General features: G+C 37.2%; 2 protein-coding genes and 1 non-coding gene across 8 annotated transcripts; 2 read left to right on the top strand and 1 right to left on the bottom strand.

Moving 5' to 3' along the window:
• Nucleotides 1–21,161: 21,161 nt before the first annotated feature.
• LOC118349346 lies at nucleotides 21,162–21,268 on the bottom strand. The gene has a single exon (XR_004802316.1). It is a non-coding gene; the product is annotated as a small nucleolar RNA R71 (small nucleolar RNA).
• Nucleotides 21,269–38,418: 17,150 nt separating this feature from the next.
• On the top strand, nucleotides 38,419–63,588 carry LOC109002218 (peroxisome biogenesis protein 12). Its single transcript, XM_035693547.1, has 10 exons — nucleotides 38,419–38,579; nucleotides 39,565–39,670; nucleotides 41,380–41,528; nucleotides 42,680–42,929; nucleotides 44,001–44,110; nucleotides 44,708–44,782; nucleotides 53,441–53,527; nucleotides 62,361–62,447; nucleotides 62,562–62,699; nucleotides 63,149–63,588. Exons 1-10 carry the CDS (start codon nucleotides 38,472–38,474, stop codon nucleotides 63,218–63,220), a joined length of 1,182 nt encoding a protein of 393 aa, XP_035549440.1. The 5' UTR covers nucleotides 38,419–38,471; the 3' UTR covers nucleotides 63,221–63,588.
• Nucleotides 63,589–74,673: 11,085 nt separating this feature from the next.
• Nucleotides 74,674–135,519, top strand: LOC109002216 (exportin-4). Of its 6 annotated transcripts, XM_035692879.1 has the most exons (32): nucleotides 74,680–74,901; nucleotides 75,801–75,888; nucleotides 87,906–88,014; nucleotides 88,170–88,268; nucleotides 88,763–88,805; nucleotides 100,669–100,740; nucleotides 100,849–100,944; nucleotides 101,133–101,369; nucleotides 101,753–101,936; nucleotides 102,938–103,049; nucleotides 103,142–103,228; nucleotides 103,362–103,500; nucleotides 103,768–103,864; nucleotides 103,975–104,037; nucleotides 104,231–104,340; nucleotides 107,926–108,030; nucleotides 110,859–110,932; nucleotides 111,994–112,069; nucleotides 124,341–124,571; nucleotides 125,984–126,055; nucleotides 127,073–127,144; nucleotides 127,266–127,330; nucleotides 127,429–127,531; nucleotides 127,619–127,750; nucleotides 128,614–128,757; nucleotides 128,866–128,973; nucleotides 129,075–129,125; nucleotides 129,239–129,316; nucleotides 129,392–129,505; nucleotides 132,313–132,509; nucleotides 132,906–132,975; nucleotides 135,125–135,519. In XM_035692879.1, the coding sequence occupies exons 1-32, from the start codon at nucleotides 74,821–74,823 to the stop codon at nucleotides 135,311–135,313; spliced, it is 3,498 nt and encodes a 1,165-aa protein (XP_035548772.1). In that variant the 5' UTR covers nucleotides 74,680–74,820; the 3' UTR covers nucleotides 135,314–135,519. The 6 variants fall into 6 exon arrangements, 4 of the variants coding, with proteins under 4 accessions (XP_035548775.1, XP_035548774.1, XP_035548773.1 ...); XR_004802175.1 differs by lacking the exons at nucleotides 129,075–129,125; nucleotides 129,239–129,316; nucleotides 129,392–129,505; ... (1 more) ...; nucleotides 132,906–132,975; nucleotides 135,125–135,519 and having other exon boundaries at nucleotides 74,678–74,901; nucleotides 128,621–128,757; nucleotides 128,866–128,902; XM_035692881.1 differs by lacking the exons at nucleotides 128,866–128,973; nucleotides 129,075–129,125; nucleotides 129,239–129,316; ... (2 more) ...; nucleotides 132,906–132,975; nucleotides 135,125–135,519 and having other exon boundaries at nucleotides 74,676–74,901; nucleotides 127,608–127,750; nucleotides 128,621–128,727.
• Nucleotides 135,520–136,024: the final 505 nt, after the last annotated feature.

Here is a 136,024-nt window from a genome sequence, read left to right as displayed (position 1 = left end):
CCAATTAAGCCCTAAGTTTAAATTTAGGGGAGTTTGTGGTGTCTAGATAATTTTCCTCCCAAAATTTAAATTATTTGCACTAAAAAAGCTTGTCAAGATTTCCAAAATTTAAAATATTCCTCTCAAAAATATTTTAAGAGAATAACTCATTGTGACCCTTGGTCATCGAGTGTCACAATCCAGCTTACATCGACGGTAGGGCTCATGGGCCAGTACATGGTTATTTCATAAATTCCATTTTATAGCTTGTATTTTACTTTTTAATTGGACTTGTAGTGTAGCCGGTAATGGGCTCAAGCCTTAAAGTAATATTCATTTCAATTGTTAATCTTAGCCTTGTTGGGGACAATTTGTTAATATCTCATACTATATGTATAGGGCTTTACGAATATTATTCTAGAATATTATTGAATCTCCTTTATCATTTTTTCTCATTTTCCCTCTCATTTTTTTGAAGGAGCTCCCTTAGAAGAGAGCAAATCAGTGTTACCTTATCAAGTGCTTGAGGTGTGTGACAAATTGGTATCAGAAAGACACTAATCTCTGTGCTATCAATATATGAAAGAAATTATTGTGTCACTATACAAAATCATGGAGCTAGTGAAAGATAATCAGTAAACTTACGAAGTTGTCCTGCAAAAAATAAAGGAATACCGAAACAATCTCCATAAGAATTTAAACTATCTAGAGCATGAGGCTTGTGCGATGCCAGAAGAAGGAGATGAAAACCAAGCAGCAACAATTACAAAGATAGAAAAAGGTCAAGGGACGATGGCGCCAGGAAGAATGGCTATGCTGAACATTCCATCAAGAAAGGGGAAGGCCGAATACCTAAGAAATCAACTCTACCACTCGTACTCCTCAACACCCACTCAAACCGACACAACCTTCCCAAACCCTAAATATGTAACTGTAACAACTCGCTCATTTTCTCTTGATGAGTTAAGCAAATTTTGAGGACGAAAGTTTTATGAGTATGGGAGATTGTGACCAACCGCTCATTTTTCTCTCAATTGGTCAAGAGTCTCATTCTGCGTGTTAGACCCCAAATATTTTAAGTGCCTGAGAAGTATTTTAAATGGGGTATTTCTAATGTTTTTGAACCAAGCCTGATTTTAAGTAAGACAATTATAATATTTTGGGAGTCCTAAAAATATTATAATTGTAGAAAATCATTTTATCTAAATGATTTTAGTTATTTAAGAATATTATGAGATTTAAATTATGTTAAAAACTCTAATTATTTAGATGGTTTTACTTTTTTAGAAATATTTAGCAAACTTCATCAATTATTTAATGATGAAAGAATAGTAATTTATAATTTAAATGGAGTTTAAATTAATGATATAATATTTCTATCTTGATTCCTATCAGTTACTTAGTTTAAATCAGTGTTTAATTGGCCACCGTTGGATCTAGTTAGGGATCCTAGATGAAGAGCTAGGATTAAGTTAGCGTTTGATTCCCAAACTCAACTGAGCTCAGTTGAGTTCAATCTAATTTTAAGTTGAGTCTAACATCCAAATACTCAACTCTCAAATTACTAAACTCATCCCAAATCAAAATCTTCTTACACATGCGACCCAAAACCTTTTTCAATTTAAAACATCTTTATATATGGGACCTACAACCTTTTTCAATTTCCCATAAAAAGTACTAAACTCATATTAACATCCAAACACAGTTTAAACTCAATTTAGATGGACCACACATAACTCCCTTCACTACTCAACTCACTACTATTCATAAAGAACTCAACTCAGCTGAGTTCAGCTCAACATCCAAACGCAGCCTTAAATACCCAAAAGGGAAACCCTAGCCCCTCATTCTCTCTCTCTCTCTCTCTCTCTCTCTCTCTCTCTCTCTCTCTCTCTCTCTCTCTCTCTCTCTCTCTCTCTCTCCCTCCAGTCACACGTGCCGCCCCTCCCCCTCAAACCTGATTCTCTCCTTCGGCAGCCCAACCCTTACCGCCATCGCAGCCCACACCGCCAACCACTAGTAGCCTCCCTTCACCCCGGCGACAACCCCATTGGACCCAGCCCACGACATCTCTCTCTCTCTTGCACCTGAAATGGCTTTCCCTCTCTCATGGGTTCAGTCTCCTCAGCCCAACGTCGCTGTTGAGGCCAGCTGCGCCACCACCATCTCACCGACAACCCTTCCTTCCACTGAACACAGCAACCCCTCTCCCTAATCTACCTTCCCTCATGCACGCACGCACCATCTCCCTATCTCACAGGTCTCCTCTGCATGGCCTAGATTCGTCATAGGACCACTGTATCACCACCTCGATAGTACCACTAGCTCCACCGGCACCTCCTAAGCGCCTCCATGCCCAACCTAAGACCTTTCCCTCTCCAATTGTAACCCATGACCTTAGCCCCTTGCCACCATACGCTGCCTTCAGCCACCACGAAACCGCCACCTTGAGCCACTCCAGGTCCACACCAACCCAACCCAATGCCTAATACCTCAGATCCATGCCTCCAACCGCCTCCCACAGCCCAAAAAGCCACTGTGCAAGGCTAGATGCCATTGTACATGGCAAGCTGCCATTGTACACAGCCTTAGCCACCACTGCTCAGCCACCCCATGCCCCGACCACCTCGCACAACCTAGATCTAGTCGCCAAAACCCTAGATCCGGTCTCTGAAAAAGTCCCATTTTAAGGTCACAGAAGTGACCACGACGGAATGGTCATCGCCCAAGCTAGTGGCTTTTGACGCCACGGGGCCGTGCCGGACAACGAGCAAGGTAACGGGTATAACTCTCTCTCCCTTTCCCTCGTTAGCTTATTGTGAAGTGGATTGTGGACTGTGTTGTGGAGTTCACTGTGTAATGAAGTGATGGGCATAGTTGTGAAGTTTGATTGTGTTGTGGATTGTATTATGTTGTGGAGTTTGTTGTGCTAGGTTACGTGAACGGAGTAGTTGTGGTGGTTTGTGAGGTTGTGTATTGTAAAGTGTGTTGTGTCGTGTTGTGGACTATGCTGTGTGATGTTTAGTGTGAAGTGATGTAGTGTGGGGTTTGTTGTGAAGTGTCGGGAACTGTGAAACAGTGTCCTAGAGTAGTTGTGATGTGACCATGTGATCGAAGTGACAGGTGTCACTGTGTAGTAATGTCGTGGTTGGGAGTATGTGTGAAGTGACGGAATGGTGTAATGGTGACGTAGAGGGAGTATGGCGGAATGTCGTGAAGTGATGAGGAATGCATGTGGAGTCGTGCACGTGATGAAATAAGAGATGGTGCAAAAGTGAAGTGGTAAGATGCTAGATGAAGTGATGGATAATGGTGTAGCTTGGAAGTAGTTCGAGCTATGTAATCTGATGGGAGGTGTAGTTGTGAATGTGGTTTTGTCGTGTTAAGTGTTGGGATAAACTGTGAAGTTAGACGGGTAGCATGAAGGGTCTACTAGTTGAGTTTAAGAGAATGTTGGTATCAGAGTATGAAGCTTGTTTACACAAGCGGGCGTTCAATGAATTATATGTTGGTCTTAGGTGATAAAATAGAGTAGAATACCTTTGTAATTTAGTTAAACATGTGTTGGACAGATTTACCATATGTAATGAGTAATCTGTCTTAAGCTTAGGTACACGATATTTAAGCCTCAGAGTTGGCTTAAAGTTGTGTTATGCATGGATGGGAATGAGGATGAAGTGTGGGTTAGGATACATGAAGGAAGGGATGTGTGTATCGACTAGGACTGGGATGCATCACTTGGTTGGTTCAAGTTATGCATCGGGATGAATGGTTTGGTAGGAAGAGTATGATGAAGGTGATGATGTGTCTAAGCTTTTAAGGTGAATCATGGAGGCTCACTTTAAAGGGTAAGACCTCTAAGTAGTTTGGAAAATGTGACCTCGAGAGGGTCCTAGAAAGAGGAAACATGATAAAGAAAAACATAGAATTTAGGGATAGAAGGAGAGTGTGTCTAAGTAAGGAAAGTCCAAGTGAAGTGTAGTCTATGTTTTCTAGTTTAGTTGCTTATGCACTAGATAAAGAATGATGTTAAGGTTATGTATGCATGTAGGTTGCCATTTGACACACACATGAATGGATTGCATGAAATGAATATGGCATAGAGTCCAAGTAAGTACTATGTTCATACGCTTATAGAGTTTTCTAATGATATGAAAATGAAAAAGAAATGTTTCTCTTTATGATGCTTCTGAAATGAAATGAAATGATATTTTATGAAAGTATGCTAAGTATAAGTGTTTAAATGTATACGTATGTATGGTCTTCCTTGGCAACCCCTATTTGTGCACCCAAAGTAATAATTGTATGCATGTGAATAGATGTTATACGTAGTATCTATTGTCTTTATTTTCCATGAAACAAAATGTTGAGGTTTATGCCTTATACTTTTAAATGATGTTTTAAACGATGCGATGAACAAAGGTCTTAAAAGGATGTCATGAACTGCATTTTGGATGATGCCTTAAAAGATGATGTTTAAGCTTATGCTTTTAAACGATATTTATGAATGAATGGAGTGTTGACTGAAAGAATGAAAAAGAAAGGATTGAAAGGAATGAATGAATGAAAGGACTTAATGTATGAAAATACGTAACGACCATGACTGAATGAATGGGTACCAGAGGACTAGGCAGATTGCAATGTCAGGTAAGTAGTTTTGGCAGTGCACCCAGTGCTACCCCCTGATTGAAAGAGATTCCCAACTTGTGACCAATGGTGGAATCCAAGCTAAAGGAAGACTGCTAACCCTAACACATGGAGCGTAACAGTGACTAACAACCAATGGAAAGTGAAAAAAATAATGAATGCATGTATGCGTTAGATTCTTTATGACTGAAAGTACAAGGTGTGGGAAACGTTTTAAGAAAGTAAAACATTTTTCAAGAAAAACCTCACCTTGTAATGTTGTAAATGAAATGCATGCTTACATAAAGTATTATGATGAATGCATGAATAAAAATATATGTTAGTATATTTTAACTATATGAAGTAATGCTTACTGAGTATTCGACTGATTTTGATTTTTATGTATGTCTCTCCCCTCTCAGGGACAACATGTGGACGAAGCATCAAAACAAACATGGCCCAAGGGAAGAGTGACTGAAGCCTATGCAAATTTTATGTAACATATGAAAGAGTATTTTGTAAAAGGACTTTTTATTTAAACTTAATTATTTTCGCTACAAAACCCTCTCTTATATTTATAAAGTAGATTTTAGTTTTAAACTTAGAACCTTTCATATCCTAGGAAGGAAAGATAAAAAGTTTTAAAAGGATCAGTAATTTCCATCTCCTTTTCTGAAAAACTATTTTCTAAAAATCCCTCCATGAGGACGGGCATTACAGTAACTCACTTCACATCTCTCTTATTGTCCCTCTCATGGTGACAACCATTCACGTACTGGAGCAAGGCATCACACCCTCCACAGGACCTTCTTCTCCACCACCCAACCCCAACATTTACTTCTAACCCCTCACACCCCAATCCTAGTAGTCCACAGTTGATGGCAAGTACATCCCGTGGAAGTCTCTCATCCTCGATTCTCTTGAAACCAAATGGGAGTTTGACCTTAATGGTACCGTTATCACCATGGCCTTTGGTGCTACAGTTCAAGTTGCGAATTTGAGCGGTGTGGGTAACAAGAAGGTGCAGGATCTGTTGTTATAGCATGTCGCCTCTCTCTTCCTTGGTCTTGAAACATCTGGTGGTGTCGTAATTGAAATGATTTCCAAGTACACAACCCAACTGTGTTGACCATACCTACCTAATAAATGTGATGTCCCGAAATTCTGTTTGGGATTGGACGGATGGACTCTGAAGTGTTGGGTCATGCAACTCAAGGTTACCTGACCGCCGTTCACGACAATTTAAGATGCAATGTACCTATCATGATTCTAACAATATGCAATATTCGAAGCAGATAATTTTTTTTTTAGCAATACTATGCACCAAATTTGATATATCCCAAAACATTTAAACATAATCCATAAATTGAAATTGATAGATATTCAAGATTACAACATAAGTATAACGCCCCGTTCCAGGAGGTCTGGAGAGTTAGCTCTTGTAACCTAAAATCATCTCCCATAACATATTTATATACCTCAAATTTCCCATAATATATAAACTCATTTATTCAAAACTAAAAATCTATGTTCCTCCATCAAGACACCATATAAATATCTAAATGAAATAAATTAAAAACTCCACAAAGACTCAGAAATATCCATAACTCAAAGTATCAAAATAACATAAAATCATAAACCTACTAAATAAGACTCTCCAATAAATACTTGTACCCCTTAGGCACTTATTCCTCTACGATCATCAAACCTGGCTAATACTTCATACTATTGACTTCTAGCTGAGACATCAAAATTATCAGAAAAATATTGTGAAGATAAGGGGTGAGTTATCAACAACTCACTAAGCAGGGAACGTATACTACTATGTAAACATGAGTATTTTCATAATGCAGAACAAAATATTTACTTTCAGAATACATAATCAGAAACATTTACTTTCAGAATACAAAATCAAAACATGTTACCAAAAATATAAGAGCAAATCTTTTCGAAAACATTTTTATTCAAAAATCATTTGGCATATCAAAATCTAAGACCTCATCTTCATCATATCAGAGCATCACATCGGAATAAATACCATGTTTAACCCCCATGGTAGGGTTATAAGCCACAATTATAACCCGTAGAAGGGTTGTATGCCATTATTATCACCAGTGGTTGGGCCGCATACCATGTTTAACCCCCGTGGTAGAATCATAAACCACAATTTTAACCCGTGGAAGGGTCATATCTACTATTACAACCCGTGGTTGGCTCATATCCACTATTATAACCCATGGTTGGGCCGTACCCACTGTTATCACCTGTGGTTGGGTCATATCCACTATTATCACCCGTGGTTGGGCCATATGCCACTATTATCACTCGTGACTGAGCCGTAACTGAAATCGAATAGAACATCAAAAGACTTACTAAGAATACAGATTCAGAATCTCATGCCATGGTTTTCAGATGCCACAACATATTTAGATCTTTTCACATATTTAAAAACAGTTTCAGAACATTTTCACATCACATGCACAAATTTTCATAAATTTTATATTCGCTCTTTTTGCATAGTTCAGAAACATAATACACAAAATTAGCTCATCTCTACACCAGTCATGACAGAAAATATTTTCTCTTATACAGCTTTCATGCATATGCAGATCACATATTTGAGGTTGTTTTCAGATTTATTTTCAAAACAAACATGCATATTTTCAAAATCAACCTCGTTTCATTTTCTTTTTATGCAAAGTCTAGTATAGGAACTCTGCTTACTTGGACTTCTTAACCTTCTGAATTTCTTCACAACAGTGTTGAACGAAAATTACTCGTCACCTATAAGATTGTCACGAAATTTCCATAAATATCGAAAATTAACACATTTTTCAATACTTCAACTTAAAAAGCTAGGTAACCTATTTTCCTAAAATCTAAATTTCACGAAACCCAAAAATATTATAAATTCCTAAATACCTCGATATTCACTTAAAAATATATGACTATTTAAGCTCTAACTTATTATGGTAAAAATAAAGTGTATGGCTAACATAAGTACTCAATTACAACAAAGCCCATGTAAAATACATTTTCAGTTTAATATTCTTTAACATAATTATAAACAAAATAGATTAAAGTAAAAGGCAAAATTTTATTTTAAAAATATAGACAATCAGTTTCTTTGTTAAAAAATAAATTTTACCATTTACTTCTAAAATTCATTTGTAAAATATTAATACTATATAATATAATTTATATCCTTACTTATTTTCTTTATAAGTTCTTATAATTAAAACAAAGCCTAATGAAAGGGTGTTTTAGGAAATGACCAACACACGTAAGGGCTCTTTGGGAAGGCTGACTTTTAGAAACCAATTTTATGTAATTACAAATTCACAACCATCCCAGACTAACATTGTGTGATAGGGGGACCATACTCACCGAGAGAGATAGAGGGCATGATGGAGCAGGGTTGGGCGGAGGTCAAAAGTGTCAGTGCGGCGACAGTCACGGTGCTGTGTGGGGTTGATAAAGTCAGTGGTGAAGGGGAGAGGCTTATGTCCAGTACAACCGTGGTGAAAGATACAGTCAACTGGGCGACACCAATAGTTGGCGTGAGCTCTTCTTGGTGGGGCTACTCGGGCGGAGCTGGCGGCTGAGGTGAATACGCTGGCAAGCTGAACTTTCACCATGCTGAGGTTGGTGGCACCTAACTAAATCGAGAGCTAGGAGAATGGGCTGCTCTGTTTTGATATGGTGAAAACAGAGCCTTTGACATGATGACCAACGATGGGTCCACTGTGGATTTAGGCTGGGTTATGATGGTGGCACCACGAGTGGGTAAGGGGCAGGGTGGGCAGGGAGGTTTGGTGGTCACAGCCAGGCGACCAAGGGCTGGCGGTTAGATGCGGTTGCGGTTTCGTGGGGAAGAAAGGTAGTGGTTTTCTATTGCAATGGAGGCCGGCATGGAGGAGCTGTGGAACTTGGGTTGCTGCGGTGCACTGTGGTTGCTGGGTGTTTCCTAGACGTGGAGGCAGCGGTGCAATTCTAATGCTTGTTGTTGTTGTGCTTGGGTGGCTACGGTTTTTGGGGGAGAGTCAAGGTGGTTTCTGGTTTTCACGTGGGCTGGGCAGCGAGCTAGTGGCAGTTACGTGGAGGTGTTCCTTCACTGCAACTAAGGCAGCATCAACTCTTAGCTTAGGCTAAAGATGATCACTACGTGCTTGAGGGGCTGTGCAGTGTCCGTGAAGTGTGCAATGCATATATATAGAAAAAAAAACTAATAGAAACCCAAGAGAAACAAATGGGAGAGACGTGCAAGAGTGCATGAGCGTGGAGACGTGCATGGCATGGATTTCGATCATTGGTTCCCACGGGCTTGGCCTTGGGCATTTCCTTGAGTTTTGGGCCTCGATTCAATTTCTAAAAAACAATCCAACTTGTTATATAAACTTTTTGAGCAAACTCCCACTTGGTCCACAAACTATTTTAACCTCATCATCAAGCCCAATAAAATCTTTACACTGCTAAAATAATTTTTGGGCTTGTAGCCTATTCTTAAATTTCTCGTTAACTCTCAAGTGGATTTTCATACATATTATTCCTAATAAAAAAATTTTGAATGTTGCTTGGTGCTTGACCCGGGTGTTACAATAAGTCCAAAAGGTCTGTAATCACAAGAGTACAGGAGACGGAGCTTTTTAAATAAAAGCATAAACTAGAGCATCTACTAGGCATATCCATCGAGTAGCTCGCGCAACTCAGTAAGGGATGCCATAATACTATCTATAAAATAGAGCATGGCGGCAATAAGCCAAAGTTTTGAATGTCATTTTGGTTAAGGCACTGAAACGAAATATTTTGTTACCGATATCGTTTCTAGTACCATTTCAGGATAGTCTATATATAGATAAATTAATTATATATATATAAATTATATTTCAAAATAATATTAATGCAAGTTTTAAAAAGTTAAAATACATATATATAAAACTCAATAATACTTTTAAGTTTTCAATTCAACTATTAAAAAACAATCACTCATATTCATCACGAAAATGGGAGAAGATATTTGATTTTCAGTTCTCTAGAAAATGGATTAAAAAAATTAAGAAAATAGTTTTCAGATATGAAAATTGGAGTGAAAATTATGAAAATACACTGAAAATATAAAAATTTGGCTGGTATACTGAAAACTAGGGGTGATATTCGGTCGGTCCGGACCGGACCGGACCGAGAATGGTACCGGTCGGTCTCGGTCTCGGTCCAAATTTTATAGGACCGAATTAATTCGGTCCGGTCCACGGTCTATGGGTTTTTCAGACCGGACCGAATTAAAATTGAAAAAAAAAATATATATTAATTATATAATTCTCATTTAACCTATCACTAACTCACCATTAAATAATTATTAACTAATAGTCTAATACTAATATTCATAATTTTATACTAATACTAATATTTATAATTTTATACTAATAGTAATATTGATATTTATACTAATAGTCTAGAGTCTAGACTTTACTTCTAGTCTTCTATACTCTAATATGGTATATAAAAAAAAAATACTAATAGTCTAATATAGAGTAAGAGTCTAAGACTATAGTTATAGTTATACTAATATTATAATATAGTTATAACTTATACTAATCATAGATTCATGATTCATAATAACTAATCACTATAAGCCTATAGTATTAATGTATCACTATAAGCCTATAGTATTAATGTATTATTATTTATTATATAATATCTAGTATTAGTATCACTATATCATTATAATATAAATATTATAATATAGTTATAACTTGTACTAATTACTAAATCACTATAACTAATATTAGTATATTACTATTTACTAATAGTCTAATACTAATAATATTATATAGTTATAACTTATACTAATCAAGTAATCATGGATTCATGATTCATAATAACTAATTACTATAAGTCTATAGTATTAATGTATTATTATATAATATATAGTATTAGTATCACTATATCATTATAATTTATAATATATATTACTATTACTATTAGTAATTTAGTATTGGTATAGTCAATAGTTATTTAGTATAATATAAGTATTATATAATATATTATACTAAGTAGTAAGTACCAAGTTACCAACTATATAACTATTATAAGTTATAATAACTTTACTCATATAAGAGTTATAGTATAATAGTATTAATAATTTAATAGCATATTATAAAAGTTATAGTATTATAGCATAATATTTGTATAATAGTATATTATTAATATCACTATAAGTTATAAGTTATAACTATATATACCTAATAGGCTAATAGCCTAATACAATGATTTATTCATCATATAATGATATACAAAATACAATGATTTGTTAATCACATTACAAATTTACATATACAAAATGTAAAAACTTAAAAGTTTAATAGATGAAAGAATTTATTATTATTATTATTAGAATAATATAGTAATTAACTTTTAACATCATAAATATAATTATTATTAATTATTTTTTAAAGAGTTAATTAAATAATCCACATTAAGTAGTTTATTTAATTTTAATTTTACTAATTTAAATAATTTTTTTAATTAATTTTTGTGCTAAAAAGATAAAAGAATCACAAATTGATCAAAATGGCACCCAAGTGGTGCCGTTTTAGTCACTGCACGTGCAACCCAGTTATTTTTTTTCAACTTAACTTCCTTGAAACGGCGCCGTTTGGGTCCAATTTGGACCCAAACGGCGCCGTTTCAGGGAGTATAACTCCAGCCTTACGTTCTTCTTCCCCCAGAAACCCCGTCCATTTCTTTTTCCCCAACTCGCATTCCGCAGCCCAGCTCCCGCAAACCCTAAGCTTACTCCCGCAGCCCCGCCGTCCCGCCAACTGTAAGCGCCCTCCCGCAGCACCGCGATCCACCCTCTGTCTCGGCACTGCAACAGGCCCCTACTAGTTGGTACTCTCTCTCTCTCTCTCTCTCTCTCTCTCTCTCTATCTCTGCTGGGACTAATTAATTTCCTTGTGAAATTTGTGATAAAAATGGTTTTGTTTTGCTCTAGCCTCTAGGAAACATTTGCTTGGTTACTTGGTAGAAACTAGAAATAGAATTGTAGTTGATAACTTGATGCTCTACTCTACACGGTACATTCGTTACATATTGGCTACATGCTGAAAAAAAAAATGCTAATATTGTTTTCGCCTGCAGGACATCAATTTAATGCTAAATAGAATTGTAGTTGCTGTAGAAAAAATGTTAATATTTCCTGCAGGACATCAATTTAGTGCGTACATGCTGAAAAAAAAAATCACTTGTCCTGCTAGATAATTTTTGTTCCATGGAGCTGTCAACCAAAAAAATCTTTGAACATTTCCATGTTTAAATTTTTTGTTATCCACATTCTTTGAACATATTCATGTTTAAATTGCTCAACCTTTTTCTCCCATAGAGCTTGATTAGCTGTATTAACTAGAATCACAAGCCTTTTTGAAGGGCTATATTAACTAAAACTTTATAATATTACTTCATTTACAATTTAAATATTAATGGAATTTAGTCTATCAATTCTCAAATAAAACATTTCTTCTAAAAAAAAAACATTACTCGTTAGGCTATCCATGCATTGTAATTTTATCATATTCTCATCTTATATACCGAGGTGATAAAATAAATTATTGATGGATAATGTTAAATCATAAAAATAAGTTGAAAGTAAAATACAATAAAATATTGGGTTTAAGTTTTATATTGGGTGTTATAACTCAATTGAATATATGTTTAAGTTTATTTTATTTTATTGGTTGAAACTTGAAACTGTCCATTGTTTATTGAACCTCCTTAACTATTAATATTTGTTTTCTAAGTATTTTGTCATTTTGTCCTTTTTATAGATGGAGTCTTCTACAAATGATGTGCAAGAGTCAACACCAAACATGCATCCACCCCCATGCCCACCCCCATGCCCACGCCCACCACCATCCAATGTAAGTGATCAATCAGTTGGTGGGTCACAAAGAGGTAGAGTTAGGTCTTTTGTTTGGGATCACTTTACAAAAATATCAAAATGTGATCCAAGTAAACCTAGGGCTGCATGTAATTATTGTGGTGCTTCGTATGCATGTGATACGAAGACCAATGGTACGAAAAACATGAAGTATCACATTGAGCATCAATGTAGGAAATGTCCATTTAAGAAGACGGATAAATCCCAGACCACTCTAGGTTGGAAGGTGGAGGGAGGAAGTGGAAGTGGTAGTGGAAGTGGGGGACTTGTGTCTATTGCATTTAGTGTTGAGGCTTGCCGACAAGCCTTAGCAGAGATGATTATTCTTGATGAGTTGCCCTTTAGGCATGCTGAAGGGGAGGGTTTTAGGAAGTTTATGCTTGTGGTTTGCCCTAAGTGGGTAGGGATTCCATCTCGTATGATGGTTGCCAAGGATTGTTTTAATTTGTTTTTGAAGGAAAAACAAAAGTTGAAAAATGCTCTTCGAGGGCAGCGAGTTTCCCTCACTACGGATACATGGACATCCGTGCAAAACCTAAACTATATGTGTCTCACAGCACATTTTATTGATGATGACTGGAAGTTACACAAGAGGATTCTTTCCTTTTGTTTGGTTGAAAATCACAAGGGTGATACCCTTGGTAAGGGCATAGAGATGTGCTTGCATGATTGGGGGCGACCAAAAATACTTGCACTCACACTTGATAATGCAAGTTCTAATAATGGGGCTGTTTCTTATTTGAAAAAAAAAAAACAAAGTATAGGAGAGAGACGATCTTGGAACATGAATTCTTGCATGTTCGATGTTGTGCCCACATTTTGAACTTAATTGTTCGTGAGGGATTAAAAGAGTATGATGAGTCTATTGCGAAGGTGAGAGGTGTTGTGAAGTATGTTAAATCCTCCCCTCAAATGTGGAGTACATTTAAGAAATGTGTGTAGTTGGAAGATATTCAATCTAAGGGCCTAGTTTGCCTGGATGTACCGACTAGATGGAATTCCACCTATCTTATGTTGGAGAGGGCTTCAAAATTTAAAAGGGCTTTTGATCGGTTGGAGGAGGAAGATCCGTGCTTCCTTAGTAGTATTGGAGATGACGATGATGATGATGTCGTTGATGAAAATGTGGACCATGTGGTGAATACGAGAAAGTCAAAGAAGTTAGGGCCTCCCAATGCATCCGATTGGGCGAAGGTTCAATTATTTGTGAGGTTTCTTCAATTATTCCATGATGCAACTTTAAAATTCTCTGGGGGTGAATATGTAACTTGTAATATTTTTTTTCCGGAGTTGGTTATTATTAAAGATGCCATTAACATGGAGTGTAAAGAACGAAACCCCGTGGTGGGATTAATGGCCACAAATATGAAGAGAAAGTTTGACAAGTATTGGGAGAACTTGAAAAATCAGAATATGTTGCTATATGTTGGTGTTCTTCTTGATCCTCGTTACAAGATGCGATATCTTGACTTTGGGTTGGGAAAAATGTATGCACATGATCATACAAAAAAAATTGATTTCAGTTGAAAGGTGAAAAATGCATTTATCCGCATGTATGAGGCATACAAGGAAAATGAAGAAGGGCATTCTCCTCAGCGCACAAGTTTCCAAAATGAAGATGTAGCTCCTTCAGCTGACAAGGCGGTGAGTAGAAAGGCAAATTTGATGGCCGAATTTAAGCAACAGTTGCAGTCTGAAGACAGTTTGGAAAGTAAGTCAAAGGTTGATAGATATCTAGCTGAAAAATGTGAGGATGAAGATGATAGTTTTGACCTTCTAATTTGGTGGAAGGTGAATTCAGCTAGATATCGCGTACTTTCAAAGATTGCACGCGATGTACTTGCAATACCGGTATCTACTGTGGCCTCTGAATCTACATTTAGCACTGCGGGTCGTGTACTTGACCCTTTTCGAAGTAGTTTAAATCCAATGAGTGTTGAGGGTCTCATATGTGCACAAAACTGGCTTCGTTCTTCTTCTAGTCCAATAAATCTTAGGACTTTAATGGATGAAGTGGGGGAATTTGAGAAGCAGCTGGATGTGGGTATGTAATAAAATTACCTTTTATATCTTTTGTGATTTATTTTGTTTTATCTTCTATGTTATTATTGTTATGTAACTTTATTTCACTTGTTTTGTTTAAAATTTTTATGGATAGAACTTGTTGGGAATTTGAACATTGCTGATTCTGTGGAGGCGTCAAATTCAATGTCTATTGGCCCTACTTCTACACCCAATGTTGATTAAAGATGTCAGGTAAGATATGCTCTTAAATTATTTCCTGATCTTCATGTGGTTTGTAGAATGCTTTTTATTTAATTATATTATATTCGGATAATTGATGACATGGACTCTTAAGAGCAAGGTTTTATTCTTTGAAAATTAGATAGTATATAGATATATCAGAGTTGAAATATAAATATTTATGGTAATTCCATGATATTTAGTTTGTGCTTTCTAATGAGCACCACATTATAGGAAGATTTGCCAATTAGTGAGTCGTGCAATTAATTTGAATTTTAACACGATTATTATATATATTTGGGTAATGCTAGGGATCCCGCTCATTGTTCAGCTTCTATTTTTTTTTCACATAATTTTTTTTAATACTTTTATATATTTTTAAAAAAGAAAAAAATCTACAGTATTATTAAACAATATTTTCTTAATCATTAAATAAAAAAAACTAAAAAAAATAAAAAAAACGTGAGCGGAACAATGAGCGGGATCCGACCCCCGCTGGGGGATCCCTATCATTTTCCTATATATTTTTCCCCTCAACTTCTAGCTAGGGATATTACAAGGTGGTCTATATATGTTATCTACTCATCAAGGAGTCAACAAATAAGATATATCTGTACTGAAGCTGATCTTGTAAATTATTAGTATTATTACTTATATGCTTATAATATAATTGTTATAACTATATTATTTTATATTAATAGATGAAGGTAGGACCATATATATATATAAATATATATATATATAATCCGCGTTATTTATAAGTTGAATTGAGTATCAAAATTAATTAAGTAGCTAGTTCAAAATTTGCTGTTTAATTTATATTCAAATATGAGGAGCAGTACTACTAGCTAGCTAGCTAGTACTCGACCGAGTTCGAACTTGACATGAAGTACAGAGCAACATTTTAGTTTAATAATTGATTTTTTTTTTCAAACTTTGTTCACGAAAAGCTCGACTGATTGATTATATATTATTCTGAAATGAAATAAATTTTATTATTAAGATATTTAAATGTTTTCCTAAATTCCTATTGATAATCGACCGTCAAAAGTCATGTGAACAACTTGGAGTACTTTAGAATCCACATATAACAAGTAAATAGCTATGATGAGTCCATGATATATAGTTGGTGACCAGTGACCACATGCAGGTGCCGAGCCAGGAAAGCAAAAGAGCGAATGCATGAGATTGATGTATATTTCAAATTTTCAACGTTGTCAATCTGTGATCATCAAAGGCTGCTGCAATTTACACGCATGCATGCCAAAGCTACAAAATTATATGTTAAGTACTTAAGTTGTTAAGTTTTAGATTGTAATTTGTAATTTGTAATTTGTAATAACTTTTGGATTTTTTTTTCTTTTTTGGATTTTTTTAGTTTTTTATATAGAATATTTTTTTTTTTTATCATTGTATTTTTCAAGATCAAGCTTTTTTTAGTAGTTTTAGCTAAAAAAAATATACAAAATTTAAAGTGGGCCGAAAAAAGTTGAAATTGGGCAAAAAAAAAATCAGATTTAGATGGGCTGAAAGGCCCATTTTAGGCCGGTCCAGACCGACTGGACCGACCCTAGACCGGACCGGACCGAACTCACCCCTACTGAAAACCGAACGATACACCAAAAATAGGCCAGCATTGACTAAAACGCACCGAAATGACCAGTATTTGATCCAGTACGTAACACATATCTTTCATGTGTTGATTACTTGTCTAGCACGGTAAGTACCAATCGTACCGACCAGTACGACATGGTATTGAAAACGTTGCAATGAGCTCTACGTCGTGCCTTCATTGCCTAATCGACCGTTATATCTCCTGGTTTTTACACATCGTCTACCATTCCGGGAGAAATGGCAGTTGAGATTATCATTGTGAGATTTGATTACAAATCTTTGTAAGTTAACAAAGAATTTTAAAGTGACAATTTAAAGATGCATGCATGACAGTAAAAGCATGAATGCATATCGTGATCATAAATAAGCATGATGTGATTTGACAATTAGCATGACATGTACTAATATGACTTGAAGTGACATGAGAAGAACTTAACTGACGTGAAATAAAATGACATAAAGCTGATCATGAACTGAAACATGAATTGAACTTGAGTTGAACGTGAACTAAATATAAATTAAACTTGAACTGAACGTAATATGAACATGAATTGAACGGAACGTTAAATAATCATGAACATGAGCGTCGAATATATGAACTTGAAATCTTATTAAATAATTAAGCATGAATAATAAACATGAACATATGGGAGCTACACGGTTCCCACTGAGCCTTATGTCCCTGCTGATTACAGTTATGTACACCAGTTATGAGTGCATTAACATATGTATCAGTTGACAAGTATCTGCACCTGCTATGAAAAACGTAATGTACGTATCCCGTGACAGGTATCTGTACCAATATGAGTACGTATAACATGAAATTGAAAGTGTGGGAGGCACCATCGAAACTTGTTGATCTTTACCTTGTCAATGCAGGGAATTTCACACTAGTTTAGACATCTAGCGTGAACAAAGAAGTTATACTAAGATATTATCTCATCCTAACACTTAAGATCGTGATAACTATAAAATTACTTGACTTGACGTGGAAAAACTGTTTTCGATACACACTCGGTACTTCAGACATGAGGTGACATAAAACGAAATGACAAATGACCTGATGTAACGTAACGTGACATGCACGTGAGATGAATGACATGACATAATATGAAACAGACAAACATTTTGCGACATGGCATAATGTGTAACAGATAAATATTTCATGACATAATAAAGTGTGTAACATATAAACATTTTGTGATATGATAAGTTCCTAACCCATGCCACCCCCCAGTTTTTTTTTCTCATCTTCTCAAATCCAAGTCTCAACTCTCAACCCATAGCTTCTCACGTCACCCCTCTCTTTGACTTCAACCAAGTAACCTATCACCACGGCGCTGCCACGCTCACGCCGCCACACCTGTCGCCCATGCAGTAGAGTCACGAGTCCATAACAGTCCCACGGTGCCAGGCCCACGCCCCGTCGCCCACGACTCACAAGTACCTTCGTAGGACCATAACCCAGGCAACGGTGCAGCCTCGGCCTAGAGCTCAGGTCTCTCTGTCTCAAACTCTCACGGTGGCCCAAGCCATCGACGTCCTCTTGACATAGAGCACAGATTTGCGGCGTCCCAGCCTCCAGGCCATCGGTCTCCCCTTCTCCTCTTCTTCCAAAGATCTTCGACTTCACACAAAGCCCAAAGGTAACTTCATCCCTCTTCAGTCTTCATCTCTCATCTGGGTGCGTCGCTCTCAGTAGCAAGAACTGAGATTTCAGTTTGTTCTTCATCTCTCATTTGCTCTAAATTTCTAATGATTTCAGTAGCAAGAACTGCCTGTTCTAATTATTTGTTCTAAATTTCTACTAATTTTGGGTTCTAAATTTCTAATGAATCCATGTTCCCACTTCCTGGTTTTGTTGTTACTTCTAATTATTTCTCCTAATAAATAATTAGTCAGTTCTTAGAACCCTGCTATGTTTATTGTTGTAATGGTTGTTGTACTTGCTTGTTGAATGAGTGAATGTAATTAGGAAATCATATACCGGGTATTGAACCCGTGCAACGGTGAATTGAATGAGGGATGCTAGATGTTTGTAGAAATGTATGAAAGAGTCATACATAGTGCCAAAAAGGTATCGATCCTAAGCAGAGTGCATTGCACTTTGTCAATTCTTGTCTTTTAAGAACGAATTAGATAGTGTGTGTGGTTTCTGGAATTATTTAATATGCTTAAAACAAACAATAAAATGTTTGTTTTACCAAAAATGTTTGGATACTTCTATATCATTCAAATTCGATGGCATTTGCTTTGTTTAATCTCTTCTCATTTAAGAACTCATAAGCATCAATGTTGTTTAATGGTCGTTGACTCTTTTCTGATTTTGTTGTGCAGAAATCTTGACTTTCAGATCCTTAATAATGGAGTTGGGGAACAACAAGGGCAAGGAGGATGATAAGTGTTATTTTTATGTGATTTTTATCACTCTTTTATTTATGAAAATTGTCATTTTCCCTTCAATATTATTGATTTTATTTTATTTCTACATAATTTTATTTATTTTCTTGGATTTGAAGAAATGAGAAGATTTAGTGCAAAATGAGAGCATTTTGGTACAAAATAAGAGACTACGGATCGAGACCGATGAGAGGTAACGAAATCTGAAGAGAGTCGATGAGATTTGGGCGAGAAGCCTTGTTCCGTAGGCAGCAAAGAGATTTCTCCCGCTCAAAGGCAAGAAGACTTATCTCTCGGTAGGCGAGGAGACTTGCGACCAGAAAGTGCGAAGACTTGGCAACAAGGCTCTAGGTGGTTAGATTGGGTGACTAGTCTAAACAACCAACTTAAAAGATCAACTTAAACGATATCGTGGGCAACAACTACAAAAGGCGAGAGGAGTCTTTCAACCCGATCGGGGAGTCTTTCCACTCAGTACGCTAGGAGAGGGCCATGTGGTCTTTGTGACCTCCACGCCCGTTCAAGTGTGACCTCCATGCCATTTATATTCAGTGCACACAGCATCTACTTGGTGGGATAATTCATCTCGACCAGGATCAATCTACTGTTGACCACCAAATCCAAGTTTCACAATCAATCTGTTGGCAACCAAATCCTCCTAAACCCTGCAATTCAAGTCGCATATCACTAAATCTTCCATTTTAGATAATCTCATTATTCTTGGGATAATTTCTTTTATGTTAACACTTATCTTTAGAAACTATTTTCCAAATCTTTAAGCTAGATTGTAGTCACAGTTATCTTGTTTCTAAATTTGAATTTCAACATCTATTTAATCTTGACTTATGGGATGAATAGGGAGAGTTATGTATCGAGGTCGAGAGTTTTTATGTTTTAGAGTCTGAATCTGAGTTTAGAGTTCCAGAATTTATTCTTGAAGTGTTCTTTCGAAAAGGCAGAACTAGAGGGCAGAGGTAAGAGCCACATACTTCATCAATCGACTTCAATGAAGAACACCAGTTTTATTCTTTTCAATTACATTATGAACTAATTTTATTTTCTAGATCTTTGATGTAGCCTAACATTGAACACACAGTTTATATTTCAAGTTATTTTATTTTCAATATTTCCATAATTGAGTGTTTATTCCTTGTTCGTGATGCTTACGATTTTCTAACTAACTATTGTTCGATCTTTTGGATTGCAATGAGACCGAGAGGAGATTTATGATTAAAACTCTAGGATTAAACACTATTAGTTGAGCGAAAGTTGAGATATTTTACTGCGACTAGTGTGATTTTTAAGAAAAATCCAAAAAACATAAAGAGTCTCCAACTAGTTAAATTCACATAGAGATATAGAGTTATTAGTTGGAGATATTTTTTATATTATTCGAGAGAAAATATTGAATAGTTAAGGAATTTTTATCATCAACTTGGGATAATTGAGATAATTGAGATTCTATAACAAGGAAAAATAAACTATGTGAGATTTGCTACGTGAAGTCAAACGCTCTAAATCTATTCTTATTATCTTTAAAATCTTAATTTTAATGTTTTGGTCTTCAATTTAATTTAGATAATCCATTATTCAAATTTTGGTTTTCCGAATAGTAAGTAATTTAATCAATTTCAATACTCAATATCATAATTATTTCATGTGGATTCGATATCCGTTTTCTTTAAAACACTTTACTACTGGTTACAATTTTGTACACTTACAAATATATTTTTATGCGAACAAGTTTTTGGCATTGTTGCCGAGGACTAATTATTTCTTATTGATATTGATACTAGCTAGAGTTTTACTACTATGGATTTTATTTTATTTGTTTAAATTAGATCTCAGTTTGATTTTTTTTTTCTTTTTAGGAATTAAAAGTGCATGCACCGATCTAAATCATTAGAGCATACACTTTTCGATCTCAAGATTGTAAGAACCTTATGTCGGATCAATAAAGAGAAAATGAAAAAGGTCATTGCATCTAAAGTTAATATCGCCGACTAGGAGCACAAGGCGTTAAGAGACTATGAGATGGGGCAACGTCTATTATAAGGCGGCTAGCTATACAAGCCAATAACTTCGAGATCAAGCCGGCCATCATTTGGATCAACAAACTATCCAATTTGAGGGGTTGTCACAAGAGTATCCTAACCTCCATATTGTAAATTTTCTAGAAATTTGTGATACTTTTAAACACAACGGAGTGACAAATGATGCAATTCGATTGAGACTTTTTCCTTTTTCACTTAGGGAAAAAGTAAAAGGTTGGCTGAATTCTTTGCCACCTGGCATCATCACCATCTGGGAGCAGTTGGCATAAAACATTTTAGCGAAATATTTCCATTTGGCCAAGACAGCAAAATTAAGGAATGATATCACTACCTTCACCCAATTTGAGGGTGAATCATTATATGTGGCATGGGAGAGATATAAGGATGTATTGTATAAGTGTCCACATCATGACCTCCCAACCTGGTTTCAAGTACATACATTTTACAATGGTTTGGGACCCATAAATTGATCTACGGTTGATGCAACCGTAGGAGAAGCATTAATGAGTAAGACCCCTGAAGCCGCATGTGAACTTTTGGAAGAATTGGTGCCTAACAACTATTAGTGAGCCGCAGAGAGAGCAATGCCAAAAATGGCGACCAGCATCGTTGAGCTTGACTCTATGTCCGCAATTGTGGCTCAGTTGGTGAATCTATCCAAACAAATAGGTAAATTGAACATTACTGTTTTTCAAACTAATGTTGTTTGTGATCATTGAGCAGGAAATCATTCAAGTGTAAATTGTCAAGTGGGGAATTCTTTTGTCCAACCGAGTCATGAACAAGCCCATTACGTGTCCAATTTCTAACGTCAAAACAATCCTTATTCAAACACATTCAATCCCGGATGGAGAAATCACCCTAATTTTTCATGGAGCAATAATCACGTGCTGGCTAAACCACCTCAATAGTTTCTATAGCAAAAGAAGAAGCCGACACTTGAGGATATGTTTATGCAATACATGCAAAAGATTGATATGGTGATCCAAAATAACTCGGCTTCAATCCGCAATCTTGAGGCACAAATCGGTCAGCTCTCAAATATGCTTACTGAGAGGACAACAGAGAGTTTACCGAGCAACACTGTGACCAATTTGAAGGAACATGTAAAAGCCATAACATTGAGAAATGGGCAGACATATGACCAGTCGATAAATACCGAGCGAGACGTTGAAGCTACTGGAAATGTGGAATCTGATAAGAAGGAAACCGAGTACGAGGTGAAAGAAGCAGATCGAGAGGCGACCGACTAGCAAGATGAGAAGACTGGAGAGAATAAATGGGCTGCAAAATCCAAGAAATCCATGGAGTTGATTTCTGAAACTTATTCTCCTTCAATTTATGATCAATCAATTTCTTTTTCGTAGAGATTAAGAAAAAATAAGAAGGATAATCAGTATTCTAAATTTTTTAGTATATTTAAACAACTACATATTAATATTCCTCTCATTAAAACTTTAGAGCAAATGTCTAAATATGTAAAAAATTTTAAGGATATATTATCAAACAAGCAGAAGTTGGAGGAGCATGAGATTATGATGCTAACCGATAAGTGCAGTGTAATTTTACAAAAGAAGCTGTTGCCTAAGTTGAAAGATCCGGGGAGTTTCACGATCCCTTGCACTACAGGAAATTTCTATTTTGATAAAACATTATGCGACTTAGGGGCAAGTATTAATCTAATGCCTCTCTCTGTTTTTAGGAAATTAGGCCTTGGAGAAGCAAAGTCGACCACCATCTCTCTACAGTTGGCGAATAGATCTATTAAATACCCGACATGACTCATTGAAAACGTACTGGTAAAGGTTGATAAGTTCATCTTCCCAGTTGACTTCATTGTGCTTGATATAGAGGATGGACAAAGAGATTCCTTTGATACTAGGCCGACCTTTCTTGGCAACGGGGAGAACTTTAATTGATATCCACAAAGTGAAACTCGTTTTTAGGGTCGGCGAGGACCAGGTTACTTTCGATGTGTTTAAATCTATGGAATTCCCATCCTAGGTACATTCTTATTTTCAAATAAGCGACCGAGACATGGTCAAGGCCGACGAGGCTTATGGAGCCGAATTTCCAAAGCTACCGCTTGAGGTATGTCTTACTCACTCTACGTCTATTGAATTCGAAGATGAAAAGGTTAAGGAGTGTGAGAGATATTTGGAAGCTACACATTTCCTTTCTCCTTCAATAAAACCGAAAGTGGAGGAGCTAAACTCATCTCAGCCGACGTCGCCCAAGCTTGAACTCAAATCGTTTCCATCAAATTTAAGGTACGCTTTCTTAAGACAAAACTCTACTTTTTTATTCATTATTAACAGTTTCTTGAGTGATGTAGAGGAAGAGAAACTGCTGAGAGTTTTGAAACACAAGATGGCCTTGGGTTGGACCATCTCGGACATCAAAGGAATTAGTCTTTCAAGTTGCATGCATAAGATTTTAATGGAGGATAATTTCAAACCGATCGTCCAACCCAAAAGGAGATTGAATCCATCAATGCAATAAGTGGTGCATAAAGAGGTATTGAAGCTTTTAGATGCCGTGATCATTTATCCAATCTCAGATAGTAAATGGGTAAGTCCAGTGTAAGTCGTCCCAAAAAAATGAGGGATAACCATGATCAAGAATGACAACAATGAACTCATACCGACCAGGATTGTCACAGGATGACAAGTATGCATAGACTACCAAAAACTGAATGATGCAACTCGAAAAGACCATTTTTCCTTACCTTTTATTGATCAAATGCTAGAAAGACTTGTCGGTCACGCCTACTACTGTTTTCTAGATGGATAATCTGGTCACAATCAAATAGTCATTGCACCCGAGAATCAAGAGAAGACCACTTTCATCTGTCCTTACAACATTTTTGCATATAGGTGCATGCCTTTTGGTATTTGCAATGTGCCAGCCACTTTTCAAAGACGTATGATGTCCATCTTCTCGGACATGGTGGAAAAAATTTTAGAAGTTTTCATGGATGACTCCTCTGGTTTTTGTCACTCTCTTGATAACTGCTTATCTAATTTATCTTTAGTTTTGCAGAGATGCAAATAGACAAATCTTTTTTTAAATTGGAAAAAAATCCACTTTATGGTCAAGGAGGGAATAGTGCTCGGCCACCGCATTTCCTTCAAAGGAATTGAAGTCAACTGAGTAAAGATAGAAGTTATTGAAAAAATCCCACCACCGACCAATGTGAAAGGCGTGAGGAGCTTCGTGGGTCATGCAGGGTTCTATCGTTGGTTTATCAAGGATTTTTTCCAAATTACTAAACATCTCTGCACTCTGTTGATTAAAGATACTCGGTTTGAATTTTCTGATGAATGCTTGCATCTTTTGAAACATTGAAAAAGAAATTAATTTCAGCACCTATCATTATATCACCAGATTGGAATTTACCTTTTGACTTAATGTGTGATGCTAGCGATTATGCTATAGAGGTTGTTATGGGGCAGAGAAAAGATAAAAATTTCATGTTATTTATTATGTAAGTCAGACCTTAACAGGAGCTCAACTTAATTATGTTACTACTGAAAAAGAATTGTTAGCAGTTGTGTTTGCCTTTGACAAATTTTATTCTTATTTGATAGGTTTGAAAGTGGTCGTCTATACCAATAGCTCAGCTCTTAAATACTTGTTGTTGAAGAAGGATGCCAAACCAAGACTGTTAAGATGGATTCTACTACTACAAGAGTTCGATTTAGAAATAAGAGATAAGAAAGGTACCTAGAATGTAGTCGCCGACCACTTATCTCACCTTGAGTTTAAAGAGGCGGCTGGCAAAGAGAATTTCCCAATTAATGAGACCTTCCCAAACGAGCAAGTAATGGCTACACAAGTTGTTCCATGGCATGCCGACATGGTAAATTATTTGGTGTCCAGAATTCTACCGGCCAAGATGACATATCAACAAAAGAAGAAGTCCTTCTCTGACTTGAAATATTGTTTTTGGGTGGAACATTTTCTATATCGGCATTGCATGGACCAGATAATCAGGAGATGTGTGCCCGATGAAGAGATTGAGAGCATACTTAGACATTGCCACTCGTTGGAAGCGGGCGACCCCTTTGGTTGAGCAAAAATAGCAGCGAAATTTTTACAATGCGGCTTTTATTGGCCGACTATTTTCAAAGACTCTTTTAATTTTGTTAATTTAGGTGATAATTGTCAAAAGGTTGGCAACATTTCTAGAAAACATGAGATGCCTTTAAACAATATTTTAGTGATTGAATTATTTAATATTTGGGGTATAGATTTCATTGGTCATTTTCCATCCTCATATTCTAACAAATTTATTTTGGTTACTGTAGATTATGTCTCCAAACGAGTGGAAGCGGTCACCTTGCCAACCAATGATGCGAGGGTCGTAGTGAATTTTCTGTGGAATAACATTTTTTTCCCGACTTGGCACTCTGAGAGCCATAATCAGTGATGGCTAGAAGCATTTTTGCAATCGCCAATTTGAAGCGCTATTGACTAAATATGGCGTTACCCATCACATGGCGACACCATACCATCCTCAACCGAGCGGCCAGGTCGAGTTGTCTAATCGGGACCTAAAGCGCATACTGGAGAAGACCGTGAGTATCTCTCGAGCAGACTATATGATAAGGTTAAATGATGCGTTATGGAAATATTGGACATCATGCAAGACTGTGGAAAAGCCTGCCCTCTACCTGTGGAGCTAGAACACAGAGCCCATTGGGCGACGAGAACACTAAACTTTAATTTACAAGAGGCTAGCGAGAAGTGAATACTGCAAATCAATGAGATGGATGAGTTCTGCAATGATGCTTATGAGAATGGTCAGATTTACAAAGATAAAACTAAAAGATGGCACGATAAGTATATTCTGAGATGGGAATTCAAAATCAGGCAAAAAGTTTTATTATTTAACTCAAGACTTTGACTCTTTTAGGAAAAGTTGCACTCTCGGTGGCCGAGACCGTTTGTAGTGACCCATGTCTTTCCCTATAGGGCGGTTGAAGTCCATCACGAGGCAAAAGGTGCATTTAAAGTAAATGGACATATATTAAAATTATATATGGATTGAGACATTAACTCGGAAAAGTGTTCCTTCTATCTCGGCAGTAATAAATTATGAGAGGACAATATCTACCTACAAGCTTTAAACAAAGCACTTTTGGGAGGCAACCCAAGTTTTTTTTTATTAATTTTTATTTTTGCTTAATATTATTCATTTTCTTTCATCTTGCACAAATGAAGAGGCAATGAGATCTCCAAGGAGTACATTGCTGTACCTTCAAGAAAAATATTCAATTGGCAAAACTGAAAATAATCAGGAGAGCATCTCTTACCTTCTCTCATTCTTTGCTTTAGTTTTTCTTCATTTTTTCCATTGAGGACAATATGATATTTAAGTTTGGGAGGAAAATATATTATTTTATTAAAAAAATATATAATAATAATGATAAAAATACTATGATTTGATGAATAAAAAGCCTATGATAAGAATATGATTGAAATTGATTATAATTTTTAGGAAAAACTCTCATTGCTTAAATCTAGGTGTTTAATTCTTTACTTGATCTTACTTAATTTGATATTTCCTATGTTCAATAAATACATTTTATGATCATTAATTGTTTTGAGTACCTAGAAAAATTTTATGTGAATTTTTATGGTCTCAACTTACTCTAGAACTTGTTTGATTAAACTCAAGGTGCAATCCTAGACAGAATATTACTAGAGAAATGATTAAGGCATTCTTTAGACCGATTGAACCTTTCAAGTTTACCTGTTTATTATCTTTATTTTTAGTCGCCCCTTTGACCTTTATTGAAATATATTTTGGCATTATATTTTTCGTTCTTGTTAAACCTCATATTCCCTATCATATTTGAGCTTAAACACTGATTTCCTTACCTTTCAAAAGAACTAGGTTTACACAAAGTCACAGACTCACAAGAGCATGAAAGGCAATAGAGATAGAAGGTCTAGAAGTAAAGTAATTATAACAATATTATCAAAATCAGAAGTTTGGGAGTGTCAAAAGTCAACTAGTCTACTGTGTGGCCAACAAGAAAAGGCTGAAGAGAGTCATCCACAAAGGTAGTCGAACAAGGTATGGAATATTTCCACACAAAAGAGAGAGAGAGAGAGAGAGAGAAAAGAAAAGAAAATGTCTAACCTACCAAATAGAGGGGTAAAGAGAGATACTTGAAAGTGCAATAAAGAAAGGTATGTTGAGAGATTTACAATGATTGAGAGGAGAAGTTTGTATTAGAAATGAGAATGCTCTATTATCAATTGATGTTCAAACTTAAGTTCTCTTGTTTTGTTTGAATCCTACATTTCATTTGTAGCTCTCATCCTAACCTTACACTACAAGCTTAATAAAGACATATTGATCCCTGGTGATAGTTTATGTTCTACATTAGTGGAGAGTGATTTGAAAAGTAAACCTATGGAGTGTTTAGAGATCTATTATTTATTTACTTGTTTGCGTAAAACTATCCGGTGAGCTAATGATGAAGTGAGAATGATGGGTATGCATGATTGTGAGGATGGATAATGTGGTGGAATTGAATTTTGAGTTAACTTTTGAACTTGATTGATCTTGAATGATTCTTTTGAATTATAGACTTTAGAAAATTTTTGAGGCAATAAATTTTATGAATCAAACCAATGCTTTTTTTAATTGTCTTTTTTTCTTCTTTGCTTGAGGGCGAGCAAAACTTAAGTTTGAAGGTATTTGCTATGTGTTATTTTTATGTGATTTTTATCATTTTTTTTATTTATGAAAAGTGTCATCTTCCCTTCAATACTATTGATTTTATTTATTTTCTTTGATTTGAATGAATGAGAATATTTAGTGCAAAATGAGAGCATTTTAGTACAAAAAAGAGACTACGGATCTAGACTGATGAGAGGCAGCGAGATCTGAAGAGAGCCGATGAGATTTGGGCAAGGAGACTCACGACCAGAAGGCACGAAGATTTGACGACAAGGCTCTAGGTGGTTAGATTGGGCGACTAGCCTAAACGATCAATTTAAAAGACCAACCTAAACGACATCGTAGGCAACAACTAGAAAAGATAAGATGAGTCTTTCATCTCAGTCGGGAGTCTTTCAACTCGGTAGGCGAGGAGAGGACCACGTAGTCTTTGTGACATCCAAGCCCGTTAATTTGTGACCTCTACACCAGTTATATTCAACGCACACGACATCTACTAGGTGGGATAATTCATCCCAACCGAAATCAATTTGCTGCTGACCACCAAATCCGAGTTCTGCAATCAATCTGTTGGCGACCAAATCCTCCCAAACCCCGCAATTCAAGCCACATATTACTAAATCTTCTATTTTAGATAATCTTGTTATTCTTGGAATAATTTTTTTTATGCTAACATTTATCTTTAGAAATTATTTTCTCGATCTTTAGGCTAGATTGTAACCGCAGTTATCTTGTTTCCAGATTGAAATTTTGACATCTATTTAATATCGATTTGTGGGATGAATAGAGAGAGTTCTGAATCAGGGTTGAGAGTTTTTATATTTTAGAGTCTGAGTCTGAGTTTTGAGTTCCAGAATTTATTCTTGGAATGTTCTTATGAGAAGGCGGAACTGGAGGGCAGAGGCAAGAGCCGCATGCTTCATCAATCGACTTTAACGAAGAACGCCAGTTTTATTCTTTTCAATTCCATTATGAACTAATTCTATTTTCTAGAGTTTTGGTATAGTCTAGCATTGAATACACAATTTATATTCCAAGTTATTTTATTTTTAATATTTTCATGATTAAGTATTTGTTTCTTATTTTTAATGCTTACAATTTTCTAGCTAACTATGATTTGATCTTTTGAATTGCAATGAGACCGATAGGTGATTTGTGATTAAAAATTTAGTATTAAACACCATTGGTTGAGCAAAAGTATAGATACTTTAATGAGTCTCAAGAACTTAATGAGTCTCCAATTAGTTAAATTCACATAAAGAAATGGAGTTATTAGTTGGAGATATTTTTGGTATTGTTCGAGAGAAAATATTGAATAGTTAAGGGACTTTTATCATCAACTTGGTTTAATTGAAATTCTATAATAATGAAGAATAAACTGTGTGAGATTTGCTAGGTGAAGTCAAATGTTCTAAATCTATTCTTATTATCTTTAAAATCTTAATTTTAATACTTTTGTCTTCAGTTTAATTTAGATAATCCATTCTTCAAATTTTGATTTTCCGAATAGTAATTAATTTAATCAATTTCAATACTCAATAGCATAATTATTCCATTTGGGTTTGATATCCTTTTTCTTTAAAACATTTTACTGCTTGTTACGATTATGTGCACTTGCAGATATATTTTTATGCGAATAGAGGACGCTCCACTTTCTTTTTCAAGTTCTAAATTTGTTTAGATCTGTGTTTTTATCATATTTGGGATTGTAACATTAATATGTTTACAATGTGTGTGTGTGTGTTTTTTTTTATATATAAAACGGATCATAACCATTTATTAAGAGAGGACTTACAAAATTGACTTGAAAAACATGCCAATTACAATCGTTAGTAGCTTCCTAGTACACTTTCGTGACTGACATGATCTAGTCCAGACGGTAAATCTCTAAAGACCTAAGTCTTAGAGAAAAATCACATTTGTCCATGACAAAGGACACAAAGCCCCTACCCCTACCCCTACTAAGCAGGATAGGGTTTACAATGTGTGTTTTGTTTATTATATTTGGGATGTGATTTTAATATTATTACAATGTGTGTGGATCATATTTGTGTGTTTATCATATTTGGTACTGTTAGAATTTTAATGTTGATATTTTTATTGTTTGAATTTTAATTTTAGACTTGTAGTTAGTTTTTATTTTTTATTTTTTATAGATATTATTTATATTTTAATATTTATAAAAAATTAATCAGGTCAAACGGATCACTAACGAGTCACTAACAGGTCTGTTCAACCCATTAACGTAAAAGGGTTAAAACGGGTCATATCGTGTCAATTTATTTTGTATTCTCTATCGGGTCGTGTCGTGTCGTGTCAACCCATTATCTTAATGGGTCGTGTTAGGGCTTGAGATTTTGACACAAAATCTTTAATGGGTCGTGTTCGGGTTGACTCATTAAGTATAATGTACATGTCTTGACACGATACGAACAAGACACGAACACAACCCATTAATACAATTTGACACCCCTAGCTTAATTGCCCTAAAGCCCTAATTTTCCCTCATTTCCTCTCTTCTCTCTCTCCCCTTCTAGGCGTCGTCTCCCCCCCAGTCAAAACTCCCCATCGTGCCTCCCTACCAGCCATTGCACCTTCGTCGTCGTTGTCATCAACAACACCGTCGCATCTCGTCGGCAACAACTCCTCCTCTTTATGCCATTGATGAGTTGCTTGATGAATTACTTGGAGCAAGGGTGTTTTCCAAACTGGACTTGGGGTCAGGCTATCACCAATTCAAAGTTAAGGAAGAGGATATCTAAAAGACAACATTTAGAACTCATGAAGGCTGCTATGAGTTCTTGGTCATGCCTTTTAGCCTTACAAATGCCCCAGGTACATTCCAAAGGTTGATGAATGATGTCTTCAAACCCTTCCTAAGGAGATTTATTTTAGTCTTCTTCAATGACATATTGGTTTATAGTAGGATTGTTTTTTGACCATTTGATGCATCTTAGATCTGTTTTGGAAGTGTTGAGGTAGTATAGCTTGTATGTCAAAATGCAAGTTTGGGGTGACTGAGATTGAGTATTTGGGCCCATATCATTTCAGGCATTGGAGTGAAGGCTGACTCTTCCAAGACTACTTCTATGGTGTAGTGGACTATACCAACATCTTTAAAATCATTACGGAGGTTCTAGGCCTCACGAGTTACTATAATAAGTTCATAAAGATTTATGGATCTATAGCAGCCACATTAATTGTTTTACTAAAAGAAAATTCATTTATTTTAACTAATGAAGCTACCAAAACATTTCTCCAGTTGAAACAAGCTGTCAACCAGCCTTTTGTTTTAAGGTTACCATACTTTTCAAAACAATTTACCATTGAATGTGGTGTGACTGGGGTTGGTTTAGGAGTTGTTCTCATGCAAAAAGGCCAATTTATTTCATTTTATAGCAAGGCTTTGAAGGGTAAAGTTTTATTACTATCTACTTATGAGAAGGAGCTAAGCTCTAGTGTCTGAAGTTAGCAAATAGAGACCTTATTTATTTGGGCAGATCTTTAAGGTCAAAACTAATCAACAGGCTTTGAAATACTTGTTAGAACAAAAAGTGAGAATCAAGGCTCAACAGAAATAGATATCAAAACTAATGGGGTATGATTTCACAATTGACTATAAAAGAGGCAAGGAGAATCAAGTGGTTGATGCACTTTCTAGAAGAGTTGAGGAGGAGACAACCACTATGGCCTTAATTTCTTTTCCAAATCAACTTTGGATAGAGGAACTTAAGCAAATCTATTTGCTATGTCCAAGACAAAGTGAGATTCTTTCTATGTTGCAGCAAGGGTTAGAAGGTCTAAAGTATTATTTAGTACAACAAGGCTTATTGCTGAGAAAATGGAAGTTAGTTCCGGTTCCTTTTCACCATTTAAGGCCAGGTTATTGCAACATATACACCATAGCCCACAAGCAGGACATGTGAGCTACCAAAAGACACTACAGAAGGCGAAAATGGATTTCTATTGGAAGGGTATGTGCAAGGATATTAAAAAGACGGTTAGGAAATGTGATGTGTGCCAAGCTAACAAGTAACAAGTATGAAACACTCCACCCACCTGGGTTACTACACCCACTACCAGTGCCTAATTCTATATGGTTAGACATTTTCATTGACTTCATTGAATGCTTATCTCTCTCAAATGGGTCAAGTGTGATATTCATTGTCATAGACAGACTAAAAAATTTTGCCCCTTTTTTCCCTCTTTCACACCCCTACACAGAAAGCAAAGTGGCTTATGTATTCTTTGTTGGAGTTTTCATACTCCATGGATTGCCTAAGTTCATTGTCTCGAATAGAGACCCAATATTTACTAGCTCCTTTTGGAAGGAGTTATTTCACTTACAAGGAACATCATTGAATTTCAGTTCAGCGTATCACTCTCAATCTGATGGCCAAACTAAAGTATTGAACAAATGTTTAAAGGGTTATTTGAGATGTTACAACAGTCACAAACCAAAGGAGTGGAGCATGTGGATTCTTATGGCAGAATGGTGTTATAACACCACATGTCACACTTCCATTGGAATCTCTTCTTTTGAGGCACTTTATGGGTATCTCCTCCACCCAAGTTGCTGACTTACATCACAGGGACAGCTGCTAATGCTGCAGTGGATCAGCAATTGAGGTCAAGGGAGTAGCTCTTGTCACTATTAAGAGAGAACTTGCATAAGGTCCAGTAGAGAATGAAAATGTTTGCCGATAGAAAGAAGTTTTGAGGTGGGAGAATGGGTCTTTCTGAGGCGGGAGAGTGGGTCTTTCTGAGGCTCCACCCTTATAGGCAGAAGACTAATTCCATCCGCTACAACATGAAGTTAACTCCAAGATTTTATGGTCCCTTTCAAGTAGTGGCAAGAATAAGGACAGTGGCCTGTAAATTCAAATTTACCATCCACCTCTGAAATATACCTAGTTTTTCATATATCTTTTTTGAAGAAAAAGTTGGGGAAGAATATCACTCCATTACCTACATTACCTCCACTTGATCCACAAGGACAGATTCAACCCGAGCCATAGTAAATTTTAGAAAGAAGGATGAGAAAAGTTGGGAATCATGCATCTACTGAGGTGCTTTTCAAATGGGTGGGGGCACCAATTGAGGACAACTCCTGGAAGTTTTTGTGGAAATTGAGAAATCTTTACCCACACCTTGTGGGCAACGTCCTTTAGTGGTTGGGGAGTGTAAGGGCCTTGAGGTTAAGGGCCTTAATTGGGAAGATAATGTAAGAGGTGTTCTGGCAAGGAAAGTCTGGGTTGATTTTATGAAGAGAGGGAAGAGTAATGGTATAAACAGAAGGAAGGGTGAAAACGGTGTGTTAGGGTGATGCGTTTTGCAAAGGAATGAAGGATAGTAGAGGTTGTGCATAATGGTGCTTTTTGGCTTTAGCGAAACAATACGTTGCAACTTTAGTGATGTGGTGCATTTTGTTAAGACTAAAGAGTCATGATTGGTGTAACACTCCCTTCCCGTAGGCTAGGAGTGTCACGTATTTTTCATGAAAATAAACCCGACAAGAGATCTCATTTTAATAAATGAACTTAGGATTTATTTTGTAGAAAAATTATCTAATAAAAATGTTTTCTAAAAACATTAAATGAATAAACTGAATAAATTCATGTCATAAAAGCATGTTTTATTCTAGAAGGTCTGAAACTAATTTAACTGCTCATTCTATTACTGGCCTGCCTACTCATTATCCTCACCTGGGTGGTTAAAAACATGAAAATAAACTAAAATGAGTCGAAAACTCAGTAAGAAATCTATCACAACGTAAACATAATAAACATAAGATTTTCATAAAAACTTTCATGCTGAGAGCTTACAATTCATGACTGTTCATACTTATGCTTATGCTATGTATGACTGATTTAACTGAATTAACTAACTGATCTGACAGATTTATCTGGCTGGCCAGCACACTTAATCATGTGTGCGAAGTTATGCACCGACCCCACATCCCGCTGCATCAAGGGGAGTCGCTGATAGTATTCTGGCATACAATGGTGGACCACGACTGAGTTCGTGGCTTGCATATCCACCCTAAACTGAACTGCATTGGTACCATGCATCTGAATGACCATCTTATTAACTGACCTGATCTTATCTTGCACTTGAATTTAAGGTGGCTTATGTGTCTTATACACATGAGATGCATGACATATTACATACATAATTATAATTTCTGAATCTGAATATGATGCGGAATGACATGATCGTATGCTATGCTAGATGACATGTTTGCATATGACATGAGTGGTTCATAAATAATGGATGCTAATGAACTGGCTTGAATAATACTTATATATAAGCTAAACTGTGATGATCCTAATTTATGATCAAATTACTTACCTCGCTGTACTTCTTCCTGAATCTCACTTCGTAACTCATCACCTATACACAATATTAACTATCACTAAATCTGTCTAGGAACAACATGTACTAATATCCTACTTAATCAAATTCACAATCTAAAAGATAGTCAAATAAATCTTTTGTTTAACACTATAATCAATAAATCCTAATATTTAAATTACTTAAAATACTAATTTATAATTTAGTAGAATACTCGAACTATTTTAAAATAATTCATAAAACTTAAGTTCTTAAACTAAGTTTCATTTCTTAACATAATTATTAAATCTTATAAGAAACCTGATAAATACTAATATTGTTTAAATATTCTTAACATAATAATTTTATTAAAATTCTACTAAATAGACAAAGAAATATTAACAAAATATTATTATCAATAATATACCTTGAAATATAATTCAAATTCTTTAAACACTTCATTAAAAATGGTCTTTGACTAATATATTTGTTTAATTAAAAACTGGCCTTTAAAATAATAAGCCTAATAAAAATACAAGTCCATTTAAAGATCATTAGATAAATATCAGTCCAGTTAAAGACCATTTAAAAATACAGAGTTACAACTTGACCCATAAAAACATAAGCCCACTAAAAAAATATAAACGCTGCATAAGTAAGGCCCACTGGCACGTTGTGAAACAAGAAATCCTTCAAAACTAAAACACACGGGTAAAAAGTCATGGCCATTCGAGAGAAACAGAGGGCTCACCGAGAGGGGGACACGTGACGGGGCTAGGCTGAACGATGGCTCAAAGTGGCCAGGATTGGAGGCGGCGCAACCAGAGGCTTCTCGGAATGGGGTGCTACGCCGAGAGAGAGAGAGAGAGAGAGAGAGAGAGAGAGAGAGAGAGAGAGAGAGAGAGAGAGAGAGAGAGAGAGAGAGAGAGTTTAGAGAGAGAGAGAATTCTATTAAACCGAAAACAACCGAGAGAAGGAGGAGGCTAGCGACGGTCGTGGGCTTACCATGGCGGTGCGAGGCCAAAGGAAGTGAACCATGCGGCAGTTTCTGTGGCTTCCCAAGTGGTTTTTTCAGCGTCCTGAGGTGGCTAAAGTGCAGGAGAAGCAGAGGCTTCGAGCTTCGCGTTCGTGGCTGATGCGGCGTGCTTTCGCGGCTGGGGATGGTCCGATGCCTTCTAAGGTGGCTGGTGGTGGAGTCGGCGTGTTCTGGGCAGCGTGGAGTTGCTGCCGTGTGGGTTCGAAGTTGGGCTACTCTATGTGGTTCTCGGTACATCTGTGCGGCAACGCCTAGTTTGGTGCTCTGTTTTGAGGGCAAAAAACAGGGGCTTTTTTTTTGTGTGGAAGTGGTATGGTCTTGTGGTTGCCGTGTGGTGCAACCTTGGTGGCTGAAGGGAGGGATGCACCGTAGTGACTAGGTGGTGCGACAGGGTGAACCGTGGCCGAGCTGGGGGTGTTGTGCTGCTGGGCTTCACACGGGAAGGATGTGGAGGTGCAATAGGCTACATGGAGGAGGTGTTGCTTCACTGCAACTCAAGCGGTGGCACTCTAGCTTAGTTTGAAGATGATCACTATGTGTATAAGGGGTTGGGCCGTGTGCGTGAAGTGTGTAACGCATATATATAGAGAGAAAGTGAGAAAAACCCTAGAGAAACAAATGGCAGAAAAACTGCATAATATGAACGTATATCTCCCATGCAAGTTGTTGCCGTGAATGTCGTAGGGATATGAAGAAAGATTTAAATAAAACAAAACTCTAGTAAATTCAAGCAAAATTATAATAGTAATAAATAACTGTAAAATCTGATAATAATAATAATAATGATAATAATAATAATAATAGAATATTTATAGTTATAAGAAAAATACATAAAACCTATCTTATATCCTAATCTTAGAATCGGGTCGTTACATTGGGCTTAAATGAAACGATGCGTTTTAAGTAGTGTTGTAATAAAGCATTGCTTTTTACTTAACAGTAGTCTAAGAAGAGTATAAAAGCTTAGAATCATGTGAACGGTGATTCATTTTGGTTTATGTAAACTAAATGGAGTTTGGAGATTATTCAAAAATCTCTTCCAGGAAATGACAATTACTTTCTTGACATTCTTTTTTTTTTTTTTTTGAACTCGTGTTTTCTTGCAATTTCTTGTTTGGCCTAGTGAAAAGGAAGTAAACCCGTGGCATGATCATATTCATCTTAATGTTTTTTTGTAAATGAAAATGTCATTTTCCTCTACTATGTCAAAGGTAGATGTGCCTATGGGCTGGTTATTTATAGCCCCATTTTATAACTACTCTTATTATCAATGTGACGCATGAAATAGTTTGAACTGTGTACTTTTGAACTACTTGTATATATGTCCCACTATATATTAAATTATTTAAAGATGAGAAACAGAAAGGAAACATATAGATGATGAATGAATGGTTGCGTGAGGTAAATGATTAAAAAAGGCATGACAATGAAGACAATACCAAAGGATAAGGACAGACTGCAACGTCTAATGTCTTACTAATAGTGCACCTAGTGTTTCCTTGATAATTTGTTTGCAGGAAGCCTCTAATAGATGAGTGGTTTAATTTGTAATCTGAATTTTTTTCTTGTATTTATGTGACAGTTATAACTTCAATTTCATTGAATGAAATGAAGTCGATTTCTCATTCGGAAAAAGTCACCGTGATCGAAAAAGAGATGTTTGAATTGAGAGAAGTGTCTTGCTTTCCACATGTCTTGATATGTTTGAATGTGTTTCTTTCACTATGGAAGTCATTATTGTTCTTGCATCTTATAAGATTTGTTATGTTTTCAACACTATAAGAAAACTGTTTATTTATGATTAATTATTTTCAGTTAAATAACTATTTTCAGCTAAAATGAGTATGTTTTCGTTGTAAATAATCATTTTTGTCTCAAAAAAAACAGTTATAAATATCCATTTTTCTTATAGTACATATATTTATTTATTTAAAATTTTGCATTTTGTTCTTGTGTTTACGAATTTGACTGCTCTGTGTTTTTTGCTCATAGAAGCTCTGCTTCGCATGTCTTTCCATTTTGCACCACTTGGCAATTTGTTTTGAAGCCTGTGGACAAACTTTGCATATAAATATTGTATTGGATCAAAACGGTTTGCTGTTCGAAAGGTTTGTTGCTGAAAGTTTATAACCAGGTATGTTAAGCCTATTAACATGGGATGAATGCCAAGTCAATACATCTAAACAGAGCTTTTATATAAGAGAAATTCTATTTACAGTCTCTAAATGGAGATTGTATGTACAAACCCTTCATTAAATACAAAAAATTACAATTTTGATAAGAATATTATTATAATTTTAAAAAAATTTAAAAATAAAATTAATTAGACTTGTAATGCAGTCTCTAAAATAGAGACTATATGTAGTATTACTCTTTATATAATTAAATAGATTAGATTGAATGTGATGAATATGATTATAAATGTTATTAAAAGTCTTGACAGATTATATGAAATGAATGGGGCTCGTTTGTTTTCAGAGATGAGATGAGATGAGATGAGATGAGTTGAGATTAAAGTTAAAAAGTTGAATAAAATATTGTTAGAATATACTTTTTAATATTATTGTTGTTTTGGGATTTGAAAAAGTTGAATTGTTTATTTTATTTTGTGTGGGGATTTGAGAAAGTTGTAATGATGAGGTGAGATGAGATGAGATGAGATGAGATGTTTTTGAAAAACAAACAAGGCCTAAATATTGATGAGGCTGAATGCGATGAATGTTAGTGAATTTGACAGTACGTGTTATTGCATGACTCGCTATTTTATTATACATTTACCTAATGAGTTAGTTCTTAGCAAGTATTCAAATAATTTTTATTTTAACGTGTGATTGTCCTAGATAATGATTAAAGTGGGGATGAAGCTGCAATATAGGATTTAGCTCAGGGAGAAAGGTAGAACTTAAGAACTCGTTTCGATAATAAAATGAGATGAAATGATATGAATAAAATATTATTAGAATATTATTTTTTAATATTATTATTATTTTAAAATTTAAAAAAATTAAATTATTTATTATATTTTGTATAAAAATTTAAAAAAATTATAATAATGAAATGAGATAGGTTGAGAATATTTCTGTATCCAAACGGGATCTAAATGTTTGTAATATCAAATACTCCACAAACCTCCAATTAAAACATTTAAATTAAAAGTATTTTAATTGGTCACACCATTTTCTTATAAAACTCCACAAAATCCATCTTTAAGAAATTTTAAACAATAAACATGCAATATGATTTTGTACCTAACTATTTTAATTGAACAATGCTACTCTTCATCTAATATATTACCATATCACACATCAATATTACACATTTTAAGAAACATAATATATCAATTATTTAAAATATACCACATAAGGAAAATTACTGAAAATGACCAAATTGGGTAGGTTTGGTTTAACAAAATTTCTCAAAAAGTTTCAATTTAAAAAAAATAAAATAAAATCAAACATTTTAAATCTCAAAAATAAAATTATTTCAACCTTTTATTCAGCGAGAGAACGAGCGAAAGAACGAGAGAGGGAGAGAGAGGGAGAGAGAGGGAGGATGTTGTTTCAGGTAGGAGGACAAGGGACTCGGCCCACTTTCTTCGAGATGGCAGCGGCTCAGCAGCTCCCCGCCAGCCTGCGCGCCGCTCTTACCTATTCTTTCGGCGTAAGTTGTTTTACTTCCGTTCCTTTTGAGCACCTATACAGCCACGGGCGGTGTTTTACGCGATTCATACGAAGCAGCTAACTTTTTAGTATTCACCCCACTGTTCGTCTTTTGTCATTTGTGTTCCACATATGGGTCTGAATTTAAACTTTTACTTGTTGTTTTACGCCATGTGGCCTTTGGGACTAGAATGTGTTGCTGAGAAATGGGTAAAACGTAAACACCCTCAAAATTTAACTGTTTTCTTTTTCTTTCTGGGCCAATTCAAGGCATATTTTGCTTTCAGAAGGCTGCTAATCTCATTTCATAGCGTGCTTGTTGGATAACTTTAAGATGGTTTACATTTCTTGTTGCGCAATATTGCCTTTTAGTTTATACTTCTTTAGCTCTCACTAGACAATAAAGCAACACTCGATTTGGTTTCTTGACGACGTAGAGAGTAGTTAGTTAGGGAAAGGAATTCCTTTTCTTCGTGCCTGTGCTGGTCCTCTTGTTGAAATAAAAATGGTAATGTCTTTGAGGGAATCCTTTTAGGTTATATCTTTTTTATAAGTAAAAATTTTTATTCATAATGGAAAAGTAGGCATTGCCGACAGGAAGTATGCAAGAGGCAATTTAATTATATAAAACCATTAAAATCTTGATGCTGCTCGGGGAAAGTTTTAAACTGTGTAGAATCTGTGTAAAGAAATTAAATATGTATGCTATGCTTTTTTGTTTTCTCTGGGTTGTCTTCTGTCTTTGTTGTAAGATTTTCTTCCTAATAATATGAAAAATATGCTATTAGACCTTGCATGCGTCTGCACTTGGTTGTTGCCAATTAGCATGTTTACTTCTCAACTTATCAGCTGTTATAGAGCAAGTACAAGACTGCGGTAACCATAATGGTTTTTTCAGCAGCTCTTAAGCCTTTCAAATGCCCAACTCAATGTTAATTGGTTATTTTTTACTTTACAGACTGAATGGCTTATTCATGATTTTACAGGTATTGGCCTTAAGAAGACCCTTTCTCCACAGGGTGTTAGACTATGAAGATGAATTTTATGCTTTGCTGATGCTGGTTCTTGAAACTCATAGTTTACGAACAACAGGTTTCTTTCTTTGTATTCCTCCACTCACCCCTCCCCCCTTTTGGTGCTTAAACCTTCCCTATTATTGCTTTTTGTTGATAAATGTTGTCAGAGGCGAGTCATGCTAACATAGGTGCTTGGGCAAGGCAAGGTAGAAACAAGGCACCTTTGAAGCCTCAAGGAGAGGTTTTTATTGAGGTGCTCACCTTGAGAGTGTAGGCAAGTGCCTTGCATAAAATCTCCCACCCTTGTACTGAATTTCTCATTCAACTCTCTCCCTCTATCTCTGTCTCTGTCTGTGTATCTCAGCTAGAACCAAAATGGTCTTGCTTCCCCCTTCCTTTTTTCTTGTTGACATGCATCTCTCTATGAATTATTCCTTCTTGCTTCAAGATTGGAGTAGAAGCTATGTTCATCACGAGGTGCTTGTGTAACCTGGAAATAAAAAATAAAGATATGATCACTCTTTATGAGATCGAGGACTGATAGATAGAGGAGAGCGAGATATCCAATAAGGTTGAGGAGTTTATGAAGTTTGTAATACCCTTGGAGGTTAGATGGGGGTGAAACCAACAGCTGGATCTATTTTAGGTCTCATTTGTTTTCGCAGATGAGATGAGATAAAAGTTGAAAGTTGAATAAATTGCAACAGTGTGGAAGATGGTCCCAATATGTCTATGGTGGTGTATTTGGAGGGAGAGGAATGCAAGAAGCTTTGAAGATCAAGAGCAGTGATTGGATGAGCTTAGAAGCTTATTTTTCACTACACTACTTCATTGGTCGAATGTAATTGATTTTAACGGCATGTCTTTTCATGACTTTCTTGTATCACTAAACTAGCACGCATAGGCGACACTCTTGTATTTGTCCCATATACTCGGGCTCTTGTCTATTTCATGATCAATAAAATTTTTCTTTATCGATAAAAAAATTCAGGAACTATTTGAAACTTCTTGTTGATATTTTACTTGCAAATTTTCTAACATATGTTGAATTATATCTGGCTAAGTTGGTATGTCTTTGAGATGTTGTATGAAAGCCTTATATTACAGCCCACCTTAAGTTACAATTTGAGGGCTTGAGGGATATGAGGGACCTACTACTTCTTTTCTAACATATTATTGCCATTTAACCATAAAAAAATAGAATGTTGTTATGGCAGTTTGTTTGGTTTCCTTCATTTTGTTGTGGTATTATGTAAGCAACGATCACCTATGTAAATTTTCTTCAATGCTTAATGGTCATAATGGTGGGTGTACATATTGTAAGAATGCGCTACGAGCCTAGTAAATGAAGGTGAAGTTTGAGTTGATGGTTTTGCATGTTTGGAGTTTGGATGAGCGGTGATGCTAGTATGTATTCAGCATTAGCATTAAAATATAGTGAAGTAAGATGGAGCAAGAGGCGTTTCTGTGAAAATGAGGGCATATTAAAGTTCATTTTAGCTTCATAAGCTGCCCTTCTTACCAAAAGGGGCCAAATAATAAGAAATAGAGAAAGAAATACTACCGATGGCAATTCCATGTAATGCAAGATTGTTAGTGTAAGGAAGTCAAGTTATGCAAGACTTCAAGTTTTGGTCCTAAGATCCATATTATAGTAATTGGTAACCATTTTCTCATTTTCCATCTGAAGTACTCATACTGATGTGGCATGCTTCTTAATCTGTTATAAAGTGGCCGAAAATCATTACTTGAGACTCATTGCATTTTTTCACTAATCATCTTCAGATGCGTCCTTCTCTGAATCTCTATATGGATTACGAAGGAGAGCTGTGAAGATACAAGCCAAGAAAGATGATGCTCAATCGAGCTCAGGTGATGGGATTCATCACTCTGGGTTAGAAAAGCGTCAAAAGGTCCTTTCAGTTGTGTTTCTGGTACAATCATCTGCTTCTTTATCGATCTGCTTCCTTTCATTAGTTTTCGACTCTAGTAAACATTTATATTCATACCGCAGCCATTAGTGACTGAAGTGTGGTGTGACTAGTTATGTAGTTGTGGTTTCATTGTCTTTGTTTTCTACTGTCTGTCTGTGTTAGTAGTTAATAAACTGCTAACTAGAGGAGAATAGTGGTGAAACTCAAAGCTCACACCAATGATGAGCTTCCTCCTCTCCTCTCCTTCTCTAATTAATCACCCTAGCTTCCGTATACTTGGGCTCTTGCCTATTCTTATGATCAATAAAATTTTGTTTACCTATAAAAAAAAAAAAAAAAATCCTTTCAACTCCACTCCTTGGTACACACCTCACTCGAGAATCAACTACATGCATCTCTTAGGTTTTTGTAAAGCTGAACCCCCCCCCCCCCCCCCAAAAAAAAAAAAAATTGTTGTTGAGATAAACTGTTATGCAGACTTTACTCCAGCTTCTCCAACAAACTTGGGTGCTTTTGCATGAAATCATAGACCATAGATAGGTCTGGTTATGTATGTTATAATGTCTGTATAGCTATCCATGTATTTGTTCTGGGCTTGGCTCCTGTTGGCACTGCAAGATAAATGCTTATTCGTGTATATGCACATCTTTGGTAGCATGCCAAAGTTTCTATTAGGTATTTCTATTTTGAATTCGTAATTATGTTGTCATTTCCTACAATCTTCTCGTATAATAAGGGAGCCCAGAGACTATGGTTGATAATTCAACTCTTCAATGAATTATGTGTGTTAGCTTAGAAGGTCCTACAAAATATCAAACATCCCCTTTCTCTATCCCTTATCCATCCAAATGATCATCTTTTTATTTTTTGTTTTATTTTTCTCTAGGAATTCAATTCTCTAGCATGAAATCATGTTTGCTATTTATTTTTCCAAATTATTTATTGTATTTGACTTCGTGCTTGCAGAAGATATCATCAATCATTTTATTTCTTGATTTCCATGAAAGAAAAATATCTAGGCAAACAATATTGGTGAACTACTAAAAACTGTATCTCAAACACTGTTTCTTGTGGTTTATCAATTTCTTGTCACTCAGAGCTCTAGCAAGATGAAGGGTAGTGATTTATGATGTGAATATGTATATTTGCAGGCTGTATTTCCTTATTTGAAGTCAAAGTTATATTCAATATATAATAAAGAAAGGGAAGCCAGGCTTCAAGCTAGTTTATGGGGTCATGGTGATGAAAGATTTGATGGTACTGACTATATTGATGGAGGGGAAGTTTCTCCTGTTTCAAGAGGAAATTTGGATAGAGATGTGTCGATTAGAACACGTATGATGATAAGAATTCACAAAATTATAGGCGCATGCTATCCATGGTTACATGCTAGTAGTGAAGGTATGCATTTGTTTCAATTAGTTCTGATTCTTTATTTGCAACCCAATGCTGCTTGTTCATTCTTTTTTCTTTTGGATTATACGATCCCATTTTTTTAGCTGTCTTTCGTTGCTTGTGGATTTCTAGCAAACGGAAGCCCCTTTATGATGTTTGATTAATTTATTCTGCACTTCATCAAACATAGGTGACGCTCTTGTATATGTTCTGTGTACTTGGGCTATTGCCTATCCCTATTATCAGTAAAATTTTGTTTAACGATAAAAAAATTATTTTCTGTGCTGCTGATTGTGCCCTGAGGCCAAGGATAGGAGTGAATCACATGGTTCTTTCATAGAAGCACAAAGGGCATTGGTTGGATTTTTAATTGCAACCTCCTACTTCATTCCGTTATCCATCTGGGTGCCTCCCCTCTACTTCTGTTTTCTATGTCTGTGCATAGAAGTATAACTTTTGTGTGTTGTATGGGGAAATATATTGTTACTTTGACTAAAATGTTTTCTAAATCTTTGATTTGTAATATTCTCCAGTGTGACGACTTGGTGGTGTTAGATGAGGGAACTGAAGTTTGTGCTCATGGCTTAGTTATGCATCTTTTAGTATTTTATTCTCGTTTTTGCTTGTTGTTTTCTAAAATTATCTTTCAGGTTTCACTTTTAGCATTTAACCATTTTGAAAAATTCTTCATGAAAGTTGACAAGTTTGCATTCTGATTCTTTAATGAATAGACTCAGTTTCCCACTCAAAAGCAAGCTAATTGGGTCATGTTGCATGCAAAAAACCAGTTTTTGATGAAGTAGATGTATATGCACGAAATTATTATTATTATTATTTAATTTTTTTATATATGCATGAAATTATTTCATTGTGTGTGTATGGTTAGGCAATATTTTCCCTTAAGCTACTGGATAAATCCTCATGTCCAAAGGAATAGTGCTGTAGCATATTCAATAGGTGAGGCTATATGCAGATGTGCTTTAAGTGATCCAGTTCCATTAGTTGTATCTAACAATTCCTCTGGGAATGGGTGGTATATTCATCCATCTAAGATTTATTTTGTTTGTTACAATGTAGGAGCATCATTTGCTTATCAGCTGTTATATTTGTTGGACGCTACTGGATTCTATTCCGTTGGACTGCATGCACTGGGGATTCATGTTTGTCGAGCTACAGGACAAGAGCTGGTATAATTTAGCTAGAGTTTCTTTTGGAATATTTAGTGGCTGGTAGAGTCACAGTTTATATTAGCAGTCAATTTTCTGACAAGTTGGTCATGCATATTGCTATTGGCTATATATAGATGACAAGTAGCTAATATCTATGCTTGTTTCACTCTTTCTATGCTTATATAGATTGTCTTTACGTTGCTTAGAAATTCAGTTGCTTAACCATCTGATCATTAACCTTATGAAGCATGCCAAACTATTAGTCTTTTTGAACATTGTGTAATAATAATAAACTATTAAATCCTGTTGAGTAAGTCATGTTGATGAATTATTTAATGACAAGGCCTGGGGGCGGATATGTTTATTTACCGACAAGGTTGAGGGCCAGATATGGGTGGAGAATCTTTTTCTATCGGGGAACCACTCTATACTAGCCTGTCATTTGGATTGAGTTTGAATTGCCAACCCGTGATTTAAGAAGTTGCACTTTACCTACCTAAGGTCCAAATACATATGTTTTTAGTTTTTGAACTTCTGTATTCAAGTAATGAAGTTGCACTTTAGTGTTTTTGGTTTCTCAATGCTCATGAGTTGGCTTTCTTGATGTCAAGGTAGATGGATACTAATTCCAGAATTTCAAAGATAAGAAGCCATGAACGTGAAAGACTTCGTGGCCCACCATGGCTGAAGGTATAATCTAATTTTATTAGTTTGTTGGATATTCTATTTATTTTGATTATATATTTGCAGAAGATAAAAATACTAATTATTTAGTGCAATGTAAAATTTGAATTGTGGCTTATTAATTTGTCATTTTACATATATACAAGTAATGACCACCTAATCATTTCCACATGAAAGATTATGGCATTTTAAAGGATCATGTGCATGCTTTGCAATGGCTATGAACAGTTGAATGTGCCTTCTGTTCTGTGACGTGTTAGTATGTAAATGATTGGTTGTGCTGATCTGTCAGTCAGGGTGATAATTATGTGAAAAAGCTTTTTATCATTTTCTATCACGTGTGAATGAATTTGGATGTGGGGATTCTATGCAAAAGAATCAATTATACATGCATTTTTGTTTTTCAAAATTTTTCTTATCATGCCTTATTACTGCCCAGTACAAGGCAAGTTATCTGTAAAACATAAATATATAGTTGCACTCGTGCTTGACTTCTAGGTTGTATGAAGTAAACATTGAAATTTTGAGCATATATATGTAAAGATACTAATTTTTTTTTCTTTTTATCTAATTTTTTTTTTTTTGTGATATGTAAATGTCAATTTTATTAATAATAAAAATATGCATAGCCCAAGTCCAACCCTCTCTTTGATTCCTGTCCTGGATTGTGCACATTCATAAGAGCCATAATAACTTTTCAAAATATGTGGTTGAAGTTAGAAGGTTTTGTGGAGAGGGTGAAATCATGATGGATTTCACACTGTTTTCAAGGATCCCCAAGTTAGGTTCTGGACTGTAAACTGAAATCTCTGAAAGCCGACTTGAAAGTTTGGAATGAGCAAGTGTTTCACAACATGGTGAGAAAAAGCTGCCCTTATTCATAAACTAATTACTTAGGAGCTATTGAAGCGAACAGGTGTTAGATGTTGAAGAAAAAGGGAGGAATGACTTCATTAGGTGAGTTGGAATACTTACTTTTATAGAGGATATTTGTTGGAAACTGAATTCAAGTACATTATGATTGCAAGAGGGTGATGGGTGTGCAAACTTTTCCACTAGATGCCCAATTAACACCCGCAAAGCAATGCTATAGACTCCTTGAACGCTAATGACATAGAAAGTTCCAACCATCAAGAGATTAATGATCACATAATACAGTTTTACAAGAAATTGTACATTGAACAATTCAGCTGGAGACCAAAGTTTGCTGGCTTGCCTTTTGTGGTGTTGGGAGCAAACGACGCAAGTTGGTTGGAAGGGCCATTGGAGAAAATTGAAGTCCAAGCAGTATTAGAAGAAATAAAGGTGATAAAGCCCTAGGATCCAAGGGATAATCCATGGCTTTTTTCCAAGCATGTCGAGAGGTGGTAAAAGACAACTCATGAGAATGTTCATGACTTCGATAAGAAGGGAAGATTTTTTAAAGAGAAATGATTTGTACAAGCCCCAAATAGACAAGTTTCATACAAGCCCTTGTAAAAAAGTGGACCCCACATAAAAAAGTGTAAAAAAAAACTATTCTTTATTAGGGGGACCCACTTTTTTACAAATGGCTTGTATAGGGCTTGTCTATTTGAGGCTTGTACCTAGCATTACTCTTTTTTAAAAGCCTTAATGCAACATTGATTGCCCTTTTTTCAAAAAGGTAGGATTGTGGACATCAAATATTCTAGACCTATGAAGTCTTGTGACTAGTGTTTACTGCCTCTCATCATTTTTTTTCCTAAGCAAGCAACTAACATCATTAAACATTCAAAACGGTAGATAGAGGGTGTGGATCCTCAACTACTACCCCAAATTAAGTTCCACCAAACTTTTTTTTGCTAGGTAATCAAGAAATTTTATTCATAGGAAAAGGAGGCATGGTCCAACTACATAAGATGTATACAAGAGAAGTACCTAACTAGGGTTTACAAACTAAAGTAGAAAATCATGGACATTAAGTCCATTAAAATCAATGACCCCGCTCATACGAACAAGGTTTTAAAGATGAAAATTTAAGCTCTTCCAGTGTCCTCTCTTGTATACATCTTCGAAGCTCCTATCATCTCTCCCGTCAAATGCACCAACACATACATAGAGCCTAGAGGGGCCATCTTCCATATTGTTGCCACTTGTGGATTGCCTTGGAGTCCTCTCCAGTTTGTTAGAAAATCCACTAGCTTACGAGGCATGACCCATGATAGTCCTATTCCTTAAAAACAACCATCCCACAAGGTCCTGACCACCTCACAATTAGGGCTAAGCACTGACCAAGTCGGAGTTGGAATGCCCTACCTTCAACTCCGACTTGTGTATCCTCTGATCTGACTCCGACTCCAACTTGTTAGAGCAGAGTCGGAGCTTTTTTTGGGCCTTTTTTTAGTTTCATATTTAGCCCATTTAAAAAAAAAAAAAAATTTGTGGGCATTCAAATCTCTATTTTTTCAAAAATTAAAAACTAAAACTAAATCATTCACTGCAAGTAAATCATTCACTGACTACTTCAGTTTTATTGAAAACATAACCAAAACTGCAAAACTATATCATTCACTACAAGTTAAAAAAAAAACATAACCAAAACTACAACTTATCAATACTGATTTACTACAACTTACAAGCCAAAACTAAAACATAAAAAAAAAATATTCACTGCTGAAACACAGCCTGTCACCAAAAATTGTTACCTGTTCCCAACTACAACAACCAACAACACAAATTAAAATCAATTACATGTTGTCATTCCAACAACAAACAATACAAAATATTGGGGGCTTCTTCCCATTCCAAGTTGTGCCAAAACACAACCAGCCCAACAAATTATCCAACCTACCCATCATTCATCGTCCATCATCCAATTACCAACCCAACAACACACTGCTGAAACACAACCAGCAGCAATAATTCAGTTTTCTCTTCCCAACTACAACAACAAACCAATATTTTCTAAGTTCCCATTGGGTCATTCCAACAACAAAAGAAAACCAAATTAAATGTTCCCATTCAAAATTTCCAACAAAAGAAAACCAAACTTCGAGTGCTATTTTGCTTTAGTTTGTATTTAGGTGTATTCTCTTGTATACTTTCTGTGTACTTGGGTTATGCCTATTTACTTGGAATAAAATATCTTATTACCTATCAAAAAAAAAAAAAAACTTAGAGTTCCATTCCAAGTTGTGCTTGAAGAAAAGAGGACAAAATTAGTAAGGAAATAAGATAGGTCCACATAAATTTATAAAAATAATGAAACAAAATTGAACAAACAATAGTTACAAAATTTCACAAATGCACCTCAAACCTCAATCATCTTCATGTAGTATACTCGCCATATTGGTGGTTAATTCTACATTAAGATGTTAAAATATAAGAAATTAGTATCACAAAATGAAAAAATAAGGTATATAGAAACTAAAAAAAATCTCTAAATAACTTAGTCTAACTTATAGTTGTCTGCATTATCAATTGTATCCGAATAATTTTGACTCAAGCATACATGAGTGGATTTCAACCATTTTTACGCATGCACAAGAGCCTCTACAGTTCTTGGAGCCAAAGAACAATGAAACGGATCCAGGACATGGCCTCCTGTACTAAATGATGATTCAGATGCTACAGTGGTGATTGGAATGGCCAAGATATTTCTTGCCATTAAGCAAGAACCAGATATTTGGTGGAGTTGACCCTTCACCAAATTAAAATGTCGAAACTCTCCGTAGGAACCTCAACATCGTCCAACAAATACCGTTCTAGCTCCGACTTACAGTCTATCAAGGTTGCTGATTTCTGCTCTATGGAAGTTTCTCAAAAAAGCAAAGGGATCAATTGTAGAGCTACTCCCTATTGATGTACTACCCTCATTATGAGGGTGAGACATAGTTGACTTAGACCCACCACCAAACGTAACATATTGCTCATACAAGAGCTCCATATCCCTTTTGAGGAGTTCAACAAATTTCTCACCCCTCTCATGACCTAATGTTTGATTGAACCAATATGCTTGAGTAACCAATTTGTCCTGTGGATTAAGAATGGCAGCAATAAACAACCTGTTTATCTTTTGAAGATCCCCCACCCCCCAATATTTATCATACTTTGTTTTCATTCTAAAAGCCATTGAACTGAAGCGTCGATTACTATTGTCACAAAAACAATTCAAGTTTGCATGAAAATTAATAAGCTCTTGAAAATGCAGATTCAAGGTGACATAATGTACCAGAAATACGTAACGTGACACAATAAAATACATGAAGAAACTTCGTAAAGTTTCTAATGGTCTCCCAACCATTAGACCCAAGAGCTCCTAAACCCTTTTTTGTAGGCTCATCCTCAGACAAATAAACACATAAGTAGGGATCCTCATCAAGCAGAAGTTGGAAGGCTTTTTGATACTTTTCAGCCACGTCCAATATAGATAAGTCGTGTTCCATCTAGTAGGCACGTCAAGACAAAAGGAACTAGAATATGGAACTTTTGACCCATCAACGCAAGACTTGAAAGTGGCTCTTTGGGGAGAAGACTTCACATACTTAATCAAATTGTGGACCCTTATGATTGAGTCGTCAACATGTTTTAAACTTTTACTCACAACAAGGTTTAAAATGTGTATAGTACACCTCATGTGAATAAACTCATGATCTGCAACACACTCCTCACTTCCTATTTCCCTTGTTTTCAACCAATTTATAGCGGAGTTGTTAGAGGTAGCATTGTCCACCGTAATTGTAAGAATTTTGCCAATGCTTCAGTCAAGCATACATCCTTCCAACTCCTTCCCAATCGTTTCCCCCTTGTGATCGCTAACCCGTGTAAATGAAATGATCCGTTTATGCAACTTCCAACTACTATCAATTAAATAAACCGTGACACACATGTAATTAATGTTTTGGATAGAAGTCCTAGTGTCGGTGGTCAAACACACTCTTTATTTGGTTGTCAAAAACATTTTCTTCAAGCTATCATTCTCTCTCAAGAATAGCCTCATACAATCCCTCATTACCGTAAAACGAATCAGAATAGGAAACCTAGTATCAAGAGATTTAGTGTAGTCCCGAAACCCTTGGGCCTCAACAACCCTAAAAGGTAACTCATCCACTATCACCATCCTAGTAAGGGCAGCCCTAATTTTTCTCTCATTATACTTGGTTATCCCTAGATTCTTCTCCCCTTGCCCTCTTTCAACTCTTGACTCCAGGACCAAGAATTGTTAACCCTTGTCCAAATTACTCTTACGGCTTTTAGGGAAAATGTGGATGTGTGCTCTCATGGTTGAAGTGCCCTGCCTTTTGGGATGACATTTCTACAACCTCCCACAATTGCTACAAGTTGTTGTAGGTTCATTGGGATCACAATCGGACACTCTCGTGAAGTGATCCCATACCTTAGACCTAGTCTTGGGGTTTCTACTAATGGGTGGAGGGCGGGGCTAGAATGGAAGTTAGTAGGAGTGCCTACCAAAGAGTCTAATGGTTCACTAGACTCTTCAATTATGGGAGCCTCGATAGGTTGTTGCAGTTGTGGTCACGTATAAAAAAAAAAGGTTGTTGCAGTTGTGGTCCTTCTGGAAAAGATGCAGAGGTGGATGTAGGAGTGCTTGTGCCTTCAACATTCATGATTTAAAAACTAAAACACAACACACAAACAAAAGAGCACGATTAATCATACAAAACCAGAAAATTCAAAAATAGCCCCAACATTCAAATTTATTTGACACCCCACCCCAGCTCAAATTTATTCGAAAACAGCCCCAACATTCAAATTTAAACATAAACACGTCATCTGCATAGATTGCTGGGTGCCAAACAAGAAACAAAAACATAAAACATAGCAGCAAGCAAAAACAGTCACAATAATGTAATAAACCAAAAAACCAAGAATGGCAAGGGGCAGTGGAAGGACTTACTGTGGTGAACCAAAATCTGGAAGCAATACTTGAAGGAAGCAGTAGCAGATGCCAAATCTGGAAACAAGCATACCAAAAATCAGCAACCAACCAAAACATTAAAATCAACTACGGCGGTGAATGGAAGAGGCACCTATGGTGATGGGACCAACATCGATGGGCAGTTGCACTATTGAGCTCAATGAGTGAGGTCATGACTCGCTGTGGGTCTAAGACTGAGTGAGAGTGAGGTCGGATGGCGAGGGGGAGTTGAGGGATGGCCGCAAGGCGGGAGAAGAGAGAAAGAGAGAGAGAGGCAACGGGCTGGGTGGGTGGGAGAAGGTGGCTTAGACTTACGGTTTTTTTCTAGAGAATCCGAGAAAGTGAGAAATTGAGGGGAAGGGCTTTTTGTGAGTGGTGTTTACAAAATCATTGTCAATTCCTTATTTAAAGCTTGAAGATGGTCCATGAAAACGTTATCTCTCATCCCCATAATCCTTTGGGACTTCAAAAGAAAAAGTCTTGCTCAAGGGAAGACAAATGCTTGATTTAATTCTATGCAAGTTAGACTCAGATAAGGCATTTAATCGTGTGAATTGGAGCTTTTTTTTGTATATATTGAGACGTTGCACATAAAGGGTTGTCAAGGGGTGGTGCACCTACAACTAATGTTCTCGTCGATGGAACAACGACACCTATGCTGGAGGTGAAGGAACCTCCAACGGTGACAACAACAATATAACTGTTGAGGATGTTCGGGATTTGAATGCAGGAAATGGTGGGGAGGAAATTATGGGCTTGTCGTTGGTGCCTTGTGAGGAGGAATGTTTAGGGTCGGGAGTGCAGTTGGGAACTGTGTCTGGGGAAAATGTTGTTCCATTGGTTTCTCTTCCTCCGATAAACAATATAGCGGGTTCATCATCGGATTGGGTTCTGCATAAGGTTAACGAGATTCAGCAATGTGTGGGGATTTCACATGAAGGATGTCAAGACCAATTTACAGCACTACTTACTGCGATTGAGGCAGGCCACTCGCTTGAAACCAATTCAAGATTTAAGAAAAGCAGGGAGTTAAAGTGTCTTTCTTGAGCAATCAATTACGACACTAAGGGAGGTAGTTCAAGTCAAGGGAAGACTAAAGGGAGGGCATTATGAAGTCCTCCTCATAGAGGGAGTTTCGGGTGAAGTATTAGTGTTACAAGAAACAAGGGGTTGGGGTTGGGGATGTGTGTTCTATTCCCATTCGGGCTTGGTGTATTTTGGCTAGATTTCTAATTTTCACGGGCTTATTGGTCATTAGGGGCTCTCTAGTATGGGCTAGGTGTTTTCTTGTATACACCCAGTGTACTTGGTTATTCCTATTGATATAATATATATAATAATTTTACTTATCAAAAAAATATATTGAGACATGGTTTTGAGGAAAGTAGTGCAATTAGATAGCTCAATGTATCTCCAAAATGTGCTTTTCTGTCTTGGTGGTTAGAGTTCCTCTGATAACTCACATGGATTGTGATGGGGGAGCCCTTCACACTTGCTATTGGTTATTGTTGTGGTGGTACGTAGTAGAATGATCTCAACGTGTCTGAGGGTTCTCTTATGTTGCTCATTTGTGGCCCAAAATCAGGAAGGAGTTATCTCGCATCTATTATTTGCAGATAATATGCTGATCTTTGAGTTGTTGCAATCTCTGCACTGCTCGTTCCTTTGTTTCGAAGCAGTCTCAAGATTAAAGACCAACTTGGCCAAGTTTGAGTTACTACTAGTGGGCAGTGTGGATGATGTTGATAGGCGAGCCAGCATCCTGGGATATTGGGAGTCTTTTCTGCCTATGACATACTTAGGCCTCCCATGGGGTGGCTCGGATTAAGGAAAAGGCTGTCTTGGGAGGGCATTATGGGGATAACTGAAATGTCATTTGACTGGCTTGAGTAGGTTGTATCTGTTTATGGTAGGCAGGGCAACCTTTATTAAGAGGACTCTCTCAAACCTGACCACTCCCTACAGGCGAATATAACTATATTGAGAAGCTAAAGAGGGATTTTATATGGTGCAGTTTTGGGGAGGAGCAGAAAGTCCACATTAGATATGAGGTGGGGGAAGGACCCAAGATAAAATTCTTGCATGATATATGGTGTGGTGATCAACTTCTTAAAGGGGCCTTCCTGCACTTGCTCAACATCTCTAAGGCTTGGGATCTTGTAGTGGCAAACAACTTATGGCTCTTATCTTTACCTCTTTTTTTGATCGATTGTATTTTTCAGAATAGGACAGAGTGGAGGAGACTAGATGCATTGGTGTTTATCCAACAATGGGTGCATGAGGTCATGTCATTCTCTAATGCATTAGTCCCCCCAAAAGGTTACCTTTTATTGGAAGTCCATTTGGAGGAGGAGCCTGAGCGACTCTTTGTTTGGATGCCTGCAGGCCATGTGGGAAGATCCTTACTTTGGACAACCTAAGGAATATACATATGATGGTGATTTATTGGTGTTGCATGTGCAAGAGGAATGGAGAATTTGTAATCCCTTTTAGATATGATTCTCCTATTTGCTTTGCCCTTTTACTTCTTTTTTTTTGTTATTATTTGTGTTGAGAGAAGAGGTGGGTGAGAGGAGGGGGACCATTTACATCAATATTATGATATTAATCGACATGTGACATTTTAGTTGGCACCATGTTACCATTTGTTCAAATGCTTTAGTCTTTTTTAATGAATAATGGCTCTTTAAATGCTACTTTGACTGTTTAAACTTTTAATGTTGATTCCATTTTTTATTTGTATATATATATATTTCCTGATACAGGCATTACAAGGAGCACTCCTCAGTTGTATGTATACTGCGCTTGATTATGCACAAACAGGGTTGATTGCAGCAGTGTTCTTTTTCAAAGTGAGTGTGGTTTACCCATCTGCAATATTATGTTCTTAAGAAGTCTAATATATCTAATTAGTATATATATATATATATATATATATAACTGTTTAAGATGATTTTACTTATAAAAAAATTGTTTGAGATGATTCTACATAAGAATTTAGACTGGATCCATTATTTTTATTCTTTTATTTGGAAGTAAAGTCAAATAATTTAACAGTACATTTTACTGGAAGAGAAATGCCACGTAATCCCCATCCAAAGAAACTTTGATTATGAACGACTTTAACCATGTGCTTTACCTACATTTGCTCCTGAAATCCTATAATATCCAAGCAATCCTTCACACCACAATATTTCTAAAAAAAAAAAACTTCAAACTCAGTAGATGATCCACACTTGGTAGAATGATTAAAAGAGATTTTACTGATATGAAAATAGGCATAGCTTGAGGACATAGGAACTATACAAGAGATTGCATCTATTTATGCACTTGAGATAGATACAAGAAAACCATGGAAATTGAGTCCATTAAAATCTATAGCTATAACCCAAAGAAATGAAGTCTTAAAAAAAGAACTTTTATGATCTTCTAGAGAGCATTCTCAATCTTCAAAATTCCAGCCATTCCTTTCCCTCGAAATGCAACACAAAATGCAAATGAGATCATCTTCCACATTGCTGCAATTTGGGTAATGTCCTTAAGTGTAACGCCTTGTTCCCCCAGGGTTATGAATGAAGTCATTTAAAAAAAAATCTTGGGGAACTGATGTGCTACTAACCTTGACTTACAATTTTTTCTTTTTAATGAAGCACCTGGTACAAGAGATTCCATAAATAAATAAAGTCAATCTTTAATCATGAAACTTGGTAGGTCATATACTGTCTAGGTCTTTGCCTCGTCTTCCTAGGCCAAGTCCCATCCTGCAGTTTCATCCTCATAAAGATGCTCACCTGGGGTGGTTAAAACATAAAGGCAAACAAAAATGAGTCGAAGACTTAGGTGCCGTTTGGATAGTGAGTTGAGATGAGATGAAAGTTGAAAGTTGAATAAAATATTATTAGAATATTATTTTTTAATATTATTATTATTTTGAAATTTAAAAAAGTTGAATTGTTTATTATATTTTGTGTGAAACTATCCAAACGGGGCCTTAGTAATAGCATGTCATACTGTAAACTTAACATATCTTGACATTAGGCTTGACTTTGAAAACTTTCATGCATAGTCATACATACATATAGCATATGGACCTTAATAACGAAGGTGGAATTGAAGCATAATCATGGCATTACACATAACATGGATGTATGAATGGACTCCATGCCTCTAACATGACTCATGCATAACTTATTCATCTTGTCTTTCACTTGTATGGTGGCCATCATAACATATGTGCATCGGTCCAATGGTGAACCACGATTAGGTCCATGGCACTGCATAATCATAGGATAACATGTGGTGGAGCATGCTTAGGTCCATGTCACCACATACATCATGGCATAGCATATGATGGAGTACACTTAAGTCCGTATCACCGCATATATCATAATATGGCATATGGTGGAGCATGCTTAGGTCCATGTCACTGCATACATCATAACATAAAATGTGGTGGACTACGCTTAGGTCTGTAGCTTGCACATCCACCCATAACATAAGACCAATCCTTAAAGCTTACTTATCGTTCATATGACTTTTTTTTATCAATAAATAAGAATTTTATTGAAAATAGGTGAAGCCAAGTACATGGGACATGTACAAGAGCCACACTTAGGCATAACTGTCTAAAGATACAAGAAAATCATGTACGTTCATGCCATTAAAGTCTATTACAATCGACCAATGGAATAAAGTGTGAAGAAAAAAAAGTTCTAAGCTCGTCCATTGTTCATTCGTGGTCCTCAAAACTCCGACCATTCCTCTCCATCCATATGCACCACCATAAACAGGTTGATATCATCTTCCACATAGCTGCAATTTGAGAGTTATCCCTGATGTCTTTCCATCTGGCCAAAAAGTCAACAACCCTTCTTGGAATTACCCAAAAGAGTCCCACTCTCGCTAAGATATCGTTTCATAAGCTCATGGCTATATCACAATGCAATAATAGGTAATCCATAGACTAACCACTTTTCTTACACATGTAACACCAATCCAATACAATGAGTCGGCGTTTCCTTAGATTATCTAAGGTGACAATTTTCCCTAACGATGATGTACTTACAAAAAAAGAAGCTTTTAGGGGGGCCTTAGTCTTCCAAATGTTCTCCCATGGGAATGTTCTTGTAGCGTGTGTCATAAGTGACTTATAGTATGACTGTACAATAAAGCTCCCCTTCTTGGATGGTGACCACATAATCTTATCCGCTCCTCCAATCACTCTACAATTGTACACAAGTTGAAGAAATCTATAAATGTGTTAATTTCCCAATCTTGGGCAGCTCTAAGGAAAATGATATTCCATTGGGGAGAGCCAATAGAGAGATCCATAAGATCTGCTACTGAAGGCGCCTTTGTGCAATGTTGTATAGTATTGGGTAGGCTTCTTTGAGGATTTGATCTCCACACCATAAGTCATTCCTGAATTTAATTCTAGAGTCATCCCCAACTACAAACGTGTTGATCGATGGAGATTGGTCTAGCCTCTTCTTCTGTGTTTCCAAAACCCCACCCCATGTGGTCCACTCACCTCATTCAAACACCATCCTCCCTACAATCCACCATATTTTAAATCTATGATCACCCTCCATAAAGCTCCCCTCTCTTCGTGATATCTCTATAACCATTTACCCAATAAAACCTTGTTGAAAACCAACAAATTACGAATTCCCAGCCCGCCTTCGCATATAGGAGTACAAACCGTAGCCCAAGAAACTTGAGTTCTTTGTCTATTCTCCCCATAGGAAATCTCTTTGCATTTTGTCTTTTGTACATCTCTCTTATAGTGCAGTTTACTTATCAAAAAAAAAAATCTCTTTGCAATTTAAGCCTCTTCCAACTTGATAGTTTGCGCTCCATTTTTTCCAACACCGCATCCCAAATAGATTGTGAATTAAAGTAGACACCCAATGGAAGACCGAGATACTTCATTGGCAGAGTGGAGACTTTGCACCCTAGGATATTGGCCAAGCTCAAAACACTTGGAACATTTTCAACCAGAACTAATTCTGACTTGGTAAGATTCACTTTCAAGCCTGATGCCATTTCAAAGCAAAGTGAAAGAGCCCACAAAGCTTTAATGTGATTATGACTAGCCCCACAAAGTACAAGAGTGTCATTTGCAAATAAGAGGTGGGTCATCTCAAGTGTGCCGATTCGTGCATCCCCTACAACAAAGCCATATAAAAATCCACCTTCCACGAGACCTACGATCATTTTACTAAAAGCTTCCATTATGAAAACAAATAGTAATGGAGATGAGGGATCACTTGCCTCAAACCCCTCGAACTTCCGAAGAAACCCATTGGGGTACCGTTCACCAAAATAGAGAAATGTATTGTGGAGATGCAAATTTTGATCCAAGAACACCATCTCGCTCCAAGTCCACACCTCTCAAGCACGTGTAACAAAATATTCCACTTTACACGCATATGCCTTCTTCATGTCAAGTTTGCATAATAATCCTGGTTCACCTGACTTGATACGACTCTCCAAACATTCATTGGCAATGAGAACCGAGTCAAGAATTTGCCGACCTCATATGAATGCCTTTGGGGCTTGGATATGATCTTCTCCAATACCGTACCCAATCTATTAGCCAATACCTTCGAAATTATTTTGTACATACCGCTCACCAAGCTAATAGGACAAAAGTCCTTAATCTCCACCGCCCCCGGCTTCGTTGGGATAAGAGCAATGAAAGTAGCATTTACGCTATTTTTCAAACTTACCTCATTCATTAAACTCGTGGAAGAAGCTCGTGATGTCATCTTTAACTACCTCTCAACATGCCTTAAAGAAGGCCATACTGAACTCGTCCGGACCTAGAGCTTTGTCACCTGCCATACTTCTCACCACCTTGCGAATCTCCGCCTCCTCAAATGGCCTCTCTAGCCAAGTTGCTTCTTGCTTGTGAATCAACTAAAAAACAAGGCCATCCAGACATGGTCTCCAAGAAAATTGCTCTGAAAGTAGTTGTGCATAGTAGTTGGTAATGTGATCTGTGATCTCAGACAGATTCGATGTAATCCTCCCATCTACCAGTAATGACACAATGACATGGGCTTGTTTGGAAAGTGAGATGAGATGAGAATTTTGTGAATAGTAATAAAATAATTTGTGAATAGTAGTGAGATAGTTTGAGTTGAGTATTTTTTGGGTTTAGAGAAAGGGGAGAGAAAAAGTTGAATAAAAAATATTATAAAGTTAAAATATTGTTAGAATATAGTTTTATAATATTATTTTTGTTTGAGGATTTGAAAATGTTGAATTATTTTTTATTTTTTGTTTGAAAGTTTGGGAAAGTTGTAATGATTAGTTTGAAAATTTTGAATCTAATTATGTTTGGGAAGGAAATGGAATGAGATGAGATGAGATGAGAATTTTGGGATGAAATCTATTTCCAAACAAGCCCTGTGTCTTCTATGCGAATTAGCCATGCAATGGAAGAACTTGGTGAATTATCCCCTTCTTTTAACCATAAAGCCCTCGGTTTTTGTCTCCATGAAATCTCTTTCATTAAAGCCAACCTTTCAATATCCAAGATGAGATGCTTTTTGTGAGCTTTTTCTTCTTCTAAAAGCCCCCTCTCCTCCTCCATGTCCTCCAAACATTGTAATTCGTCGAAGAGGGACTTTTCTTCGGTGTTCCACATTCCCGAAAATCTGCTCATTCCACTTCTTCATGTCCGCCTTGAGAGCCTTTAGCTTACAAGCCAGCACATAACTCAGGTTGCCCTGTATGAGATAGGAAGACCACCATTGTCTAACTCACTCAACAAAGCCTTTTGATTTCAACCACATGTTCTCAAACTTAAAATATCTTTTACCTTTCTAAATGCCTCCACAGCCAATGAGAATGTTGAAGTGATCCATACATAACCTTGGAAGCCATTTTTGGATTAGGTCCAGAAAATGTGCTTCACAATCGGGCGAGATAAAGAATCTATCAAGTCTTGACCAAGTTGGATGTTCTCTATTACTGGGCCAGTGAATATGCTACCCACTAGAGGAATGTCCAGATGTTCTTGATCATATATAAATTCAGAAAATCCCGTCATTGCTGAGCTAGAGCTAGGACCTCCTACTCATTCGCTTGGAAAGTGAGTGACGTTAAAATCTTCCCCAATACACCAAGAAAGGCTCCATAAGCTACAAAGACCAGCCAATTCATCCCACAAGCCTCTTCTCGCAGTATTAGAGTTGGGACCATAAACACCGACAAAGGACCATTGATAACTATCTTCCACATTCTTGAAAGAATTAGCCGTTGTATATTGCCCCCACACACTCATCCATCTTTTCCACCACCCTTCTATCCCACATTACCAAGATGCCTCCCGAAGCCTCCTTAGACGGCAAATACAACCACCCCACATGACAACAATTCCACAAACTCCGTATGGTGCTACAGGAGGTGAATTCCAGTTTTGTCTCTTGTAAACATACATCATCGACTTTCCAGCCACGAAGTTCATTAGTACTTTGGTGCACTTCTCTAACTCATTCAACCCCCTGACATTCCACTAGACTATCTTGAGCTTCATAAAAACACCGATTTTGCCCTACCCTTTGTTCCGCCACGACTCGCACTTCCTACATGCAAGTCCCTTTCCCTTTTCTTGGCTGAATGGCTCTTCATGCTTGAATTGGGCTACCTAGTTTCGATGGCAGCAAGTAAGGCCAATAACTGATCTTCATAACCAATACATGGAAGTCCAACACACAAATGAATCTCCTTGGCTTTAAGAAGAACCCAGTCTAATGTTGGTATCTGTTCTTTCAGCAGGGGTATTGAATTCAACGGAGTAGGCTCATCCCAATGATTATCAACACTAGTGATCCTGCTTATTATTGTGTTCAGAGACTCCCCCTCGTTTTTAGAGGCTCCTGGCTTGAATAAAACCAAGGTGCCAGCATCAGTTTGGGAGTCCTAAACACCCAATCTCTCATAACTGTTCTCCATCAACATCTCAGTGTCCATTTGAGGATCCCGTGCAAGCACAGTAGCTATAGGACTTCCAACTGTGACTGAGAAGGTCGCTGGCTCATTCTGACCCTCTTCCTCTGTTCGAGAACCCCTTTTATGTTCGAAATGGACATTCTAGGCTTCTATCTCCACCGGTGGTGTCACCTCCGGTAAGTTGTCGACCATCGGCCCACCCACCAGATCGCCTGCTGCTCTCGGCGATGGGTTCTGGGTTGTCACCGGCTTCTCTGGCCCTTTTCCGTACCCGAGATCCCCTTATACCTTTGAAACATACTGTCTTGGTACCACGAGACCGAGGTTATGTCACTACTGGACACTAAGATGCGAAGGTTGAATCATTCTTCTCGATCAGAAAAGCCAATTTGCCTAGCAAGAGGTTATGTAATTAAAGACCGGAGAGAGATAATTAGTTAGAATCTATCCTAGCATGCTCGAAACCTACAGTCAACTAGCTACTTGCCTTAGTTGTCTCCTGAGAGAAGCGTGCCCCAACCTATTAAAAAATTATCCAGACCTCAATTGGCTTCTCAATTTTGGTCCATTAATACAAAATTTAAGCCCAATAAAATTATCCTTACAAATGTCAGACCGGTTCGTTACATTTAGACTTCTCCAACTAGCAAGAAGATCAACCACCACATAATAACACATGAAATCCATGCGTGCCAGAGTCGACTCATTGGTCACATGCATGTCGTTTGGGGTTCTGGCTAGGCTTGCGGAATGCAGACAGTGAGAGAAAGGGGCATAGTAGGTGAAGGTGGTTGGTGGGGGATCCAAGGGTAGCAGATCAGGGCTACAAAGATTTCTTACAAAAGCCAAAAAAGGGCACTAAATATGCAAGAAGGGCAGGAAAAGGACAGAGGTTGACCAGAAACTGAGGTTGTTGGTGGAGAGGGAAAGGAAAACTTCCTCCCTCTGCCCTGGCAGCACTCTCTGCTGGATGGCAGGGTTGGGCTATGGGTCTGTGTTTCTGCTATCATCTTCATCCAGTTATGTGTTAGCATCTCTCACTATAGAGTCACCACCTGCAACTACTGTTTATCATCACCTTGGCTTATGGCTCATTGACCATGACCACTTGCTGCTTTGTTGAAGCCTCAATTCTGGTTCTATCTCCACGTTGTTAATTTCAGGTTAATTAAAAGATCCAAGACTTGTATAAGCAGAGGAAGCGAATAGAAAAAAGGCCAAGTCCAAACGTTTATTTAGAGAATATCTGTATAGGAAAGGACGTTTGAGGATCTTATGCAAATTTATATATTTCAATGAATATATAAAAAAAGTTCATGTGCCTTTGTCATGATATAGAGAAGCATTAGCTACATTTCCCCTATATCCTCAAATGGCTAGTTAATATTAGAACTCTCTGGAATCACTTAAATGGTCAAGTTTCACTTATTAGTTATTACACATCCAATACTTGGTTCATGCTTATGCAATGCTTTTACGAGTCAGCCATCCAGTGTGAGAATTAAGGTAGTAAACCTCCCTCACACGAGTGCCTGACGTACACTACATCACTGAGTTGTCTCTAATACCATTTCTCATGATCTGTAGAAGTGCTAGCCACTAACTTTGTCACGGTGGCTCCCAAAGATTTGTCTCCATTGGAGCCTTTGGGAATCACTTAATATATGCCTATGCACCTTCACAGTCCAACGACTCGATGTACGGCTTGACACAACCCTTCGTAACAGTCTATCATATTCCTCCTCTTAACATTAATGTACTTTTGACGACAATATAAACCTCTTATGTCTGTATTAGGGAACTAAATTGTGTCTTGTTCTTTTGTTCAATTTAATATTATGGAAGTAGACAGCTACTCCAATACTTTTACTTCTCGTTTGGATTGAGAGATGAGATGAGTTGAGATAGTTTGTGAATAGTAGTGAGTTTTGTCAGTTGAGATGATTTTTGAAAATTGTGTGTTTGGATTGGAAGTAAGATAAGATGGTTTTAAGTTGTTGGAGAGGATATAGATGTGGGTCCCACAAATGATTGTATAGTATTTGTAGTGATTTTGTTTCATTTATAAATATATTTATAAATAAGTTATAATAATTTTTTTAAATTACATCCCAATTTATTTTTTTATAATATAATTCATAATAATATTATAAGATGACAATATTTTTATAAAATCAAATTCTATAAAAAATATCAAATAAAAATATATTTTATTTACAACATTCTTAAATAATTATGAAATATTTATAAAATCAGTTTATTTTATATTTTTATTATTATAAAAATTACGTATCGAGCAATAATTTATTAAAAGAAATTTGCGTATAGACTTGAAAAAATAAGTAATCTATCACAACACCTACAGTAAAATAAAATTTTTCGCCTCATATATCATCAAAATTTGAGGAGAGTGGCTTGGGCTTCTGAAAAGGTTCCAAAAGCAACGGTCACTTGAGAGTGGCCTTTTTTGTCTTATTCAAAAACACATAAAAACCATCTCACGTCCCTCTTCAGCAAGTGTTTGGATAAGAAGTGAGCTCTACCGTACAGAGTGAGTGAGCTGACTCCTGAATCCAAACAAGGGCTGCAACTCATCATCCAATTCTCATATTTTAATGCATTATTTTCTCATTCAATTTGTTTTTCTTTATGAATTTTTTTATAGGATTTTTCTTTATGAAAAATCAATCTTGTCGTTGTTATCTTATAGTTGATATCTTATAGATGATGGAATGGTGGTACCAATCTGCTGAGGAGAGAATGTCAGCTCCAACTGTGTACCCCACACCACCACCACCTCCTCTGCCAAAGGTGAAGAAGCAATTTATAGTCTATATTGGTTCCTCTCTCTCTATATAGTTGTGTTGGAGCAAGGCTTTGTCACTGTGGTTTTAATAGTGAAATGCAATATATCATTGCAAACAGGTTGCTGAAGAGGGTATTCCACTGTCACCCGATAGAACAATTTGTCCTTTGTGCTCGCAAAAGCGTGCAAATCCATCTGTAGTTACCGTTTCAGGGTTTGTCTTCTGCTACACGTGTATATTTAAGTATGTTTCTCAGGTGAGGCCTCCAGACTCTTCTTAATTATTATTACTGAAAAAGAAAAGCGAATTGGTTCAATACTTCTATGATATCTATAGAACTATTTTTCTTAACAAGTTTTCTATAGAACTGTTTAAATTTTAATAATCCTGCATCCATTCATTTAATCCCAAGGGGTTGGCCCAAGTGTTGAAGGTGTTGGTCTTGGGATATCACTCCTTTCAAGGTCCAATATTCAACACCTCATGGGTGCAAACAATCCTTTGGGGCCACACCCCCTGGTGAAAGGCCAACGATTTAACCAAAAAAAATCATAAACCGAGTAGCATCCAGATATTTGGAATAATAGCTGTATCATTATATTATTATTATTGTGATTTCTATGGTCAAATCTTGCCTCTTGTTCTCCATTGTATCTTTCGTTGGTTAACTCTTTTTACTGGTCTTTTTCCTTTTAATCTGGACAGTATAAACGATGCCCGATCACATTAATGCCTGCAACTGTTGATCATATAAGGAGGCTCTTTCATGATATATAGAAAACCCTAGTTGGGCATCACGAGGAAAAGTAATCACATTTCTATGCTAGAAAGGATTCAATAATCAAGTCAACTATGAAGCAAAGATGCTGTGAGGCAGAAGTGGAGCCGTGACAGGAAACACCAAAAATAATGTTCGGTTTAGTTCTCTAAGTCTTTTCACCTTTGCAGATTTGGGTAGGATTTTTATCTTGATTTGCATTTTTCTTATATTTTAACTCGACGTTATATTAGATTAGTGACTGAATATAAGGTCTTATGCTGACTATGAAGTCAGCCATGTTTTAGAATTAGGATATGTACTGGATGTTATTTATTATTATTATTATTATTGCAAGTAATAAACATTCCAAGTACAAGAAGTGTTCAAGAAATTCATTTATGATTTACATGGAGATTTGAAAAAGAAGAAGAAGATAATAATGAAGAGTGAGTCCATTAAAGTTTATGGATTCTGTCTGGTGGAGGAGAGTGCTGAAGAATAAAGCCTTGAGCTTCTCAATTTTTATCATTCCTTTCACATTGTTAGGATTTGTAAACCTAGGGGTTGGCCCAAGGGTTGAAGTTTTGAACCCTTGGGAGTAATTAATTTTTAGGATCATCAAACTCGGGAAATTTTCCGAAGGCGCATTTGCAGAGAAGTTTTTGTGGAGGATTTGTGCACTCTCGAGATTAATCAGGATTTTGTTCCCGGATACATGTTAAGATTTGTAAACGAGCGCCTAGCCCTCTCCATGAGTTAAGAATGTCCACCATTCTTTTAGAGATAGCCCAAGCCAAATCATTCCGGCTGAAATAAGTCACTCTGAAAAGCACTAGCCTCTTTTCAGTTTTGCAACAGATGGGTTCACGACTCCCCGGAGTGGTTTGGATTCAGAAATGAGTTGAGATGGATTGTGAATAGTAGAATAAAAGTTAATTATTTATTATATTTTGTATGAAAATTTGAAAAAGTTAAATTGTTTATTATATTTTGTGTGAAAATTTGAGAAAGTTGTAATGATGAGATGAGATGAGATGAGATGAGTTAAGGTGGGTTGAGTCGTTGAGATGAGTTACAAATACAAACAAGGCCTAATCATTCCATTGTTTTCTTCTGTTTTTTTTTTTATTATTATTTAGTTTCTCATTATTATTTTTTTTCCTCTTAATTCCCTTCAACATTTTCATTTTTCCCTTGCTTTCATTTGTTCTCTTTTCACCAAATTTGTAACTTAAAAGGGAAATGCTAAATAAATAGTTCCTGGATGCTTCCCTTTTATCCCTAAGTTGATAGATATATCGGAAATTCTTCTAATTATTTATGAAGTAAGCTATTGTAACGATCTGGCCGTGCGTATGGAAGAGACAGAACAGAGAGATGGTCGTGCGTATGGGAGAAGAACCGAGATGGGGTTTCAAGAGGATTGTACTTGTGTCTGAAGTAGTTGCTGCTTGGACTGAATTAGGCTGGAGACATCGGAGCTGTTATGGGCCAACGGGCCACGCTTGAAAGCTATTCACCAATCCAATATCCCTCCCAGCATCTTTCTGTCATCTAGGCTTCGTTTGTTTTGAAAAAATATCTCATCTCATCGCATCTAATCATTATAATTTTTTCAACTTCTAATACAAAATAAAATAAACAATTCAACTTTTTCAAATCTCAAAACAAAAATAATATTAAAAAATATACTCTAATAATATTTTATTCAATTTTTTAATTTTAATCTCATCTTATCTCCGAAAACAAACGAGACCTAAAGAAATTAAACAATCAAACATAGGATGCTTACAAAAACTCAAGTGTTAGGGGAAAATTTAACAAACCATTTTGGATAGTGCAATCCACAACTTCCTAAGATGATGCTCCTCAGTCATATTCTCATTCATTGATTTTGAAGCTTCACAATGCCCACTTTCTGCAAGTTTTTCTACAATTCTTGATGTACTCGTGCTAGATAAGCCAAATGGTGGGATAATTGAGGGTTACAAAGTGTTAGATTATACTAAGTTAATATGATAAATTATTAATGAAGTCAATAAGCTTACTTGTACCAAAGATTTTTTTTTACCTGAAAAATAACTTTTAATAAATATAATAAAATCGCATTATATTTACCTAACAATCCCATATATATGGGTAACAAGTCGAAGGAGCATTGGTACTTGAAAGCAGAGCATGAGGATTTTGAGGGGGAGTAAATGGACTTGGATGAAGATAGAGACTTGGATGGGCACTAGGAATTGGAGGAGCAAATGGAGGTGGTGTCCTAACAAATGGAGTTACGAATGGTGTTGACATAGCACAACAATAAGCCTACAAGTTCAAAGAGTGAGATGAGATAAAAATTTTGTGAATAATAATAAAATAGTTTGAATTAATGTTTTATGGAGTTTTGGGAAATGTGAGAGAAAAAGTTAAATAAAAAATATTATAAAATTAAAATATTGTTAGTATATAGTTTTTTTATATTATTTTTGTTTAGAAATTTGAAAAAATTAGATTATTTTTTATTTTTTGTTTACAAGTTTGAAAGATTTGTAATAATTAGTTTAAAAGTATTTATGTCTGAGTGATGTTTGGGAAGGAGATGAAAAGGAAATGAGATGAGATGTGATGAAAATTTTGGGATGAAAACTTTTTCCAAACAAGCATAAAAAGCAAAAACATTAGTTTCATCATGCGACAACAATAGCAAGAACAAAGTTGACCGAAATGGGTTTTCATAGAGGATGACCAATCCATCGAGGATATCTTTGAGTAGTCATTATAACATCTATTGTCTTCCCCTTTATCCATCAAACTATATGACCAAACAACAATATACAATTTTCTCAATAATTTATTTCATATAGTCAGAGAACCAACAACAAATCATGTAAATAAAATTTCATATCAATCAACAATAATATCTTAGGCTGCTTTTGAATATTGAACTGAGTTAAGTTTGATTGAGTTGAGATGATAAAATATTATTAGAATATTATTTTTTAATATTATTATTATTTTGAGATTAAAAAAAGTTGAATTATTTATTATATTTTGTATTAGAATTTGAAAAAGTTGTAATGATGAGTTAAAATAGATTTAGGAAGCAAACAAAGCCTAAATGTGTACAAGTACTTTTAACAATTTGATATTTGATGTTTGCAATTAGTAAAATATAATCAAACTTTGATACTTATTTGATGAATAACCTTGCGTTAGGTAAAAGCTAATACTTATATTTGAGGAGCATAAGTTGCTCTTAGAATTGGACCAAAAAAATAATAAAGACCCAATACGTACATTATTCTCCCTTGGTATATATACATGTATTTAGAATTAGATTCAATACGCAATTTCTCTTGCAAGAACAACATTTTAATTTGAAATTCAAAGCCCAGGAGAAAATAAAAATTAGACAAGACGCCAATGGACGTTTGGGAAGAAGAAAAGAGTAATGATGTGTTGTACTGTAGCAACAAACTAGAAATAATAGGAAAAATAACTTGTTGATCTTCGAGGGGTCAGGAACCTCCAAAACTCTTTTATTAACTGGTTTAATGCAATACAAAGGGAAACGCTTTAGTATTTAAAGAAAACTTACGACTGTTAATAACCGTTACATCAGGGGCATTGTAGTAATCCTCAATAAGTAAGTGAGGATATAAAAGTATATTGAGCCCTTAACAACACGTGCCTAGCACATGACTAACTAACAATTAACTAACAAATGACTTCCTCATGTGTTCCTTTCCTCTACAGCTCGAGCCCCCCTTCTTGGAATGAACTGATCATAACAACTACCCTCCTCTTCAAAAGACCTTGCCCACAAGGTCAAGATAATGAGCCCTCAACTGTTCTACAGGTTCCCAACTGGAATTCTCCTCATCCATACCACACCATTTTACCAATAGCTCGATAAAAGGTTTATTATCCACAATAGTCATACGTCTGTCAAGAATAGCTTCTGGTTCCACCTTGAAATTCCCATGAGAATCAACCAATGGTAACACAGGAGAGATCTGGGAATCAGGGCCAATATATTTCTTCAACCTTGAGACATGAAATATTGGATGAACTGATGAACTTGGTGGCAACTCAACTCTGTAAGCTACCTCTCCAATGCATTTCGAAATTCTGAATGGACCACAATATATGACAACTAGCTTGGATCTACTGGTTTGACTAACTGTCTTTTGCTTATACTTATGCATCTTTAGATAAACTAAATCATCTACCTGAAACTTCCTTTGAATGTGATGTTTATCATATTGTTGTTTCATAGCAACCTGTGCAGCCATCAAGTTCTTCTTCAACAATCGTAGTATCTCATCTCTTGACTTTAACTCTCTACTCACAGCTTCATTCTGAGTAGTACCATCAACATATTAAATCAAGGTTGGAGGAGGGACCCCGTATAATGCCTCAAATGTTGTCATTTTAGTCTATAAATGAACTTAGGTATTATACCACCATTCAGCCCAAGGAAGCCAATGCACACATTTATTAACCACTTCAGTCTGCCCATCTGATTGTGGATGATAAGCAGATGTAAATTGTAATTTAGTTCCTTGTAATTTAAACAATTCTTTCCATAAATTATTTGTGAAAATTACATCCCTATCAGTTACAATGGTGGATGGCAACCCATGTAACTTGAATACCTGAGATATGAATACAGTAGTCACAGATACAGTTGTGTAAGGGTGAGATAGAGGTAAAAAATGTGCATACTTGGTGAGTCTATCATTTAGCACCAATATAACAGAAAACCCTTTTGAATATGGTAAGGAATCAATAAAATCCATGGAGATGTCACTCTAGGATCTGTTGGGAAGAGGCAAAGGTTGCAATAGCCCAGCAGATTGTAAGTTTTCTGTCTTGCAACTTTGGCAAACTTGACATTCCTTTATAAATTGCTTTATGTCTCTTCTCATACCACTCTATATAAAATATGTCCTTGCTCTGCCAGTGCTTTCTGATAACCAGAATGGCCCCCAAAGGCACTGTTGTGTATAAACTGTAGCACTTGCTCCTTCATAGGAGATGAAAATGATAAAAAGAGCCTGTCTTTCTTGAATAAAAGCCCATTTCTTTTTCTTTTCTTTTTTTTTTATAGGAAAACCAACTCTTCATTTCATAAGGAAACATATTACAAAGAAGAATCAAGCCAAAGTAAATTAGCTATTACATCCGGGTACGAGCCCCACCATAAACTAATTTCCGAGGCACTCAAACCAAGCTTGGCAAGAGTATGAGCTACTGTATTGCAGCTTCTATTTGCATGTTCTAAAACACATGTTTGAAAACAAAGCATTAACTTCCTGACTTCACTAACCATATTCCCCATGGTGGCCATTGACTGACCATTACTCTTAAACTCATTCACAGCCAAAAGAGAATCAAATTCAATTGACAAATGATAGATACCAAGATGAAGACACAACTGTAAACCTCTAAGGACAGCAAGACCTTCAACTTCAACAACATTTAGATTGGCTCTTTCTCTTAACGATGCCGCCATTAAAACTTCACCCTTTGAATCTCTCAATACAACACCTATACCTGCCACAGATCCATCTTGAGAGAAAGCTCTATCTACATTCAATTTAAAAGTGCTAGGTGGTGGCACTTCCCATCTGCTATGGTGTCTAATAACAGATATAGGTTTATTTCTCAATTCATGGAACCCTTTTTGCAAAGCCAAGGCACTTTCCAATATATCTTCAGCCTTAACATCTTTTTCCTCAAAAATTTTCCTATTTCTTCTGTCCCAGCAGATCCAGCAAATTAAAAAGAACAGCTCCAGTAGCTCTGCACTGTTGTGGATCTGCAAGTTTAGGACTGCATCCATAAAAGAGCTGAAAACATCAAACCGTATTTGATTTGGGAAATTTCTAACCCAGACTTCTCTTAGGATGGGTAGGAGAGTAGGACATGCAAAATATCTTCTCTACAATCATGACAAAAAGCACACTTCTCTTCAATGATTACATGTTTCTTCCAAAGATTATGCATAGTAGGTAAAATTCCTTTGACAGCCTTCCATGCAAACACTTTTATTTTTTAAGGGAGTTTCATATTCCATATAGACTTCCACAATTTCCTTAAAAGATTAGTATTCGATGCTTCACCTCTTTGTGTCCCCATATTAATTGATATGAAACATCTATAGCCACTCTTGACTATGTATCTACCATGAGCTTCATGCGTCCAGCAAGTTACATCTGAACTTCCTTGGCTAAGCACTATCTTCGAAATATGTAAAGCCACTGCAAGAGGGAACATGCTTGAAATTTTGCTTACATCCCAGGCTGTCTGTCCAGGAAGAAATAAGGAATTAACAGTAGCTTCGCTGCTCCTATCACAGACATAAGATTCATATCAGCAATTCTTTTAAAACCTAGTATCCATACATCAGTCAATATTCTCACTTTATTTCCTGAGCCTATTCTCCATCTGCACCCCTCCTTTAGCTTGGATATTGTACCCCAAATTCCTCTCCAAACAAAAGAAGGATTCTTTCCCAACGCAGCATAAAAAAAGTGGTTCTTTGGAAAATATTTTGCCTTAAACATGCTGTGAAGCAACGAGTCAGTATTTGACATTATGCGCCATCCCTGCTTGGCCAAAAGATCATCATTAAAGATCTTCAAATCCTTAAATCCCATTCCCCCTTCCTTTTTTGTTTCACACATCTTCTTCCAACTCATTCAATGAATTTTCTTCTCTTCTTTTTTCTGCCCCCACCAGAATTTTTCCATCATTTATTCAAGATCATGACACAAAGCTGAAGGAAGTTTAAAACAGCTCATGGAATAGCTTGGAATAGCTTGGGCTACAGCTTTAATCAACACCTCATTTCCCCCTGCCGAGAGGACCTTTTATTTCCATCCTTGCAACTTCCTCCACACTCGGTGCTTTATTTCAGAAAAAGCTCTCGTCTTTTCCCTCCCAACAAAAGATGGGAGTCCTAGATACTTTTCATACTCCTGATTTTGCTCTACTCCCCAAAAGGCCATAATTGCATCCTTAGTTGGTGAGTGCACATTTGAACTGAATACAAGGCCCATTTCTAACTTCAAACTTCTTATAAGAAAGCTTGCCTTCTTGTAGCTTTCTACAAATAGTTGAAATTTCTTCATCATTCAAGTAGGATTGTCTCAACTGCTCTAACCATAGGGGATCAAGAACTGTGATAGTCAACATTTCAATAACACCTTCCTCCACTTCTTCTCTTCTCGAAAGGCTATATGCTGCCACATTATCCTTACCTTTCTTATATTCAATTGTAAAATCATAACCAAGTAACTTGGTAATCCATTTTTGCTGAGATGAAGTTCTTATCTCCTGTTCCAATAGAAACTTCAGACTTTGTTGATATGTTTTTATTACAAACTCAGTTCCCAACAGATATGGCCTCCATTTCTTCATAGCCAATACAATTGCAAGGAATTCTTTTTCATATGTAGAGAGGTCCAATGTTTTTCCCTTTAGAGCTTGACTCAAGAATGCCAAGGGCCTCCCTTCCTGACTTAAGACAACACCAATCCCTCTACAAGAAGCATCACATTCCAACAAGAATGGCTTTGAGAAATATGGCAAAGCCAAGACAGGTGGGTTTGTCACAGCCTTCTGCAGGTCTTCAAAGGCTTTAGTAGCTTCATCCCTCCAATTAAATGCATCTTTCTTCAACAAATTAGTCAACGGGGCAGCAATGGAGCCATACCCTTTGACAAATTTTATGTAGTAAACTGTTAGACCAAACAACCCTCTTAATGACTTAAGGAATTTTGGTAAGGACCACTCGAGCAGAGCATTGCCTTGATCTTGGCTGGATTTGTTTTGATACCCTTTGCAGAGACCAAATGTCCCAAATATTTAATCTCCCCACAAGCAAACATGCACTTACTCTTTTTGGCAAAAAGAGTATTCTTTGCTAATATATCCAATACTACAGAAATATGTTCTATATATTCTTCTTTAGATTTACTATATATCAGAATATCATAAAAAAAAAAACATTAACAAACTTCCTCAAAAAGGGTTGGAAGACCTCATTCATCAAAGACTGGAAGGTGGTTGGGGCATTGGTTAAGCCAAAAGGCATAACCAGAAATTCATATTGCCCTTGGTGTGTTCTAAATGCAGTTTTTCCAATATCATCCTCCTTCACACGAATCTGGTGGTACCCAGATCTAAGATCTAACTTGGAAAAAATCGAGGCTCCATGTAATTAATCTAAGAGTTCATCAATGATAGGAATAGGGAATTTATGTTTAACTGTTTCTCTATTTAATCCCCTATAATCTATACACATACGCCATGATCCATCAGACTTTCTCACCAAAAGGACAGGTGAAGAAAAGGGGGATTGGCTACTCCTTATTACTCTAGTATCTAATAATTCCTTAACTATTTTTTCTATTTTAGATTTTTGGAAGAAGGGATACCTGTAAGGTCGAGCAAATACTGGCATGGTTCCCTCCTTGAGAGTAATCTGGTGATCTTAAGCTCTTCTTGGAGGCAAGCCTGTTGGCTCAGCAAAGACATTGTCATATCTAGCCTACATTACCTCAATATCAACAGCATGTGTGCCCATCTCTTGGTTTGCCTCCTTAGCAACAATTTGAAGTAGCATGCCCTTCCTCTCCACAATAATGAGCTGGAAAATCTGAATATCTTTAATAAACTCAGTCTTGCTGGAACTCAAGCCTCTAAGTGTGACAGAACTCTTGACATTGGTAAATGTCATTGTAAGATTAGTAAAATCCCACAAGACAGGATCTAAGGTTCGCAACCATTGCATTCCAACCACCACATCACAACCTCCCAATGGTAGCAAAAAAAAATCAGTGTTGAAATGGTGGCCTTGCATCTGAAACTGTAAATTCTGGACCAGACCTTCACCATTAATCCTTTCCCCATTGGCAACCCTCACTTCAATCTTTCCACTTTGCTTGACATCTAATCCCACTTTCATTGCTATCATAAGGTCAATGAAGTTATGTGTACTGCCAGTGTCAACAAGGACTATCACTGAGTAGTCCTTAACCTTGCCATTAACTCTCATAGTTCTCGAACTTAAACAACTTGCAATTGCATGGAGTGAAATTTCAGGCACCTCAGTATCTCCCCCAACAGTTTCATTATTTCCTTATGAGTCTTGTTGATCACCCTCTTCCCTCTTCCCTCTCAACATCTTGTAACCATTCCAATCTTGCTATTTCAAATAGTTTGGCCTTAGTAAACTTATGACCAGGCTGTCATTTATCCTCATAGAAGTAACAAACCCCTCTGTCCCTTCTTGCTTTCATCTCTGCTGGTGTCAATCTCTGAAATGGAGCTGAGGGTTTGGAACCATTATTCCTTGGTCCAGAAAACCCTTCTTTTCTCACAAAATTAGCAAGAACTGAATCGCTGCCCTCACCAGGAACAGAAACAAAGGAGGACTGGAGTCTGTTGTTTCCCCGAGTGTTGGTGATATACTCCTCTTGAATCTTGGCTAATCCAAAAGCAGTATTCAAAATTTGAGGGTGCAACATTCTCACAGGCAATCGTATCTCATCCCTAAGGCCACTCAAAAAACAAGAGAGCTTATAGTTTTCAAACAACCCTTTCAATCTATTTGAAAGGACCTCAAACTGAGTCTTGTATGCACCAACTGTAGAAGTCTGCCTCAACCTTGTAATTGCCTCCATAGGATCATCACAAGAAGAACTTTTGAACCTTAACTGAATTGCTTCAACAAAGGAATTCCAAGAAGTCAAAGAATCAGATTCCTTTGCATCTTGAAACCAAACTAAGGCATTCCCATCCATATAGAATGAGGCCATCAATATCTTCTGTCCATCTGACATGGGGTATAAAGCAAAATAATGATTTGCCTTATAGATCCATCCAGTTGGGTTGTCGCCATCAAATCTTGAAAAATCCAACTTAATATTTTGAAATTGCATTCTAGAAGTCAAAGTCGAGTGTTTAGAGTGAACACCATCACTATTCTTGCCATTCCCATTTCGAACAGTTCTGCCTCCATTCGTGGCTTCCAACAAAGGGTTCATCTTTGAACTCAGACCCTCCAGAGCACTCTGATGATCTACAACTCTATTCTCTTGCAGTTCTTGGTTTTGCTTCAACCCAAGAACTAGTTTCTCCAGTTCTTTGAACCGTGTGCCTTCTGCCATTTGTAAAAGGAATATTTTTGCCCAGAATTGCGAAGAGCTCTAATGCCAATTGTAGCAACAGACTAGAAATAATAGGAAAAATAACTTGCTGATCTTCGAGGGATCAGGAACCTCCAAAACTCTTTTATTAACTTGTTTAATGCAATACAAAGGGAAATACTTAAGTATTTAAAGAAAACTTATGACTGTTAATGACCGTTACAACATGTGCATTATAGTAATCCTCAATAAGTGAGGATATAAAAGTATATTGAGCCCTTAACAAGACGTGCCTAGCACATGACTAACTAACAATTAACTAACAAATGACTTCCTCATGTGTTCCTTTCCTCTGTAGCTCGAGCCCCCCTTCCTGGAATGAACTGATTATAACATGTACCTTTTTGGATTACCTGTTCTTCCTTCTTAGCTCTTCCTTCTCAGTTATTTAACGATGAGTTTCTCAAATTTGGGGCTCAGGGTTTAGAGTATCAAATTTTGGAATCTAGAATATGAGATTTTGGGATCTAGAGTTTCAAATGGAGGCTGATCTTCTTCTTTTTTTGACAAATTTGAATTTGCTTAAGACGAGATTTTGCTTCAAACGAGAGAACATAAGGGTGCTTGCTTCTGTTGGGTTTCAGTCCTGCTTTAGATGAATTTCATTTTTTTTCCACATCACCGAATCTGCCGAGTGTGTTAAATTTTGAGGTGTAGCACTCCTATTAATGTAGTGTATGATAATATGAGAATGTTACATGTCCACACTCTCTCAAACTATCAATAATTAGTCTAAATTATTTTCTTCTAGGAAAATTATTATATATTGTTTATACAAATTATTGTATAATTATTAATTTTGTCCTTGCAAACAAATTCAATGCTGATAAACATTTGGAAAAATGATACTTTCACTGACAATTGTATCAATAAAGTGTATCGATTATATTTTTAAAAAAATATTTGTGCGCATTTAGATTTTAGGGCCTGTTTGGAGAGATGAAATGTGTTAATTTTAGATAAAAGATGAAAATTGAAAAAAATATTGTTAGAATATTATTTTTTAATATTATTATTATTTTAAAATTTGAAAAAATTGAATTGAGATTTGAAAAAGTTAAATTATTTATTATATTTTGTATAAAAATTTTAAAAAATTATAATAATGAGATAAAATGAGATGAGATAAAATATTTTTTAATTTAAACGGAGCTTAATATTTGTTTTAAAAACAATTATAACATAAATAATTAAGAAAATAAAAAAAAAGTGTAGGCTGTTGCGCCGTCCAATCACTTGTCACCGGGTTTTGGCTTAAAAATAAAAAGTAAACACTTGTTTCCGTCGAATGTAGCGATTGCTAACTGCGAAACACCTCTCAAGAAGTAGCAAAAAGCAGAAATCAAGACTTGAAAATCGAATTATCTCGTTTGATTATCTCTGTATACGGAATCTCGCGGCTGAGGATGCAAGGGCCAGGCTCCAATGGTTTGGCCCAGCTTCAGGCAACCATGCACTCCGTCGAGCTCGCCTGCACTTCTATTCAGGTGCTCCCAATCTTTCTCTCACCCTTGTATTCGCGGTTTGGTTACTCAGAAAAACGAAACGAAAGTGAATAAGAGAAAAAAAAATTAAAGAATGAGAAAAGAAGGGAAAAATCTTGTCTAGACGTTCACCTGGTGGGTATGAAGCCCACGGCCACATCCTCAACACCGTTCATTCGATGAGATTGATTAGGGTGGGTTTGGATAAAGAGAGATGAGACGAGATATTTTGTTGAAAGTTGAATAAAATATTGTTAAATATAATTTTTTAGTATTATTTTTATTTTGAATTTAAAAAAGTTGAATTGTTTATTATATTTTTGTATAGAAATTAAAGAAAGTTGTAATGATAAGATGAAATGAGATAAAATAAATTTGTATATCTAAACCAACCCTAAATGTATGTTTGGATGTCAAGACCACTTTAACCAATCTCAAACTAATTATTGAAGAACCTATTACTTTTTCAATTTTTTATAAAAAATTAAATCCATCTAAACTTACTTTATTAATTTCCAATACATATCTTAACCTATTTACATTCAAATACATCTAATTCACAAAACACTACTATTCACAGATCAATTCGAATCATCTGATTACCTCAGCATCCAAACCCAGTCTAAAACAATGATTATAACCTTGATGCATGTTTCACTTTATTCGATTACTTTATCTTCGCATGTACATTATAGAATTGGAAGTTGGAGGTGCTTTAGCCGCTATACTGCTTCTGGGAATTCTCATTTTGATTTCTACACTTACCCTCTCTAGATGCGCACACATGACACGTATATGAAGATATTATGTTCCGAGGAACTATGCATGCATTTGGGAACTGATAGTGATGCAATCACGTGTGACTACTCACTTTCTAATATGTATTGTTACCTTTTATGCAGATGCATATCAATCCGGCAGCAGCTGAGGCAACACTATTGTCTCTACGATCGACTCCACAGCCATATCAGGCATGCCAATTTATTCTTGGTAAGTCAATGTTTGAAATATTTAATGTATTTTCAGTTGTAAATTATAGTTAGGCATTTCTCATGTATATTTCCTGTGTACTTGGGTTTTGCCTATTATTATGAATAAAACTTCTTGATTACTTATAAAAAAAAAATTTAATGTATGCTACATTTCTTTCCTCCATAAATCACAGTTATATAAGGTTCTGCTTCTGATGCTTTTAAGTTATCGCTATGTGACATGTAGAGTTGAACATAAGCCACAACATCTGCATCTGCAAATGGGTTCTAACGTTGTTGCACTTAATGTAGCCTATCATAGTGAAAAAAACCTTTAAATTGAATGAAAGGCCTCCATGCTTCCATTCCTTTAAAAAGTAATCTGAACTTAAAAGATCTTTTTCTTTTGTTTTTGATTGTGTGCAACATATCATTGTTATTGAAGATTTTGTAAGTTACACACTTGTTACCTATTTTTGAACAGTAAGTAAGAACTTAATTATTAAGAAAAGTATGCATAGCCAAGTACATGGGACATATACAAGAGCAACACCTATGTATGATTGTCTAAAGATACAAGGAAACCATGGCATTAAAATCGACCAATGCAATAAGGTATCGATAAAAATCATTCTGAGCTCTTCCATTGTTAGCTCACGATCCTCAAAAGTCCGTCCATTCCTCTCCATCTATATGCACCACCATAAATAGATCGGGACCATCTTCCACTTAGCTGCTATTTGAGAGTTACCTTGGATCCTCTCCAACTTGCCAGTAAATCAACCACCCTTCATGGCATTGCCCAATGTAGCCCCACTCTAGCAAATATATCATTCCATAAGCTCACATGACAGTACAATAATAAGTGGTACATGGACTCCCCACATTTCTTGCACATGTAGTACCAATCCAACATAATGATTTGGCGTTTCCATAGATTATCTAAGGTAAGGATTTTTCCTAATGAAGTTGTCCATATAAAGAAAGAAGCTTTTTTTTTTTGATAAGTAATAAATTATTTCATTGATAAAGAAAGTAGGCATAGCCCAGGTACACTGGAAGTATACATTTGAATACACCTATTTAAGAACTAGAAATAGTTACAAGGAAATCATGGAAGCTGAGGCCATCCAAAAGAGCAATGGCCCACAAAAATAAAGTCTTCCAAAAAAAATTCCTAAACTCTTCCATGGAGCGCTCATTATCCTCAAAAAGCCTCTCGTTTCTTTCACACCAAATACACCAAAACATACAAATGGGAGTCATCTTCCACACAGCCTTGATCTGTGGTGTTCCAGTGATCCCTCTCCAGCTTGCTAACAGTTCCACCACCCTACCCGGCATTACCCAAGCTATTCCCATTTTGCTGAAGAAATAACTCCATATATCTCGAGTAAAATCACAATGTAAGAGTAGATGGTCTGTCGTTTCACCACTATTTCTGCACAAACAGCACCAGTTCGTGATGATAAGGCCACGACGTCTAAGATTATCTATGGTCATAATCTTTCCTAGAGCTGCTGTCCAAACAAAGAATGCTGCCTTGGTTGGTGCTTTACTCCTCCATATGATCTTCCATGGAAAATTATGCCTTTGTTGCATAGTAATAGAATCATAGAAAGAGCGTACCGAAAACTTCCCTTTCCTAGAAGGTCTCCATTCCAACAAATCCTCAGCTGTGGCCGCAATAGGAGTGCTGTACAGCAAGTTCAGAAACTCCACCAAACAAGTCACTTCCCAATCATTAGCATCCCGAGTAAGGCTAATATTCCACTCTTGTGAACCTTGATTAATTACCCGCAAATCAGCCACCATAGCTTCCTTCTCCCTTGCAATACTGAAAATTATGGGATAAGCCTCCTTCAAGGCCGTATCTCCCACCCACACATCCTTCCAAAAGCTAATCTTACTCCCATTCCCCAAACACAACCGAGTATGACTAGCAAAGGAGCACCAACCTTTCCGTATATACTTCCATAGCCCCACTCCATAAGACCCCCTACCTTCTTTAGAAACCCAACCCCCTCGTTCACTACCATACTTCATGTCAATCACCCCTTTCCATAAGGCTCCCCTCTCATTGTTATAACGCCACAACCATTTACCTAACAAAGCCTTATTAAAATCTCTCACATTCCTAACCCCCAAGCCACCATCCCTCAAAGGAGAACATACCTTTTCCCACCCCACCAAGTGGAATTTAAATTCATCTCCTATTCCACTCCATAAAAAGTCCCTTTGAATTTTCTCCATTCTAGTTGCAATACTTACAGGTAGAGGAAATAAAGATAGGAAGTATGTGGGGAGGTTGGATAAAGTACTTTTGATAAGTGTGATACGCCCCCCTTTAGATAAATACAATCTTTTCCACCCGGTCAGCCTCCGCTCAAATTTTTCCAGCACCACCTCCCAAATTGTCTTAGCTTTGAAGGAAGCCCCTAACGGAAGTCCAAGGTACTTCATTGGCAACGAAGAAACCACACAACCCAATATGTCAGCCAACCCTCTGATATTGTTTACATCACCAACCGCAACCATCTCCGTCTTAGTAAGATTAATCTTCAACCCGGATACCGCTTCGAAACAAAGTAGGATGGCCTTCAAAGATTGAATATACCCTACATTTGCCTCACAAAATAGCAAGGTGTCATCTGCAAATAAAAGGTGAGAAATAATGGTAGACCCGTGGATATCTCCTACTGAGAAGCCAGAGAAAAAACCTCCCTCTACTGCAGCCGACACCATTCTACTTAGCGCCTCCATAACTAGAACAAACAAGAGGGGTGACAATGGATCACCTTGACGTAGTCCTCGTGAACTATTGAAGAACCCCACGGGGTCCCCATTTACCAAGACTGAGAAGCGAGCCGTTGACACACAATACCTTATCCATTTCGTCCATCTTTCCCCAAAACCACATCTCCCCAACATATAAATCAGAAAATCCCAATTAACGTGATCATAGGCCTTTTCCATATCTAATTTGCATATGATACCTGGAACTCCCGACTTGATCCTGCTATCCAAACATTCATTAGCTATAAGGACCGGGTCCAAAATTTGTCTCCCTTTCACAAAGGCATTTTGTGACTTAGAAATGATCTTCGTCATGACCGAACTCATCCTATTAGCAAGGACTTTTGAAAGTATCTTATAGACACTACCCACAAGACTAATCGGCCTATAATCTTGTACCTCTATTGCACCAGCCTTTTTAGGAACTAGAGCAATAAAAGTAGCATTTAAGCTTTTCTCAAATTTGCCATAAGTGAAGAATTCCTGAAAAACCAACATTACATCCTCCCTCACCACTTCCCAACAAGATTGGAAAAAAGCCATATTGAAACCATCCGGACCTGGAGCTTTATCTTTATTCATTTTCCTGATTACTTGTTGTACCTCTTCCTCTTCAAAAGGTCTTTCCAACCAGGCCGAACTATTTTGATCAATGGCCTCAAAGGCTAGACCATCTATAATTGGCCTCCAGGTCTGAGATTCCGACAATAAATGTTCGAAATGGGCAGCCACATACTCCTTTATCACAACCTGATCTGAGGATGTACCAACATCTGTATTCAAGGACTCAATGGAATTGAACCTCCTATGTGCATTAGCAACTCGGTGAAAAAACTTTGTGCATTTATCTCCCTCCCGAAGCCACAATGCCCTTGACTTTTGCCTCCACGAGATCTCCTCCATTAGAGTCAGATGTTCAAGTTCAGAAACTACTTGATCTTTTCGGTTGTTCACATCTTCTACACCCTCCAAGCTTTGTAATTCTTGAAATAAGCTCTTCTTCTGTATAGTTACATCCCCAAAGACCTGTTCATTCCATTTCTTCAAATCCTTCTTCAAAGCTTTCAACTTTCCAGCCAATACATTGCTCGGATTACCCTCAAAGTCGTATGAATTCCACCATTGTCTAATCAAGTCCACAAACCCCTCCGTTTTTAACCACATATTCTCAAACTTGAACGGCCTTCTACCCCCTTGAATGCCACCACAATCTAACAAAACAGGGAAATGATCTGAACATATCCTTGAGAGCCTTTTCTGGCTTAAGTCTGGATATTGTAGCTCCCACGAGGGAGAAATGAGGAATCTGTCTAGTCTTGACCAAGCTTGATAATTAGACCAAGTATAATCACCTCCCATTAGAGGTATATCCATCAAATCTAACTCAAAAATGAAATCCGAGAAATCCACCATAGCTTGATTTTGTCTTCCCCCCCCTGATCTTTCACTGGTAAATCTTGTCACATTAAAATCCCCTCCAATACACCAAGGAGCCTCCCACCAAGAGCATAAGCCAGCTAGCTCATCCCAAAGCAACCTCCTCTCACTGTCTAAGTTAGGGCCATATACCCCGGCAAACGCCCATACGAAGCCATCCTCAATATTTTTATACAAGCACCCCACCGAATATTCTCCCACAAACTCATCAATACTCTCCACCACCCTCTTATCCCACATCACCAACACTCCACCCGAGGCCCCTTTCGAAGGTAAGTATGCCCAATCTACAAATTGACAACTCCAAATACTCCGAATAATTCTTCTATTAATAAGCTTCAACTTTGTTTCCTGCAAGCAAATGATGTCCAACTTCCAATGCCTTAATAATGCTCTTATTCGAAGGCGTTTATTAATTTCATTCAGTCCCCTAACATTCCAACTCAGAATTTTTGGCTTCATTTATCAACTGTTCCAGCCCTCCCCTTGTTTCTACTACGACTTGCACTTCCCTCCTTTCCATCGTAATTAATGGACCATGTCAACCTCTTCAACTCCCTCTCCCTTTTTGACCCTGCACCTTGATGTCCTGCCTCCATGGCTATAATCAATGCCTTGAACTGCTCTTCATAGCCTTCACACGAGATTCCCATACAACTTTTCAATTCTTCTACCTTTTTCAACACCCAATCAGAAGACACACTAGGAGGGATCATACTTATAGGGGTAGGATCCTCTCCTACTGACTCCTCCCCCTCTTTAGAGTTTACACAATGATCATAAAGCATCAACTGCTGCCCTTCTTCTAACTTCCCCTTATCTGACTTACCCCCACACACCATAGTCTCACCGTGGATCGAAACTGCCCCCCCGCACTCCAGGGCAGCAAAAGGATCTCCTCGGGCTCCCTCCAGAGGCTCACCGTGAACCATCTCTGACTCCCACCACCTTAGTTGTACTTGACCCAAGTGTGACAGGTCCAGAAGGCTCGCCGGAATAGTCTGAGACAACCCACTCAGCGACAGCCCTCCCTGAGCACCCCCCGAACTTTCCACTTCCACAATACGTAGATCCTCTGCGTCGATTTCCCCTCCTCCTCTTCTGGCGGCCGTAAGACCACCGACGGACCACCACCTGAGTCGCCGGAGGTGGTCGGCCCTTTCTGTGTCAGACCCGACTCATAACTCGGGCCCGAAACAAGCGTATCGGGTACCACTGGTTCACCCGATACACTGCCCGAAATCGGGCCTCTCGGCTTCCAGACCTTACGTGGGCTTCTGCTTGGGCCCAGCCCAGTAGCTATCTTCTTCCCCTTCCAGTCTTCTTCATGGCCCACGACGGTCTTCTTTCCAAACTGATCCCAGCACAATTCTTCTTCCCGTATGCAACCTTCCTCCTCTGCTGGAACAACTTTCCTCTTATCATTACTTGGACCACAGCCCACAACCAGTCCCAAGCCCATTCGTCTTTTCTCCTCTGCACACTGTAACAACCCATTGATATTCCGTTGCAACAAATCAATCTGACATTTCATCTCCTGTAGTGCACGCAACTCTTTTTCCTCAAACAAACCGACAGCCACTCTATCACCTTTCTCTCGAGTCTGCACCCCCTCATAAGTGGCAGCCCTCCTTTGCAAACCTGCTCCACCTCTTGAGCTTGTCAAGATGTCAGAACTATGGCCTCCCTTTGTACTGTCCTTGTATAGCAGTGCCTCCCGATATGACCGAAATGGTGGTTGTTGTGGTGGCTGAAACACAGGACCACCTGTCCATGCAACCTCCCTCATAGTCTCCCCCATCTTCCTCCACCCCCTTCCCTCCCTATCTTCTGGTATGAATAAGAAGTTCCGATACCCACCTCCACCATATTCCATCAATGCCATGAAGGAACCTCTTGAGTTGTGACGCCTCTGTGCAACATAGCCCCTATCTCCTTCCCTATGGGCAGAATAAAAGTCCTTCCTCACAGTCTTCAAGCAATCCTCCAACGCTTTGATGAACCACCATGCCATGCCTATCCCCAGTCTAATCTCTTTCACCACCTTCCATCCTTTCTCAATCAAATAAACAAACCTCCCATCCCTTACTATCTCGAAAACTTTAGATTCAATGAGAATCTGCTTCACAGTACCCATAACTCACTATAATCAAACACTAACTACCACTACATACACCAGAAAATCACTAGAAGAAAAAACTAGGATTTTTCTCCATTAGTGGTTTTGGTAGTACGGAGAGAAAAACTAAAGGTAGTACGGAGAGAAATCTAAGAAAGAAAGAAATAAGCTTTTTAAGGGGCCTTAGGCCTCGTTTGTTTTCGCAGATGAGTTGATATTAAAGTTAAAAGTTGAATAAAATGCTGAACCAACTTTCAAATGCATACTTGTTCCCAAGTGGCAGCTGCTTGGAAAATGTTGCCTTTGTGTATTATGTGGTGTATTTGGTGGGAGAGAAATGAGCAGTGCTTTAATGATCGGGAACGCAATAGAGATGCATTTTGGAAGTTTTTTATAAGCACTCTACTTAGCTGGTTCTCTGCTATTGTACTGAAGGGAGGGGCTGTAAACGCGTTCTTGTCTTCGTTTTTCTAAGTTCTAAAATGTATTAGGTGTTTCTTGTGTATACTTCCTGTGTACTCGGGCTATGCCTATTACATTGTTATTAATAAAGTTATTACTTATAAAAAAAAAATATTGTTAGAATATATATTTTTAATATTATTTTTGTTTTGGATTGTAACCTTTAGCTAGGCGTTTTTTCATATATGCTTCCTGTGTACCTGGGCCTTGCCTATTTCTATGAATACAATATCTTTGATTACCTATAAAAAAAAAATTATTTTTGTTTTGGGATTTGAAAAAATTGAATTGTTTATTTTATTTTGTGTGGAAATTTGGAAAAGTTGTATTGATTAGATGAGATGAGTTGAGAGGAGTTGTGAAAACAACCGAGGCCTTAGCCTTTCATAAGTTATTCCATGGTTGTGGATTTGTATTTTGTGTCATAAGGAACTTGTAGAATGAACGAACACTGAATCTCCTCTTCTTGGATGGTTGCCAAAGGACATTGTCAGCTCCCCCATTCACTCTACTAGTATACATGAGATTGAATAAATCTGTAAATGTGTCAATTTTTCAATCTTGTGCAGCTCTAAGGAAAATGACATTCTATTGAGGGGAGCCACTAGATAGATCATTAAGGTTTGCAATTGAAGCCTACTGTCTCTGTGCAATACCGTAGATCTTTAGGTAGGCTTCCTTTAAAGTTCGATCACCACACCACAAATCATGCCAAAATTTAATTCTGGAACCATCCCCAATTGGAAAGCATATGTATCTAGAGAATATTGTCCATCCTCTTCTTATGTGTTTCCATTGAGCTTCCGAAGATACCCATTGGAGGACCATTTACCAAAATGCAGAAGCGTGCGGTGGATATATGAAATTAAATCCAAGAGCACCATTTCTAACCAAGGCCACACCTCACGAGCATGTATAACAAGAAGTTCCATTTAACTTTATCATTTTTTTTTTTGATAAGAATCTTTATTGAATAGAATGAAACTAGGCAATGCCCAAGTACACAGGAAGTATACAAAGTGAGACACCTAATTACATTCTAGTGAGCTGGAAAGAAGATAAAAACTCATGAAAATTCCCACCCTTCAGTACAATAGCAGAAAACTACTGTAAAAGAAATAATACAAATGAATTCCAGATTTCCCCCATTGCACTCTCCTTGTTGTTAAAACACCTATCATTCCTTTCTGTCCATAAACACCAAATTAAGCACAAAGGTATCATCCGTCACACTGCTGCCAGTTGAGAGCTATTGTGACGCCTCTTCCAGCATGCTAGTAGATTCACCACTCTTAGGCATTACCCAACTCAGCCTGACTCTACTAAGGATGTTAGCCCATAACTCCCCAACCACCTCACAATGTAAAAGCAAATGATCTATTGATTCCCCATTCCTTTTACACATGTAGCACAATTCCATAACAACCATACCGCGCTTCTTTAGATTGTCAACCGTTAAAATCTTTCCAAACACAGCTGTCCAAGTAAAAAAGGCGACTTTAGACGGCTCAAAAACCTTCCAGATGCTCTTCCATGGAAAGAGTGTGGGCTGTTGGACTGTCAAAACCTTGTAAAAAGATTTAACAGTAAAAGTTTTTCTCCCCGTGTGAATCCACAACATACGATCACTCTCATTTCCTCCTAACTGCATTGAATACAAATAGCTATAAAAATCTGCCAGCTCTTCAAGTTCCCAATCCTGAGCATTTCTAGTAAAATTGACATTCCAAATTACAGTCCCATATGCACGACACAACACTTTTGAAATTGCAGCTTGCTGGTTTCCAGCCAAGTTGAAGACGATCGGAAAAACAGTGTAAAGAGGGCTCTCTCCACTCCATATATCGAACCATAACTTGATCATATGTGTAACACCCTAATGGAAGGCCCAAACCACATGGCCTATACTCCGAAAGGACTAGTCAGTCATACAATTGGAGCCTTATTGGAACATTCTAAAGAGCAAGAACTTCTCATTTTCAAGTAATGTGGGATCCCATACACTACGTATCCTCACTTATCATATGAGGTGTCACAATATGCCTTCTCCATATTATGACTTGATTGTACTATCGAAACATTCATTAGCAATAAGAACTGAGTCAAGAGTTTGTCTGCCTCTTACAAAGGCATTTCGGGACTTTGAGATAATCCTCTTCAACATCATGCTCAATCTATTAGCCAATACCTTCAAAAGGATTTTGTACATCCCACTCACTAAGCTAATGTAACTAGGTGTCTCTTTTGTATACTTCCTATGTACATGGGCTTTGCCTAGTTTTGTTCGATCAATGAAATTTCTTACTTATATATAAAAAAAAAAGCATTAAGGTTTTTTTTAAAACTACCTCTTTCATGAAACTCGTGAAAGAAGCTCATGATGTCATTTTTAACTACTTCCCAGCAAGCCTGAAAGAAAGCCATAGTGAACCCATCCGGACTGAAGCTTTGTCACTTGCCATAATTTTCACCACCTTACAAATATCCACCTCCTCGAATGGCCTCTCCAACCAGCTTGCTTCTTGAGGGTCAAGCGACTTGAAAACAAGACCTTCCATTCTTGGTCTCCAAGAGATGTTTTGAGAGTAGTTTTTCATAATAATTGGTGACGTGATCCATGATTTAGGAAGTCTCTTCCATTAAAGCCATCCTTTCAATATCCGAGGTTACAAACTTTTTGTGAACCTTTTCTTTTCTTGAAAGACACCCCTCACCTCCTCCACACTTACCAAGCCCTGTAATTTGTCGAAGAGGGATTTTTTTTCGGTGTTCCACATTTCCAAATATCTGCTCATTCCAATTCTTCAGATCCTCCTTTAAGCCTTCAACTTACATGCCAACACATAACTAGGATTATCTTGTATGAGATAGGATGACCACCATTGTCTAACTCTCTCAATGAAGCCTTCCTATTTCACTCACATGTTCTCAAATTTGAGGTATCTTTTACCTCCATGGATACCTCCATAATCAATGATAATAGGAAAGTGATCCAAGCATAACCTTGGAAGTCATTTTTGGATTAGATCTGGAAAATGTGCTGCCTACGGGTGAGAAGCTGTTTCCTGAATCCCATGATTAGTATCTTAAACTCGAAATCTCGTCGTTAAGCATCAGGAACCATCATTAGTGAGAGAGGTGTACTGAGAGAAAGCACATAGGGTGTACACTTGTTACTTGGTTGGTTAAAATTGGAAGAGTTTTGTTGGATCATTTGAAAGGACCAAAACTCTATCCATTTATAGAAAACACATCAATGCATTTTTGGATAAGTAATGATTCTTTATTAAAAAGTGCAAAAAGATGCAACCAAGTACACAAGAAGAAAGTATCTCAATGTTGATGAAAATTTGATAATAATCGGTATTGTTATTACAAGAGAAGGAATTTCTTGATGCTTATGTATAAGCATTATATTTAATTTTGTTCTCACTAGCTTTGAGGGGGCTTCTTGGTGTGGTTCAACCAAACATCGTGCTTGTGCTCATGGTTTTGCTGCTTTTGTTTCATATGATCCACAGATTGTGTTGCCATGGATGTGGAACTGTTTGTGGCTTCACTTATATGGGAACCCTTTCTTAGTTTCGTCTCGTTTTCTATGACTATATTTTAAAAAAAAAACTAAGTTGAAATAAGATTATATATGAAAACACATGCGTTATTTACAATATAATCAACAGTGATGGAATGATTATGTTGTTATTTTGCAATTATACATTCTATGATTATTTTCCATCTTCCAATATCAGAAAGTGGATATTATTTTTGCTTGAAATTTGAAATCTTTATGGCTATGATATGAATTTTTGTCATTACCTTCCCTTATGTCGTTCTTTGACGTTGAATGGTTTAATTGGTTAGTTGGAATGGAGCTCTTCAAAGAATACATTATGGAATAGAGATTATTATTATTTTGATAAGTAAGAAACTTTATTGATCAACTGAAACTAGACGAAGCTCATGTACACATGAAGTATACAAAAGATACACCTAATTACATTCTAGACAGCTAAAAAGAAAATAAAAACTCATGAACATTCCCTCCCTTTATTACAATGGCAGAAAACCACTGAACCAAAGAAAATAAAAAAAGAAAATTTCATATTTCCTCCACAGCTCTCTCTCCTTGTTGTTGAAGCACGTCTCACTCATTTCCTTCCATAAACACCACATTAAGCACAAAGGAATCATCCTCCACGCTGCTGCCAGTTGAGAGCTATTATGATGCCTATTCCAACTTGCTAGAAGCTCCACAATACTCTTAGGCATAACCCAAGTCAACCCAGCTCTACTAAAAATGCCAACCCGTAACTCCCTAGCCACCTCACAATGTAGAAGTAGATGGTCAATCGATTCACCATTTTTCTTACATATGAAACACCACTTCATTACAATCATCCCACGTTTCCTTAAATTATCTACCGTCAAAATCTTTCCTAAAGCAGCAGTCCAAGTAAAAAAAGCAACTTTAGACGGCACCAAAACCCTCCAAATACACTTCCACGGGAACGAAATATGCTGTTGATCTGTCAATGCCTTATAAAATGATTTAACAAAAAACTTGTTGCTCCCCGTATGTTTCCACAGCATTCTATCTCTCCCATTTCCTCCTATCTTCATGGAATAGAGATTATTGGGAATCATTTGTTCTTCAGGCTGCGGGGATTGGATATGGTTCAGTCTCTTGTTTTTTTTTGAGCGATTGTGGAAAGCTTATGACAGAAGAAGATGCTTTACAATGCCTTTTCTGACAAATCTGCAGAGAGAAAATTTGGAGTATTATAGGGAAGGAATAAGTGTTTAATTGACATCATAGATTCGTAATGACATATTTGATGAAGTTGTGATTACCATTAGAGCAACAGGAGGAAAGACAATTGTAATCTAATTGTAAAAGGCTTACCTCAGGCTCATTTATCCCTTATTCCCTACCCTTCCCCCTCACTCACATGCACTCACAACGGAAAAAACAACAAAGAATAACTAAAATGCGGTATTACCTAAGTGGTTGGCATTAATCCCATGTCTGGCTTCAAACAGCAGGATGTTCCAGTGCGCGTTCTCACTAGATTCAGTGTTTTCCTATTAACTATGGATTATTTGATTGGAAAGAAAAAAAATTCTTGGTGTACCCTAATTCACCAGTGATTTGATAAACATGCGATACCTCTGTTCACAGACTCAACTTTTATTTCCTGCTGATCGTGGTTTTGCCTTTCCAGAGAATTCTCAGGTGCCAAATGCCAGGTTTCAAGCTGCTGCAGCAATTCGTGATGCAGCGATAAGGGAATGGGGTTTCCTCATAGCTGATGACAAGAGAAGCTTGATTAGGTTGTCTTATATGCTGTTACTTTTATCATCCTTGTAGCCTTCAATTGTTTCACTATGTGACTTCCTCTTAATGTATGGATTTCTTATCCTATTATAAAAGTTCATAAACAACATTTTAATTGATCATCCACTGAAAAAAAACATTTTGCTTGTAGTTTTTGCCTTTGCTTTGTTATGCAACATGCTAGCTCACCTGAGGGCTATGTCCTGGCAAAGGTTTCTTCTGTGGCTGCTCAATTGATGAAAAGGGGCTGGTAAGTTGTACAAAATCTTTTATGTAAACTCCTGGTAGAATGTGTAAAAGAAGGGTATGGCATTTATTCTTTTATTTTTATTTTTATCTAGGAGGCACATTTATGCAACCCTTGTTGGCAGCAGCACTGTCTTTTTTTAGATCCTTTTCACCTATTACATGAGTGTAGATCATGTCTCTATGTTAAATATGTGACATGAGTGACCAACCTTTATGAAACACTCTGAGCGTGTGCTCCATGTTTTTGATGGAAATAGTGTGATCGGGTCATGTTTCTCCCTTCCAAGTGGATTACTAGCAATTTTGGAGTCAAATTGCACTATGTATTTGGTCTGATGAAATGGTTTGTACAGTTTATTCGATTATATATATTTGATAATTTCAACCCATGTTGCATTTTTGTGTTTCAGTAAACTTGAATTAACATTGAACTTGCGATTGCTTAGATTTAGGGGTTAGTACACTGTTTTAAAATTTGTAGTACTTTTTGTGTAGGCTCGATTTTACGGCTGTGGAGAAGGAGGCATTTTTTAATCAGGTATTGGTGTGCATATGTACATCTGTATTTAAACGTGTGTATCTGCATTTTTTAATAAGTCTTGGTTCTATAATTCTTATCTACACCTATGCATTTTCTTCCTTTGTATGTCTATCTTTTCTTGCTGCATATCTGCAGCTCATGCTTTATTCACAATAAGGGAAAAGCAAACTAATGTTTTTGATAGGTAAAAGTGTTTTAGAAACATTTACCATCTTCAACCCTTTGTTTTGTCCCTTCGTAATTTTTTTTTATCAGTATTTTTTTCCCTTTGTTCTTGTAACGTTCCATTCCTCTAGGGTTAAGAATGTTGCTAACTTTGGAAAAGACACAAGGGACCGAAATGCTTCTAACCTTTAAAAAGTTTTTCTTCTTAAAATAAAACAAAAGCAAACTTTATTAAATATTGAAAATTATAATAAGTGCCTCTGTAAACGATCTTATAATTTTCAATATTTGTTTTTACTTATTAAAAAAATATTGAAAACTATAAGATCGTTTTCGGAAGCACTTATTAAAAATAGTTCAAGTCTTTTTTTGATAAGTAATAAATTTTATTCAAAGAAATAGGCATAAGCCCCAGTACATAGGACGTATACAAAGGAAAATACCTACAACTTCCAGAAACAAAAAAGAAAACTGCCACCATAAAGCTAAAACAGATGCAGAAAATTATCTGCCATTACAAAAGCTTTAGCCCAAGAACTCAAAGTACTCAAGAAAAAACCCTAAGATCTCCCAAAGAACGTTCTCTATCTTCGAAGCATCTCCCATTTCTTTCGAGCCAAATGAACCACATAAGACAAGGAGGAATCATTTTCCAAACACACATCGCCTTCTTACAGCCCTTCACATCCTTCCACCCTACCAATAAATCCACCACTTCCCTGGGCATAACCCAATGTAATCCTGTCCAACTCAAAACCTCGTTCGACAAGAATCTTGTCACTTCGCAGTGAAGGAAAAGATTCTCCATCCCTTTTGCACAAAACACACCAATCCCTTTCAGGAAAAGGTGATTGATCAATCATGCAAATACCAATCCATCAACCTTAGGCCTCCAAGGGAATTGCTCCATAAATAGGTTATAAAAAAACTGCAGTGTGTTCCTCAATATCAGATTTGTTTGTAAGGATATTACCTTCTGAGTGCAGCACCTCAATCGCATTAAGGCCCGGTTTGGATTCAAGAATCATTCCAACTCATCTCATCTCATTATTACAATTTTTACAAATTTTCACACAGAATATAATAAACAATTCAACTTTTTCAAATTCCAAAACAATAATAATAATATTAAAAAATAATATTCTAACAATATTTTATTCAACTTTCAACTTTCATCTAAAACCATCTCATCTCATCTCATCTCACTATCCAAACCTCACCTAAATCTTCTATGAGAGTTGGCCATTCTATGAAAAAATCTGGTGCACTTATCTCTTTCCTTTAGCCAAAGGGCCCTTGATTTTTGTCGCCAAGAAATCTCTTCCAAAAGAGTAAGTTTTTCTAGATCAGTCATTACTGTAATCTTCCTTGCCTTCTCCACATCTGTGAGAATCCCAGCAATCTTCTTCTCATCAAAGTGTGATAGTTCCTCAAAAAGAGTCTTCCTCTTATCGTCAATCTTCCCAAAAACTTCATCATTCCAAATTTCAGATCTTTCTTCAAAGCTTTAAGCTTTCCAGCCAACACAAAATTGGGTGTGCCAGAAAAATCATAAGAGGACCACCACACTCTCACCTTCTCCACGAAACCATCAGCTTCTAACCACAATCTCACCTACTTACACTACCTTCCCGAACATCATAATTAATAGAGCAAGCCTCTTCAACTCCCTATCTTTTTAGTTGTAAGATCTAGCCAGAAGAGGCTGGCCAGCCTCAATAGCTATGAGAAATGAGTCTAATACTAAATAGCTAAATAGGGACATCTAAAACATTTTAAATAAAAATGAGTCGAATACTAAATAAATAATACATCATGCAGTAAAAATACTTAATAGGATTTCTCTTAAAATCATCATACATAAGTATAAGATAAAATATAAGCATTCCTCAATCATTTAGTTCATAATAATTCTATTTGAATGCTTTTTCACCACACACCATCCACGTGACATAATTTGATTTGGAAGATAAATTTTAAAATTAGAATCTTACAAAACAAATTATGCCATGTGGATGGTGTGTGGTGTAAAGGCCTTCAAATAACACTACTCTTTAATTCAATATATGAATCTATCTGTCATAACCGTCATATCTGTCATATCCGTTATCACACAGAATTACTCCCGTGTGCTAGGGTTGGCGATCTCAACAATCATGAGCCCACCCATAGGCCTTGAGTGAGATGGTTGTCATTAGGTGCACCGCTAATGAGCCACTCTTGGTGTTTGCCAACTGCCCCTTAACCTTGGTATCATGATTCATCATCATTTATCGACAATCAATCGTCAATAATCAGTCATTCAATAATAATAATATCATTAATGCAGTCAAATAAATTTACATTTATGTACTTTCATAATTATAGGTTACATAAAAATGGGCTATCAATGAATAGGCTTTACATATGATAATACTCTAAAAAATATGACATGAGCACAAGCTTTTCATTTATAAAATACATTCATGATTTCACTTTGGAAAGATGTATTCCTGAAAGACATGATCATATTTACTCACATAACCTAGAAAACATGGGTGATAATGAATGGTGTGATCACATTACTTACCTTGCAACTTTGTGCAATAATTAATGCATCGATAATCACCTAGTCAATAAATACGTAATATGACACCAATTTATAATCCCATTCACCATCTATTAACAAACTACATTTTTGGCAAGCTGGCATCTCATAATATTAATCCACTTATAAAATAAGGCTAGTATTTATCATAAACTGAGAACTTGGATTCCATCCATAACCATTTTATTCATCAAACCCATAGCATTTGAACATATCTCCCTCATCATAATTAACCCCAAAATTAGCCATAACTATCATGTGCACCTATTAACCTCAAAAAATAAACATAGCCCATGACCAAAAAGTATAACCTGTATGGATCCATAATATAGCATGACTACTATACACTAACTTACATCTACACATTTGGATCCATAGGCTTAACCAGTTCAGTGAGGGAGTGAAAAAGGTACTGAAAGATGAGGAGCTAGGTGGGATCTAAACGAGAGGGAGAGAGAGTGTGTTTTACGTAGAGTGAGAGAGAGAGTTACCTTACTAGATATAGGGAGAGTGGCTGAGTTTCTCGGGTCTTCAACTGGGCTGTTGGTATTGCGGTCCGGTCTTCACAATGGTGCCGAGAGCTAGAACTGGGCAGAATGGAGCAGAGGGACTGCCATAAGCTTGTTTGTTTCTTTGTTGCTGGTTCTTGGCACCATGGCAATGAAGTGAGAGAGTAGGGAGAGATAGAACAGAAAGAAGACCCACCTGATTTCTTATTGCAGAAACACGACTGAGCTTTGGTTTTGTGGTGCTGGTATGGTGCGACTGAGAAACAAGAGAAAAGGCTGTGAGGGGAGTTTACAGCTGCAACTGGTTGTGGTTGGATGAGGGCTCTCCTACTCTGGTTCGGTGAGGGGAAAACAGGGGCTGAGCAGCATTGACTTCAGCGGGTCTGTACCGTTGTGAGGAAGAGAGTTCATTTTCGGGACTGGTTTAAGATGGTGGAGTTTGGCAGCTAGGCTTTCATTGGCGAGAGTCTCAAACGTGGGAGAGTTGATCGTGCAAGACAGCTTGCTCCGTTGGAATTTGTTAGTGGTGCACTGGGCATCAGCTGAAACGTGACGTGGGAAAGAGAACAAGGGTAGAGAGACAGTGAAACTGAGAGGCAGAGAGAGAATGCTGCGTGAGCTTGTAGAAACCATGTGAATAGAGAGGCAAGGAGTGGTTTTATAGAGAAGCCTTTTGCAGTGAGGAAGGGGAGTTTGGGTTGTAGAAGTCTACAGAGATTTGATCTTAGTGGCTGTGAAGGAAAAGTTTTAGTGGGAGGGGGAGATGGGGCTTGCGTGCATGGGAAGATAAGTTTATGGGGAGTTAAATTTGAACAATGGGAGAGAGGGCACTAGAGAGGTCTCAGAATTATAGGAGTTTTTGGAAGGGTGAAGTTTGGTTGCATTGGGGTTGGAGTTCTAGTGGACAGCTTACATGGGCGGAATTCCAGTGGCCCAGTTTGTGGGTTTTAGGAATTCTAGGGCTTAACCATGGATTGGGCCACTTCATAGAATCCTAGTGGACTTTAAACAAATTCTTGGGCGTAACCCAGTTTATACATGTCTGCCGGCGACAAGTTTTTGACCTCATGTCTAAAGGATGAGGTTAATTCCGGCGAGAAGTGCCGGAATTAGCCATATCTGAACGTTGAGGAGAAGAGAGCTAAGTTGTTTATCCTTGTACCTCGGGAAGATTTTGACAACAGACATTATTGTCAGCTTGAAATAGTACACTAGGATTCTATTTCAAGGTTACGCCCAATCCATGGTTACGCCCAGTTTGTGGAGGCGACAAGTTTTTGACCTCATGTCTACTCATATTTAATAGACATGAGGTAAAAAATAGTACACAATCCAATACAACCAGTTGCAAACCAATACACAGTATGCAATGTGTATGAAAATTGAAGAAACAAGCTTGAAACAAATTTGAAAAGTAGAAGTCCAACTTGAAAGGTATGAAAATGTGGAAAAACACTTGAAACAGACTTGAATAACCACTTTTCGGCTTGTATTGGATTAGTATCTGAAAGTCTTGCCTAAATCTTGGCAATTATTAGGCTTGAACGGGTGAATATCAGTTCCAAACCGACATGAATCCATATGTATAGGATTTGTACCGATACGAATCTGGGTTGTATTGGACCTGACTTGAAAAGTAGATTGGATCCTATTTCAATTGAGAATAAGGATGTACTATAAATGTATAGGAATTACCATATTGCCTTTGTCAAACAAGTTCTATTCCAGAAAGGAATGAATACTTGATCCAAATTGAGAACAAACTCAGCCCAAGACAGGATTTTTGAAGCCTGCATCCAAATGGCCTGCTCGAGTTACTTTGCCATCCACAAATGGCACAGTTGGCAATCTTCAACAATAGGGTAACTCTGAAAAAAACCAGCTTCCATCTCACTGGTGACACTGCCGCACCACCAGCCACCATAGAATGGGATGGCGAGCACAATTGGTCCTTACCAAATAAGAAACGACGACATTAGTGCTGTCACACTTCCAACACGATGTGAAGATATTATTGTTTTTTTGGGTTACAAACAAATAGTAATAAAAAGGATAGCAACAAAGGTATTGAGAAGCTCATAATCCTGCTTTGATGTATGTAAAAGTTACGTTTAGAAAGAGACATGGAATAGGGAAGAGGGAAAATGATCGCTTCAAATTATCCCACCTTCATACCGTTCCAATATATATACTAAAGCTTCGTTTGATGGTTGTACCCTCATGGGGTATACTTAATACAATTATGCTCTCTGACAATAATATCCTTTCATGATAAATTTCCGAAGCTTGTTTGTAGAGATCTGTTACTACCATAGACCTCCACATACTGCTGCGTATCCATGTTTCAATGCCACAACTTGCCACCAATAATGTTTTCCTTTTGTAGCCAATTAACAAAACTATTAAAGTTATGAGCATGGTTCTTGGTCGGTAAAAGTATTTTTTTTTTTTACAGGTAATCAAAGATATTGTATTCATAGAAATAGGCAAAACCCAGGTACACAGAAAGTATACATGAAAAAATGCCTAGGTAGAGGTTACAATAGAAAGAAGAAGATCATGGACACCAAGTCCGTTACAAACTATAGCCCCTGCCCATAGGAACAATGACGTAAAAAAGAAAACTTTAAGCTCATCCATTGTTCTCTCTTGATCATCAAAACATCTAGCATTTCTCTCCCTCCAAATACACCTACACATGCATATTGGTACCAATCTTGAAATTGCCACTACCTAAGAATCTCCGTGTAGTCCTCTCCAGCTTGCAAGGAAATCCACCAATCTACAAGGCATAACCCAAGACAATCCGACTTTTGAGAAAAAAATCATCCCATATAACCTTGGCCACCTTGCAGTGTAAAAGCAGATGATCAACTGACTCCCTATGCTTCTTACACCTACAACACCAATCTAGGACAATAACCCGTCGTTTCCTCAAATTATCTGTGGTAAGAATCTTGTCCAAAGATGCTGTCCAGACAAAGAAAGCTGCTTTTGAAGGAACTTTTGTCTTCCATATACTCTTTCACGGGAACATAGACATTCCGGAGTTCATGAGCTTTTGATAAAAAGAACTGACAGAGAAAATACCTTTCTTAGAATGATTCCAATGCATCTTGTCTCCGGTGCCCCCTGAAATACTTGGGGAATATAATGCTGCAAAAAACTCCGTAATAGACTCCAACTCCCAATCATGGGCTGCCCTAATGAAGTTAATATTCCATTGAGGGGTGCCATTTGAAAAGACCAGAAGGTCGGCAATCGATGCCTCCTTTACTCTAGCAAGTGCAAAGATGGCAGTGAAGGTATCTCGTAGACAATGGTTACCATACCATATATCAAACCAAAAATAGACACACGAACCATCACTTACAACAAAATGTTCATGTCCTTGGAAGGTCCTCCAAAGGCTCCTAATGTTTTTCCACAAACCCACTCCATAAGTGCCTCATATCTCATTCGAGCACCATCCTCCCCAACTTTCCCCAAACTGAGAATCTATAACAGACTTCCATAAGGCATTCCTTTCATTTTGGTACCTCCACAACCATTTACCCAAAAGAGCTTGATTGAATTTCATCAAGTGGCGAATCCCCAACCCTCCCCCAGAAATTGGAGTATAAACTGTTGACCAATTAACTAGGTGGAATTTGAACTCTTCCCCCAATCCACTTCATAATAAATCCCTTTGTAGCTTCTCAATGCGGTTAGCCTCCTTTGTGGGAAGTGGGAACAAAGACAAAAAATAGGTGGGTAAGTTTGAAAGAGTGCTTTTAATCAAAGTCAACCTACCACCTTTCGGCAAGTATAACCTCTTCCAAGCAGCCAATCTGCACTCCACCTTTTCAACTACATCATTCCAAATCCTTTCAGATTTAAAAGAGGCACCCAATGGTAAGCCAAGATACTTCATAGGAAGCGAAGATATCTTGCATCCCAAGGTAGTAGCTAAAATCTCCACATCGGGGACAGCCCCTACTAGCACTATTTCCGACTTTGCGAGGTTAATGCTCAAACCTGACACAACAACAAAACAAAGGAGTAGCACCCTCAAGGCTTGGACTTGCCCAAGGTGTGCACCACAAAAGATAAGCGTGTCATCAGCAAATAACAAGTGAGAAATGTTGAGATCGCCATTCTCCACCGAAAAACCATGGAGTAACTCATTGTCCCCCAGACCCTCAATCATCTTGCTGAGAGCTTCCATGACAAATAAGAAAAGAAGAGGAGAAAGCGGATCTCCCTATCTCAGGCCACGAGAAGAGTTGAAGAAACCCACCGGTGAGCCATTTACCAAGATAGAGAAACGAGCTGAAGAGATACAAAATTCTACCCATTTCTACCGTTTCCCCCCAAAACCACATTTTCCAAGTAAGTAAAGAAGAACTCCCAGTTGACATGATCATAGGCTTTCTCCATGTCTAACTTGCAAAGTAGCCCGGGTTCTCTAGACTTCACTTGACCATCCAAGACTTCATTTGCTATAAGTACCGAGTCAAGGATTTGTCTACCCTTGACAAACGCATTTTGCGGCTTCGAGATTAGTTTTTCCACGACCGAGTTTAATCTATTTGCTAACACTTTGGATAGAATCTTGTACATCTCATTCACAAGACTAATGGGGTGATAGTCTCTTACATCCCTAGACTCCACCTTTTTAGGGATGAGGGCTAAAAATGTGGCATTAAGACTCTTTTCAAATCTAGCATTAGAATGAAATTCATGAAAGACTTGCATAATATCTTCCTTGACCACTTCCTAACAAACTTGAAAGAAACCCAAAGTAAACCCATCCGGACCGGGAGCCTTATCACTTGCCATACCTCTGATAACATTGCCCACTTCCTCTTTTGTAAAAGGCCTCTCTAATCACCTTGCACTTTGTTGGTCTAATGTGGAAAAAGACAAACCATCCACTCTTGGTCTCCAATTATGCTCTTTAGATAAGAGTTGTTGATAGTATTGTTCAATGTGGTTTTTGATAACCAACTGATCCGAAGAAGCTGCCCCATCTACCATCAGTGTATAAATAACGTTGTTCCTCCTGTGAGTGTTAGCCATTCTATGGAAGAATTTTGTGCATTTGTCCCCCTCCTTAAGGCAGAGTATCCTTGATTTCTGTCTCCATGAAATCTCCTCCATAAAAGTAACCCTTTCAAGATCAGCAACTACCTGGCTCTTGCAAATTTTATCAGGTTTAGAAAGGGTTCTGGCCTCCTCCTTGCCTTCCAGACCCTGTAGTTCCTCCATAAGAGAGCGCTTCTGCTAAAACACATTGCCAAAAACTTGTTCATTCCAATGCTTTAGGTCCTTTTTCAGCGTTTTCAACTTTTTTGCCATTATGAAACTTGGAGAGCCTTAGAAACTATAGGAAGTCCACCATTGTCTGACCTTATCTACAAAACCGTCAGTTTTAAGCCACATATGCTCAAATTTAAAATACCTTCTACCCCCTTGGATGCCTCCGCAATCTAAAATGATGAGGAAGTGATAAGAGCATAAACGGGGTAATCTTCTTTGAGCTACATCCGGGAAGTGTGACTCCTAATCAATCCTCGACCAAGATGGACAATCACGGTTGTTGGACCAGGTAAACGTGCCTCCTGATAGTGGAATGTCCATGAGCTCCTGTTCTGAAATGAAATCAGAAAAATGTCTCATAGCTGGAGTGATGTGAGGAGCTCCCGACCTTTCGCTTGGAAAGCGAGATGTATTAAAGTTCCCCCAATGCAATTTGGTAGCTCCCACCAACTAATGACTCGAGTTCTTCCCACAAAAGCCTTATCTCTAAATCAATATTTGGGCCGTAAAGACCAGCGAAAACCCATTTGAAGCCGTCTTCTAGATTAACAAAAGAGCATGTAACCGAAAAATCACCCACACACTCCTCCACCCTTTTTACCACCCTTGTGTCAAACATAATTAGAACTCCCTCGGAAGCTCCTTTTGATGGTAGGTAAGACCACCCAACATGTTGTCCTCTCCATAGCTGCAAACTACTTGTCTTGTAATAGCTTCCAACTTAGTCTCTTGTAAGCATATGATGTCTCCTTTCCATTGGCGAAGTAAATTTCTGACTTGGAGCTGCTTCTTAGGATCATGCAACCCCCTCACATTCCATGATAATATTTTTGGCTTCATGGGACAACCATTTTACCCCTCCCCTTACTACGCTCCTGAGTAGAGCTCTTCTCACCTCCATCTACTTTCATTGCCCAATCTAGCCTTTTGAGTTATCTTTCCCTTTTTTTGGCCGAAACCAATGATTGATCTGACTTGGATTGGACATTCACAGCCTCTACAACTGTAAGTAGGGCCATAAATTCAGCTTCAAAATCCCCATAAGAAATTCCTACCATACGCTTAATGTCCATCACTCTCTGGATAACTCAATCTGACACATTGGGATGAAATGAGTAGAGTGGAGTAGGTTCATCCTCCCCGTCTCTATTAGCAGTAAACAGAACCAAAGAGCCAGCATTTTTGAAGACACTGGGCTCTTCAACCACCATCTCCAATCCTGAAGAAACAACCTGATCCGACACCTGAACTAATGCCTCCGCCGCCAAGGGGATAGTACGCAACCCAGAAGGTGCCGACGGCACTATCTATGCCACCATTAGGCCCGAAAGCTCAGCTAAATCAGCATTCGTCTCCAACAAACCACTTTGTGACAACGCCGGTAGTGACTTGACCGCTAGAGAGTCAGTAGATAGGCTAGAGCAAGCCGGCGACCAAGTCTGTGCCACCTCAATGGGTGGTGGCCCACCCATAAGCTCCCTGTGCTCCAATGAAACTTGCGCAGGACGATTGGCTTCATCGGGGGTTTCCGTCACTTGGGTCATCGATGCAATGGAAGCCGTCTGTTTTTGTTTATGTGCAGATTTCAGTGATAAAAAGCAGCTCACGACACTACTCAGATTCGACTCATCAACTTTAATCCCTACCGACGCCAACTTTGGCACCCCAGACCTCTCTGGCGAACTCATCACCATCGATGTCGACCCCTGACCCACTGCCAACGGTGGAGGTTGGGACGACGATGGGGTTTCTCTGAAGGCAGCCCTACGTCTCCAGGTAGGCTTCATACCCTGGGCTTGAGATGTCAATGGACAGCACTGTCCATCATCAATATAGTTTCCTTCTATTCTTCTTTCCTTATCTCATCTTTACTTCCGTTACTTAGGCTTGTACAGAATATAGTTTCCATATAAGGCTAAGAATGCTAGAATCACTCGATAATTAGTTTCTTCCCATGTATAGTTCTCTTGTAAAGTTTCTATATAATATACAGATCACTCAAAGGCCAATTGATTCGGCCATTCATACATCGCATTTTACCTTATCTTGACATGAGAGACGGGTTGGGCCATCGTGTTGGGCCGCTAGGCCACTAGAAAACTGGCCTACGATTGAGGCCCATTAGAAGCCACACACTTGCCCTTAAGAGAGCCTTCTCCTTGGAGCCCAAGAACATTGTTCGGCCCATTTAGGGAGCCTTCTCCCTCTGCAATCCCTCCTCAACGCTGCGTTTTAATATCCCCATATCAAGAAGTAAACCCCTCACTTGCGTCTCCATCTCTACCAAAGCATGCAGCAGAGTTGCCAAACTTGGCCCCGACAGACACCTGCCCAAACTTGCATCTTCACAGAGCTGCGCCTTCACCAGAGAGGAAGTAGCGCCTGACCCCTCTGCAGGTTTTGGAGCTCGAGACAAGGCCTCTCTGTATGAAGAGAAGACTTGGTGCCCCTGCGGTGGAGGAGGAGGCGTCCTTGGGCGGCTCTCTCTGTTATTCCTTCCCAAAACAGAGGAAGTTGCAGATATTTCCTTCAACAACTCGCCAAAATTCCTCCAACCTGCCCCTTTCCTCTCTTCCGGTATCAATAGTAAGCCGCGCCGTTTCTCTTGATCGAACTCCAATAAGGAGAAAAAGCTCCCATAAGAGTTATGCTACCTCTGCACCACCAACACCTGAGAACCATTTCTACACGATCTGATGAAAACAAAGGGTCCCTCAAAAACTACACCTTTCTCCACCATGACAGCTAGCCATCCCAACGAATCTTGATCAATGAAAATGTGATTCACAGCGCGACAGCTGCTCTCAGTGATTCTCCACCACCTTGCATTCATCTTCTTAAACTCGAAGCACTTTTGATCAATAATAACATTCCTACTAGACCCCATCACAACACAACTACTTATAAAGTACTGAAAAAAACTGAGCTAAACAACACTGGTCCCAACCACCGATAGCAGAAGAATAACACCACCGGAGAGACAACATTTTTCCTCGAGTGTACAGAGAGAAAAAAATAATTGAAAGTGTTTTAAATGAATATTTTTTAGTTTTGTGTGAAGAATTGCCTCCACTGAGGCTCCTCTCTATTAAGTTAGTTACTCCATGATGAGCTAACAAATTTCCTCTTTTTTTTCTTTTAGTTCGTTATTTTGATTCAAGTTATAGATTTCATTTTAGCTATAATCTGGAAGTGACACATCTCCGCAGCATCTGGACTAGAAGTTCTTGTGGGTTGGATGGGCTATTTTACCTTCATTTCCCTTTTCTCAATATGCCTAAAATTTTAAAAAACACAGGTAAACCAGGCAATTCTTGGCATTCATGGGATAGACGTGCAGTTCATTGGAGTCAATTTTCTGGAATCTTTGGTACATGTTACTTTCAAAGTTTATCATATTTTATATGGAAAGCAGTTTCTGACGGGTTTTTGCTTCAGACATGTTACTGGACTTAGGACTGAATATGTTTCTTTTCAGGTATCTGAATTTTCTCCATCTACTTCAAGTGCCATGGGCCTTCCTAGGGAGTTTCATGAGCAATGCCGGAGGTCATTAGAGATAGACTTTTTAAAGGTTCTTTCAGTTTCGGTTTGCATTTTTTTCCTTTCATTTCTTTTTATGGTGAAGCATATGGTATGTTTTTCTGTAACTGGAATTTTCCTTCCAAAATGAGCTGATGTTAATAATGGACGTACTATCATGGTTCTGAATTTTTTCTTCTGACATTTGTCATTGTTGCTTTGGTATGATATAAATGATAGATGTTCTACAACTGGGCTCAAAATGCTGCTATAAGTGTCACAAATAGGATAATTGAATCCAACTCTGCAGTACCAGAGGTTAAAGTTTGTAATGCTGCATTGCGCCTCATGCTTCAGATCCTGAACTGGGATTTTCGGTACAACAACAACAGCACGAAATCCAGTATAAATGTTTTCTCTGCTGTAGCTAGGCATGATACTGATTCACCTAGGGGATCTGAGTGTACCTTAGTGCAGGTAGTGGGCTCTCTCTCTCTCCCTCCCCTCTGCTGCCCCCGGATGTGAAAGCACTTATAGAAGATTGTGGTTGTGTCATCGTAATAGATACCTATTTTACCTTCATTTCCATTTTCTCAAAATATGCCTAAATTTTTTTTTTGGGAATATGCTTTTCCAAAAAAAAAAAAACGAGTGAGTACTAAAAAGATGGCAATCTTAACAAGATAATAGCCTAGTCCACACCAATGCTTTATAGACAGCATTGATGGTATATAATGTGTTATCTATAAACTTCAATTTATGGTATATGCAAACTTTTGTTAAATGGCATGACCAGAATTTTGAACTCCTTACGTTCTAGTCGTTTTCATTTTCTGGGTTCTTTTTTGTGCTGCTTGTAGCCTGGTCCTGCTTGGCGTGATGTTTTGATTTCAAGTGGCCATATAGGGTGGCTCCTGAGCTTATATGCGGCACTTAGACAGAAGTTTTCGGGTGAAGGTTACTGGATTGACTGCCCTATTGCAGTCTCTGCTCGTAAATTAATTTTGCAATTCTGCTCATTGACAGGAACCATTTTTCTTTCTGGTACAACATTCTTGCCCACTCACGTGTATTTCTTGTTAGGACTAAGATCTTTTAGTTGACAACCAATGCCCTTATTTGAATAAGATAAGTTCAACTGGTTGAATCTTTCAAAAGTGTAATTTTGTCTACCTAATCAGTTGCCTATAGTAAATCTATCAATTCACATCTTATATATAAAAAATAAACTATGAATTCATACTTGAGGTACTTGGATTTTTGAAGTAGGAACCTTTCAAATTTCGAAGGGTTAAATATATTTTTCACCCTGAACTCCAAAAAGTGACAGACCATTTGTTAATATTTGACGGTAAAAATGTGTCACATTGGATAAACCTGCTTGAAATGGTTGCTAATGCCATGCATTTTGAGGAGTGAAAGGAATAAATGTTAGGAGTTGAATAACAAAACTTTGTGATGGTGTTGAATTTCTGAGTATAATCTTAAGCCAGTTTGGGTCATTAATGATTGGGATGAGCTGAGTATAATCTTGTGATGTGCCATTTAATGATGCATCAGGGTGCAACCTAGTGGTCAAAGGGCGGACTTGAGATGAGCTGTAAACTGACAACCTGGGTTCGATTCCATACTAGGAGTTCCCTTCAATTACCTGGTACATAGTTCTAGGGGGTGGGGTTGTGTATATGGGATTCACTTCTCATGGTTTGTTCTGAAGTCATAAAAAAAGGCCATTTAATGATTGGATGACTACCCGAGCATAATCCCGCTTTAAAAAAAAGAAAAACGACTATTTGTCACATTTTTGGATTGTAACTTCCAGGAGATGGTCAAATAAGCTGGCTTCAACATTCTATTTAAAATTAGATTTTTTGCTGAAATTGTTACTTGAATATACATACATTCAAAAGTTAATTGACTATATAATCTCAGTAATGGAAGTTTATATCACGTTCAAATGATACGTTTTGCTTCTAAGTTTCATCCAGTAACAATTCTGCAATATAAAATAAATGATTTAGTGAATAAATGGTTCGGTGATGTAGATAATGGGAAAATGCATGAACATCATTTGCTGCAGCTGCTCTCAGGGATGATAGATTGGATTGATCCTCCTGATGCAGTTTCAAAATCGATTGAATGTGGAAAAAGTGAAAGGTCATATCCTTGTAAATCACCTCTATTGTCATCCATATATGTAATATGTAAATACAACCCCAATGACTCATTTTCATTCTGGTTATGTTCAGTGAGATGCTCGATGGTTGTCGTGCATTGTTGTCCATTGCAAATGTAACAACTCCCTTTGTGTTTGACCAACTCTTGAAGTCCATAAGGTTTGTAACAGAGTATACTACTTTTGTAATTCTTATTTCTTTCTTTAGCATTCCTTGAGGATGTTATTTTTTTGAGGGGTATACACCTTTCACAGATGTGGTCTTTGACTAAACCTTTTGCATTGATGTTCAGGCCTTTTGGCGCTCTTACCCTATTATCCACCTTAATGTGTGAGGTCATTAAAGTCCTTATGATGAGTAACACTGAAGAGGAGACATGGAGCTGGGTGGCCCGTGATATCTTGTTGGATACATGGACTGCCCTTCTTGTGGTATGCATCCTTAAAGGCATTATAATAAACATCTATTGCTCTTAGCACGTTTTATCTTGTTACATATGTGTGAACGAGCCCAATGGCCCAATGCTTGCATATTATGAGGATGAGTTTATGCCAAGATTGTTCCAGTGCTCATTAGTTGTTATTGATGATACTAGATAGTATCGTTTGTCTCTTTGGTCATGATGAGATCATTGGTATGTCTGCTTTTAGGCTTTTGGGATTGGCAATGAAACTAAAGAATGTTTAACTCTTATTCAGCCATTTGATAGTTCTGGTGGGAAATCAATGCTTCCTCCTGAAGGTGTAAATGCCGCTGGCAATCTCTTTGCCTTGATTGTAGAGTCGGAGCTAAAAGGTAATTCTTCAATATTACGTGCTATGTTGCTTCATCTTTGTTTTTCTGTGTAGAATCAATTTCTTTGGGGGTTTTACGTGGTCATAAAAGTGAATGTTAATGCAATACAGCGGCTGTATCTTCTGCATTGACCGATGACGATGACGATGACTACCTTCACACTTCGATCTCTGGTATATTGAAAGTTGCAAATACTAGATTTCCTTTAGCTATCTGTTTTTTTTTCAAGTGTTTGTTACAATACTAGGTCTCAATACGTGTTAAATGGTGATGCTGCATGAAAATAGTTATTTTCCCTCATCATGGTCTTTATCTTTAGTGCTTGACGTTATTTCACTCTAAATTTTAGATGTATGGTCCTTGCAGCCATGGATGAAAGGTTAAGCTCATATGCTCTTATTGCGAGAGGAGCAATTGATGTCGCAATTCCTTTGCTCATGAGGCTTTTTTCTGAACGCTTTGTACGGCTTGATCAGGTGGTTTTAATCTTCATTTTTAAAAAATAACTTTCTTGTAAACAAATATCTGGTGCCATTTGATAATAACCAGTGAAATTGTAGGGGTTTTATTCCCACTATTGGTCATGTGATATTACAGATTATGATTTGCCTTAGTTTTCACCTATCTAAGCTTTGACATTAGCAAAATTTAGGAAAATTTAGCAAGGTTCATATCCTCCCTTCTGTTTGCAGCTTGCGGTATTAGGTGAAAATCTGCTTATCAAGACTTATGTCCATATTATTTTGTATTTGCTTAATTTTGTGACGAGACATTGGTTGCCTATTTCGTTGAGAGTAAGTTGATGACAGAGTTACAACATTTGAAGTTGTATCATTGTTCAGTACCATCCTAATTTGATCAATAATGATATTGCTACCTTGAAGAGAAGGAGAAGATATGGAGTTACTATTTGCGGTGGGATTATGTATTTACTCCGCATTTTTGGTTTGGAAAAAAAAAATTTCTTAGAAAGTTTCAGATGGGCTAGAATGATTTTCTTGTCTCTATTTCTAGTTCTCCACTTGGTGTTTTCTCTTGTATGCATCTTGTGTACTTGGGCTACGTCTATTTTCATTTATATTAATAAAATTTCTGTTACCTATAAAAAAAATAAAAAAGAAAGCATGTTATCCCAAAACATTGGAATGGGACTAGGAGTGGAGAATCCATCTCTAGGAGAAAATGTTTTTTTTTTCTTTGATAAGTAAGAAAAATTTTATTGAGACAAGTAAATAGTCATAGCCCAAGTACACAGTAAGTATACAAATGTGCAAACCTAGTTACAAGTCAAGAACTAGAAAAAGAAACAAGAACATCATGAACACTAGTTCCATTGGCCAAAGCCCAAAGAAATAAAGTGTTGCAAAAGCAACATCTAAGGTCGTCCACTAAGCATTCCTTATCTTCAAAACACCAGCCATTCGTCTCAAACCTAATACAGCTCATAAGACATAAAGGGATCATGCTCCAAACAGCAGCAATTTGAGAGTATCCTTGAGACCTCTTCACTAGCGAAAAGATCCACCACCCTTCTAGGCATCACCCACGCCACTCCAATCCTATTGAAGACCTCATACCATGGCACCCTAGCCATCTCACAACCAAGTAACAAATGATCCACTGGTTCGCCACATTTTTTTACACATGTAGCACCAATCCATAACAAGTAGTCCATGCTTCTTAAGATTATCCAAGGTCAGAATTTTCCCAAGGGAAGCAATCCAACCAAAGAAAGTGACCTTTGATGGCACCTTACTCCTCCATATACACTTCCAAGGAAAAGAGTGTACCACATTTTGACCAGACAACGCCTTGTACATAGAGCGAACTGTGAACTTTTTGTTACCAGTGTGAATCCAAACCATCTTGTCCGCCGCCTCAGCCCTGCCAATACTTGTATCATACAACAAACTAAACAGAACAGAAATTGCACTCATTTCCCAATCATTTGCTGCTAAAGTAAAATGTACATTCCATTGAGGGGAACTGCTAGAGTAGTCCAAAACATCTGCCGCTGAAGCATCCTGATTATGAGCGAACCAGAAGAGGCTAGGAAAAGCAACCTTAAGGGCCCTACCACCACATCAAGAATCATGCCAAAAATTAACCCTAATCACCAACTGCAAAACTTTCATTTTTGGCGAAATCTCCCCAACCACTCCTAATATATTTTTTCACACCCCACACCATGTATACCTCTAACCTCATTAGAACACCAAACCCCAAGCACTCCCATATTTGGAATCAATCAAAGCCCTACACAAAGTCTCACTTTTCTGATGATACCTCTATAACAACTTCCATCAAAGGGCTTTCAGTAGAATGTATGAGCTATTGCTCTGTACCCTGCCTTAGCACTACTTGTAATTGTACAATCTTAAGCATTAACTTGGTTACTTGATGTTGCTTAATGCAGAATATTTCTTTAGGTTGATTATGAAATAGACAGTGGTGGCATTGATGTTACTTCATGGCCGATAATTTCTATGTCAATTTTGAATTTACACCCCTTGAGATCGATAAGCTTTATGTTCAGTTTAATGTGATTCAATGAAGTAAATTAATGAATGCTAAAGTCGCTATTAAGGTTATGTAATAAAGTAGGAACGTGAAAATGATGCTATGTGTTTTTATTGATTATTGAATTCCTGTAGGGGTGACCCGAATCATGGATTTTAAAGTTGATGGTTCTATTTGTTCTGAGGAGGTGGAGATGAAGGATGAGATCATTTGTTTCTATCGAACTCTTAGTGAAGAATCTGCTAACTTGGGTTAGTGTTAGATTTGCATGATATGAGGGGAGATAGTGTAACACCACATTCCTCTAGGCTTTTAAAGCTAGAGAAACTGAATGCTACTAAACTTAAAAATTTACACTTTTGCACCATGTATAACAGATTCCATAACAATTTATAAAGAAAAATCACTAGGTGCACCGCCAATGATGCATTCCGATGTTATAATCCGTCCAAACCTCATGGCACTGTCTTCATTGTCGTTATGGCCAGTCCTTTATCCCCATCACACACATGCAGCCATACCTTTTCATTTTCTTTTCTTTCCTTTAACGTTACCTTACCTCGCCTTTCAGTATTCAGTCACATTATCGATCATGCAGTTCTAAAATCACATGAAACTTCCTTTATCATAAATTGGGCTCATAAAAAGGCTTCCAACAAAGGCTTATACATAATTCACTAACTGAAATTCTCTAAGGGCCCAAATTCTAGTCCTCTTCTAATTAATCTCAATAAAATAATAATATAATTTACGCATAATAAAATACCATTTGCCATAGCAAACAATGCCTTCTAAGAATAGGGCATAAGCTTACCATGTAGGTGAGGCTTAAACTACTACTTACCTTTCATGGGGGTTTGCCTTCTAAGAATAGGTGGGGAGGGATTGTGCAAGTTAGTCATTCGAATTAAAGAAAGAGAAAACCCAAGGTGGAGGTGGACGGGGTGGGGGACCCAAGGGAAAGAAATGTGGCATGTAAGCTCTTAATGGGGTAGGAACTTGACTTCATCTATCTGTTTCCAGCATTCTTGTACTGGTCATGTGATCTCAGTGCAGGTGGTGGATCTCTTTTAGTATTCTTATTTTTGAGCTGGCTGTGTGCGATGATACATGCTTGATATATTAAATCTAGGCCAAAAGATATAATTGATTCGTAGATTTTATCTTGGTTATATTATGTTCCTGATCATTAAAAATTTTCTACTTTTTTCTCCTTACTGTAGGGTTAGCCATCAGAGGAAAGATATTGTTGGTCCTTTTTTTTTTCCCCCTCAAGTTTGGGTTTCCTCTATGGTGATGTGTTGAACTTTATTTCAGTTTGATGCACTATTGATTGAAGTGCACCATTGAGTGATCTAAGCACCACAGCTTTGCATTGCTGCTGCTGTATGATGACTTCTGTTTTGTTTTGTTTTGTTTTCCTTTTGTAATGATCTGTCATATATTGCATTGAGCATTCTTCTACATACATTTGTGATTTATGAAAGGTATTTATCCGTATGTCATTTGCTCATAGCTCAAGTTATTGACTATATCTGTAGGGCAGGGGAGTTACTTATCCAACTGAAATTTTGGAGGAAGTTTATTCGCTTTTACTGATTGCTGGGCATGTTGTTGCTGATGAAGGGGAGGGAGAAACACCCTTGGTAACTGATTAGTCATTCTGTCATATTCTTAGCTTTTCTTTTGCCCATAAGCCAACATACAATTTTCTGATAACTTTGTCATCCACAATTTTTTGGTGGCAGTTCATATGTATTGATGAAACTTTGGAATTCTTATGTTTTATTTTATTTGTTATTCATATGAGATTTAATGGTAATGAACTCCGTATTGAGATTTTACCATTAAAATGCCTTCATTAAGGTAGACAAATTTTAGACGGTTTTCATAGCAAATGAATGTTTGGAGAGTAGAATCAAAACTGGAGTGCCAAGCATTTTATGCAAGTTGGACATGGATAAGGCATATGACCCTGTCAATTGGGATTTCCTATTTTACTTGCTTGGGAGGTATGGTTTTGGGGAGAAGTGGTGTAGTGGATCAAGCATTGTGTAACCACTGTCTGGTTCTCTATTTTGGTAAATGGCACCCCTATTGGTTTCTTCTACAGCTCACGTGTTTTGAGACAAGGGTATTCATTGTCCCCTTTTCTCTTTGTGATTATTATTGATACACTTAGTGGGATCTTGGAGGCTGCAGTTGGCAGGGGTTTTCTCTCAGGCTTCTCAATGGGAAGTATTAACAATGGTTTTATCTATGTTTCCATCTTTTTGCAGATGAGACATTTCTTTTTGTGATATGGACCTGGGCTATATTTAGTTGATGAAGGCTATTTAGCTTTGTTTTGAAGCTGTCTCTAACCTAAAAGTGAATTTAGGGAAGTTTGAGATGGTGTCGGTGGGTGAAGCACATAACATTAGAGGCTTGGCAAGTATTTTGGGTTGCAAGGTAGTCTTATTGCCTATGAAATACTTGGGTCTTCCTCTTGGGGCCACTTTCAAGGCAAAGACTATTTAGTATGGGGTAGTGGAGAAGATTCTCGAAGGTTGGCCGGATGGAAAATGATGTACTTGTCAAAAGGGGGAAGAACCACATTAAACAAGAGCACTCTTTCTCATCTTACCACATATTTTCTATCTTTGTTTCCCTTGCCTACAGTTGTGGCTAATCGGGTTGAGAAGATTTTTTGAGCTTTCTTGTGGGGAGGAATTGGAGAGGAGGCTAAGTTCCACTTGGTTAGTTAGAACAAGGTCTGTTCCCCGTTTTCAAGTGGAGGGTTGGGGGTTCAAAACCTTGGGGTCTTTAATAAGGCACTTCTTGGGAAATGGTCCTGGCAGTAACATCAGGAAGGGGAGTTTTTTGTGGAGTGCTATTATTGAGTCAAAATATGGGAGTTCTTTTTTTGTGGGGGGGTTGGTGTTATAATGAAGTGAGGGGCACACATGGTGTAGGTTTTGGGAGGTTTTTGCTCGTCATATTAGTTTTGCGATTGGAGAGGGATCCAGGGTCAGATTTTGGCATAATATTTGGTGTGGTAATACTGCCTTCAAGATCATGTTTCCTTCCCTTTTCAGGATGGCTATTGATAAGAAGGCTTCGGTGTTGGATCTTTTGGACAGCTCTAGTGGATCTTCACAATGGAACTTTCACTTTCTTAGGGCTGCTCATGATTGGAAGGTTGGAGTAATTTCCGACTTTTTTAGCTTCTTGTATGCCTCGAATATTGGTAGTACTGAGGACAGGATGCTTTGGATGAATACGGGAACAGGAAGTTCACTGTGTGATCTTTGGATAAGGCTTTGCCATGTCAAAACCATATTCCATTTCCCTGGAAGTGCATTTGGAGAAGTGAGGTGCCTCCCAAAATTGCTTTCTTTGGTTGGAATGCATCTATTGGAAAAATATTAACTATGGACAACTTGAGAAAGCATGGACTCATTGTGATGGATTGGTGCTACATTTGTAAGAAGAGTGGTGAATATGTGGATCATCTATTGCTTTATTTTGAGGCGGCAAGGGTGTCATAGGCTGAGATCTTTAACAGGGTGGTGGACTTGTTTGCTTATGGAAAGGGCTTTAGGGCAATTCCCAAATTGGTGATGTATGGAGAATGATTCCTTTATATCTCATGTGGTGTATTTGGCTTGAAAGAATGGCTGGAGCTCTGAAGATAGAGAGCTCTCTCTGGATGAGCTTAGAAGTTTCTTTTTTCATACCTTACTTATTTGGACTTCTGCCAGTGTGTTCAATGGAGCCAGCTTTCATGACTTTTTTGTGTAACTTTATAGCTCCTAACTTGTAACAGGGTGTTCTTAGTTGTATATGTTCTGTGTTCTTAGTTGTATACGTTCTGTGTACTTGGGTTATGCCTATTTACTTGTTTCAATAAAACTTTATTTTTACCCTTGTTTATTTACATATCAAAAGGTAAATAAAGCTTATTTTACCTGTAAACAAAAAAAGATTTAATGGCAACTGAGAATATTTTGCATGCATTAAATAAAATACTTGTTTATTAGCCATATGTTTTTTGCTATAATCTGCTGAAACATATTTGCTACTCCATGTGCAGGTAGTTATTATAATAAGTAATTGGTGATAGCTCCTATATTTTCACAACATAAAGATTTTTGCCTCGTTGATTTTAATCCTCAATTGTTTGTGGAACCTTTATTTCTAATGCATGTTACAGCCCCACTTATAACAAACTTTCTACTCACTTGAAAGAAATTATATTTAAGCATTGTTATTTCTTTATATTTGAGTTCAATGTTTCATGTTGCTAGTATGTTTGTTGCAAATGTGGGTGCCTGTTTCCACAGATACGATTAACTTGAAAGAAATTATATTTATGCCATAGATACGATTCAATTAGAGTGTCTGTAATGGGCCCTGTGGCTTTTTTGTATCTAAAACCTGGCAATCATGTGAGTTCACATTATAATTATTGGTTATGCTGTGTGATATTCAGGTTCCATATGCTATACAATCCTACTTTGCAGACAACATTGAAGCAGACAAGCATCCCGTTATTGTACTTTCTAGGCAAGCTTTTGCCTTTTTTCCCCCCCTAACTCTATCACTACAAAGACTCATTTATAACGAGTTGATGTGAAATTCAAAGTCAGTCCTGCACAAACTGATACTGGTAGCCTTGCAACTTATTATTCATGGTATGCCTAATAAAAAATTAATAAAAACTAAAAAAATAAAAATAAAAATATTTCTGTATTCAGGATAACAAACAGGAAGAAACCAATAAAAAAAAGGATCAGCTTTCCGATGTCTCAAGCCATGATTTATGATATGTAGGACTATTCCAATACCTGAAGGAGGTAGCATTTCTTGTAGAACAAGTTACTTTGAAGTTTAGCAGTGATGTTATTTGAATGTGCTTTTCGAGAAAGCATGTATGTTTGGTGGATAACTGTAACTATGTTATGGAGAAGCAACATAGAATTATTTTGTCTTTAAGTTGCGTTATATATTACCAAATGGCCCATAGAGAATTGTTTTTCATGTTGAAAGATACTAAGGATTATGTATATATAACCTTTGTCCTTGATAAAATATGATTATCTGGTGTAATGGTAAAGCTGTGGGCTGCCAAGTTCAAGCCTATGGGTTTGAGTTTGAGAGTAGCTACTTCATGCAAAACAAATGCGCAAGGGTGGGGCAGTAACCAAGGCATCCCTCCCAGGATCACAGTTAGGTAGGGATCATTTTTTAGCCTGTAATTGGACATTGAAGGAATCACCCAAAATAAATCCACAATTAGTTTGCCTAACCAGAAAGGGACATGATTTTCACATTGCTTGGCATTGTTCAATGGACAACATGGATTATATTTTATATTTTGGCAATTGCCCATACATGACACCTTTCGGAGATATATGTGCTATAATGTGATAAACAGTAAGCTTTCATTGCAAAAATTTGTCACATAACTCTGTTGGGCTGCTTCATAGTGCCTTTACCATGCCCCCAGCAAATTAAAGTGCACCATTTTTTTTTTACCAATTATTAGTTGAAAGTTACACTTGTATTATTTTCCTGAATGTGGGCTTGTTTTATTGCTTCTCAATTTGCTCTATCATTTGATGCAGCTCAATTATAAGGTTTGCTGAGAAGAGTTTAGATGCTGAATTGAGAGCATTGGTTTTCAGTCCTCGACTCATGGAGGTAGCATATTATTTTCCTTTCCTCTTTCCTAACCTTACCTTTACCATTCTATGTTCCTCTTTACCCCTTTTAGCATGTCACTGAATATGCGTATTCTGATCTGTTCTCATACTTCGCCAGTATAGCTTGCGATAAAAGCATACATTTTCAAGGCTATGGTATTTGGGATGGGGTTATTGAAAAGGTTGACTGGATACTAGCTGGTTGGAACAGGATGTATTATCTGCCTAAGGGTGATAGGATTTCTTTGATCAAGAGTACTCTTGCTAATTTGCCTAAGTATTTCATGTCCTTATTTCTTATTTCTGCTTCTAGCAAGTTTAGCTAACCACCTAGAAAGGCTATAGAGGGACTTCCTTTGGGGTGGGATAGGAGAAAAGTTTAAGTTTCACTTGGTAAGCTTTGCAAAGTATTCTCTGACTCCTGAGGGTGAGTTAGGAGTTCAGAACTTGTGTTCTTGAATCCTTTTGGGAAAGTGGCTTTAGCACTACTAGAATGAGAGAAAGGCCGTGGGGAACGGTTGTAAATGCTAAGTATGGATGTTTGTGGGCTTTGTGGTACTCTAATGAGATCCAAGGACCTTATAAGCTGCGATTATGGAAAAACATCAGCAAACGAGGTGTGAAGTTTTCTGAGCATACTAAATTTGTAGTGGTAGATGGTGAAAGGACCAGTTCCTGGTGTGTTTGGTGGTGGGGTAGTAGGCCTCTCAAAAAGCTCGATTGAAGGTGTACAACATGGGTGTTAAAGATGCTTTGGCGACCCTTGGAGACAACTAGTGTACTTTCTCAGTGGAATGATAGCTTTATCAAAGTGGCTCATGATTAGAAGGTTGAGAGGTTGATGCCTTATTTTTTTATTCTGTACTGTATTTTTTTATTCTGTTGGTACTCCACTAGTTTCAAAATAAGAGGGGGAAGACAAGCTGCTTTGGGCCCCACCCAAGAAAGGGAGGTCAATATCTGTTTTTTGTATAATGTTCTTATTTGTTATTACTTATCCTCATAATAACACCTTTCCTTGAAGGAGAATATGGCGAGCAAACTGAGGTTACCTCCAAGAGTTGTGTTTCTTTCCTGTACTGTAACAACCCCTCCCTAAAAATGGGATGAGCTGCTACATTTCGTCTTGCCCCCTTTTGTTTTCGTTTTTTTTTTCTTCTATACGTAAATGATATACCAACGGTGTACAAAAGGGACCTAAATAACATACTGACAATTCATAAAGGGGACCTTCCCATTTTCTTTCATAACTTCAAAGTTCAAAATAACATATTTGTCAAAGTATGAGACGGTCCCATTAGATACAATTTAAAAACTACGGCCACCTTCCGGGTAGAAACATCTACCTAGTTTACAAAATGCCTCTTCTCAAAATGCATAGCCCAACAATTTCACAAAACCAAAATAAACCCAAACTCCATTTAGAGACCCAACCTAAGGCTACCACTAGGCATTCGTCTCTCCTTCCTGAGTAGTACCTTGCTCTGCAGCCTCAACCTCATCATTACCTGGACATTTAAAACATTAAACACAAAAGTGAGTCTAATACTCAGTAAGCAATACACCATGCAGTTAAGATATCATACATCAACTATTCTTTTCTTTTGAAAAGTTATACAAGCTTAGAACATTTTGATAAACATTCTGAGTCAATTTTCACTTTCCTTGGCCGGTATACATTATTACGCCTTGTGTGTAAGGGTTAGCGGTCTTTTGGACCTAATTCCGCCCGTGGCCATGGGTTGGGAATCCCTCATTCAGGATAGCGCCATTGGGTGCACTACCAATGGAACCGATCCGGCATTGCAATCTGCCCCTTTCTTTGGTACCATCATCATTCTGCCGTTGGCCATTACGTATTTTCATACATAAAACCTTCATTTCCTCTTTCTTTCCTTTTTCCATTCATAGCATTTTCATCATCTTTCTTAGTCCAATGCAGCATTCATTTTCTTTCATAAGAATGCATTTCATGCTATACTTTATATTAAGGAAAATCACTAATTCTTAAGAAAACATGTGTATGATAAATCTCATGATTTAAACCTTGAGTGTGAATGCTTTACATCATACATATACACACATTTATAATTAGTAGGATACTTAACATGTGCTACCAAGAAGGCTCATACATTGTATATATATGTACCTTTTCATCACATAGAAACATTTGAAGAAGAGAGTATTTATTAGAAGAAAATGTCTCATTTGTAGTTCTCACGGCTTGAGGCAAGGCGATCCCTTGTCCCCTTTTCTTTTTGTTATGATCATGGATGCCATGAGTAGAATGATTGAAAAGGCTGTGGATGGTAATTTTCTGTCCAGTTTTGTGGTGGGTAATGAGATAAGGAATAGTTTAAAGATTTCTCATTTGTTATTTGCTGATGTGTTGGAAAGTTTTCAAAATCTGCCTAGTCAACTCTGCTGTATTCTAGGAGATATTGGGTGTAAATGTGTGAATATTCTAGGAGATTTAGTTTCCTTAGAAGTTAGCATTTAATTTATTCTTTCCTACTTTATTCTTTCCCTTTTTCTCTTCAGCTGTAATCTATATATACTGCCTTGTACCTATATTAGGAATTTTAATGAGAATAATTCATATAAATTACTCTCTCATTCTAGATGGTATCAGAGCAAGGTTCCTTTCCTGATTCATCTAAAAACCCTATTCCCTCTGGCGGCTCAAATCAGCCCTTAATATCTTGGTTTTTCTTCCTTCTTCTTCTTTGCCTTTCTCTTCTGTTGCTGTCAAGCCTTTTACCATGGCTGATACTTCAAACGAGGCCAAATCCAAAAACAAACCAGAACCAAAACCTACCCATTCTGAACCCTACTTTGTCCAAATCACAAACATACGACTGAATGAGGCAAACTTCCTACGCTGGCCACAATCAGTCAGGATGTATATTCGAGGGAGAGGGAAGATAGGGTACTTGACTGGTGAAACCAAGGAGCCCGAGAAAATAGACCCATCCTATGCTATATGGGATGCAGAAAATTCCATGGTGATGGCATGGCTTGTGAATGCTATGGATGAAGAAATTAGTGCCAACTACATGTGCTATTTGACTACAAAGGAGCTCTGGGACAATGTTAGTCAGATGTATTCTGACCTTGGAAATTACTCTCAGATTTATGAATTGCAGCAGAAAATCAGCAATACTCACCAAGGAGAAGGCAGTGTGACCAGGTATTTCAATGTTCTTAAGGGATTTTGGCAGGATTTAGACTTATTCAATGATTATGAATGGAAAAATTCTGATAATTGCAATCATAATAAGAAGATGGTAGAGAATGCCAGAATTTTTAAATTCTTGGCTGGACTTAATGATGAATTTGATGAAGTGAGGGGAAGGATTCTAGGGAGACAGCCATTACCTCCACTTGGAGAGGTATTTTCTGAGGTGCGAAGAGAAGATTGTCTTTGGAATGTCTTGATGAAAAAAAAGGAGGATGAAACTGTGGAGAATTCTGCTTTAGTTGCTGCCAACCCTGCTCCTTATTGTGCTACTAGCACAGATCTGTCCACTGCCAATATTTTTGCATAGCAGTCCTATTCTAACCAAAGGAAGCTTGAAGATAAGCCTCGGGTATGGTGTGATTATTGCAATAAACCACACCACACTAGAGAGACTTGCTGGAAACTCCATGGAAAGCCTGCAAACTGGAAGAGCAGCAAATCTGGAACCTCTGGCAGCAACTATATAGCCCCTAGAGCCAAAGAAGCAAAGGCTAATTTCCTAAGTGCTGAGCAGGTGGATCATCTTCTTCAATTGCTTAAATCCACTCCTACATCCGGTCCTCCTACTGGTTCCTTGGCCCAAACAGGTGATACCCCTAGTACCTACTCTTGTGGCTTAACTCTTGCACCATGGATTATTGATTTTGGTGCATCCGACCATATGACTAGTACTTCACAATTTTTTCAATCTTATTACCCTTGTCCTGGTAATAAAAAAGTCAGAATTGCAGATGGAAGTTTCTCGTCCATTGTAGGAACAGGTTCTGTCCAAATCTCTAACAAAATTGAACTAAGATCTATCCTTTATGTTCCTAAACTTGCTTGTAATTTGCTGTCTGTTAGTAAACTCTCACGGGATTCTAACTGTAGTGTCATATTCTTTGATTCCCATTGTGAATTTCAGAACCAACTCTCGAGGAGGATGATTGGCAGTGCTAGGATGATTGATGGACTATTATTTTGATGAGACTATTCAACATTAAACAAGCTCAGGGTTTGAGTAGTAGTAGTTACTAGTTCAATATCTGTACGAGAACAAATTATGCTTTGGCATCTTAGACTTGGACATCCTAGTTTTCTCTATCTAAAACAATTGTTTCCCAGCTTATTTAAAATTGTTGATTGCAACTCTCTTCATTGTGATACTTGTCATTTATCCAAGAGTCATCGGAACACTTATCAATCAAAAGGTTATTGTGCTTCAAAACCTTTTTATTTAATTCATAGTGATGTTTGGGGTCCCTAAAAAATCACTACTGCATTTGGAAAAAAATGGTTTGTGACATTTATTGACGATCATACACGGTTGTGTTGGGTGTATTTGCTGAGTGATAAATCTGAAGTTGAAAAATTATTCAAGGATTTTTATCATATGGTTGAAAATCAGTTCCAAACACAAATCGATATTCTTAGAAGTGATAATGGTACTGAATACTTTAACAAATGCTTAGGAACTTTTTTGTCAGCAAAAGGTGTTCAACATCAATCTACTTGTCGTGACACCTCACAACAAAATGGTATTGCGGAGAGGAAAAATCGTCATTTATTAGAGGTTGCACATGCCCTAATGTTTTCTATGCATGTTCCTAAATATTTATGGGGTGATGCTATTTTGACTGCCTGTTATCTCATTAATAGGATGCCTACTCGTATTTTAAAATACATCACTCCTTTAGCCTGCCTAAAGGAGTTTTTCCCTACTTGTCGAGTAACATCAGATTTACAACTAAAAGTTTTTGGGTGCACTGTTTTTGTTCATATACCAACCCATCTTCGGTTCAAACTTGACCCTAGGGCAGAAAAATGTGTTTTCCTCGGATATGCTCCTAATAAGAGAGGGTACAAATGTTTTAACCCTATTACAAAGAAAACTCACATCAGTATGGATGTTTTTTTCCTTGAAAAACAGCCTTACTTTAGCCATAACTATTTCAGGGGGAGAAAGAGAAAAGTGAAGATGAGTTCTGGCAAACTTCTAATCTTTTTCCTAATGTTTTCATTGACATTGACATGAACATCCACACTCCTTTAAAAGGTCAGGGAACAGAAAATTTATCTAGTGCAAATAATGGAATTCCTAGTCTACCTGTACAAGGCATAAGTGATTCATAACTAGGGGGAGAAATACTACTAGATATTACCTCATCTGAACTTGTTTATACTAGAAGAAGAGATCGTCAAAATAATAGAAATCCTTCTTCCAATCTGGAGCAAAGCCAATCATCATCACCTCTAAAAGTTGGTCCTTCCAGTACACCAGGTAACTCTTCCACTCCTGCTCCTTTTAAAGACAATTCTGCTGATCTAGACTTACCTATAGCTCTTAGGAAAGGAGTTAGAACTTGCATCACACATCCTATTGCTAAACATCTATCCTATCATAGACTTTCTGATACTCATAAGGCCTTTACATCCAATATTTCTCACTTGTTTATTCTAAGAACCATTCAGGAAGCCTTAGATCACCCGGAATGGAGATTGGATGTTAAAGAAGAGATGAATGCACTAATTGCTAATGGCACTTGGGAAATTGGTGATCTACCAGAGGGGAAGAAGACTGTGGGCTGTAAATGGGTATTTACAGTCAAATTCAAGGCTGATGGTAGTGTAGAGAGGTACAAAGCAAGACTTGTGGCAAAGGGGTTCACTCAAACATATGGAATTGACTACCAGGAAAATTTTGCTCCTGTAGCCAAGATGAACTCAATCCGTGTGTTACTATCCCTAGCAGTCCATTCAAACTGACCCTTGTATCAATTAGATGTGAAGAATGCCTTCTTAAATGGAGACCTAAAGGAGGAAGTTTTTATAGATCTACAACCAGGATTTGAAGGCAAAGAAGGCAAGGAGAAGGTGTGCAAATTGAGGAAGTCTTTATATGGACTTAAGCAATCTTCTAGAGCTTGGTTTGAACGCTTTGGGAAGGTAATAAAGAGTCATGGCTACTGCCAAGGTCAAGCTGACCACACTATGTTCTATAGACACACTGGTGGAGGCAAAGTAGCTATACTTATTGTCTATGTTGATGATATTATTCTGACAGGGGATGACAGTAATGAAATTTACAGATTAAAGAAGATTCTTGCTAAGGAGTTTGAAATCAAAGACTTAGGTAACTTGAAATATTTTCTTGGCATGGAGTTTGCAAGGTCAAAGAAAGGTATATTTGTTTCCCAACGAAAATATGTTCTTGATTTACTTGGAGAAACAAGTTTTTTAGGGTGTAAAGCTGCAGAAACACCTATAGAACCTAATCTAAGACTCCAACCAGCTAAACCTGAAGAAGTAATCAATAGAGAACAATACCAAAGATTGGTAGGTTAACTCTTGTATCTCTCTCACACACGGCCTAACATAGCCTTTGCAACAAGTGTGGTAAGCCAGTTTATGCACTCACCAGGACCTGAACATTTTGATGTTGTATACAAAATCCTAAGGTACCTAAAGGGGACTCCAGGTAAAGGCTTATTGTTTGGAGGTCATGGGAGTTTACAAGTTGAAATATACACTGATGCAGATTGGGCTGAAGTGTCACTGATAGAAGATCAACTTCTGGCTATTGCACATTTGTTGGAGGAAATTTAGTAACATGGCGCAGCAAGAAACAAAATGTGGTGGCAAGGAGTAGTGCAGAGGCTGAGTTTAGGGCTGTTGCTCATGGAATTTGTGAAGCACTGTGGATTAAAAGATTACTAGAAGAGTTGAAAGTTACTAGTTCATTACCAATGAAACTGTATTGTGATAATAAAGCTGCAATAGCTATTGCTCACAATCTAGTTTTTCATGACAGAACAAAACATGTGGAGGTGGACAAGCATTTCATCAAGGAAAAAATAGATAGTGGGGTAATCTGTTTGCCCTATATTTCTACAATTGAGCAAGTAGCATATATACTTAGAAACGGACTGCCTAAGAAACAGTTTGAAAACTTAATCGGCAAGCTGGCTATGGAAGACATCTTCAAACCAGCTTGAGGGAGAGTGTTGGAAAGTTTCCAAAATTTGTCTAGTCAACTTTGCTGTATTCTAGGAGATATTGGGTGTAAATGTGTGAATATTCTAGGAGATTTAGTTTCCTTAGAAGTTAGCATTTAATTTATTCTTTCCTTTTTTCTCTTCAATTGTAATCTATATATACTGCCTTGTACCTATATTACGAATTTTAATGAGAATAATTCCTACAAATTACTCTCTCATTCTAGATGATGATACCTTGCTTTTTAGTGAGCCTGATTCAGATAATATACGTGCTTTAAGAGTACTTTTGCTGTGTCTTGAAGTTGCTTCGGGGTTAAGAGTTAATTTATCGAAGTCTGAAATTGTTCCTGTGGGTGATGTTCAGAATTTATCAGATTTGGCAAACTTACTGGGGTGCAGAATCTCTTCATTGCCTTTGAGGTATCTTGGACTTCCTTTGGGGGCTTCTTTTAAGGCTGTAAACATATGGGATGGGGTGATTGAAAAAATTGAAAGGAGGTTAGTTGGATGGAAGAGGATTTTCTTGTCTAAGGGGGGAAGACTAACTCTTATAAAAAGTACTTTGTCTAACCTGCCATCTATTTCCTTTCTCTTTTTCCTCTTCTGGCAAGGGTTGAAAGGAGAATTGGGAGTTTATTTTGAAACTTCTTATGGGGAGGCATAGGTGAGGAAAAGAAGTATCATTTGGTTAGTTGGAAGAAGGTTTGTCAACCGTTGGATCGCGGTGGTTTGGGGATTAAAGATTTAAGGGTTTTTAATAGAGCTTTACTTGGGAAATGGCTTTGGAGATATCAATTGGAGAGTAAAGCTCTATGGAAAAATGGGATAGATGTGAAATATGGAAGTTTGTGGAGAGGTTGGTGTTCTAAAGCATCCAGTGGGAGCTTATGGGGTTAGTTTGTGGAAATTTAGAAAAGGTTGGGATTCCTTCTCCAATAATTTCAGATTGAAGATGGGAGATGGAAAGAGGATACTCCTTTGGCATGATCTGTGGTGTGGGGATACTGCTCTTAAGCTGGAATTTCCTGCCCTTTTCAGAACTGCAAGGGATCAAAATGCAGCTGTTTGTGATTGGTATTGCTGTAGTAACAATAAGGTTGAATGGAATGTTATTTTAAAAAGGGATGTTAATGACTGGGAAGTGGATGAAGTTGAGGCTCTGCTGGTTCAACTTTACAGCTAAAAACTGGTGCAAGATAGAGAGGATTGAATGGTGTGGATTGCTGCTGGAAATGCTAAGTTTACAGTTTCATCTTATTACAGAATTTTGTCAAGCCATAGTAGTTGTGTATTCCCTTGGAAAAGTATTTGGAAAGTGAAAGTTCCTTCTAAGGTTGCTTTTTTCTGTTGGGTGGCTACTTTGGGCAAAGTATTGACTACTGATAATCTTAGAAGGAGAGGTTTGTTTATTGCTGATTGGTGTGTTTTGTGGAAAAGGGATGGAGCATCTGTAAATCACCTTTTCCTTCACTGCGAAGTGACAAGATTCTTGTGGAACGAGGTTTTGAGTTGGACAGGATTACATTGGATAATGCCCAGGGAAGTTGTGGATTTATTGGTAGGGTGGAAGGGTGTGAAGGGCTGTAAGAAGGCGGCTAGTGTTTGGAAAATGATTCCTCCTTGTCTTATGTGGTGCATTTGGCTCGAAAGAAATGGGAGATGCTTCGAAGATAGAGAACGTTCTTTGGGAGATCTTAGGGTTTTTTTCTTGAGTACTTTGAGTTCTTGGGCTAAAGCGTTTGTAATGGCGGATAATTTTCTGCATCTGTTTTAGGTTTATGGTATTAGTTTTCTTTTCGTTTCTGGAAGTTGTAGGTATTTCCTTTGTATACGTCCTTTGTACTTGGGCTTATGCCTATTTCTTTGAATAAAATTATTACTTATAAAAAAAAAACAAAAGTAGAAGAAAATGTTGTGTTAGAAGCATGATCATAGCTACTTACCTCCGCTCAACCCTTGGTTCCTTCTGCACTTCAATAAATCCTATTCAATGAAATGGAATGAGCATATCAATATCCACTTCACACCAAGTTTTACTAACCAACCCTTAGCTAGATGCTTACTTTAAATCCAACAAGGAAATAAAGTACTTTCCTTAACTCCCTCTTCACTTAGAGAAAGTCAACTACAAAACACAACCCTAACCCATTTAAGTTCCTTCCATATCAAACAAGCTCAAGAAGAGACCTAGTCAATCTAACATTATTCTCTCCTTTTCACCATCCATTTCTTAAAGGTATGATAATTTCATCCTAGACTTTCATACTTAGCACTAAGTCAAAACATTCAAACTCCTCATTTCAAGCATTCTAGAGAAATTCATAACCATGACTAATAGCATGCTTGCCGTCCAATAAGGGCTATTGAGTTTGCTACATGAAGGATAGATGAAAATCATGGATTAAGAATGTCTAAATGATAGGAATTTACTTGGAAATGGAAGGGAACAAGGAAGTATAAAAAATCTGGAAATTTTCACTTAAAAGGTATTTGACTGTTTTTTGGTAACTTATTGGAACCAAAGTAGGTGAAGAACCAAAGCTTACTAGATGGCTGATTTTTGTCCCTTATTTTCAGTAGTTTATTATACAAACAAATAACTTTGGTTGAGTGAAGGATGAAATGAACAATAGGGATGAAAATGGACTGGTTCGAGCCTCGAAATAGTGTATAGCAGAAATTTCTGCACTACCATGGACAGCTAGCAGCTTTAGTGCATTCTTGCATTTAAACTTCCCTCATTTAACCACAATCTCAACTACATAACAAAGAATACTAGAGTTGAAGAAAACTTGAAAAGAACATCATTTTTTTTTCGTGTATGCATAGCATAAAACAGCAAGGGTAGCTCTTGGCAAACCAGAAAATTCTACGTGAACTTACTAGTTTGAATGAAATCCTTCATTGCTTACTTAGGCTATTAACTTGAGTAAAAAAATGTTAAAAATACATTCTCATCTCCACTAGTTTAACACAAAAATAAAGGCTTAAACATAGTTAAAAACATGATTCAAACTCAAGAAAGCAAGGTAAAGCCATAGCAGAATTTTTTGCAAAACTACACAACTGGAACGAAAACAGGGCAGAAAAATTTCATCTCACGTCCTCAAGCTGTGGGTTGCACGATTTTGACTATTTCTACCTTTCCTCCACTCAGTTACACACCCAACTAAACAAGCATTAGAAGAAATAAGTGAGAAATTCAAACTTTGGAAGTCACTAAACAGAAATTGGACAGCAGAAGAATTTTTCGGAAAATCAAATGGTGTGCCACGGTATGTGCTTAGCATCAATCCAACAAGAGATTTGGGAACTAGGTTTGTTACCTGACTTGATCTTCTTCCCAAGGTGCAAATTGGAGCATCAAAGCAAAGAGATGGGAGTGTGATCTGAAAGAAATGGAGAAGGGCTCTCGGCTGGAAGCAAGGCAGAAATTTCAGAACAACCCTTGGATGCCATTTCGTGTAGAACCAAAATCTCCAAGGAAGTGAGTCGAAAATGGAAGCTTACTTGAGTTTATCCCTCTTCTTGAGGAGATCTAGGCTAGGTTTCACTGTAGGAGTGGAGGGGCGAGCTGGAGAAAGGGCAAGGGGAAGGAGACGCACGAAAAAAAACTGGAGAAAAGCCCTCTGTGTCTGAAGCAAGTGGTTTTCGGTGAAGGGCTGTGTGTTTATGGGATGGACGGCTGGGATGCAAAATATTGAGTAGATATTTCCCTACCTACCATATCAATGGATGGGATTAAAATGAGTAAAATTACTAATACACAAAATAATAATACTAAAGGGTAAATCGGTAACACCGAAAACACATGTATATCCTTCCTCTCCTTTTTTCTAAGTCTCATTTAAACATGGAAAATATACATATTTTAAAATCATAGTAATGAAGACCCTTATATTAAAATACATAGAAAAGAATTTGATTTAAATAAATTAATAACATAAGATTTTTTCTTTGTAGGACTCAGGTATTACATGTACCAAGATCTTTAGGGAAGATTCTTACCATGGACAATCTTGAGGAAAAGACATATTGGTGTGATTGAGTGGTGTAACATGGGCAAAGAGTGGGGAGTTTGTGGAGCATATTTCCTATGTTGGCAAGTGGCTGGTTTGGTTTGGGTCGTGCCAATGAGCCTAGTAGTCATTTTTTACTCATGGAGAGGCCTAGGGCTCTTTTGGATACTATCTTAGAATATCTGTGAATAGTAGTGAAATAGTTTGATTTAAGATGTTTTATTGGGTTTTGAGAAAGGAGAGAGAAAAAGTTGAATAAAAATATTATAAAGTTAAAAATTGTTTGAATATAATTTTTGAATATAATTTTTGTTTTAAAATTCAAAAAAATTGTATTATTTTTTGTGTTTTGTTTGGAAGTTTGAGAAAGTTGTAATGATTAGGTAATGATTAGATGAAAAAGTTGTAGATTTGAAGTTGAAAAGTGTTTTGTGTTTGAGTGATGTTTGGGAAAGAAATATTTGAAAATACCTTAGAACAATTGTGTTCCCAAATGGGCTCTTAGGCAATCGTCCATGAATTTTCGCAGTGTGAAAAATGATTCCATCCCCGGGGCCAATGTATTTGGAGGGAAAGAAATGATTGAAGTTTTGAGAATCGGGAACGGACAATGGAGAGGAGTTCGAGACTTTCTTTTTCTAACACTCCTCTTTGGACAGCTTTCATAAACTTGAATGGGCTTACTCTCCATGATTATCTCGTATCTTTCCCAATTTCTAGCTTGATGACTTTCTTGTACACCTTTTGTTGTACTTGGAATGCACCATTTGCATTTTTGTATGAAATTATTATCACTTAAAAAAAATAAAAGCATGCATAACCATAGTAGTCAAATTGTACTATTGTTTTGAGAAGTTGAATGCATTAACAATGTATTGTGTCAGTCATGTGCTATAACGCCGTACAAAGCACTCTTGTAGTAGACTAATGGGGTGCTTTGAGTGCGATCTTCCATTTTGATTAGTTTTTATCCAGTTTTTTATGGCCATGCTATGGGCTCCATGCAATTAATTGAGAGGATTATTTTTTTAGGCTGTGGTATGGTTTCTTGCAAGATGGTCCCATACATATCTTATGCATCCTGAAGAAATTAAAGAGGGTAACTTAGCTCATGATCAAGATCATCAGCTGCAGTTGCTGCAGACGAGAAAAGGTTTGCTAAATTTTTTTGGAGAGCGTATTCAAGGCAGACTTGTGCTTGACATTATAGTTCGCATATCTATCACAACACTGATGTCATATCCTGGGGAGAAGGATTTGCAGGTAGCACTTACAGAAGTTTTTTCACCTTGCATTCATTGATGTTTCACTTTATTTCAGGCATTTTATTTTTTTTCCTAATCTCCAAGCGCATTCTTGTTTATAGTCTTGCAAAATACTTAATTTGATCTCTAAATGGTGCACTCTCTCCTGTTAAGTATGTGGTGGCAGGTGAAATTGTGGGCTCAAACCAACTGGGTGCATGCCAGTAAAATTTAAAAAAAAAAAAAAGAAAAAAAAAACTTGGGATGCAGATAGCAGGAAGATGGTTTTATTGATTCAAGAGCCAAAGTATTTCTATGGTTTTATATTTGTGGGAATTGTACTTTTGGTCCATTAGGTCTTATTTTTCATTGATTTTGACTTCATATTTTATTTGCTGGTTGTATTAGTTATCTAGTTTGGGTGGTAGTCAAAGCCCATAGAGGCCAAACCATATTAGTAGTCCAAGTTTTGGTAGGATTAATAGTAGTTTAATGCTTTGAATTCAACTAATAGAATAATTTGTTTGTGAGAATTTTTCAGAAAAATTTTGCTTTAAAGGTTTGTGTATGAGGTAACTCTTTCCCAGGTGCGATGCCAAGGAATGCTAGTTCTGCCATAACAAGATATGAATTGATGGCTATTCTTCCACTAAATATTATGTTTAGAAACTATAACCATCCATCTCTCAAACAACCACAAAAAGCTGAACAATATTCCAAACCATAAATTTTCCTCTTTGTTTGATCACTACATCCTAACATTTCTTTACCGAATGAGAAATCCTTTATTCCCTAATATTTTTCTAGCCTCTTACTACCAAAACCATAGCCCTAGCTATCCCAACCCCTACAATAAGCCTGTTGCAGGAGACCCATTCCATAAGGAAGATGAAGAGAGGCAATGATAATTGAAGGCATACATAATTGGCTGGTTATTTGTCTAAAATTCTGCATCGCTGCTTTCTTTTTACAGTCTTTTTCTAACCCAATTTGAACCATTAAACTTGTACTTTTTCAACACCATAGAGCTACTATAAAATCACGACTTTGTTTAAGCTTTTGCATAAGTAAATATAGACAAGCATCCTTGTGGTGCTGTCCTACATAAGATTTCATATCCAAGCCCTTTGGCATACACCAACTGAATTATGCATCGTACTTAATGAATATGACTATCTAATTTCATTTGCGTATTACTCATACTAAATTCTAGAATATATCTGATGCAACTGGAGTTATGGAGTTAAAATAACCTTAAGTTACTTTCCTTATCAGTTATAAATGGTTCCTTGATCCTGAAATTTAGAAAATTTATTAATCCATTCTGCATCATGGTTTTTAAATAATTAAATAGTAAATTTTAGTTTAGGTATTCAATTTCCTGTCACATAAAAAGTATTGTTGGTGTCATGTTTTGTTTTATGTTGACAGGCACTCACCTGTTACCGGCTACTTCATGCACTTGTTCAGCATAAACATATATGTGTTCACCTTTTTTCACTGGTAAGTCACACAACTTCATGTATTTCTGAGTGATAGAACTTTCTTTTTATATAAAACTTACAGCCTGTCATTGCAGTTTAGTGCCCTTACTTACCGCATTTAAATGTATGCTATCTTCTTTTTTTTCCTTGTTTGTAACTGATACTTAATTGAATAATCCATCCCCATTTTACTTTTACTGATATGGTCCCCATGTCCGCAAATAAAGGATTTTGCATTAAGTTGGCTGTCTGTCTGAAACTTCCTTTCAAAACTAATAAACCCTGAAGTGGCACAAAAAACTTCATGTTGCTGATTTTAATATAGATTAATTAAGCACCGATTCAACTTTGTATGTCTTGTAAAGGAAGCCCATATATTTACAGTAGTCACTGCTTTTATTTGTAAAATTATGTCTGATACTGCAGAACATGCCATAACTTGGGGTGTGCCATTGGCCATGATAAGTCTTTTTTTGTTGGGAAGATGGGCATGATAATACCATATAGAGCGCTCTTTATTGTACTTTCTCATAAAAAAGCATCGTACGATACAGTTGAAACAGGATTCTGTGGTAAGAAAAGATTAGAGAGATACAGTTGGGTGCTGTTCAGAAGATTTTTCTCCTTCAGTCCCCTAAAAGTCTCCTTGTAACTTTTCCTCTTGTTTAGCATCTTTATCTCTGAAGTTGACTTTCAGAAGTCTTGCTGATTATCTTTAAGTGAAGATCTTGAAAGCCTTGATTTTTGTAGGATATTATTCGAGTTTTTATTACTTTTTTTTTTCTTGTCAATATAAATTATTTTAGACATGAATTTCTGCTCTTGGGAACCAATATATCTGTGGAAGTCTGTGACTCTCTGAAGTCGACTTTCAGAAGTCGAGTTGGTGCTTCAGCATCCACTTGACACGATTCTTTACTACACAATCAGAAGCAATAGATGATAGATACTGATGGCATTCATATACTTATTCTACTTTATAGATTGTAAAAAGGTAATAAGTCAGTTTGTCTCAAGTTCTTGGTATATTCTGCAGGACTCATGGCGCAACCTAGCACATGCTTTTGCTAATGAAAAAAGTCTACTCTTGTTGAATACGGCTCATCAGGTAAGAACTTCATATGCTTTGACCCAGTGAGATACTTCATTACTCCAATATGTGTAAGCACAATTTGTTACTTGTCAAAAAAAAAAAAAAGTGTAAGCACAATTTGTTTTCCCTATTTCAGCGGTCACTTGCACAAACACTTGTTCGCTCCACTTCTGGCTTGATGAATTCAGATGCATCAAATCTGTGAGTCTCATTTTTGTTTTTCTGCCGCTTAGGCCCTTTTCAGCTTCAGATTTGATTTGACCATGTACAGCCTAATTTATATGTAATGAATCATAAAGGTGCATAAGGGATCTTGTGGGTCATATGGTGACTTGTTTAGGAGAATTGTCTGGCAAGGATGACTTCAAAATTGTTGCTCAACAACCAGATATAATACTCATGGTGAGGACAGGAAACCATCTAAATTCTTCTACTCTTTTGTTTTGGAGAACAATAATTGTTTTTCATAACAGCACAGACATCCTGTAGGTCAGTTGCATGTTGGAACGGCTTCGTGGAGCTGCAAGTGCCTCAGAACCTCGGACACAAAAGGCAATATATGAGTTGGGTTTATCAGTAATGAACCCAGTTCTGGTTCTTCTGGAAGTTTACAAACATGAGGTGTAAATATTATCCTCTCTCTCTCTCTCTCATAATGAATAAGATTGTAGAAAAACAAATGTCATATCCCCACTACACAGGAAATACAGAAGCAGTACACAGAAAGAAAAAACTAAGATCTAAACTTGCAAAGTAGGAAAAATAAAACCCATATCCCTCACTTCCAATTAAAAAACAATCTAAAAACTAATGATTTCAGTTCAGGTAAGGATACTCCAGTTCCATCAGAAGTCCTAGCATTTTATCTTTCACCAAATACCTGTACAGCTAATGCTCCCTCACCAAATGAGGCATAATCCATAAATGCAAAATAACGAGACAACTACCTACCAAAGCTGCCTAGCAATAGCAGAATACAGGTGTTCAATTGAATTTTTACATGTCTGTGCATTCCTTAATCGTAGGTCAACTTCTTAGCATGGTTTTGGCTTTTCTCAGACAACTATTTCCTTGAATAATTTAAAACAACAGAACACAGTTTACACCACATGCCTTTTATGATGAGATTGTAGTACATATAAAACTTACATATGTGTGATGAATATACAGGTCCTCATACATCTCTACCTGTTGTATGTTGGTAATCTTTTTTGACTAAGCATGGCTCCGTAAACTATTTTTACAATCTACCTTTCAGAAATTGAAGTTTACTACCATCAATTCTCTTAAGCGATTTTAGTAATAAAAATAAATTCTGTAAAGAAATTTCTTAATCTCTTTTGCATGTTTAAAGTTTGAAGTACTCAAAATTAATTTACAAGAACCAAGTACATTTTGCCTGTTGAAGTGTAATCGTTATTCATATGTATGCTTCTGACCTGTAGGGGTCCACTCATCTATACTGATCTGTAATTGTTGCTTAGTCTGCAGTTGTTTATCTGCTACTTAAATTTGTTGTTGCCTGGGTAAACGGACAAATTGCTTTCCTAGAGGCTCGTGAAACTGCTGTAGTTGTTGACTTCTGCATGCGTTTGCTTCAGCTGTACTCATCGCACAATATTGGCAAGGTAAATCTTTTATACACTGTCGAGCTATGTCAGTGATAAACTAATAGACTCTTACAAGGAGGGGTAAAAAATAAGTTGGTTAAGTGAACCAGAGTTCATGTTTTCCAGATATCATTAAGCCTTTCGAGCAGCTTACTAAGTGAGGCAAAGACCGAAAAGTATAAGGATTTGCGTGCTCTTCTTCAACTCCTTTCAAGCCTTTGTTCAAAAGATCTGGTATACGTTTGACTTTTGAAATTTATTTTTCAATCATGGAAATGGTATCAATTACTTAAAGGTTTTAAATTAAGTGTATTGGGTAACAATGGATATTTCAGGTTGATTTTTCATCCGATCCTATTGAGACACAAGGCACAAATATATCTCAGGTAATATCATATAGCAGTTAAGCTTATAGATGGCGTCTCATGAATTCCCCAGCAAGTATAAAATAAAATAATAAAAATATAGAAACAAAACTTCTAATGTAGTGATCTTGCAGGTTGTTTATTTTGGTCTTCACATAGTTACCCCTCTGATATCTTTGGATCTGCTGAAATACCCCAAGCTCTGTAATGATGTAAGCATGTGTATGAATCAGGAAACTGAAAGAGGTGTAATTTTGGATCCTGATATAGGGTACATTCTTGTGCAGTTCTTCTCTTTGCTATCACATCTCTTAGAGGTCTATCCTGACACAGTTGCACAACTAAACAGCGAAGCCTTTGCTCATATACTTGGCACTCTTGATTTTGGTCTTCACCATCAGGTAAACAGAAGCATGCTTTATCAACTATGATATTGGAGAAATAAATAAGTAAATAAAGACTAATGTGAATTGTGTAATGTAAAAATGCTATACATATCTTCATGTTGATGTATTATTAGAACTGTGGTAATTATCTCGATCACCGCAGCTCTCATGGACTTGCACTTAATGGGTGCTAGGGGCCCGTTTGGAAACACAACTGTTCTTATATTCTCAGATAATCTCAAATATTTCCTTTCCAAACATCACTCAAATACAAAACACTTTTCAATTTCAAATCTTCATCTTTTTCATTTAATCATTACCTTATCATTACAATTTTTCCAACTTCCAAACAAAACACAAAAAATAATACAACTTTTTCAAATTCCAAAAAAATAATATTTAAACAATTTTTTTAACTTTATAATATTTTTATTCAACTTTTTCTCTCATTTTCCAAAACCCATTAAAATATCTTAACTCAAATTATTTCACTACTATTTACAAACTATTTCACTACTATTCACAAGTAGCTCGTTTGGATACACAAAACTATTTCATCATTATAACTTTCCCAAACTCCCACACAAAATATAATAAAAAATTCAACTTTTTTAAATTCCAAAATAAAAATTATATTTTAACAATATTATATTCAACTTTCAACTAAACATCTCATCTCATCTCATCTGAACTGCGTAACCAAACGAGGCCTAAGTGTTAAGTGGAAGTGGGGGGGAGAGGATAGGGAGTTGTGACCTTTGGTGGTGTAACACCCATTTCCACAGGGATAGGAATTCTACATATTCACATATCACCAGAAGAGATCCATAAATGTAAATACCTCAAACAATACTTCATTATTTTAAATTAGTAAATCAAATGGTAATAAAATCGGATTGTGGCAAGTTTAAACAACTGAAAATAAACAAATGCTTTAACGCCCCGACATCATTATGACTCAAAGCTATTGTTGTGTTCAACATAAAAGAATAGCTGAACCAATCGGATTCAAGATAAGGAAGGAAATTTCAAGTTTAGAAGGAATTTTGAGGGCAAGCTACTCTAAACTTGTTCAAACCTCAGCCATCAAATGACTCATAAGGTTTGGTAACAAGTGCTGTAGGTGTGTAAATATAGAAGGAAAAAAAGTGGTTAGTTGTACTGATTTGACTGTTGTACAGAAACCAGGGATTTTTCTCATTAGAGGTGAAAACATTTTGTATTTCACTTGTGAAGCACTGGTGGCAGCTCTGAGAAGTAGCATTTTAGGGCTTCAAATTTAGGGCCTCTTATCTGTACAGCAACAAAAAGGGACGTGCATTGCTAAGGATTTGAAAATTTTTGCACCAAAAGGTCGCAGCAGGGTGCTAAAGCAAGGTTTTCCTCTTTAACAAGTTTTTAGGGCATGGAATTAGGGCAAACATACAAAGGATAATTTTTTGTTTGAATGTAAAATACACACAAAGGAGAAAATCTTCGGTTTATTTGCAGGAAACTCTAAAAGTATAAAGAGTGTTGTTGAAATTCTTACCCAAAGGTATTGATTAGGAATTGGACAGCAAGCGACAGTGTCTAGAGATGAGTTTTAAGACAATCTCCATTGGGCACCCACTAGTCACAGCCATTAGAAGGTGGTGTTGGGGTGATTAGAAGCGAGAAGAGATAGGGTAACCACCAATAATCAAGCTGCTGGAATGCCAGCAGTGATTTCCCTATTGGAATTGAAATGTAACTTCTTATTTCACTCACGCTCTCGTGGTAGCAGCAAGAGAATGAGGAGCTGAGGATTGAGTTTCTGATTTTGGGACCTCTATTCTGAACAAACAGAGAAAAGAGGAAGTCAGCTGCTGTCAATCAAACCATGTATCAAGAAAAGGTGTTCCATTTGAGGTTTATTGCATGCCTATGGCTGCTGCAGACTTGGAAGATGATTTCCAACCTCCACCTTGATCTGTTTATGAATAATCAGAGGAGGATGGCTGGAGAGGGCTGGCAGACCTGGGAGTGGCTTCCTATTCTTGAGGAAAACGTGCTTAATTTATTGATGGAAGTTTTAAGGAGAAAAAGGGTTGAGGGGCAGGACAGTTAGAGGGGATTCGGGATTTTGGAAGAATTAGGTCTTCTTGACAGCCAATTGCTGGGGTTTTCTTAAGGAAAAAGTGTTGTGTAAATCATTTCCCAAATCCCTAAAGGTTTTGGTACTTTCAGGGCTTCTAGGAGACTTCTAACTTGCTGTTTTAAAAATAAACAGAAACCCTAGACTATGTGGGTCTTGGCAGACCTGTAAGTTTGGTTTCTGGGAAGTTTCCTCTTACCCTAATTGCAATTACAATTTCCAGGCTTTGGATACATGGCAGAATGCTTCTTAGAGGCCTGAAATCCTAGTTTTTCAGGATTGTTCTTGATTTATAAGTTTTTTTCCTGTACAGGTCTTGATTGAATCCCATTTTTTGCAAGTTTTGTGTATTTGCTTATTTAGCAAATCAGTCCCAACGATAGAACCAATCAGCATTTATAGACAAAATATCAATCATTAACAAAGAAGAATATCAAACTGCAGCCCTTGTTAAAACCAAAAATAATTTTTGACCTTGTTAAAAAAAAAACCTAATTGCATACTGATTGTATCAGTATGCAATTAAAACCAAAAATAAATTTTGACCTTGTTAAATTAGGTTTTTTTTTTTTTTTTTTTTTTAAGATTCTTGTGTATGACGGGGGGGTTGTGTGCCGGAATCCATCTGTATGATATGACATTGCTTTCTACACAAGAAACGTGTTTGCCTGCCATCTAAAAAGGTAACTTTGTGTTGTCCTTGTAGGATACCGAAGTAGTTGATATGTGTCTAAGAGCTCTGAAAGCTCTTGCTTCTTACCACTATAATGAGACAGGCAGTGGTAGAACAGGCTTGGGCTTACATGCTTCTGGAGTCATGGATCAAGGAGGAAATTTTCAGGAAGGCATTTTGAGCCGGTTTCTTCATTCATTGCTGCAGTTACTCCTTTTTGAGGATTACAGGTGAAGATTCAGTCTCTCCTCATTAAGGTTGAGTATTCATGATGTTCGATTCTTCTGTCTGCATATGTATGCCCACAAGTATTGGACACACTCATAGTGATACTGTAGGGCAACAAAGTTTGTTACACAAATCCTTTTGCCTTGTAAATCAAAAAAGAAGAAAAAAAAGGGGGAAGGGGGGAGGAAGAGGAACAAAAGCAGCTCTTAGTGCGCAATAAAACAGAAGGGGATATCCCTTCTTCCAATATCAGTTGTGATTTCTATGTCAAGATATAATATCAGAAGCACACAGACGCCTGTCTTATATGCAGACACCCACTTAATAAAGATGGGTTGCCTCATTACTTTTTTTTTCAGCCTATTCTTAAGTTGTCTCATGTGTATCTTATGATTCAGTCCGGACCTGGTCAGCAGTGCAGCAGATGCTCTCCTTCCTTTGATTCTTTGCGAACAAGGCCTATATCAGGTATTCCTGAGTTCTTTCTGTAATGCTGACATTCTCTCGCATTGTGGTGTAGTTGCGTCTTAGGCTTTTTAATGTGTGCTCCTTTGGTTTTCAATGGTCATTCGTGCTTTCATCTGGTTTATTTAGTCCTCATACTTTTAAATTTCATTTTATGTTTCCCTCTCACCATTTTGTTATTTTAACTATGCTTTCTATCACATTTTGCTTCAAAAAATCTTCGCTTCTTTTCTGTAAATGAAAAGTTAAGATCTGGTTTTTTGAATGTTTTTTCTACCACAAAACGAGGCTGCAACACTTCCTCAACCCCGATGGTCACAAGCAAGCAGCCACATGCTGCTGCCCCCTTTCTAAAAACCTCCCCTGGCAACAGTGAACTAAACTAGTTATCAGTGGAAATCGAACTCCACTACGTCTCTGAGCTATACTCCTCCCCCAGAAGCATTTGATCTTTTTGGTGATGCAACAACTGTATTGTCCTTCAAATTATGCTCTGGTGAAGAAGGTGGATATGGTGAAAGGGACTGCCTATCTTGATCTAAATCATTCTGTATTCTCGGTGATCCAGCAACCGGATTTCCCTGATCTCTGCTCCGGCGAAGAAGGTGGAGTTGGTCAAGGAGGCTGCCTATTTTATATGAAAAATCTGATAATTTTTGGTATACTTATGGGTTTTTCTCCTCCAAACCCCAAATATGATAATCTTGGGGATACTTCTGGCTCTCCATATTTTGGTTCCATGCTCTCAGAGACGTCTTGGAGCTTGGCGGGCCCAAAATCAAATTCAAGTCTCTTTGCTGAGTGGATCAGCTGTGGTTAGTGAGTCAGTGGTCACGCAACTCCTGCTCTTTTCTGTCCTCGACAGCAATGTTGCCATGAAATGGACAGGGGTAGTTGGTTAAACCTTAATCTTTGTGGCGCCATCGTTATTGATCATGTCTATGGCTCTCTAGCAATACCCATTAAGTAGTATATGAGCGAAAGATAGATCGTGCAGTGAATAAGAGTTTGCGTTGGAATGCAACGTGGGGTTGGAAGGTTCAGAGGAGTTGCTGGGAAAGCAGTGAAGCGACCTCAATTTTGAGCTTCAAAACAATTGAAAGAAAAAGATTGTTTTAGCAGAAAAAGAATCTGAAAATTTTATAGAAGCATGATTGATGCTATTTTAGAAACTTAACGGACACTCACTTAATGCAAGTCGACAGGGTGACCACATTGAATGCAAACTCAAGATATTTGAGATTAGGGGAGAGGATGGTTGTATTTAGTGGCTTTCCTAAATTAAATATCATCTTCATTAGAGCCGCACAATGTTGGGAAGTTGATGCTTTCACGGAGTTCTACAATCTTGTATACTCTAGTAAAGTGAGTGGGGGAGGAGGCGCAGATAAGATTTTTTTTGGCATCCCTCTGAGAAGGGGAAATTCACCGTCCAGACATTCTGTAAGTCTCTCGTAATGCGAAACACCAACCCATTCCCATGGAAGAACGCTTGGAAGACTGAGGCTCCTTTAGGAGCTGATTTCTTTTTATGGACGGCTTCCTTGGGAAAGATACTCTATTCAGAAATGCCAAATTATTGTTATGGATTAGTTTTGTATGTGCAAAAATTGTGGAAATTCCGTTGGCCAGTATTACTTCATTGTGAAGTGTCCATGACCCTATGGAACGATATCTTTTGAGTCAAGCTAGCTTAGGTGATGCCAAGAAGGGTGGTTGAGTTTCTAGCAAATTGGAGAGGCATTCGTGGCAACTCACAAATCGCAGCAATTTGGAGGATGATCCCGACCTGTCTTTGGTGATGCCCTTGGAGAGAGAGAAATGAAAGAAGTTTTGAAGATCACGAACAATCAATGGACGAACTTAGAATGCTTTTCTTTTATACCTTATTCCATTGGTCGATTGTAATATATTTCATGGCATGAATATTCATGACTCTCTTGTATCCCTAGACAATCATTAATGGGTATTGTTCTTGTATATGTCTCGTGTATTTTGACTATGCCTACTTTCTATCACTAGTAAAATTCCTATTTACGATAAAAAAAAAGTGATGAAGTTGATGATATCATTATGGCATTCGGCCTCTCAGTTTGTTTTTTCCTTGTCAAATGTTCTCTGAGGGATTGACGTGGTGTATTCTATCTTACAGAGGTTAGGCAAAGAGTTGATAGAAAGGCAGACAAATCCGACACTCAAATCAAGGCTGGCAAATGCATTGGAGTCTCTAACAAGCACAAATCAGCTCTCTTCAACCCTGGATCGTATTAATTACCAGAGATTCAGGAAAAATCTTAGTAAGTTCTTAATTGAAGTTCGTGGATTTCTGCGAACCATGTGATATTTCTTATTGTAAAAATATGGAATGTGTTTTGTTATATTCATTCTGTGGTTATCCTATGAAGTTTTTATTTTTTTGTTCTTTTGGGTAATTAGAAAGTTTTTCCCTTTTTATGAGAATTCGTCGTGTAATTTCTGAACATACAGAGGGCTTGGCATTTTGAACTTTCCATTTCTGAAAGTCTTGAAAACAGTTTTGAGAGTTGAGATGTATTTTCTCCCTTTTCTTCTTCTTTCTTTCTGCTTCTTCTTCTTCTTCTTCTTTTTATTATTTTTTTATTATTTTTTATTATTTATTTTTTTAATGCATCATTTGAGATTTTATCATTCACTAGTTGACCCACGCTATGCCCAGGAATGAAAACCAACAAAGATAAATTTTTAGATATTTAAATAAGCTGCTTAGTTGGTGTAGTCAACTCTTTGATTATGGAGGTTTGGATTCAAAATTCATCCCATCTCATATGATCATTACAACATTCACAAATTTCCATACAAAATATAATAAACAATCCAACTTTTTTAAATCTCGAAACAAAAATAATATTAAAAAATAATATTTTAACAATATTTTACTCATCATTCAACTTTCATCCCATCTGATTAAAAAAAAAACCCTTTCATCTCATCTCATTATCCAAACTTTCATCCCAAACAATAGTGTTTGGTTTCATGTTGCAGAATGCAAGAGCAATAGTAGCTAATCATTAAA

This window comes from Juglans regia, chromosome 8 (genome assembly GCF_001411555.2).
Source record: "Juglans regia cultivar Chandler chromosome 8, Walnut 2.0, whole genome shotgun sequence".
Lineage (NCBI taxonomy): Eukaryota > Viridiplantae > Streptophyta > Magnoliopsida > Fagales > Juglandaceae > Juglans > Juglans regia.
Note: the sequence above shows the minus strand (reverse complement) of the source record. Positions and strands in the feature narration are given on the sequence as shown.

What these genes read in the sequence shown, in the direction of transcription:
- LOC109002216 (XM_035692879.1), top strand. Translation starts at nt 74,821, where the DNA reads ATGCAAGGGCCAGGCTCCAATGGTTTGGCCCAGCTTCAGGCAACCATG. An exon ending in TCAATTTTCTGGAATCTTTG is followed by an intron (nt 100,741 to 100,848) that starts GTACATGTTACT and finishes GTTTCTTTTCAG; the next exon opens with GTATCTGAATTTTCTCCATC. An exon ending in CTCCTTTTTGAGGATTACAG is followed by an intron (nt 132,510 to 132,905) that starts GTGAAGATTCAG and finishes CTTATGATTCAG; the next exon opens with TCCGGACCTGGTCAGCAGTG.
- LOC109002218 (XM_035693547.1), top strand. Translation starts at nt 38,472, where the DNA reads ATGTTGTTTCAGGTAGGAGGACAAGGGACTCGGCCCACTTTCTTCGAG. An exon ending in GTTACATGCTAGTAGTGAAG is followed by an intron (nt 42,930 to 44,000) that starts GTATGCATTTGT and finishes GTTACAATGTAG; the next exon opens with GAGCATCATTTGCTTATCAG. An exon ending in CAGCAGTGTTCTTTTTCAAA is followed by an intron (nt 53,528 to 62,360) that starts GTGAGTGTGGTT and finishes GATATCTTATAG; the next exon opens with ATGATGGAATGGTGGTACCA.